The 144,179-nt window shown below is 42.5% G+C and overlaps 2 protein-coding genes across 2 annotated transcripts; both read left to right on the top strand.

The window, feature by feature from the left end:
* The first annotated feature begins 26,423 nt into the window (after positions 1-26,423).
* LOC124555581 lies at positions 26,424-119,121 on the top strand. The gene is made up of 3 exons (XM_047129545.1): positions 26,424-26,573; positions 113,810-113,928; positions 117,634-119,121. Exons 2-3 carry the CDS (start codon positions 113,811-113,813, stop codon positions 118,020-118,022), a joined length of 507 nt encoding a protein of 168 aa, XP_046985501.1. The 5' UTR covers positions 26,424-26,573; position 113,810; the 3' UTR covers positions 118,023-119,121.
* Positions 119,122-139,802: 20,681 nt separating this feature from the next.
* LOC124555685 lies at positions 139,803-141,099 on the top strand (the record flags this gene model as incomplete). The annotated part of the gene is made up of 1 exon (XM_047129687.1): positions 139,803-141,099. A coding segment is annotated over one exon (1,092 nt), but the record flags the coding sequence as incomplete, so codon positions are not given.
* Positions 141,100-144,179: the final 3,080 nt, after the last annotated feature.

The raw sequence follows: 144,179 nt of genomic DNA on the forward strand, positions 1-144,179 counted from the left end.
CCACGCCCGGGTTCCCGGGTTCGATTCCCGGCGGGGTCAGGGATTTTCTCTGCCTCGTGATGGCTGGGTGTTGTGTGCTGTCCTTAGGTTAGTTAGGTTTAAGTAGTTCTAAGTTCTAGGGGACTTATGACCACAGCAGTTGAGTCCCATAGTGCTTAGAGCCATTTGAACCATTTGCCCCTTATACTAAAGAAACATTGTAAATTTAACTAAAACATCCTTTGATTTAAGTAATTGTGTTTATTATATGTTCATATGCGTGTGTAATGCAGATATAATTGCCTCATGAAAGTTGTCAAAGACGGAACCTCCTACGTAAAATTTTAGAATGAGACAATCCTATGGTAAAGAGAGTTTAGCCATATTCTTAGGATTTCGGTTTTCGGCAGCTTTTTACGTAGAAACGCATCGTGTGAAAGAGAGCCAGTGCTTCGCAAGTGAGTTGCAGAAAGAAAAATTGCATTATTCTACTGGGAAAGCTCATAGAATATGAGCGAGTGTTAAAAAGTAAGTACTGAAGAGTCAGTTCCAATAGAAATGTTGCAATTTAAGAATTTTTGGGGAGACATATCCGCTACCACCGTGCTGCAGCAGATAAAAGTTCATCATATAAGAAAATGCGAATTAACGCCATTATTTTTTTTTCAAGGCAGCGGTATAATCACATGTAAGGTGGTCATTTTAGAAATGGCAAACAGAACTGCAATCCATCAAATGGCCCAGTTTACTGGTGCTTGGTTCAAATGACTCTGAGCACTATGGGACTTAACTTCTCAGGTCATCAGTCCCCTAGAACTTAGAACTAATTAAACCTAACTAACCTAAGGATTCGAACCTGCGAAAGTAGCGGTCGCGCGGTTCCAGACTAAAGCGCCTAGAACCGCTCGGCCACACTGGCCTGCTTACTGGTACTTTGAGACGATTTAAGTTATTTGCAAACATTGTTTTTGACATCTGCGAAAATAACCTCACCCTTTCCCCAGTCATTGTTTAGTGACGGCGCTACAATACGTAATATTGGACATGAATCGGAGTGCACACCGATTCATTCAAATAACAACTGTTCAGTAAAATTCAGAATAGTGAGAGAAATATTGAAACAAACTCATTATTAAATTAATCGTAACACACAAAAACCGGAATAGTGAGTCATTTCATTTGATAGCAGACGATACGATTTGTTTGCAAATATCTACAGATTTAACACACTTACCCATAAGAATGAATTCTGTTGTCATTTTAATGGCATTTACAGCGCAGCAATCGAGTTTTAAATTCGTTAAGTCAGATTATTCAGTCTTCAAGAGATGTGATTTGAAATTCACTTTATGTGGTATTTTTCAAATAGTCGTAAAATACATATCTCCTGAATGAGCAAAATTTAATTCTGTCATTCATTACTCATAATTATTAGTTATGATGTAAAATGCGTAAATAAATCTTTATTTATATGAAAACCATACTTGTAAGGTAAATGTTGTGTTGAGTAGTATAATTTACAGTAATTATTTATTTCAGTATCAACAACAGATTAGGTCAATCAGTATGTAGTCTGACAATAATAATGGGCAGCTGCTCGATTGTCTCCTGACTTCGCAGTAGAGGAACCACATAAACACCGGGGATTTGTCGACGCTTGTAATATCAGTCTCTAAAAGACACTAGTTTCCCAAGTAAATCAGGAAAAATGAGGGAAATAATTGATAAAATTTTCAAACTTTGGAAAAACACTTATAGGGAATGTAGTAGTAAGAAACATAAACGTTACCTTCCTTAGTGGGTGAACATCCCACAACCGTTAATTCATTTCTTTTATCCTTTTTCAATTTGTACGAGAAATGGCTGTTTTCGAAGACATCCATTATGACAAAAAACATTTATAGTGAAATTTTGCTCAAAGAAAGTCGTACGAATGCTTTAATCAACATTATCAGTTTCCGAGACATTCTATGTGGAAGATGAAAAATCCATTAGTCTATGAGTTTTACATTATCTTCAACTTCGATTTTAATTCAGTTGAATCTTTCTTCTGTTCCTCCACAAATATTTGCCTTTTTTACATACAGAAACATATATGCAGCACATAAACGTTTCTTCCAAAATCTGAAGGTAAAAAAAACACACAGACAAGTGCAAGTACGGTTCCTGCTCTGACGGTTCCATACGAACTCAATTATGTATATGGATAATAACAGTGTGTGACTCAGTAGCCTGGTGCAAGTCTTTCTACTGAATGCTGTGAGTTAGCGAGCATTGCGCCCTCGTTTAAATATATGGCTGAAAGAGTCAGCCTATAGGAATTGTGAAACGAACCCTGTCGTCCAGGATCGCGTGCCACAAAGGGCGCAGCTTTACCACGAGCTGGGGAAACTCACAGAGTCTATTGTCTATTGATGCCTGAATGCTGTAGTGTACGAGTGAGACAGACGAACACCTACGTCACAGGGAAACTCAGTAGAAGCCGTCTGCGGCCAAGGAGACTTAGCAGTGTTAAATACGGCTGGCCTAAGAACAGCGATAAAGGAAAACATTTATGAAAACTATTTAAATGTGTAGTAATGCAGACAATCAAGCCACAGTAATTTTAATGTGCCATCCTCCATAAATTTTCATGGTGATCCCAACAAAACTTGAAGAATGATCATATGTATAATAGTTCAGGATTTACCGTCGAAGTGAAATTAACAAGTTTTGTAACAAAAACTTGAATCCTAAAATCTGAACGCTTTTGTCGATCTTAACGATCGACATTTCATATAGAAGAGCATCATTAAAATGACAAATGTTGTACATATCAACCCTGTAACTTTATTGGTTTAGAAGGTATCGTAAATTTAAAAAATCACTATTTACAGTGAAGCATCAGATCATCATTTCCTCCACACAAAACACATTGAACGATGACAGCATGACACGATATTGAATCATTAGGTAATAGAATATTTGTTGTAAAGTTTAGTGCATAATAATTACTTTTGTTCTTTATTTATTTCCCAGAAAGTACATTGGTGCAAGGCTACTGGCCGTGACATTCAAATCTAAGAAGTAAATTGTATTGGTTTTATGTAAAAGAATTTAACGTTTATTATGTAATGGATATTGTTGTTACTTTATTTACAATGTGAAAGTGATGAAACTTTGATTATTTAAATATGTTAAAATGTAAAATAAAGTAGGATAAGCTGTATCCAATCAGATGGACGGCTTCAGGAAAGGGAACTGCCCTACTCAGTTGAGCGAGGACATTCGCGGCCGGCCGCGGTGGCTGAGCGTTCTAGGCGCTTCAGTCCGGAACCATGCGGCTGCTACGGTCGCAGGTTCGAATCCTTCCTCGGGCATGGATGTGTGTCATGTCTTTAGGTTAGTTAGGTTTAAGTAGTTCTAGGTCTAGGGGACTGATGGTCTCAGATATTAAGTCCCATAGTGCTTAGAGCCATTTGAACCTTTTGAGGATATTCGGCGCGCGGGAAACGCGGCCGGCAGCGAGCAGAGGGCCAGTGCGGGTGGAGACGCGAAGGCGGACAGTTCGGCTGGAGACACCAACGGGTACAGTTCGGATTGAGACGCGAAAGCGGACAGTCGATTTTTAGGTAGCTAGAAAGTGAAACGACTTGGAAAATTTCGCGTTGTGTAGTATCGCGGGACTTAGTCTCTGAGCATGAGCAGCCGAGCCCCTGGTGTGAACTCTAACTTCTTGCGTAGTCAAGGAGGTGGAGTATTGAACTTGTGCTTCGCGATTAGATTGTGAATGATCGAATTGTATCAAATGGATATGCGCTCGAGTGTAATAGTAACTTTTGCTATTAGTCTGCTTTCTAAATAAACATTATTCTAACCAAATCGCAACTGTGTGGTCTACATCATTTATGGGTCGTTAATTTAGTTCCCGATATTATTATTACTCTTACTATGTGTTACATTAACTTAATATTTCGCAAGCTTGCCATCAGCCAGACAATTTACCAAATGAGTAGGAGTAGGAGTAGGAGTAGGCAAAATGCAACAGGGAATAACAATATTAATGTGCTAATAGTAAACTGCAGTAGCGTCTATAGGAAGGTCCCAGAACTGCTCTCATTAATAAACGGTCACAATGCCCACATAGTACTAGGGACAGAAAGTTGGCTGAAACCAGACGTAAACAGTAATGAAATTCTAAACTCAGATTGGAATGTATACCGCAGAGACAGGCTGGACAGTGAAGGGGGAGGCGTGTTTACAGTGATAAGAAGTGCAATAGTATCGAAGGAAATTGACGGAGATCCGAAATGTGAAATAATTTGGGTGAAGTTCACGGTTAAAGCAGGTTCAGACATGGTAATTGAATGTCTCTATAGGCCCCCTGGCTCAGCAGCTGTTGTGGCTGAGCACCTGAAGGATAATTTGGAAAATATTTCGAGTAGATTTCCCCACCATGTTATAGTTCTGGGTGGAGATTTTAATTTGCCGGATAGAGACTGGGAGAATCAAACGTTGATAACGGGTGGCAGGGACAAAGAATCCAGTGAAATTTTTTTAAGTGCTTTATCTGAAAACTACCTTGAGCAGTTAAACAGAGAACCGACTCGTGGCGATAACATATTAGACCTTCTGGTAACAAATAGACCCCAACTATTTGAAACAGTTAACGCAGAACAGGGAATCAGGGATCATAAAGCCGTTACTGCATCCATGATTTCAGCCGTAAATAGAAATATTGAAAAAGGAAGGAAGATTTTTCTGTTTAGCAAAAGTGACAAAAAGCAGATTTCAGGGTACCTGACGGCTCAACGCAAAAGTTTTGGTTTAAGTACAGATAGCGTTGAGGATCAGTGGACAACGTTCAAAACCATCGTACAATATGCGTTAGATGAGTATGTGCCAAGCAAGATCGCAAGAGATGGAAAATAGCCACCGTGGAACAACAACCGAGTTAGAAAACTGCTGCGGAAGCAAAGGGAACTTCACAGCAAACATAAACATAGCCAACGCCTTGCAGACAAACAAAAATTACGCGAAACGAAATGTTATGTGAGGAGGGCCATGCGAGAGGCGTTCAATGAATTCGAAAATAAAGTTCTATGTACTGACTTGGCAGAAAATCCTAAGAAATTTTGGTCTTATGTCAAAGCGGTAGGTGGATCAAAACAAAATGTCCAGACACTCTGTGACCAAAATGGTACTGAAACAGAGGATGGCAGACTAAAGGCCGAAATACTAAATGTGTTTTTCCAAAGCTGTTTCACAGAGGAACACTGCACTGTAGTTCCTTCTCTAGATTGTCGTACAGATGACAAAATGGTAGATATCGAAATAGACGACAAAGGGATAGAGAAACAATTAAAATCGCTCAAAAGAGGAAAGGCCGCTGGACCTGATGGGATACCAGTTCGATTTTACACAGAGTACGCGAAGGAACTTGCTCCCCTTCTCGCAGCGGTGTACCGTAGGCCTCTAGAAGAGCGTAGCGTTCCAAAGGATTGGAATAGGGCACAGGTCATCCCCGTTTTCAAGAAGGGACGTCGAGCAGATGTGCAGAACTATAGACTTACATCTCTAACGTCGATCAGTTGTAGAATTTTGGAACACGTATTATGTTCGAGTATAATGACTTTTCTGGAAACTAGAAATATACTCTGTAGGAATTAGCATGGGTTTCGAAAAAGACGATCGTGTGAAACCCAACTCGCGCTATTCGTCCACGAGACTCAGAGGGCCATAGACACGGGTCCCCAGGTAGATGCCGTGTTTCTTGACTTCCGCAAGGCGTTCGATACAGTTCCCCACAGTCGTTTAATGAACAAAGTAAGAGCATATGGACTATCAAACCAATTGTGTGATTGGATGGAAGCGTTCCTAGATAACAGAACGCAGTATGTCAATCTCAATGGAGAGAAGTCTTCCGAAGTAAGAGTGATTTCAGGTGTGCCGCAGGGGAGTGTCGTAGGACCGTTGCTATTCACAATATACATAAATGCCTTGTGGATGACATTGGAAGTTCACTGAGGCTTTTTGCGGACGATGCTGTGGTATATCGAGAGGTTGTAACAATGGAAAATTGTACTGAAATGCAGGAGGATCTGCAGCGAATTGACGCATGGCGCAGGGAATGGCAATTGAATCTCAATGTAGACAAGTGTAATGTGCTGCGAATACATAGAAAGAAAGATCCCGTATCATTTAGCTGCAATATAGCAGGTCAGCAACTGGAAGCAGTTAATTCCATAAATTATCTGGGAGTACGCATTAGGAGTTATTTAAAATGGAATGGTCATACAAAGTCGATCGTTGGTAAAGCAGATGCCAGACTGAGATTCATTGGAAGAATCCTAAGGAAATGCAATCCGAAAACAAAGGAAGTAGGTTACAGTACGCTTGTTCGCCCACTGCTTGAGTACAGCTCAGCAGTGTGGGATCTGTACCAGATAGGGTTGATAGAAGAGATAGAGAAGATCCAACGGAGAGCACCGCGCTTCGTTACAGGATCATTTAGTAATCGTGAAAGCGTTACGGAGATGATAGATAAACTCCAGTGGAAGACTCTGCAGGAGAGACGCTCAGTAGCTCGGTACGGGCCTTTGTTGAAGTTTCGAGAACATACCTTCACCGAGGAGTCAAGCAGTATATTGCTCCCTCCTACATATATCTCGCGAAGAGACCATGAGGATAAAATCAGAGAGATTAGAGCCCACACAGAGGCATACCGACAATCCTTTTTCCACGAACAATACGAGACTGGAATAGAAGGGAGAACCGATATAGGTACTCAATGTACCCTCCGCCACACACCGTCAGGTGGCTTGCGGAGTATGGACGTAGATGTAGATGGATCACAAGTGTCTAATTTAGAGCGTGTAATGCGGCAAGTGCGGTTCACCCTCGAGAGGAGTTTGAACCAACACATTTCGACGAAGAGGAACCGCATGTGAGCCCTAACATCTTGGCGGTGTTAGCTCGCAATGCCACTTCTGCGACAAGCGTGCCCCTAACATACCCCAGTTCCAGCCGGTGAAAGGAGACCTACAGTTTAATGTGGCAGTTTCTGGCAACTCCGTACGTCGTTGAGAGGTGAAAGCTAGTTTAAAACAAAGACTGAAAAGTCCGTAGACGGCTAAAATTCAATCTTGGAACCCCTCTGTTTCCAAGCATGTGCTTTACAGCTAGATCATCACGCCCAATATTGTCGCAGAAAAAGGCTGAGCAGTACAGTCACTGTGGTGTAGACTGTTGCATTGAGAGTCGTGAATTCAAAACTCACCTGAACTGTAAAATTTTAACTTCTATAACCGGTTCGATTACATTCTAGAAGTATCCACAAATGTCAAGAATCATTGTACTGAAATGTTCTGTAACTGTATACATACCGTATGTGTTCTGGCCGGAGGCAGCTCGCGCCGCGCTCTTGTATGTGCAAGTGTTGAATAAACCTTCATTAAGTGAAGTTAGTGTTCGTCATTCATCTAATTACACCTTCCTCTACGTGACATTGTTCTGGTGGAGAAACTGGGTATTGGAACTTGTGGTAGCGCACATTATCGACGACACAGTGGCTCCCACCAGGCCACGACAGAGTCGCCGTTTACGTGCTGAGAAACCCGAGTTCGAGCCATATTCAACAAATTTCAATCTATCGGAGACAAAAAAAGAAGAGGACGTTACGATGACAGGAACTGTGTGCCACAACATGAGACATCCTTCCGGGTTCTCTGGTGACGGTGGCCAAGATACAAACAAGTGGCTGAAGGTATATGAGCGTATAGCCAAATTTAACAAATGGGATGACATTGTGTGTTTGGCTATCGTATTTTTCTACTTGGAGGTCACTGCCAAACAATGGTATGAGAATAACGAGGAGACGTTCACAAGCTGGAAAGTATTCCAGGCGGAACTGCGCAAGTATTTCGGCGACACACAACGACAGAAGTGCAAGACTGAAGGTAAATTAAAATTCAGGGCACAGCGCCCAGGAGAAACGACAGTATCCTACATTCAGGACATCTTGGAGCTGTGTAAAATAGTGAATCCTAGAATGAAGGAGGAAGATAAGGGTGCACTTCTCACGAAGGGTGTAGCTGAGGACATGTACCGAGCCCTACTCCTGAAGGAGGTTTCGACAGCAGACGACTTCATAAAATGGTGAAGTCACGTTCCTACAATGCCGCATGAGGAACCTGTTTGGGCTGCAAGGATTACTGACGTCTGGAGGATCCAGGATAACCATCCAGTATGTTTCCACTGCGGATGACCCGGACATGTGGTGCGCTATCGTCGAGAAAGGCGGCGGATATTTGATGACGCCAGCGCCTGAAGACATCAGACCGGTCTTAGTCGAAACCAATTCCGGGACGACGAAGATGAACAAGAAGATGTGGGTACAGGACGACGTAGGTCACCATCGCCGCAAGCTGGCCGCTCGAGAGGACACTCCCCAATACGCCGATGAAGGTCTCCATCGCCGTTAGGAAACTCCAGCCGGTCACCCAGCCGCCGCAACCTGGAAAACTAAAGGATGCGACCTTCCTTGGAGATGAGGCCTCCGAAGAGGAAAATCCTCCGCCGTCGATCACTAAAACAATGATAGGAAACCACGTCGATATCCTCATGGATGGCCGACCAGCCTACGCTCTTGTGGATTCTGGAGCATCATATTCAGTCATTTCGGAGAAGTACCGTCGCCAGTTGCAGAAAACCGTATTCTTCGACAGCAAAACATCTCTGCTGAAGGTGGCTACTGGGAAATATGTAAAACCTACAGGAAGATGTGTCATTCATGTGGGTATAAGTGGCCATACCCAGACCTTAGAATTCAATGTCTTACAAGAGTGTAATCATTACGTCATTCTCGGATGGGACTTTTTGAAAGCTTCTCAGGCAATTATAGATTGTGGTCGCTCGAAGATTATGCTAGACGAGATGAGATACTGTGGAAAGGAAGATGCGCATCCGAGTGAGTGAAGACTATGTGTGCTGGATTAAGTGATCATTCCTGCAGTCAGCTCTAGAAAGGTAACTGTTATGTGTCATGTCATACATCAACCCATGGATCTTGTAGTGGAATGTAAGAGAAGCGTACCATTGAAGAGTAACTTGGTCATCCCAGCCTCTGTCGCCTCGTTTAAGAACGGATTCGGTAAATTGTGGATAGTTAACTGCCGGCGAGAACCGCAGATCCTTCCAAGACGCATGTGCATAGCAAACGCTGAGCCGTTAATTGTCGAACAGCTGAGTGTCATAGAAACCTCTCATGCCGAGTCTGTGGGCGAAATTGGCGCTAACACTACGAGACAAGATCTTCTACCTCGACTATCACCATATCTCACTAAGGTTCAAATGGCTCTGAGCACTATGGGACTTAACATCTGTGGTCATCATTCCCCTAGAACTTAGAACTACTTAAACCTAACTAACCTAAGGACATCACACACATCCATGCCCGAGGCAGGATTCGAACCTGCGACCGTAGCGGTCACGCGGTTCCAGACTGAAGCGCCTAAACCGCACGGCCACACCGGCCGGCATCTCACTAAGGAACAACAGAAGAAGCTACTTGCCATTCTTCAAGATGGTTCAAATGGCTCTGAGTACTATGGGACTTAACATCTCAGGTCGTCACTCCCCTAGAACTTAGAACTACTTAAACCTAACTAACCTAAGGACATCACACACATCCATGCCCGAGGCAGGATTCGAACCTGCGACCGTAGCGGTCGCCCGGTTCCAGACTGAAGCGCTTAGAACCGCTCGGCCACACTGGTCGGCATTCTTCAAGAGTTCTCTGAATCCTTCAATCCGCAGGTGAAGATCAAATTAGACAAATCTGCGGTGAAGCACCGGATTAGCACTGGAGACCATCAACCAGTAAGCCAGTGTGCATACCGTGTGTCAGCAACGGAACGTCGAATAATTTGCGAGGAGTTAGAGAAAATGATGAAGAATGACATCATTCAGCCTTCGCAGAGCACATGATCGTCACCAGTGGTTCTCGACAGGAAGAAGGATGGCAGTTGTTAAAAGGCAATGCTAAATTTATCTGGGGTGGTGTTCAACAAGATTCTTTCGATGTGCTGCCAAAAGCTCTGACGACTGACCCTGTACTTAGTCTAAATGACGAGAGAGCACCTACAGAACTACACACAGATGCCAGTGGGTATGGGATCGGTGATTCTCTGGTGTAAATTTCGGATGGAAAAGAGGTTATGGCCTATGCTTCTAGGACACTTACAATTACTCAACTACAGAAAGAGAATGTCTTGCTGTGATCTGGGCCATGTGCAAATTTCGACAGTATCTCTATGGAAGGCTAGTCACAGTTGTTACAGACCATCATTCACTTTGTTGGTTGACAGGTCTTAAGGATCCAACAGGACGACTCGCCAGGTGGGCACTACATCTTCAAGAGTATGACATTTCTATGGTGTACAAAGTGGAAGAAACCACCAAAATGCCGACTGTCTCTCAAGAAACCCTGTGCAAGGCCATCAAGACTTTGATGAAGATAGTGACTGTCTCTCTGCACTCTAGGATCTCTCTCCTGAGCAGAAGAAGGACGCCAAGATATCTCAAATTATGCTTGCCTTAAGTCGGTCAGAGGGTGTGGAAGGACAATTTGAGGTAGTTAATGGATTACTTTGCAAGAAAAACTTTGATCCGTTTTGAAAGAGGTGGCTACCAGTGATTCCTAAACACATGCGCTTAGATGTTCTACAGAAATTCCATGACGCACCTGAAGCCGGACATTTAGGATTTATTAAGACATACGATAGGGTCCGCAAGAGACTTTTCTGGCAAGGTTTATGTAGGAGTGTCTCAGAAACCATCTGTCCGACTCATACCAATTCCACGAGCTGAAACGCCTTTCCAGCGTGTTGGGATTGATCTCCTCAGACGATTTTCAACGCCTGCTAGTGGCAGTAAATGGATTATTGTCTGCACTGATTATCTGACACTCTATACCATTACAAAAGCCGTGAAAACAGCCAAAGCATCCGAGGTAGCCAAATTCATCGTGGAATACATTTTATTAAAAAACTTTTCCCCAAGCTCATTAATTACGGTCGAGGGAAAGTTTTTCAGTCGAATCTTGTGACAGTGATAAACTGTCGGTGCAGCATTACTCATCACATGGCGACTGCCTACCATCCGCAAACTAACAGGCTTACTGAACGTCTTAGCCGGCCAGTGTGGCCCTGCGGTTAAAGGCGCTTCAGTCTGGAACCGCGTGACCGCTACGGTCGCAGGTTCGAATCCTGCCTCGGGCATGGATGTGTGTGATGTCCTTAGGTTAGTTAGGTTTAAGTAGTTCTAAGTTCTAGGGGACTGATGACCACAGTAGTTAAGTCCCATAGTGCTCAGAGCCATTTTTTTGAACGTCTTAATAAGACTTTGGCCGACATGCTATCAGTGTTCGTCAATGTTGAGCAGAGCAACTGGGATGAGGTGCTACCTTTCGTGACGTTTGCCTACAACACCGCCAAACAAGACACCACAGGATTTACGCCATTTTTCCATGTGCATGGGTGTGAGGCGACTACGAGGATGGACACTGTATTTCCGTTGCATCCTGATGGCGTGGACGACGACTACATCGGCCAGGTGTTAACCAGAGCTGAGGAATCTCGGCAGTTAGCTCGACTCCGCACGCTGCAGGCTTAAGAAAACGATCGCCGAAGTTATGACGCGAGCCACCGCCCTGTTGTCTACCAGCCTGGTGACCACGTCTGTGTCTTCACTCCTGTTCGGATGGTTGGTCTCTCTGAGAAACTCCTCAGGCGCTACTTTGGACCTTATAAGGTTGTAAAACAGTTGTCTGATGTTACTTACGAAGTTGAAGATTTCGACCCCGACACAAGACGACGAAAGAGATACGGTCCACGTCCTTCGAATGAAGCCCTATAAGGATCCTGCAACGCAGAGTGTATTCGAAGCTCCAGCGGCAGGCAACAAGCGGAAAGGTGACGAAGAGTGTAGCGGCAAAGGAAGTTCTAAGAAGATCACCGCTAGGGCGAACATCAGTCATCGGGAGTCGGAGTATGCAGGACCGATGACTCATTCCCGGACCAGGAGGTCGTATCACCGAGACGCTGTTCCCTGAAGGAGGGGGCAATGTCGCAGAACAAGCTAAGTAGCCCAATCACCACGGTGTAGTAGTTATGATACTAGACTGTTGCATGGAGGGTTGTGAGTTCAAAATTCACTTGAACTGTAAAGTTTTAATTTCTATATTCGGTTCGAGTACATTCTAGACGTATCCACAAATGTCAAGTATCATTGTACTGGAATGTTCTGTAACATGAGTTCTGGCTGGAGGCAGTTCACTCCGCGCTCTTGTATGTGCAAGTGCTTAATAAACCTTCGTTATGTGAAGTTAGTGTTCGTCATTCATCTAATTACACCTTCTTCTACGTGACAATGTGTATATACGTAGTTCATCTATAGGTTCTGAGGAGTGAATTTGCGACTATCACAATATGTGGCATATCTGACCACATCTTTTGATTGCATTGACTTACAAGCTTAAATTTATCTCACCGCCAACGACCGTAGACCCTAGTATGTGACAGCAGTTTCAGGTCGATACCTCTACCCATTCCTGAAAAGAAAAAAAAGGGATTTTAAACGGTCTGACAGACAGACAGAGAGACGAACAGCAAAGTGATCCTACGGCGTTTCGTTATTGCCTATTTAGGTACGGAACCTTGAAAATGGGTGTACTTAAAAATATAAATGCTTTTACTAAAATGTTTTTAGAGGTATCACGACCCTTATGACACCCCCACCCCAAACTAACCCATTCCCAGCCTTGGATCCGCGTCTGCCTACTCAGTAGGTGAGGAAATTTCACGTTCTCGGGTTGGCGATGGATATACGTAAAAATTTAAACCCTTTTACTAAAATGTTATTTGAGGGATCATGAACCTCATGACATCCGCCCCCAACCCTCTGTCCTTCCTTGGATCTGCGTCTACCCATCCGGAAGGTCAACCAAATTTCACGTTCTCGGTTGGCAAATGGCACTCGGTCTGTTTTCCAGTGTTTAATGCTGCAATGGGAGTATTAACAAATGCCTAAAGCAGTGATCGGCAGAATTGGAAACTTCAAATAATCGAGACTGTTGTTTCAGAAAGCGAAAGGAATCGAATGTACGTGCGAGATCCGAAAAGTTTTCACGATTACAAGATGATGAGTGGCTGATGTGTATTGTGGACAATGTATACACTTACATGGTAAATGATACTTCTTACACTAGGAACAGATATAGTTTTACAAACATTATTATCCTGAGTAAATCCCTTGCGAAGTATGTAATAACCATAATCTGACGATTTTTGAGAAATATTCCATGAAATTTTGCAAATAATTCCCATAGGTAATTTACCGTTATTTATCCTGAAAATCTAAAGTTCGTGAGAACCTTCCGGAATTTGTGCAGAAATACGGTATTGTAAGATCTAGGTACAATATTTTGCTGCAGGAATATTTACTTAAAGAAATAAAGGCCCTTACATGCTTGTTTCTACCACAAAACAAATGCATAGCGATAATGACGTCAAATAACAGCTGTCCACTTCAGCTGTAGTCTTTGTCAGTCTAAGAGGTGAATTTATTATTTTTTAGCTAGGAGTGGTTGCATGCATATTGGGCTTCATAATTCGAACATTCTTTCTTTAACATCCAGTATTAGCTATTGTTTTATTAGAACCGGTGCACAAGTACCGCCGATCACCGCGATTCCGAACCGATGTACCCATAGAGACCACAGTGGGTAGCGAGAAACGAGTCTTTCCGCGTGTTAGTAACAAAGGCAGCTTGGAACGTCCAAGACAACATTGCTGACGCTCTCTTCCGAATGACTTAAGAGTTGCATTAACATTTGAATCGACTACCTTCCCTGTGCTACTGGAACAGCAGTGCCGGCGAAGTGCTGGTCTGCACATCAAAGAAATCCGAGTGACCGGGGAACGTTGGTCGTCAAGTGACGAAGATTTACACTGAATACGAAATCTCGCCCTGTTACCAAGGAGCGCAGGGGAAGAGATGCACAAAAAACTGTTAATCACACAAAAATAGAAGATATCAGAAGCAGATTCTTTCACAACCTCCTGTGCAATCTCCACGGCGTAGGCAGTATGCACTTACGGACAGGGGCGCCACTGAGTGACTGCCTCGAATTTTGGATACAAAAACTGTTCAAAAATGTGTGTGAAATCTTATGGGTTCTAACTGCTAAGGTCATCAGTCCCTGAGCTTACACACTACTTAACTTAAATTATCCTAAGGACAAACACACACACCCATGCCTGAGGGAGGACTCGAATCTCCGCCGGGACCAGCCGCAGGGTCCATGACTGCAGTGCCGGCCGCGGTGGCCGTGCGGTTCTGGCGCTGCAGTCCGGAACCGCGAGGCTGCTACGGTCGCAGGTTCGAATCCTGCCTCGGGCATGGGTGTGTGTGATGTCCTTAGGTTAGTTAGGTTTAAGTAGTTCTAAGTTCTAGGGGACTTATGACCTAAGATGTTGAGTCCCATAGTGCTCAGAGCCATTTGAACCATTTGAACCATGACTGCAGCGCCTCAGACCGCTCTGCTAATCCCGCGCGGCCAAAAACTGTTCTCAAATATCCAGTAATGGTCAGTTAATCACAGTAGGGATAAAAAGTTCTGTGATTATAGATTATAATGGAAGTAGCAATAATAACCATAGAGGTGAACGAATTAATGTCGTGTTACTAGTGCCTCCCGTCCGGTAAACCGTTCGCCGGGTGCAAGTTTTTCAATTTGACGTCACTTCGGCGACTTGCGCGTCGATGGGGATGAAATGATGATGATTATGACAACACAACACCCAGTCCCTGAGCGAAGAAAATCTCCGACTCAGCCGAGAATCGAACCCGGGCCCTTAGGATTGACATTTTATCGCGCTGACCAATTTTTTTTTTTTTTCGTTGTTGATCGTTGAGTTTGGTTGTTGCGGACGTCACTTAACATCCGTTCAAGCTCGTTGTTGATCCTTTCACTCAGTTTTTTTTATTACAGAGGCCAACCAGCTCTCTGACCGAACACGCTGAGCTACCGTGCCGGCACACTCAACTACCGGGGGCGGACACGATAGAGGTAGACACTTGTAAATACCAGGCTGTGCTGGAAAGTTAATCCCAGAATTTTAAATGCAAAAATTCTTAGAACTTTTTCAAGTAAAATAAACTTTTTTAACATTCTAAATTTTTATTCTTCATGTCTAAATATTTATTTCTCAACAGAGTCACCCTGGCGACGAACACGTTTCTCCCAGCAAGACACCGTCACTGTAGTATGTTTGACTTTGTTGATAGAGACACAACCTCATCTCTGACTGGACGGCTTCGTCGAAGTTAAGTCCACGAAGGTGTTCTTTAAGTTTTCGAAGCAGATTAAAATCGGATGGGACCAGATCTAGACTGTATGTAGGATGATCGATAATAGTGAACCCAAGGTGTTGGACTGTTGCAGATATCGCAGCGTTCGTGTGTGATCTGGCATTGTCATGCTGAATCAGAGGGTACTCCATGTGTGGACGAACTCTTCCAATTCAAAAATTGATTACAATATCTTTTTTCTCACACCCTAACATAGTTACGTTACACACCGCCATGTTACACGCTAGAACGCGGAGTCCTGTAACTGAAGACGGCTGCAGATATGTAGAAATGAACAATGAAGATGTACAGTGTTAAGAACGTTTGTTTTATTTGAGAAGTTTAAGAGTTTTCGCATACAAAATTCTGAGGCATTACTTTTCAGCACGCCCTTGTAGCACAATTCATGCCAATTTGACGTTATTGCCTCCGTGGTGACACAATTTTTGATTGCTAGTATTGCATTAACAACGGTGATGGTGTTCTTAACAGCAGTAGTAATAGTAATTTTTGATCTATTTGTTAATGTTTTGCTTCTATTTACACTAACGTAAAAGTAGAAATAGATATTTAGTGAGGAAATATGCGTACTGCAGAGCACTGTGTAAAAAAAAAAAAAATAGAATAAAATAAAATAAAAAATAAAAATAAAAAAAAGGTTGTTATCTTGAACAAATAAATAAATCGACGTGAAAGTTGTACCTTTTCATAGCAAACAGAGCTTAGAAAGAGATGTTCCGTTCACCGTACGTAAAACGATGAAATGCAACCTTATGTGTGTCTTTGTCGCTGTGCCAGCGTAAACCGCAGTAAAAATCGTTTGCACACTGCAAACAAAAGTGCATATAACATGTCAACGTCAAAAATTCATATCTGTGTAACTTGTGTCCATTACCATCACGTTCACAAGTAACCTTTATTAGATACACCATTAGATGACGCTTCCTCTACACTTATGTATGAACATGTCTTAAAGATAAGATACGTGATTACAGTTTTTCTCTGTGACGGAGGTAGCTGGAAAATGCCCAAGGGGGCGCAATTAGCTAATAGTTAAAACGCATGGTGCAAAGTGTTTATTTCAAAAATAAGGACAGCCTGTGCAGGACAATGACTTTCTTCAAGAAATCTGCAGAACTGTCGACCCATATGTAGAAAATACTATTTAAAAAAAGCGTATCTTATATACCACGCCGCTGTCTGTGGCATTGACGTTCTTGACGCTGCCTTGAAAAACAATACATAATCGTCTGCTATGTGTTAGCGGGTGAACTTACCACTTTTTACAACACATGACCACTTGTCGAGAATTTACCATTAACCGTTGCAGGAAGTTGTATACATGCGTTTAATGGACGGAGCATTGGGATGAAGTGCCCACAAAGCCTAACGAATGTGCAGAGCAAATTTCGCAACGGTAGTAACACTGACTGAAAGAAATTTATCGCTGTAGATACAAAATAGTTAGGCACTACGCCGTTCAAGCTACAGAGAGCTGGCCAAGGCTCTTGACAACGGCTTGTTCCCACAATACAATTTGAGAAGTAAGAAGAGTCATCAAGAAGCATTCATCAAGTTGCCTGCTAAATGTTAATTTCGAAGTGTACTGTGTGTAGATACGGATAAAGCAGAAGTTCGCCCCTATCGTAAAATATATTCCACGGAAGGGGACCAAAGGATTTTGAGTTCAGTTCTGTCTATGAATTAAACAACGCAGATATACAGTGTCCAACTTTCTTCTGTTTTTATTGTTTACAGACGAGGCCGCTTACAACGTGATGGTGTTTCCTACTGCCGCAATCCACAACTGTTTTCCTTGTATGTCAGCAACATTTTGTCGCTTATGTCCAACTGCAAATATCATTTCTATGCCGACGACCTCCAGCTAAGTGCCAGACGTGAAGATGTAAATACTGCGATCGTTTACATGAATGATGAGCTTTCTTCAGTGGTAACATGGGCGAAAAAAACTGAGACTTAGACTAAATGCAAAAAAGCCACAAGTAAACTTAGCATACCAACAGAAATTAATAAGTCCAGAATTCCGCGAACGGTTGCCTTGACAGCATTCCAAGTACCATATCAGAAAACAGCGAAGAATTTGGGTGTAACTTTGGATTAGCATCTCAAGTGGACGAGAATAACGTTGTAATGTTCTGGAAGCACTAGTACTAATGGAACTCCACTACTATGATTAATATCAACAAGGTAAGAGTTGTGAAAACACAAGATTCTTAGAACTACCCATGAACGCTTGCGTGCGTTACAACTGCAACACCCGTAGATGTGACCATACAAGCGCTTCACACGCCCGGTTAGAGTGGTTGCGGCCAGACAAATTGCGTGACTGTCGCACGCTATTTCTGCTTCACAGGATCTCAGTTGGAAATCACCCCATTACCTCTCTTCGGAGATTAACCGCCTAGCATGCCATCATAATCGAGACACAAACTCCCATTCATCTAGTATCCTAGCTGTGCAGACTCACAAAACAAACACATCAACTAATTCCTCCGCTGTTGCCTCTGGAACAAGCTGACCTTCACTCTCCGCAAAACTCAATGTCCTGCTGCTTTGAAGAAGTAGTTGAAGCACTTCCTTCTGTCACCCTCATGACATTTTTCCTCAAAAATTAACGTACAAGGCCTACCTTCCCTCTGTCAAACAGCAAAATCAGTTTCTCCTATCTTATCCCCCTTATGCTCCGTTCTCTTTTTCTTCCTGTATGAGTCACGTTATCTTCTTTTCTGCTACATTCTTTGACTGTGTGCTATCACGTTCCTGTTTCCGTCCCTCCACCACCCCTTTCTCTTATGTCCATTGTTGCTAGTACTCATAAACAAAAACCCACCTTACCGTAATTTCAAACTATTGCTATATTTCTAATGTACGAATTTAAACTGTGTGCGGGCGAGCGTGTGTGTGTGTGTGTGTGTGTGTGTGTGTGTGTGTGTGTGTGTGTGTGTGTGTTTGTGTTTGTCTTTGTGTTTGTGTTTGTGTGTGTGTGTGTCTGTGAGTGAGTGTTTGTGTCTTTTTTTATCTGCAACACTGTACTTTTTAATTTCTAAATGTCGTCTAGCATCCTTACACTGACGCAAGAATAATCGCAGCACTAAGAAGTAGTTGTGCGACATAAACAAAAGCTTGTAGGCGTGTTTCTACATCTGAAAGATGATCTCCGTTCAAATTTCGCGTCAGTCGTATGAGACTGGCGCTAGTAGCGCCACAATAAGGATGCAAATCAGGTTTGCTTCGAATACACACTGTAGCGGTCACGAACGATAGTTACCTTTGAGACTGGACATGGAGGCCTGATGTTAGTCAAGAACGCCTTTAGGATACTTGAGGGTATTTCTATTCTGTAGTTCCAACTACAAAAATGCGTGATTTTTTTAACCAAAATTCGATCTTACAACGTCTCTTTTCCAAAGCATGAAATTTTCACTCAGCAGCTGAGTGTGCGTTGATTTTAATCTGTCAGGAAGTTTTAAGTTCTCCAATACAAATCATTCACATAATGTAACATGACGGAACGCTCGACCTAAATTTAAATACTTTTAGTGACTGTGTAATCAACTGGTGAACTAATCTCCTTACGACGCAATGACTGAACTTAAGAGCGTTAGTCAAGAGTGATTAATTCCATGTGTGGGATTCTTTGGTTAGCAAGAGTGAAATCAAATTTACAGTCCAAGTCAAAATCAATAACGCTGTAGTCATACAGTCGCCCTCTAGCTTTATTCAACCATGTTGACATTAAATATAGTTCCCACCAGTATATAGTACCACTATTTTGAATAATAAGTATGCATGCACCAAGAAATGCAATTACGCGCTCAACCCATTCAGCGTGAGTAATGCTGTAAACAAACCAGCACTGAACACATGTACACCAGCTGTCAGATTTGAGGGCAAGGCTTGCTACGGTTCTGGACCAGTCAGAACAAAATAAAATTGTGGTATTCGCGGGCATCCCGTATAATGGCGGCATGCAAATCTGTCCACAATGTAAAATATTTATTACGCAAGGAATTAGAATCTGTGGAATGGGTAATACATTGAATGAATAGGAAAATATATAAGCACTATTTCACAAATTAACAGAGAAATTGTAGGCAGTGACGTAGAGCAAATACGACATTTATATGTTCGTACTGTTGCGGAAATTTGTGATAGTACTGTCGGTCTAAGGCAATATTACTAGTGGAACAACATTTTATTTTAAAGACAAAATCTAACTTTCGCAACTGGGACACTGATCCTACTTACCAGTCTGTTTCAAAGTTATCGGCTATGGCTCCACGTCAATTCGTTACAAGATTCCGAGATAGTGTGGTGACGATTCTTCATTGAAAATAATGTCTCCAAACCTGCTATGTATCCGTCACGACTTCTGTGCTTTCAAAACTGTCGTGGGGAGCTTGATGTCGTGGGACTGCAGCTACAAATGGCTCAAATGGCTCAAATAAGCTCACCGCGCTCATGAACCTGGAATGTTTCAGGGCCGGTATCATGAATATACCGCATTTTATTTGCTCTTGTATAGCCTCTGACCACTAAGCCGAGAGTAATGCCCGCCTGAATTCTCTCACTGACGCACAACGCCGCCCTATCGTTTTCATTCACGACACGGGCTCTCCCACCAAGAATCCGCACATGAATTCGATCTTATGCGTGCTAGGCCACTTCGGAAGGAGTGCAAATTCGAATTGCTCCGTCCATGCAGCGGGGTGAATTCCCCCACCCGAATCACGCAACACGCCAGATTTTCTCAAAAATAGAAAACGTTTTAAATCAAACTCTTTAGTTTCCTTCCGTGGGGAGCGCTCGTGGGAGTATCTTCTCCGCCCCCACTTGCTCTCGGTAATGTCGTCATCACTGTGATCCCATTCATTTTCGTGGCCAGAATCTCTTTCTTCACTTGCGTCCCTGCGTCCCTTATTTTTCGCCACTTCGTCTCGGCCACTTCTTTCATGAGCTTCGAGACAAGCCACGCGTTCACTGAGTTCACGCTGTATTCCCATGTACCTCCTACCGTTTCGGCAACGTCTTTGCCGGATTTTCAACCCAGACTACTCTTCTTCTGGAGCGCATATCTCAGACGGCAACTTGTTGTCGCAGCTGCCCGTAGCTGAACTGTTGGTTATCACGTCCGCTACCCTCATTAGTTCATTTCCCAATTTCTGTGTTTCGGCTGCAATTTGCTGCTTGTTAGAGGCGAGCTCTTGTTCGAGAGTCCATATAGCGGCACTGTTGTTGTCCACCTGCCCCTTAATGGCCTCCAGACGCCGCTCAACCGCTACCTGGACGTTGGACAATAGTTCAGCCCGTTCCCGCGGAGACCGCTTCCAAAACCTGGAATCTCTCTTCCATTGTCCTCTCCTGATCCTCAACTGTTCTGCTCAGCCGCAGCTGTTTGTTTCCCACCTCACCGAGCCGCTGCTTCACCACACCTAGCGCCTTACTTATTTCATAGGTTATCTCCTCCCGTATGGCCACTTGGAGATTCTCAAATTTTTCTTCCATTCTGTTTCAAAGGTTACGATGTGCCCCATCTAACTACTCATCGAAACGGTTATTTGTTGTATATTTTACTCCCTTCATTTCAGCTAACATGCTTCGTAAGAACTAGCGCATGTTCGCCTCCTCATTGTGGAGGAAAGAAATTTATTGCAGTACATCATTAAAAGATGGGATCGGTTGACAGGGCACATCCTGAGGCATCAAGGAATGTCGGTTTGGTAATGGAGGGAAATGTGGGTGGTAAAATTTGTACAAGGAGACCAAGGCTTAATTATGGTACACAGGTTCAAATGGATGTATGTTACGGTAGTAATGGAGAGGTGAAGAGGCTTGCAAAGCATAGATTGGCGTGGTGAGCTGCATCAGACAAGTGCTCAGATTCAAGATCAGACCACAACAACTTATATAAAACTTCAACTGAATATTTTTCTTTTCAGGATGGTTCAAATGGCTCTGAGCACTATGGGACTTAACTTCTAAGGTCATCAGTCCCCTAGATCTTAGAACTACTTAAACCTAACGAACCTAAGGACATCACACACATCCATGCCCGGGGCAGAATTCGAACCTGCGACTGTAGCGGTCACGCAGTTCCAGACTGTAGCGCCTAGAACCGCTCGGCCACTCCGGCCGGCTCTTTTCAGCACTTCAGTGCCAGTATTTATAATTGACGCAGGAGTTATTAAAGCTCGAGAAATGTCAGCTGTAAATCTGTCATATTTCTAATCGGCCGCGAGTCTTAATAGGATGATTATTAGTTTTCTCCTTCAGACAATTAGTTGGCTCTGAGCACTATGGGACTTAACAGCTATGGTCATCAGTCCGACAATTAGTTATCGGCATTTTCTTTCGTGCAGCATCTCTGTATAAGTAAAAATCAGGATGATGAAATCAGCGCTAATTTATTAGTGTTATATATGTCCCCACATTACAAAACTTATCTTAACTTCTACCTATTGCTTGAATGACTGAATCAGTTCAAAAAATTCTACACAAATATTTCGTGAGGGAGCTAAAGTTAAGCGCATTCCTTTAACAACTGCATTACACGAATATTACGGCAGTACATGGCTCTCGCAAATTATATCGCACAAAAGGAGTTACTGTTAAACAGAACACTCTCAGTTTGGAAAAAGGAAGAAGTGTTTAATAAATAAATAAGTCGTATCTATTCTGGAAACTGGACACTTCTACTCCAGTTAAAATACAATTTTATGATTCGTGCGGAAACTGCGATCAGTCAGTGGACAACGTCTCTAATTTTTTTTATTTATCTGTTAGTTATCTTCGGAGCTATCTCAAGTTATCATTAAATGGTGATCACTTTTAGGGACCTCATATTTTGTGCTGTGTGCAGCTAGTCTCTCTGACTGTGGCGCTGATGAAAATATTTGGATTTACGTAGCTTCTGCCACATCACTATCGTAAATAAATAAATATCAATTCGATATAACTTCGTTGACTGTGAATGCTTTGGCATCATCTGTGTTAGGTACAGATGTACAGGATGGTTATAATTAAACATTTACTACTTGTTTCACCGTAGATGGAAAACTTAACCGTATAGGTACCCAACTTCCTAGGTATGATGTTCAGACTATGCACTGCAGGATATGTATTGTTAGTAGTTTTAGTATCATGACTTCCGTTAGGTGACAGTACTGATACGGTGAAGTAGGGTTGAAACACAAGCTTCAGTACGCATTACAGTTGCGTTCAGTCAACATGGGTCTGGACAAGGTAAGCCGGACTTTAGTCGTAAAGCTGTTTCATCAAAACAATGGAAATATTTCTGCTGCTCTTCGCTAGTGTAAACGCATTAAAGAGATACGGAAAGATCCTCTTGTCGCAGCAGGGTTGAAGAACATGATCAGAAGTTTGATTTAACTGGAAATTTTGGAATTGCTCCTGGGAGAGTCCGACGGTCTGTTGCACCACAAATGGTTGAAGAGATTACTGTTCACTTGGCTGTGAATACTGGGCGCAATGTGCGATCTTCAAGCAGTACACGAGCTGTGTCACGGCAGAGATAGGCAACATCCCACCTGAGATGCTTCGGGCAGCAGTAGAGCAACTTATAGTGCAATTCAAGGCAATCGTGGAAGCACATGGTCATCACATTGAGCGACGGATGTAACCTGGAAAGTAAACATGATATTCGGTTAACATCTGTTACAGCCTCATGTGGAAAACATCTGTTACTGCCTCATGTGGAAATTAAAACGTGTATCTTTCAATGGTTTATTCGTTATTTCTCTTCCACGTGTCCTTTCGAATGTTTCCACAAAGTCTCATTGCCTTGAGATTACTCGTTTTTCATGGAGGCCCTCTGAAGTAGCGAAAGTTTAATTATAACTACCCTCTGTTATCTCTACCTGTTACTGATATACGAAAATTTATGCCGTACCGGAACTCGAACTCGGATTTACCGCTTATAGGGAAAGGTCGCCTTAACCACTACGGCTATTCTTTAGCACTTAACGCCTGCAGAATTAATCTGTTTTCCCACACTAATGGGAACGACATTGTCAAGAATGGAGACCCTTTATGCTGTTGTCTCGTGCCCGCCTCGCTATGTGATATTTGCTTGCATTTCTGGATGAACAGATGTCAATGACTATTGATAGCCGTCCGAAATTAATCATAATTTTTTGCATTAACAGATATTTAAGGAGTACAGCATAAAAACAAAGAAAATTATAAATGAACACATTACAAAGAGCACAATAGAAAAGGATTTCAGTCAATCACAACAGAGTAGATATCTACTGCAGATGGTAGTCCATCGTTGCCTTCTAACGGTGTCGGCTCCACTTCTTCAAGAATTGTTAATACTCGATCCTTCCATCATGTCCTTAAACGTTCCCTTAGGCGTTTTCTAGCACGTTGAGGAGGAGGACTCAGTATGGGAGGGATCTACCAGCTCGAAGGATTCGCCAAACCACTGTAGCCTCTTATACCCCAATACTCGTCCAATGTGTGGCTTTCCTTACCGCCGGTACAGATCATCTTCCCATTACCTTCCATGGTACTGTAGATGGGTTCCTAGATCTTTCGAAGTATCATTCTCTCGAAGACGCAGATTGCTTCTCCAGCTGTTGCTAATATCGCCCAGGTTTCAAAACCACGTGAAAGTACTGGCCGTACTAGTGCCACGTGCAGCGGGATCTTACTCTTCTGCGGTATCAGTCGTGACTTGCATAAATTGTTCAAACTAAAGAACATGCTATTAGCGTTTATTATTCGTTGATGCACTTCTTTCGTCACTTCGCTTTTATTGATCTGTATGGAACCCAGGTATCTGAATTCTTGAACTCGTTCAGAGCTATGCCCGTCAACAACAATAGAAGGAAGGAGAGCCTGACGGCGTGATATAACGAGATATTTGATTTTTTCATCATTCACTACCAGTCCAATTTACTTCGCATTGTGGAGGGATCGGGAAGTATCATGGATCTCGATTCCACGCAATCTTGTTCTCACTGGTGCGAAAATGCAGAGTAAAGCTGCCGGCATCAAGTAATAAATGTTGGGGACTGTGGTACAAGGATCTAGACAGTGTGACTTATGGAAGTTTGGGACGGCCCGAGAAGTGTACACTAATAGCCAATGTTGTTAAGGCGACCGCTCGCGATAAATGGAAAATTCAAGTTCGAGTCCCGGTCCAATGCCACTAACGGGTAATATATCTGCACCTGACACAGCTGATGTCAAGATATTCGCAAACGCGAAGAAACAAACACAGCCAAAACAAGACCTGGCAGACCTCATGTCCTCCATGTACACTCTGCGTCTCCCTCCCTCCCTCTCACTCTTTCTCTTTCTGTCGTGTGGCGACTCGCCGCCGGGAGCAAGTCTTTTTAGTTCATACCATTTAGGCGACTTGCACGCCTTTGATTATGAAGTAATGATGAGGACAACTCAACACCCAGTCCCCGAAAACTCGTCGACCGGGACGGGACTGAGAAGCGGGTCCCCTCGGTTGGCATCCAGCCATGCCGACCCCGCAGCTACCGAGGCGGACGCCACCTCATGTACTGAAATCACAGGGACTGGAGCATTGTGGAAGGTGGTTTCGAAAAATCGCACGAAATTAGCAGAAGGGATCATTCGCGAGTTCCAAAGTGCGACCAGCAATCGAACTAGCACAGTTACGGTGCGTAGGGAGCTAAAGGGAATGGCGTACAATGGTCGAGCAGCTACTCATAAGCAGCCACTTTTCTGTAGTCGGTGCTAAGCGACGCTCGAGAGGTTGTAAAGAGCAATGCCACTGGTCGATGGATGACTAGAAACGAGTGATAAATCACGCTGTACCCTGTGGCAACTTTGGCGGATGTCTGGAGAATGTTCCCTGGCAACATGCGCAGTGCCAACAGAGGAGTTTGTGTTACAGTATGAGACTGCGTTTCGTGGTTTAGGATGTGGTTCCCTTATTTCGCTTAAGAAAACGCTAAATTCAGAAAGACATGAACGCATTTTACTCGATGGTCTGGTTCAAATGCCTCTGAGCACTATGGGACTTAACCTCTGAGGTCATCAGTCCCCTAGAGCTTAGAACTACTTAAATCTAACTAACCTAAGGACATCACACACATCCATGCCCGAGGCAGGATTCGAACCTGCGACCGTAGCGCTTGCGCGGTTCCAGACTGTAGCGCCTAGAACCGCTCGGCAACCCCGGCCGGCACTCGATGGCCTACTGCGTACTGTAGAGAAATAAAACTTCCTGGCAGATTAAAACTGTGTGCCGGGCCGAGAATCGAACTCGGGACCTTTGCCTTTCGCGGGCAAGTGCTCTACCAAATGAGCTACCCAAGAACGACTTACGACCCGTCCTCACAGCTTTACTTCTGCCAGAAGTTTCATATCAGCGCACACTCCGCTGCAGAGTGAAAATCTCATTCTGTAGAGAAATAGTTCGCAGACGATGAACGTTTGTATCACCATGACAATGCAGCCTCTCAAAGCAGCATCTGTGAGGCAATAGTGTGTAGACCATAACATACCTGAATGTACTAGGCCATCTTAGTCCCGACCTGAGCCCTATGGAACGCCTTTGGCACGAGTTAGAACGTCGACTTCGCTCCAGAGCCCATCTTACATCATCACTACGTTCTTTGGTTTCGGCACTTGAGGGAGAACGGGCTGCAGTTACTCAATCGACAATCAGACACCTCACTGAAAATGTCCCCATTAGAGTCGAACACGCCTTAAAGGCGAAGCGTAGATCCACTCCACAGTAATTTGCTCTAATGGGTATCGGAATACTTCTGATCAGATTATGTATAACGTAATGGATACAGACAAGCAGCAAATGTACCCAGAACCGTTTCTCGTGAAATCTGGAAAATGTTTTGTTATTTAACACGAAGCTAATTTGAGTGCCCCCCTCCCTCCAAAGCTCAGAACCTGAGCACACCCTTGAAAGAGAGGCGAAACTGATGTATCTGGCTGCAGCGGCAAGTGCTTCAGCCGGCAGGTCGGCGGCGCAGGGGAAGCACGTGCGTGGCGGCAACCGGCTGACCACGTGACACGGCTGCTGTGTTAAGGGGCGGTGGGGCTGCGCACGCCGCAGTGCTAAGACCGCCGCGCCGGGCACACAGTGCTCTGTTCTGCCCTGCCTCATGGCCCTGCGCCTGCAACAGCGCTGCTCGCCGCATCTGTTTCCATAGTTTCTTCAGGTACGTGCTTCCCGTTAGTGTCTTCAGTTACCAGACTGCTGAAGTTTGTGTATCGGAGCAAGCGTGTCGCTGCCCAAGCTCTGAAACAGCTGCAAGTCACGCAACCGAGCGATGTTTACGGGATAGGCGACGCACAAGTCGGCGTGCCCCGTGCGTGTTCTTGCAACATCGCCACCGGCAATGGCTCCGGTATAAAAGCTACAGATAAACGTCGTCTGTCGTCGCTAGATTTTATGTCAAACATTCGAATTACATCCTGTTGATAGTACAGTTAGCATTGTACGAAACGTGGTGGAAAGAGGCAAATTTGAAGATTTTAATGTTTGCTTCGTGACTTGCTTCGCACAGTTATTTTGACGGTGTAGTCGATTGCGATGTTAATATTATATGGCGCTAAAATGTTTTTGCAACCACTTCTTAGAAATGCTGAATAAACAAATTATCAGTCGCATTATCAACAAGCAAGCGTCGTGGCCAGTTTGCGAATATCCATTATTTTTTCGGTCTTGCAATTTCTTATCCATAAGTGTTTAGTCATACCGTAGTCCGTAACAGCATATTGCCAATATTTAATACAATGTGACTGAAACATGATGGTAGTCGTGCCGCCGGTAAAAATTAATAAAAATAGATTGTTAAACAGAAGCATCGACACAGTTCACCTAATCAGCAATTATTTTTAAAACTGGCTGTTATAACGTCAGGAGAGACCACAGAAATCAGGATTGTTATTACTTCACATGCGTCGGAATCGCTGTCAATTGGAAACTGACAATAGGGTGCGATTTCTTTTGTTTAAAAGCGGTAAGATATTCGGTTCTGTTTCAGTGGAAGAAGAATCACTGTCAGCGAGGAGGGTTGCATCCTCTCCAACAAGGCTCAAATTTGCCTGCTGCCGTAATGGTGCCGAGTAATGTCTTATGCGCTGCTAACACTGACTTATTGTTTAAATTGTTAGCTTGAAGTACATAGCTGTTGCCAGTAAACTGTTAAACTGTTGTTCGTACTGAAATTTAGAGCAGCATGGCTAACTGATACGGTGCGACTCGCAACGCTCGAAATAGTTTCTGTATATCAATCCCACCGTATCATAATTTTATTCTGAGAGATTGAACTCCACATAATCCAAAATACTGGAAAAAATTTATTTTAGTAATTTTTATGAACCGTTCTTGATGGCTACAGAAACACCGATACCAATACGCTACGATGGTTCTGTTCCCGTGTCACGTAGTATGTGTTGGCAAGGAATTCATTCAGATCGCTCGACAAACTTCAATGAATAGGAAAAGAAAAGGTGATATAAAACTGTATTTAACAATATAATCAATTTATTCTGATTGTTATAAACAGGTCTTCGTTGTTAACTGTTCCATGTTCCTAGCGTAGTCGGAAAGCTAACAATTAGTGGACGTCGCAAATTAAATGAGCCGGTACAGAACGTTGCGCGAGCAATGTCGTATCTTTGTTCAGTTATTTAATATGTCCACGAACATGATCTGCCTTAATCTTGTGCCGAAACATCTCGTATATTTTGTGTCGTGTAGAACAACAAACAAGTTGTCGAAAGCTCTTACTGACAGCGCTCAAGGCACTACTCATGACTGGGGTTGCCAGATCAAGTTGACAGAATTACCGAACATTGCCTGGCGAAAGGATTTACCGAGCTTAGGGTGAGCACAATAACACAATTAATAAACATTAAAAGTTATATTTATTATTGGTAGCTATAGATTTCAACAAATTTTTGTTGCCTTTAATGTTTTGTAAGAGCCGCTACATGTTGTAAACTTAAAATTACAGCGAACAAATCATTCTGCGTTTACCATTTAGATACTCAGTATATTTCGAGCGCCAGACCATAAATGATACATTTGACATTCTTTCCACGTAGGTGCTTCTGCATGAAACCGCCAGTATCGTTTGATAATTTTTTTGTATGTTACGCATGTATGTTGATTTTGCAAATCAATAAATAGAGAAATAAATGGAATTCGTAGAATACTGAACCACTCATACTTCACTACCGAACACGGGACTGAAATACCAATCAATTTGGTAAAAAAACCGAACACCTGGCAACCCAACTCACAACCCATCCTCAGTTTTAACTGAAAATACTGGAACATTAAAGTAACTAACCTAAGAGAAAAACAAGATTACTGCACTATCCCATGTCATGAATTCGGTGAGAATCATGCAAATACTCTATATCATAATCAAAACGGTATGAAATCTGAGTTCCAATGATACGAGATAATGTTATGGAACGGTCCTGATTAAGAACAAAAAGTGAAATATTTAGTTTCAGAGAAAAGTGTTCAACAAAAAAGTTAACTTGCTCTTTTATAAAGAGGAACTTGAACACTTCTATCTGAAAACAACCTGCGGAAATGGTTCTGAATACGACAAATACTTATCAGTCTATTTCTGAAGTAGGAGCTGCATTGGGCTTCTGAGGGAAAGCATTACATATTTGATCAGTAAGTCCGAAACCTGGGAGGAATAGACTGGCAGACAAATGTAAATCTCTGACATGTCAACACTGTCACACGAAACAGCAAACACTGTCGTCATTAGTCATTGTGCAACTTCCTCTGAGATCCTCTAAGTTATCTTTCGTGCTGGAAAATACTGGCTGTTCCGAATAATGCTCAGAGGATGATGTGAGAAAATCTTAAGCTAATAGGAATATTACTTTGCTTGCAGAAACTAACGCTGAAGTACGAATTGAAAGTTCCGCGGATGTCAGTAGTACTCCTAACAATACTGCAATACTGTGAGCTTCGAATGGCAGTCAAAATTCTGGTTTGTCATCATGTTGGGTGAAATGTGTGTTAATTATCCTGCCGAAATAATTGACTTTGTAGAAGAAGTAATAAATTAAATAGTTCTTTTAAAAGAATGTGCCTAACACTTCAAGAACTTAGTTGTCATGGGTGCTGTCTTTTTTTTCCCCTACTAATATTCTAAATGTAGAATGTAGCACTGTGTCAATTCACTCGATACAATGATTTTACGAAACAATCCGATCAGTTTCCGCATTTGTTTTCAGATCTCTGCACTAATTTGCCTGTGCTGACACGAGAGCAAGAAACCGTAGCGAGTTTAAAGCAGCGTTTTAATGTATCACGATAGCGAGAAAAATGTCCTATCTCGTAACGACGATACGCTTTCTTTGTGTTTAGCACCTCATTAGAAACAGAGCACATACTAGCGTAGACTGTGTGAGGCATACGTAGGGGATTATCCATACAATTTGTACGAATTTGTTAGAAACCATCGCAGCATAGTGTAAGAAAGCTACACAAACCACCAAAGTAAGGTTCTTCTTATTCTTCTCGATAAGTTACCGGGTTATCATCTAATGTTCTCAGTGTCTTCCATAAATACGTAACAGCATAAATCGTTGCCACTTGATGGAGCATTCGACCAGAAAAAGAGCTCTTTAACCCATATTACAATCCATTGAATTAAAACCTTACGCGTAAGCGAATGCTTAACATTTTACCGACACACGCGGGTCTGTATCTCATTCATTTTTTAGAACGTGCGAGAAATTACTTCAGGTATATAACGATTCGTCATACAGCAATCACTACCTCGTAAATTGACGCTGTTGTAGTTCAAATGAGAGATGCTCCTTCGGTTATACGTCTGCAGATACAGACTCAAGTAGTTTATAAACTTCAAGTAAGCGGATGCAAAAGTTTTGCGACCATGTAAAATATGTTGAAAGGGAGAAAGGGTTCTGAAAGTAGCTTTGTGTAGAATAAAGTAAAGAGGAATAAAGAACGTAATTATTTTCAAATGACACCATGTAACAAGCGGACAAGGTTGTCATCTGTGATACTGCGCGGGTCGCAAGGATTGCGTCGAAAGCCAGACAAGGTCGTGGCTTCCCCGTGTACAGGATACTGTTAGTATCTAGAGATCGTGTGTTCGACTCTCATCTTGGGAGTAGATCTTCGTATTTCGAATGCGCCGTTTTAGCACATTTTTTCGCAAAAAGCGAGTAAGCATGTGTGTCCATTTGCCAAAAAGAGAAAACAAGATAAATGCATTGAAACAAGAACATGTAACGTTAATGCATAAAACTGATAAGTGACTGTATGTCAGTTCTCAGATAACATTCTAAAAATGAAAAATAGCTTCACGCACTACATCTTATCCGTTCGCAAGATACGTTCTAGCGAAGAAAATTACTTCCATTAGCTACCATTGGATTGATTTCTTAGCAGGATGGTAGAATTCTGACTTAATTTGCTAATTTGGAATTTTAATGTTAAATTGAACCCGAATTATCTTAACACAAATGTGTCGTGTTACCAAGAGAAAACTTATTTATATAATTTTATTTAAAAAAAATCAGCCCGGAACTTGTATTCATTGTAGCGAGTGGTTTCAGCTGAATTAGATCACTTAAGGTCCAAAATGATGGCTTCTGATGATAACCCATTTCGGCTGAACAGGTCACAACAATATAAGTGTGTGTTCTGGACTTCAGTTTATACATAAACTCGAAGAATATTCGTTATTACACACGAGGTCAGCAAGGGGGCGCAACGCTCACGATGAATCCGTCCGCAGATTTTGTCTCCAGTGGCAGAGGAATTGACAGTGGCACTGAACATCTTGCATTTCACCCACATTAAGGATCAGGGACGTAAATCACAATGGCACTCATCCGGCTTTAACTCACATATTCGGAAATAAGACGAATTTCACCATTGGCTCATCATGACATCCTCTGATGGATAACAATACCTTTCCTAGAATTTTTCTCGAATTAGTCTTGAGCTGAATGCATTCACGTTGCTCTTCAGTGTTCTGTCACCTGTCCATCACCCATTACGCGGTCTTGATCTTTCTCTATCGATATGCAGCAGAGAACTTCCTTGGTCCATCTGCAGTCGATAAGTTTGCGAATAAATGCTTTTCACATTCACAATCCATGTCTCACTGTAGCAAGTGAAAATTGGTAATGCACACTCATTGTAAACTTTCTAATTCAAACACATCGGAACCTTCATTTTGAAAACTCATTTTAGTTCACCAAAATAACTCTAGGCCATGATTACTCTGTTTATTTTTTCTGCCCATCTAATCGTCCATAACATACTAAATAAAACAACTTGAGGAAATTTCATTAATTCCAGTCACTGATCGCAGTGTCGTCAGACTATAGATTTCGCTCCATAATTACCACCTTCAGACGAAAAATATTACTTCTAAAAGCATTGCAGAGTACCGCTTAGTTGGTTTATCTCCCTCCCTCCTTGAATCTCGAAAGTCCTTGTGTTGGGTCATGAAGCTGTGGAGAACTTAAACACGTTCTCTGGCCTGTCCCTGCTGACTTGCAGACCAAACAACCAAGAATTTACGCCTGAAGTACTGCTTGAAATCTCCTTGGCACTCCAATACGTATGTGAAGTTGTCATATCACTTGTATCACGTCAGCAGTGAAAATGTAGCATGTATAGGGACTTTACAGCTATACGAACCAACAAGACAATAACTTTACATATGCGAAAGGAGATAACCGCTAACTAAGCATTACCCGGGAATGCATTTACAAACATTTTTTTTTGTCTGAATATGGTGATATGAATCGAAACAGTCTAACGGCACTTTGTGGTCATTGACTATAATGTAAAAAAAATGATAAACGTCCTGGATAACTGTATTCGTTCGCGACAATGTTGCACCTTGTAACGACTTACCACATGTCTGTGAGACTTCATTGTCGATCTGCGCAGTTTTCATTGTGTTGACTATATATAATGTTAATACACTACGGCGCCCTTACAGTACAGAAGTACGTCGATGATGTTCTACGCCCCGTTTTGTTGGTCTTCATGGCAAGCCATCCTGGGCTTACATTTCCGCAAGATAATGCCCGTCCGCACACGGCGGGAGTTTCTACCACCTGTATCCGTGCTTGCCAAACGCTGCCTTGGCCAACAAGGTCGCTGGATCTCTTCCCAACAGAAAACGTTTGGAGCATTATGGGCAGGACTCTCCAACCAGCTCGGTTTTTGACGATCTTACCCGCGTGTTAGACTTTGGCACGACATCCCTCAGGATGGCACCTAACAACTCCGTCAGTGAATGCCAAGCCGAAAAACCGCTTGCAGGAGGGCCAGAAGTGGATCAATTTGTGAAACTGTTTCTCTTGAATAAATCATCCAATTTTTCTGAAATTGTAATCATTTGTTTGAATATGTACATCGCATCTATAGATTTCTGTCCTATTATGGTAATTTCTTCGTGGTGCGTCTTCTTTCTTAACTTTGAGTGTACGTTGTAAGGCCTACTTGGAAACTTCATCCGTTGAGTTGTTTCAGTCGCTGATCATCTGGTGGAGCTATAAATGGCACAAAAGCGCTAGTCCTTTGCAAAGCAATGACGAAACTGACAGTTTTCGTAATCGTAAACTGATATTATGGCTGAAAAAATGCATTTTTTATCGAAAGTAGTAGTTAACGTGTCCGCAGTGTGTCCCGTACTTGCAGGAAAAGGCTATAATAATTGAGAGAAATATTGCAAGGTACTAAAATAATATAGCGAAGAACGAGGATGCTAGTATGAATTGAATGTCGACAGAAAGTATCTACAGAAATACGAACAATGTAATGACCTCGAGCAGAAAACTTCAGTGAATATTTCTCAGAGAATAATGGAATTAATTTGAGGAGACTTACGCTGTACGAGTAACTTCCGAGCGCAAATTATGGTGCAGGCAACGAGTAGAATCAAACCTACCTACCTACATACATACTTACTCACACTGTACTGTTCTACACAGGTACGGGTACTGGCAGTTTTTCTTGACCATACGGTCGAATGTCGGCGTGATTCCCGTCTTCACCTCAGAAAATCAACACTTAAATGTTTAAATATAGATTTTACACCTTCAGGTAACTGACATACGTGACGTTATTCGTGAATAGTAGAGAAATTTTAGTTGTCGACCATGCTACAATGGGATAACGCCTTGGAGAAGGAAGCGGCAGGGGCACGAGTGGCTCCATCTGGTATCACGCTCCCAAAGTGAATAAGAGGATGGCGAAAACGGCTAAAGTAGTAAAACAAAATCAACCAGCTTCCGAAGTTCGGTAAAATTACGGTTATTTGCAACAGAGAAATGAGTGTTTCTTACACCTCTAAGTAGACTGAGATAAGTAAGACGTAAACAAATAAGACGGATAATCTAATTTGTCGTCGTCTCGTCTTGTTCGTCGTCTTCATTCTGAAGACGAGTTTGATGCAGCTCTCCAAGCTACTCCATCCTGTACATTTCTCTTCATAGCCGAATATTACTGCAACCTACATCAATTGGAACATGTTCATTGTATTCGTCTCTTGAGCTACCTCTACAATTTTATCTTTCCCCTCCCCCCCATTTCCCTCCAATACTAAATGTGTAATCTTTTGATGTCTCAGAATGTGTCCTATTCACCTATCCTTTCTTACAGTCAATTTGTGCCGCAAATTTTTTTCCCTCCTATTCGGTACCCCATCATTAGTTCGGAGATCTATCCATTTAATTTTCAGCATTCTTCTGTAGCATCGAATTTCAAAGCCGTCTATTTTCTTATCGTCTCAACTGCTTACCGACCACCTTTCACTACCGTATAAGGGTATACTACATACACTTTTAGAAAAGACATCGTAACACTTATTTCTCGTTTTTAGAAAGCCATCTTTTGTCATTGTCAGTCTACATTTTATATTCTCTCAACTTCGGCGTCATTAGTTATTCACTGCTCGAATAGCAAAACTTGCATGCTTGCCCTAGTGTCTCATTTCCTAATCTAATTCTCTCAGCATCGTCTGATTTAATTCTGCTACATTCTATTAACCTTGTTTTGCTTTAGTTAATGTTCGTGTGACAGCCTCCTTTCAAGACACTGTCCATTCCGCTCCAGCTGTTCCTCAGTCCTTTGCTGCCCCTGGCAGAATTACAATGTCATGGACAAACATCAAAGTTCTTATTTATTCTCCCTGAACTTTAATTCGTTCTCCAAATTTTCCTTTGGTTTCCTTTACTGCTTGCTCAATGTACCAATTTAATAAAATTGGGGATAGGCTGCAAACGTGGCTCACTCCCTTCTCATGTCCTCCGTCTCTTTTAACTGTCGTCTGCTTTGTGTGAAAGTTATAAACAGCCTTCTAGTCCCTGTATTTTACCACTGCTACTTCTAGAATTTCAAAGACAGTGTTCCAGTCAACATTGTCAAAAGGTTTCTCTACAAATGATATATATCTATCTCTGTCTTTCCTCAAACAGTCTTCTAGGAGAAGTCGTAGGGCCAAAATTGCCTTGCGTGTTCCTACATTTCTCCGAACCGAAACTAATTTTCCGGAGGTCGGTTTCTACCAGTTTTCCATTCTTCTGTAAGTAACTCGTGCCAGTATTTTACGATTCACAGTTGGATAATCGTCACACCCCTCAGTAACTCCTCTAGAATTGGAATTGCTACATTCTTCTTAAAATCTGAGGGTATTTCCCCGGTCTCCTAAATCTAGCACACCAGGTGGAAAAGTTTTGTTATGGCTAGCTCTTTGAAGTATAAGAATAGTTGTGAGAGTATGTGGTCTACACCTGGAGCTTTGTTTCGGCTTTTGTCTTCCAGTGCTGTCAAAGTTTTCTCGCAGTATCATATCTCCCACATCATATGCATCTACTTCCCTTACCGTAACATTGCCTTCATGTTCAATTTTCTTGTATAACTCCAGTAGATATTCCTTCCACCTTTCCTGTCTGGATTCTAAATATTCATGCAACTGCTCCTCTTGCCTCCAAAGACCACCTTAATTTCCTTATTGATGGTATCGACATTTTCCCCTAGTTATACATGGATCTATTTTGTCCTGTAGCAATTTTGCACTTACTGTCTCTCATGTTTTAGAGTTCTCTATTCCCTTTCTCCTGCTTCACTTGCTGCGTTTTTTATAATTTCTCCTTTCGTCAGTTAAATTCAATATCAGAGTTTTTCAAGGATTTATACTAGCCTTGTCTTTTTTTTAGCTATTTTATCACCTGCTGTCCTCCTTACTTAATCTCTGAAAGCTACCCATTCTTCTTGTACTGTATTCCTTTCCTACGGTTGTCAATCGTTACTAAATGTTTCCTTAGAGACCCTCAGAAACCTCTGGTTTCTTCAATGTATCCAAAGCCTTTCGCCTTAACTACGTACCTTCTTCTTTGTTTCTTCAATTTTAATCTACAGTTCATAAATCTACCAATAAAGTGTGGTAGTCCACATCTGCTGCTGAAAATTCCTTACACTTTAAAATCTGGTTCTGAACTCTATCTTACCTTTATGTTATCAGTCTGAAACCTTCCAGTGTCTCCATGTGTTTTCCACGTATACAACATCTTAGCAATGTTTAAATTCTGCTCTGATCAAAATTCTACCAGTCTGTTTCGCTTTTCATTCCTGTCCCCAGGTCCATATTTTCCTACTATTTTTTACTTCTCGTCCTTTTCATACTATAGAATTCCAGTCCCTCATCACAATTAAATTTCCTTCTCCTTTATCATTTCGTAAAATTATCAATACTGACAAATGTCCTATTCAGGTATCGGTCGAAGGTGACTGAGTTTGAAAGTGTCGGTAATGATCAGTCTGCCTCGTAATGGTTCGCAATCATCAGTTAAAAAAAACCTACCCAAAAGAAGTATCCTTCTTGCAGCATGTTTTAACAACACTGCATTAACTAGCCCACTTAATCTTCACTTTGGCTTTAGTTCTGCGATTTCAGCTATACAGGCTCGACTTGAGGCCTACTTCAGAGTTCCTCTACCAGGTTTCGGAGATGAAATAGAAGGGAGATTAAAACACTGAAGTTATGAACTGGGACATGAGACGTTTCTGGACAGCTCAAGTTTTAGGAGAGTTCCTCGCCAGAAACAAGATTCTCGGCTGGTGTCCCATTTCTATCTTATGTTGTACCCTGTGTATTTTTTACTTGGCTTTTCATCCTCGCCTGTCCTCTTCGTTAGTTGCTGTCTCAGAATTTAAGACAATAAAGCAGAAAGGAGCAATTATAATTTCTTTGTTCTTTATTAATAAATAATTTTTCATCAAAAAGGTTTGTGTTGTACTAGGATTGATCTAAATATTTGTAGAGATGATAATACTCATTCCTGCGAATTTTTTGCCACAAGTCATATAATAGGAAACTATGTTAACCATCCATGTACTCTAAGCCACTGGAGTCAAATAGCTAACTTCTTGTCGAAGATAATACTTTCTCTGTTCCTAGAAGGCCATGCGCTGGAATGTTCGCCACAGTATGTTTTCTATATTGGTGCTATCGCGAAGCGAGTTACGGGCGCGCTAGAACAAGTGTAGCAAACAGCAGACGTATAAGTTAGTTGCGAGAGCAGGATTACGCGAGGCCGTGAATATTATCGTCTCGCTTGGTGTATCAGTGTCAGCGTGTCGCAACTCTACGCAGTTATCGGGGTGAAAGTCAAATGAAGATCATCACGGACTTTTTATATCCATTCATATCAATAGCTTTTTATATCCTCGGAGACTCGCTTCTGTAACTATGTACAGCGTAAGAGTATGTATTAGAAACGTGAAATTGACGGATATAAAAAAGACAGTTGCAATAATATACTGGAAGAACCATGTCTTGTGTAGAATCTTTCAACTGATAGTCCGAACACCGGGATTGTCCCTTTCAAAGGCTGCAGTCATTTTCTCCCCCCATTCTTATCCAGTCCGTGATTACTGATACTGAGTAATGACCTAAATGTCGACGACATGTAAAATTCTAAACTTAAGTCCTACGTAGTCATCTCCAAAATTAAGGTCTCCGGGAAGTTCTCGCATAATTAAAACAGACTGTTTGGTTTTTACCTTTCTAGCGACGACATCAGACAGACAAAATGCAAGTTTGTGTCGCAGAGGAGTGTGGGAATGAAATCGGCCGTGTCCTATTCAAACGAGCCACCCAGCTATTCGGCTTACGTGAACAAGAGGGGATCACGGAAAACCTAAATCTAGATGATCTGACTACGATTTTAACCGCCTTCCTTCTGAACAAGAGTCATGACTTAATCACTGCACTACATCTCTCGATGTATTATTAGTATCCGTGCTAAGGGCAGTCAAAATACGTCAAAGTAACGTATCATACGGTAACATGGAAAACTTCAGTTTATAATAAAACCGTATCCGAAATTTGACACCGTTGTACTATTAAATACCTTGAGTGTCATCACGAGTGGAAAAAAAGTTAGCGAAATAATTATTGTCGCCTGCGCCCAATGGAAACAGAATTAACTGTTTATGCTGAGGGGTATTTTAAACTTTGTCCTGCAGAAATAGAATCTCATGGAAAGTTAACACAGATAGCCATAACATATAAGGCTCGATCTGATATTTCTGAGTTACTGTCTGATCAAATATATCTGGACACCTATTAGTGGTCATTAATATAGAGGTGTATCCACACTTCACCTTCATGACAGCACTTTTTTAAGTATCTGAGTGTATGTGAAGGAACTGCAGCCCATTGGTCATCAAAATCCGAAACCACAGAACTTAGTGATGTTTCACACTGGGGTCTGGAACGAAGTTCACGTTCTCACTCATACCAAAGGTGTTCCGTTGGGTTCGGGTCGCGACTCGTTACCTCACAGATTTACGACAGCGTGCAGTGTCGTGCTATACAGTCATCTTCTCCGAACTGTTCCTCTACTCTACGCAGTACGCAAGTCTGTAAAATGTGTTCATATCCTTCCGTATATAGCATTTTCTTAAGCGCAATAAGAGGCGCACACCCTGCCCATGAGAAACGCTACCATACCGTAACATTACCTCTTCCTTGCTTCACTGTGGGGACTACACGTTCTGGCAGGAAACGTTCTTCAGGTATTCACCAACCCCCAAATAGTTCCACTGGATTGCCGCAGGATACAGCATACTTCACCACTCCACTGGACAGTGGCGTCGCTCTTTACACCACATCAGGCGCCGCTTAGCATTGAGTGTACAGCAAAATATGTTATACAAAGAGCTGCTCAACCACTGCACACCAGTCTTTTCTAGATCCCTAGATTCCTTCCGCTGATTTCATTAGATTTTTTACAACCACCCTCCAAAATTTTAGGCGCTTCAGTCCGGAACCGCGTTGCTGCTACGGTCGCAGATTAGAATCCTGCCTCTGGCATGGATGTGTGTGATGTCCTTAGGTTAGTTAGGTTTAAGTAGTTGTAAGTCTAGGGGACTGATGACCTCAGATGTTAAGTCCCATAGTGCTCAGAGCCATTTGAACCAAAATTTTAGACGGTCCCTGTCCATCAGTACTGGTACATGGGTCTGCCTTGTCTTTGTTTAGCTGTGGTTGCTTCTTCGCGTTTCTAATTCACAATCCCATTACCAGCAGTCGTGATAAGCAGCTGTAAAAGGTTGGTAATGTCACTAATGGATTTGTCACTCAGGTGACATCCAATAAGTGATACACGTTCGAAGTCACTGAGCTCTCGTGACCGACCCATTCTGCTGTTACTGAGAGTCTACTGATAACATAATATATCCCGCCTCATTTTATGCTGTCGGATCGGCCTCTCGTGACATCTAGTGGCCAATTAAGAGTTACATACGGGTCCTGGATACTTTCGATCAGATGGTGTTTGCGAAAAACGTGATGCTTTATTAAACTTCTTAATCTGTATTAAAAATAAGGAGCCAGTATTTAATTTTGATTTTCCAGGTCGTATGTATTCTCGAGCTATGTTTGAGTTCCTTGTCACTTCACATAACTCCCGTCGACTCTTTGCAACAAGAGTTCCTGGAACTAGCAGCACTGCTATCTATATGAATAAAAATGTAAATTTTCGCTTGTTCAGAATCCTAAATTTCTGAAAGGTCTTCACTGATTGCTTCGAAATTTTGACAACGTTGCTTTCGTATATTATGAGGATAAAGTGCACTCTGTAAATGATGATTAATTATTAAAATGCGTTACAGAAATGAATGATAAGCTATACAACTAACTATTAGCCTATTACCGCAAGTTGTTATGACCAAGTGAATACAGAAATAGCGCGCTTTTCTCGTTACAGTGATAAAACAGTGACGTTTCTCTGTATCCAGTTTTCGTTTGACGCAGCTCGTGTGTTTTCTCATTGTGGAGTAGGAGTGAACAAGAATAAAACCATTTTGTTTACATTGGACGAAATTTGTATGTTTTTCGTCTGAAGCATGAACTGCAGCGTGAAATTTGTTACAAATATCGCATCTCCTATAATAGAACATACATGCAATTGTGTACTTCGCATCAATTAATTTTAGTCTTACACCTTCCCAGTCTTACAAAACACAGCTTCGTTAAAGGTAACCTGATCTCTAAAATCTGTCATTTCGCCTTGTCAGTGCTTCATTACAGCAGCAGGACAGAATGGAGTCAAATAAATGGGTAACATGTTTTCAACAACCTACCAGAACATATTAAATATATTGTGGGTAATATGGCAGAGTTTAAGTGAATTAAGAAACTTTGTGTTGGGTATCTAATTCTAATCCTTTGAACAGTATTTTTACAGAAACTTGTAAAATTGCCTTGGGTATTTTATAATTGCCAATAGTACTGTAGTACAATAATCTTTGGTAATGTTCTTTCGTTGCATTTCACTTAAATAAAATGCAAATCTTTGACTTCCACATCTAAAAAACCCCTCAGAACTGGACGTATTTGGTGTGACTAATGTAAAGTGAAAATGTAATGTACTGATGAACGTACGAAAAAGAGGAACTTACTAAGGACCCTCGTGCTGAATCTAAATTATTCGAAGTCAGTTAGGATACTGTTTTATTTATTCTGTAAAGTGAACACAACCTGCAGAGGAACTTATCAGCCTAACGTTAGTTTTAGGTTAAATAGTTACTCGACTTGTCAGCATTACCCTGAACTGACTGACCTAAACAAGCACTTAAACATAAAGACGCACCTACAGTACCCACTCAACAAGCCAGGAAACGTCAGAACTCCATCGGCAGATACAGGGACGATTATGCGGCTACTTTGACAGAACGTCAATACGTAACTTCATAAGACTGATTTATGAATACGTTGCTGCCCTCTGGAAAGTACGACTAAACCAGTGGCAACCAACCACCTCTAACGCCAAGAAAAGATGTGACTTACATGACATCAGAACAGTGTCCCCTCCGTACAGACTTAGAAAACTAATAGCAAGATACGAAAATCACATCATCCTCAATAGACCAGTCATTGACACACTTGCCACGATCTTAGATTAACTACACGACTGAATTATAAATACATCTACAAGGCGCGTGCAGTAGCACAAAATCTTACCAAAGAATGTCCTGCACTCGCATTGACCATGACAAATAATGCAAAACGAGACAACTCTGTCACGCTTATATAAGTGTGTGACAGCCAACACTACGACATTGGCCTCCCAGCGACAAGAATAAGCAGTTAGGATTAATTAAATTTAAATAATATTAAAAACAAGAAACTTTTATAGTCTTTGAATTAACGGATTTCCTAGTACTGCGCTGGAGGAAGCGAGTAGCGTGTAAAAGTAACATTAGATTTATTAACACTATTTGTCCGTATATATCTAAAACACCCACGACTGAAAAGCAAATTTCACACATCAGGTCTTTGTTGTTATTATTATTATTATTATTATTATTATTATTATTATTATTATTATTATTATTTCTTTCTTTTCTCAGACGTTATGTCTGGTCAAAAATGGAAAGTGACGCGGACCTTGATCAAGCGTGACTTCCTTCTAACTATACGGTATATGTTATATTGCATTTAGGAACTTTCGGGTAATTGAACATGTATCAATAATTACGGATTTATGTAGTTGTATATATACGTTTGGATGTAGCTGTATTGCGTTGATGTACTGGTGGATATTGTGTGGTATGACTCCTGTAGTTGATAGTATAATCGGTATAATGTCAACTTTATCCTGATGCCACATGCCCTTGACTTCCTCAGCCAGTTGGATGTATTTTTCAATTTTTTTCTCCTGTTTTCTTTTGTATATTTGTTGTATTGGGTATGGATATTTCGATTAGTTGTGTTAATTTATTCTTTTTATTGGTTAGTATGATGTCAGGTTTGTTATGTGGTGTTGTTTTACCTGTTATAATGGTTCTGTTCCAGTATAATTTGTATTCATCATTCTCCAGTACATTTTGTGGTGCATACTTGTATGTGGGAACGTGTTGTTTTATTATTTTATGTTTTATGGCGAGTTGTTGATGTATTATTTTTGCTACATCGTCATGTCTTCTGGGGTATTCTGTATTTGCTAGTATTGTACATCCGCTTGTGATGTGATCTACTGTTTCTATTTGTTGTTTGCAAAGTCTGCATTTATCTGTTGTGGTTTTGGGATCTTTAATAATATGCTTGTTGTAATATCTGGTGTTTGTTTGATCCTGTATTGCAATCATGAATCCTTCCGTCTCACTGTATATATTGCCTTTTCTTAGCCATGTGTTGGATGCGTCCTGATAGATGTGTGGCTGTGTTAGATGATACAGGTGCTTGCCATGTAGTGTTTTCTTTTTCCAATTTACTTTCTTCGTATCTGTTGATGTTATGTGATCTAAAGGGTTGTAGAAGTGGTTATGAAATTGCAGTGGTGTAGCCGATGTATTTATATGAGTGATTGCTTTTTGTATTTTGTTAGTTTCTGCTCGTTCTAGAAAGAATTTCCGTAAATTGTCTACCTGTCCATAATGTAGGTTTTTTTATATCGATAAATCCCCTTCCTCCTTCCTTTCTGCTTAATTTGAATCTTTCTGTTGCTGAATGTATGTGATGTATTCTATATTTGTGGCATTGTGATCGTGTAAGTGTATTGAGTGCTTCTAGGTCTGTGTTACTCCATTTCACTACCCCAAATGAGTGGGTCAATATTGGTATAGCATAAGTATTTATAGCTTTTGTCTTGTTTCTTGCTGTCAATTCTGTTTTCAGTATTTTTGTTAGTCTTTGTCTATATTTTTCTTTTAGTTCTTCTTTAATATTTGTATTATCTATTCCTATTTTTGTCTGTATCCTAGATATTTATAGACATCTGTTTTTTCCATCGCTTCTATGCAGTCGCTGTGGTTATCCAATATGTAATCTTCTTGTTTAGTGTGTTTTCACTTGACAATGCTATTTTTCTTACATTTGTCTGTTCCAAAAGCCATATTTATATCATTGCTGAATACTTCTGTTATCTTTAGTAATTGGTTGAGTTGTTAATTTGTTGCTGCTAGTAGTTTTAGATCATTCATGTATAGCAAATGTGTGATTTTGTGTGGGTATGTTCCAGTAATATTGTATCCATAATTTGTATTATTTAGCATGTTGGATAGTGGGTTCAGAGCAAGGCAGAACGAGAAAGGACTTAATGAGTCTCCTTGGTATATTCCACGCTTAATCTGTATTTGGCTGTGATGTGATATTATTTGAATTTGTTTGAATATTAAGTGTGGTTTTCCAATTTTTCATTACTATGTTTAGGAACTGTATCAATTTAGGATCTATTTTGTATATTTCCAATATTTGTAGTAACTATGAGTGGGATACACTATCAAAAGCTTCCTTCTTATAGACAGACCACTTTTCTTCCAGTGTCAACGTACATCTGATTCATTGCTGTCACTAATGATCTTGCTGTCGATGGGAGGTTAAACGCTGACCTTTTTCTCCGATCCGTAACGACCCCTTTACATTTATGTGAATGAAACACTAGGACATTAGAAGCAAAGTTCATGCAGATTTAGCCACATTAATGTCACAACTTACTTTGTCACGTGTAGACCACAGTAAGAACAATTTCAATACGTTTTTGTCTTAAGTGCCGTGTGCAGTGCCCACCGACATAAGCATTCGCACCCAGAACGAACCTCAGTTCCGCCCAGTGCTGTATCCCCCTCGTGGTTTGAAGATAGAGTTCGGAAAAACCGACCGGTTAAAACCGATGCCGGTATTTTAGATCTAAATAAACGGTATTTTTCGATATTTGTTTGGTCACTGTTATAACTGGTGTTCATATTTTTTATTAGTAATAGGGTAAAAAGTCAAAATACTGGTTAGCCGTAGCAGCAGTGCTAAAATTTTTCGTTTTTAAATAAACATTTTTAAAGAACGAGTAAGTTTTATTCGTAACGTTTCAATTTCTTTAAAATATTGCGTTATTATAGAGAGTGGGAAAACCTATCAGTGCTACTTAAATAACAATTCCGACCGAAAGGAGCAACAAACACATGTCTGGGACAATAATGTACCTGTTACGATGTGGCGTGGCGTGTTAGATGGCACGCGTGTACATGCTATGTGCAAGACTTGCTCCTTCCGGGTTATATGGTCGATTGTCACTGTTGGTGTCAAACATCAGCTGTATTATAGAACGGCACCATCCCTAGTCTGGAAGCACACTAGTGTCTAGAATTAAAGTGACAAGCGGAAATATTGCAAGATTGCGTGTATTTTGCCACAAAACAGTATAAACAGGTGACAATAAGGTAAACACAATGTAAAGAATACAGAACTTAAACAACTGCAAAACGCATAATAGTAGACAAAAAGGTTCTTCGTTTGTCCCAACTTACAGATTTACACACACATTCAAACAACTGGTTAATGTGCTCAGTATGGGGTGTGACCACATCTGGCAGCGATACAGACCTTTCAACGACGGGGCATGCTGTGAATGATGTCATCAATCTCATATTGAGGCAATAATGCCCATTCTTCCCGCAGAGCTGCTCACTAGTCCTAGAGAGTGGTTGGTGGACGCTAACGTGATGCAACCAGTCTCCTTAGTGCATCCCAGGCATACTGTGTGCGATTCCAATTGCGAGACGAAGCAGGCAGCGCCATGTGTACGTTATCTTCAGTTTCCCACGAAACGTCAACCACCCGTGCTCTATGAGGTCAAACATTGTCTATCGTTACGAATTCTGGGCCAACAGTAACCGCTCATGAGGGCTAAAGATCTCTTCACGATACCTGACACCAGTTAAACCCTGCCGATTCACCCGTAAGGTTTCCTGAAGAAATGTTTGAATGGTCAACGCAATCCTTGCCCACACCATTAGGGGTCCTCCTCGATCTCGGTCTCTTTCCACAATGTCTGGGTCCCCAAATCTTGTTCTGCGTTCCCTCCAGATGCGAATCCGTCGAGAATGACTCTCCAGATCAAATTGGGACTCATCTGCGAAAAGCAGATTGGCGCCCTGCTAGACCGCCCAGGTGGCATGTTGAAGACTTCAATCTAGACGTTCCCTTCTGTGAAGACGCGTCAGAGGTACACATACAGCAGCAGGTCTTAGACAGTAAAGGCCACTCTGCCGAAGCCTTCTGCACACAGTTTGCCTCGCTGTAACACATCCATTGGATGCTGCTAGGTGATACGCCAGCTGCCATGCAGTACTAAGGCGGTACCGTCGTGCCCTTACAGCCAAAAGACGGTTCACTCTTCTGATGTCAGACGTGGTCGGCCCTACCCTGGTGTTCAGGATACAGTTTCGGTCTCTATATATATATCGTCACCACATTCGACAAACAGAACGATTCACATTAAGCCATCAGGCCACATAAGTTTGCGACTGTTCTGCTTCCATTCTTCTGATGGCACTCCATATTCTCTGTGCCATATTGCAGCATTTGTGAATGTGCATACAGCGATCGTGGATGTGGGACTATCGGGCAAACATTATCCAATTTTATAGGTGTCATGGCATCATCTTCGGCGTGGTTTTCGCTTGACAGGAATACCGTCTTCCGTGCAGAACACGACCGTACAGTTTGTATGATTATATCATGACTTATACACAGGAGAGCCAAATAGCTGTTTGTTGCTTTAACTTTGGACAAGTGTATTTTACATAGTGTATCAATTAAGTACAATTCTCCATTTGCTTCACAAGGTTAAAAACTGGAGAAACCAAAATAAACTTGTGACATAATATAGGGAGAAAACGTAAGAGTTCATTATAGTTACAATAAAAATAGAAAGTAGCTAGTCTGTTGCATGTGTCTACATAACGTGCCTTTTTGCTTGTAGCCCATGAAAAACGGACAACACGGAAAATAGTTCAACCTCAGCTTTCACGCTTTAGCACTCACTACCTGTAATGTCCAAATAGTGGTATGATCCCCAATTAAAACAAGATTTTTGCGCAGAGTTTCAAAAAATTAGTATCAGTAGGAGAATTCCGGTGGATTATTATTATTATTATTATTATTATTATTATTATATATTTTTTTTTTTTGTCAACCACTTACCACTTTTCAAGAAGAGCAGCGAACGGTGGACGGATCAAGTTTTCTACTATTTGCATGTTTAATTTTTTGATCCTATTTATCTCGAAACTGAAAGAGTCAAAATTTCTCAATCTTTTTGATTTCTAAATCTTTTACAGGAAATAATAGGAATAAACCGAAAATAGGCTATTTCAGAAACCGTTATTTTACGCAGCTTTAAGTCTGGTTAAACTGGCGTTGAAAAAAAATACCGAAAACTGGTTGTTTCAGCAATAACCTCTTTCCGTCTCTGAAGGTATAGACCGGTGTCAGCTAAAGGCAAAGATCTTGATTTAGTTCCCAGTCCAGCTCATTGTACACATAATCTCCCTAAATTTCCATCGAGCGATGCAGCGCAGTGGTTAACATTCTGAACTCGCTTTGGGATAGACAACGGTTCAGATCCCCCAGCTGGTCTTCTTGATTGAGGTTTTCCGGCGGTTTTCTTAAATGAAGGCGAATGCTGTGATGGTAACTTAGGCAAGGACATGAGCTATTTCCTTCCCCACCTTTGTCCGATCCTAGCTTGTGGTCGGTTTCTGATACCGTCACGATCGGTGGAGGTTAAACTAATATTCTGTCCTAGCAAACCTTATTGCAAGGGGACTCATCTGTCGTGACGGATACGACGATGAAAGACATGGTAGAGTAATCCATTTCCGTCTTCTCAACTCTGTGAGTCGGCGCAGTGGTAAGCCACTGGACTCCCTTCTGGGCGAACGGCGCTTCAAATTACCGCTCGGCCATCCGGATTTAGGTTTTTCGTATTTTTACTAAATAGCTCACGGAAAGAATCCAGGATGGTTCACCGAGCGAGGTGGCGCAGTGGTTAGCACGCTGGACTCTCATTCGGGAGGAAGACGGTTCAAACCCGCCTCCGCCCATAATGATCTATGTTTTCCGTGATTTCCCTAAATCACATCTGGCAAAGTGCACGGCACACTTCCTTTCCCATCCTTCCCTAATCCGATCGGACTGATGACCACGCTGTTTGGTCCCCTCTCCCGAATCAACCAACCAGGATGGTTTCTTCGGATAGGATATGACCGAGTTCCTTAACCATCTTCTCGAATTGGTGAGCTTGCGCTCCGCCTCTGATTAGTACGTCGTCTACGGTACGTCATATTCTAATCTCCCTTTCTTATACCGTCGATATTTCGCACGGAATGACTTCATCTTGTCTCCAGACTCCAAGTAACACCAGGATGTGAAGACTAAGGCAGTAACATAATAAACGCTGAATGATCTTGACTCCCAGATAACCTTAGATACGTCTTGAAATGACAGTTTTAATTTATATGTTTCTCAAACTTCAGAAAAAATACTTGGCGACGAACTTGATCGTTCGCGATTTTAAAAAAAGTGAGTGGTTTTATGTGGCATGAAGTAAATTGAACCACGTGTTTCGGTAGTTCACTACCGCCTTCAAGAAGTTTGTGAACATAAGAGTCATTTGGTATGCGAAAAATTAAGCTCCAGACGGAAAGTCATAAGACCGACAAATTACATTTTAATTGCCTTGTGATGTTACTTCTACACTCCCTTCAAAGTTTTTGACGTCTAAACGACACCAGATAGACAATGATCTGATCTGAAGCCAATGTTCAGAGACGAACCATTTCCATCTTCCAGGACCAAACATGTAAAACATGTTCTCTACTATCCCGAGACTGCTGGACGATAGCAATTTACTGAGAGTCTAGGAACTGCTAAATTTGTTCCTTACCTACAGTAATTGGGTACATACAAAACGTGCAATCTTCACTGGCGCGTTACAAATTCGATGTCTTTTTCTTTAACCGATTGTCCCAATCTCAGCATCTTGTTACACTACTAAAATAGCCACATCATTGGTCATTTTTATATCGAATTAGTTGATTACAAATGTAATAAATACCAGTAGATTATTATTGCCTTCATACAAAACACACAGAAAAGTTGAACGCGTTGCTTTATTTCTGCCTGAGGCTGGAAAACTGAACGTGTCGGTTTCCTATTCGACCTGTTATCCACCAAGCGCCCTCTATTTCCTAAATATTTATAAGAAGCTAGTGAATCCAACATGGATAAAGTAGCATTTATAAGATGATTTTAGAAACACCCTGTATTTGTTATAGATATGTGGCACATACATAGAGAAAGTTACCGCACTAGTTAGCACATTGTACTCATTAAAGAGGGTCTAAAATCCACGGGTGACCATTTAGATTTGTCGTTTCTCTTTCAAAAAGAAAAGGCTAATTCCCTTTCCCAATCAGAGCTTATGCTATCCCTAATGTCCTCGTTACTGATGAGTCATTAAACTCCAGTCTTACTTTGCCCATTGTAGGACCTGCAGCGTAATATAGATAGAAGTACAACATTCTAATGAATAGTTATTTCCTGTTATCAGCTTAAATTTTATTATTTTTTCGTACCTAAGCTTATGGGAAATATATACTCACTCATGATCTGACAGCGAGAAAATAGCAACCGGACACAGATGGAGTGTGTACATACGTTATGAACAGCTTAACTTACTAGAAAACAGCAACGACGCTGAAATAAGCTTATAGTAGGGAAAAATGATAGTTTTAGCAGGTAACAGGAAATAACTCTTCATTTAAATGTCGTACTTTAGTTTGCTCTTGTCTTGGAATCCAACGAATATAATTTCACAACAGAAACCAAAAAAGATGCTCCTGCAAAATTTGTTTTTGAGGCTGACATAATAATCGCGATTACACAAATGAAGATAACCGTGGGCGGCCGGATGATTTCTGAATTTGTGTGAATCTGATTGTCACGATATAATGGTTATTATTTGTTACTTTCGTCCTAGTGGAACGCGGAAGGGCATCTTTAAAGTCATTTGATTATTGTAATGGCTTCAACGAGGCAAGACCCCCATCTTCGGCCGACTGAGTCGTTAAGACTGGTCCTGACAGATAAGCGAAAGAGAGTCGTGGGGATTTTCAGATGACTTAAGTACACACACTTCCCGTTACGGCGACCACACAATCGTTCAATAATAGCGACGCTCGGGTCTGCGGGAGGGGATGGAAGCCGCACAAGGCAGGTAAATTCGTTAGCGACAGTGGCTCAGTGAGTGCATGGCAGCTGGGTGGACAGCAGCACGGGGACCACACGCTAGCCATGTCGCAAGCGCCGTTGCTCATCAGGTACCGTACCGGCGTTCCAGCTCCCTGACGAATGCACGCCACAAGCTCGACAGTTGGGCATAGGCCATTCATATTGTTTTGCCGCGGCTTTACGATACTTCGCATTTCGAGCACGCACTGTTGTTCGGAACGTTTTTTGGGAACAGTGAGAAGATACTGGTCGGGTAACAGTTTTATACGGGTAACAAATAATTTATTTTAGTACATTACAGAAAGAGAACAGCATAGAAACATACCAAACTCGAAGTATATGTAATAATCATCTTAGTTAATTTTTAGTGTTGGGTCTTCTCATTTATCATCAGACGAGTTAGGTTTTGTTGCACCAAAGCATCATCGGATATGTAGATAGTTTAAGATATGCATTATATTGTCGCGGTGTTATTATTATTATTATTATTATTATTATTATTATTTTCGATTTTTCCCTATTGAGAGAGCGATTGAACTTGAGTAGTCATGATTTCTTCTTCTTCTTCTGCTTCTTCTTCTTTCTTCGTTCTTCCCAAATTCTCTTCATACGTTCACTGTTCTCTCTTGCGTTCTTCCGACCATCGTTTTCCCGTTCTGTTCTCCGTATGTTATTGTTTAAGTGTGTGTTTCTGTATTATGTTTCTAAACTGTTCTCTATTGTTTGTTGTCTTGTGTGATTAATGTCCTCTTCTGCTTCAGTGAACCACTTTTCCTTGTTTTTGGTCTTTTTTACTGTCTCAAAGATTTGTCTTGTGAGCCTGCTTTAATTCATCCTCCTGATAGGTCCATAAAATTTCACCCTTCTCTTTCTAATGGTGTCTGTTACTGTTTCAATGTCTTTGATGAGGAGGCAACTAGAGAGATTTACAAAATTCCTTCAAGAAACCCTGGTCCATATACTTTCCTCAGAATTTTTCTTTCCTCCTTTTCAATCTCTGATCTTCGTATGACCATGAATCAGTGTAGTTTCTGTAGCATTAAGTGCTTCTGGTAGGACTACTGTGTTGTAATGCCTCAGTTTCACATTTACAGAAATAGATTTCTTATTATAGTGATTCCAAGTGAGCTTATATGCTTTTTGTAATCTGGAGATTCTATCTTTATTGGCTATTGAGTTCAGGCCTGATTGTTGGATTATCTCTTCCAGATATCTTAAGTAGGCAACTTGTGCCACTTCCCCATATTGAGTAGTAATTGGGAACTTATCTACAGGTTTGTTTTCCATATACTGTGTTTTCTCGTAGGAGATTTGTAGCCCAGTTTTGAGAGATTCCGTGTAGTTTTTCCCATGCAAGTTTGGCTTCCTCTCTTGTTCGTTAGAATAGCAAGATCGTCCGTGAAAGCCAGACACTTCACCCTAATTCTCTGCTCTTTTTTTAATCTCAAGTTGAATTCCTTTTATTTCCTTTTCCCATGTCCTCACAATTTTTTCCAGAACCATGTTAAACCGAAGGGGGCACATTCCATCTCCTTGGCGAACACCAGTATGGATATGAAACGCTTCTGATCTTTCTCCCATGAATTTAACTTTGGAGGTTGTATCTGTTAATTCCTGTTGAATAATTCACCTTGTTTTCCTGTCAATCCTGAACTCGCGGTGGTATATTATTGACTATTCCCGGCTGGGTCGGAGATTTTCTCCGCTCAGGGACTGGGTGTTGTGTTGTCTTAATCATCATCATTTCATCCCCATCGACGCGCAAGTCGCCGAAGTGGCGTCAAATCGAAAGACTTGCACCAGGCGAACGGTCTACCCGGCGGGAGGCCCTCGTCACACGACATTTCATTTCAGCAGTTCGTGGGCTCACATACCTATTCTGAAAGTTAATGGAGGCTATTCGCGTTGTGTTGGTATATGTGATCACTGACCGTTTCAGGTCCAATAGCACAGAATCACGAAATAATACGATCCACGATAGGACGAAACAGCAAAGCGAAACGCGCGTGATAAGTTACCTGAAAACGAATTTGTTAAATCATTGCAGACGGAAGCGTCATACACACAGTTCCAACCTTCCGTAGTTTGATTAATATATTGTTTTACTGCACGTACAACTTAGAATTTCTCATATCCACAGCCGGAAATTATACAGAGTCCAGGCGTGGTTTGAGTATTTCGCTTTCGTAGTATCAAACAAAGCCTCATAAGAACATTTCAGTAGTAGACAGAATTCTTACATTTTCAGGTCCCATTTTTATGCATTTCTGACAGCTTATATGCCTATCCCCGAACCTTTAACATTGTTTAGTCTATACGTTATAATAATTGCTCATAACACCTTTCTACCGTGAAAGGCAGACAGTTTGGCATGTCTTCACATTACCTTACATCAGTTAAGACATGTTCGCTCTCCATATTTAAGCAAGAAATTGTAACTGTATTTCTCGCTCTTCCGTACAGGTTTTTTTCCACGAGTCCCGCGGGTTCGCTATCCATTCACTAATGCTGAGTACGAGAAATATTGAACGTTTTTAACTCGTTCCCATATTTATTTTATTGTGAAAACTCATTGGTGACTGGTATTCAGATTATAAAACTAAGATATTTTTATTCGTCCCCAATATATGCTGTTATTCCGAGATAAGCGTTGAGAATTTCGCATGCGTCTAAACCAATTCTCTAAGATACAACTCTTCCTCCTAATCTGCCGTCTTTTATAAAAGTCATAATAACAACGCTGACTAGTCGGTAAATGGTTTCACTAGCATCCTATGTGCAAGACTGTAACTCCATTCCGGCACGACTCAGTATGTGACATAGCTCTGAACTCGTAACTAGCGTATACAAGTTTCTTAGCTCCTGCAGTCCTTAATTTGGAAACTTTAGCTGTGCTCAGTCGGTGTAATTCGATTTACGTTATGAGAAATGTTTGGTCACGAGTGTGATACCATGTCCCCAGGAAAATTGACCAATACATCAAGGGGGCGCAAGAGTCAAGTTGTGAAAAAGCGTTCCTTCAATGCTGTATTAATACTGGTAACAGTAAGCTGTTTAAGATACTGTGAGCAGGATCCGAACGCAAGTTAGTTTCGTGGTGCATAACTACTCCGAGCACACTTGCTGCTCCCCCCTGTGAGTCCGGGAATTAGAATAGGCCCAAGGTATTCCTGCCTGTCGTAAGAGGCGACTAAAAGGAGTCCCTCCCCCTCAAGGGGGTAGTTAGCACCTGTGTCCGGAGACGGACGGTTCCACGACCTATATTTGCGGTCATTTTGGTTTTTCACTTCTTCTCGTTTCTTCCTTCCTTTGGTTGGTTCCTTTCTTTGTTCTTCTCCATCTCACTGTCTTCCTTACCCTTTCCCTTGCCTTCTTTCCCTTGCCTTCTTTCCCTTGCCTTCTTTCCCTTGCCTTCTTTCCCTTGCCTTCTTTCCCTTGCCTTCTTTCCCTTCCTCCCTGTGCGCGCCTGAAGGCCGACCCACGCGTTCGCACGCGTAGCCGGTGAGGGGGTAACGCGTAATTCCCCGCCCTGGGTAGACAAGTAAGGCACGCACGTACCCCCTGGTAAAGGCCAGGCCCAGGGAGGGATGATTGCCTGAGCTGATGCCTTCTGACCATGCCGATTGGTCCCTCCATCTGTTTCTCGGGGGGTGTGACCTCAGGTGTAAACATTCACCTTAGGCGGAAGTGCCCTCTGAGAGGGTCGCCACAAGGAAGGAGCGCGCCACCGGAGACGCTGGCAATCATGGGGGATTCCTCCGCAATGGATTTCTCTTCTTCTCTCTCGACTTCTGCCCATAAACGGAAACTTGACCAGTCACCAGTGACAAAAGTACTACCGCCTGCCCCACAGTTCCTCGTAGTTTCTCGATCTGAGGACGGCAAGGATTTTTCCTCTGTCAACTCTTTTGTTATCCAGAAGGGCGTAGATGCCATAGCCGTATCTGTCAAGTCGTGTACCAGGTTGCGTAATGGTACCTTGTTACTAGAAAATGAGAGCGCCTTTCAGGCACAAAACCTGCTTAGGGCCACACTCCTGTACACGTTCCCTGTCCGGGTGGAGGCTCACCGCACTGATGCTGAATTTGTACATCTATCTGACGGGCGGAGTAGGATGCGAGTTAGCTTGGGGCGCGCGCGCGCGCGCGGGTGTGTGTGTGGGGGGGGGGGGGGGGGGGGCGGCGGGGGGAGAGCAGGGACCGTGTTAGTTCCTCTCCTCTGTCCATCTTGAGTACGCCCGCCTTTGCCAGCTACTTCTGTTCAGCTGAAAAATACTCACATCAAAAAAAGTTCTGCATCACCTCAGTTCCGAGAGTTGCGGAACCTGTACAGAAAATTCGAGTTGAGATCAAGATAAACATCATTTCCACCCTTTTTATTGCTCATGAAAACCACACATTGCATGTTGTTCCACCATACAGTGAGACCTTCAGAGGTCGTGGTCCAGATTTCTGTACACACCGATACCTCAAATACGCAGTAGCACGCCCTCTTACAGCGCTGATGCATGCTTGTAATCGTCGTGGCATTCTATCCACAAATTCATCAAGGAACTGTTGGTCCAGATTGTCGCACTCCTCAAGGGCGATTCGGCGTTGACCCCCCATAGTGGTTGGTGGGTCAACGTCGTCCATAAACAGACCTTTTCAATTTATCCCAGACGTGTTCGAAAGGGTTCGTGTCTGGACAACATGCTGGCCACTCTAGCCGAGCCATGTCGTTATCCTGAAGGAAGTCATTCACAAGATGTGCACAGTGGGGGGTGCGAATTGTCGTCCATGACGAATGCCTCGCCAATATGCTGCCGATATGGTTGCACTATCTGTCAGGATGGCATTCACGTATTGCACAGCCGTTAAGCCACCTTCCATGACCACCAGCGGCGTACTTCGGCCTCACATAATACCACCCCAAAACAGCAGGGAACCTCCACCTTGCTGCACTCGCTGGACAATGTGACTAAGGCGTTCAGCCTGACCTGGTTGGCTCCTAACCCGTCTCCAACGATTGTCTGGTTGAAGGCATATGCGATGCGACACTCATCGTTGAAGAGAACGTGATGCCAATCCTGAGCGGTCAATTCGGAATGTTATTGGGCCCATCTGTACCGAGCTGCATGGTGTCAAAGATGAACCTCGCTATGGACGTCGGGAATGAAGTTGCGCATCATGCAGCCCACTGCGCACAGTTTGAGTCGTAACTCGACATCATGCACGAAAAGTATTATTCGACATGGTGGCGTTGCTGTCAGCTTTCCTCTGAGCCATAATCCGTAGTAGCGGTCAGCCACTGCAGTAGTAGCCCTTGGGCGTCCGGAGCGAGGTATGTCATCGACAGTTCCTGTCTCTTTGTATCTCCTCCATGCCAGAACAACGTCGTTTTGGTTCACTCCGAGACGCCTGGACACTTTCCTTCTTGAGAGCCCTTCCTGGCACAAGGTAACAATGTGGACGCGATCGAACCGCAGTGTTGACCGTCAAGGCATGGTTCAACTACAGACAACACGAGCCGTGTGCCTCCTTCCTGGTGGAATGACTGGAACTGATCGGCTGTCAGACCCCCTCCGTCTAATAGTCGCTGCTCACGCATGGTTGTTTACATCTTTGGACGGGTTTAGTGACATCTCTGAACAGTCAAAGGGACTATGTTTGTGATAAAATATCCACAATCAACGTCTATCTTCCAGAGTTTGGGGGAACTGGGGCGATGCAACAATTCATGTGAGTAATTTTGTGTTGGACTCCTACTAGGTAAACAGCATTCATTTGTACTCATATAGGTGCTTAATGGAGCTGAAAATAAACTGTAGGTTTACAATGAATACTGTCGAAGTGGATCCGCCTCATAGATATACTAATAACTCAGCAAGCACCTGGCGTCTCAGACAAGTTAAAGTACGTAAAAAACATGCGACAGACCATCTAAGGGGTGTAAACATGTTTCCAGTAATACCTGTTGTTTAAAAAAGGTTTTTACGTATATTGAAGTCTAGTACCATTTTTCTCGTAAAAAAGAGCGTGTTGAGGCTGACAAAACAATCTCCAGGCAGAGAAAAAAGTACATAAGGCATCAGTTGCCACTACGGGGCTAAATTTTCGTCTATTGAAAGGAGGGACTCTAGATGTTCACTGAAACTGTTGAAAAACTTCTCAGGATAAATCAAGGCAGTGATTTTGATCATACGACTAATGCATAGAGTTGAAAACGATGGTTCGGACTTCAAAACTGTATTGAGATGTCCTGACTTCTGTCCTGTCGATATTGTAGTAAGTATGTAATGCAGAAATTTTCATCACATCCTGATACTGTTTTAACGAATAATAATGGCTATATACCAGAAAATATTCCAGCACTCGATACCAGTTTCCTTTGTGCTTTCACGAACCTGCATATGAAATGGACGTCAAATTCCTCTACCAAACTATGAACATTCACCTGATATGTCTACCAGGAGTAATTATTCTGTTATTACATGGAATGTTTCTAACCGAATAACCGGAAAGTAATTTGTGTGCATCAGTAATTTGGTTCGCTACACGAGCCCCATGAGCTTTAAACTTAAACTAAAGCATGCTGAATCAAATCTGGTGTATCTCGAGAGGCGCACATCAAATGTATTTCATACTAGTGCGAAGTAAGATAACAGACCTGCCAACTGCAACACCAAAACTGTTGTTAGTAAGAGCAAATTGTAAAGCTAAAACAGTTGGTGTAAAATTTCTATCTAACTATAGTTTACGGTAATGAAAACTCGACGTGAACATTCCACACCTATGAAATGAGTTCCCAGTTTTCCGCCTATAGCTGTTACGGCGACCACATTCTGTACTAAAGAAGTAATATTCACATTTAATATAGATATCGCTTGAAAAAAATGCCATAGTGAAATTATATGACCAATACATTTCTTCCTTCTTCACAATCACTCAAGAAGGAACCAAGCGAGATATCTTAGTGGTATACAGCTCACCCGCATTTAGAAACAGCTGAAGTCGAGGACCCGGTCTTCCATATTTAGATTCATACGCTGCTTCACTAGATCGTTTCAGTGACGTTTGAGATGGTTCCTTCAGTAAGTGACAGACATTGCACTGCATCTTTGTCTAGCTGCGCTGAGGCCTCAGCTCTAGTGACGCAAACTTCCCTTAACTTAGTGCGGTGTCTTTACCCAGTCATACGACGTCATTAAAACGCAGCGATTCTGTTTTTCATTATTTGTAGCGAAAAACAGATTTTATCAACGTGAATTAAACTGTTTATAAAAACAATCGAAGTTAGATTATATGGAGAAGGGACAAAGTTGCTTACACTTGTTAAACAATTTTTCCATCACTCGTTCAGCGTGGATTGTATACAGTCATCTTTAAATCTATTAAAAGCTGTTAGATTGTGCAGATTAGATTTTTTTATCAAAAAATCTACACCGTTACACTGCTGTTACCTCTTTGCACCTTTGTACAAACCATATCTCCCAAACGGAATAATGGCACTGAAATGTCGATGTCCTGAAAGCAGAGTTCTGTGAGAGCCGAATTTTATTCTATAGAGAATTAGTATTCTCGGTACAGAAAAAACAGCTCTCACATAGCACCTTTATACAGATCCACAATAAAAATTTGAAGCTCCTCATAAATCCGTTGTTCTTTTGATAATCAGTGAACATGAACAATAGACATCGCGCACATACGGGAAAATATATCAATACGCTGAAGTATAGTAGCCAGCGAGGCTGTTCCTCGTCCAATGACCTAACTAGGTTCTTCGAACTGCAGGGAGATCACTTACAAGGGGACCACATGGCAACCTTTTTTTGTGTTTTTCTTATATTTATTGTAGGTGAAGTTCAGAACTCAATCATAAATCAGCAAAAGCAGTTAGATACAATTCTCAAAATTTCTCGAGACAATCGGCTTTGAAGTTTTCCGACAGTCTTAAATATGCTAAAGTATGGTTAACGTTTCTCGACCGGCCGTGTGGCTATTCGGTATGTTCGCCGACCACGTGTGTGGCACAGGCTCGATTCCCAGCCCTGGCTATAATTTTAAACAAAGGTGCATGTTCCACGAACATTCCCATGAAGCATAATGTTTTTTTTCATTTAAGAATCTTTTTTATAAAAGATCAATAATTAAGAATGTATATCAGCAATAAACACTGGATTTTTGTGTGAGATACGTAACTAGAACATGAAGACCAGCAGTTTTTGATCAAATTACTGTTAGATAAGTTACGTAGCATATATTTGATGAATTTCACATTCAAGGTAGGTATTCGAACTGAACGAAAAAAAATGTAATGACCGAAAGGACTCTAGAACCATCGATTACCAGTCTCGAGCGCAACTGATTTTTTCAATATTTAGGCATTTGAAACTTCACGAAATTGCTATGCACCTCTGTTTAAAAAGTAGCATCAGCCGGTAATCTAACATGAAACCACTACGTTGCAGACGAGCATTCTACCACACAGCCTGTCTAGAAAAACCGACGTTGCTTTAGCATATTGAAGATTGCCGGAAAACTTTAAAAAGTCTGTTTTCGTGAGAATTTTTTGAGAGCTATATCGGACTATTTCAGGTAAATAATATTATAGTTCTGAACTTCACGTACTATAAATATAAGAAATTACAAAAATTCGATTGCCGTGTGGTCCCCTTCTTAGATTTGTCGAGTGGTACTCAAATACAAGTCAGAATTAAAACAGACGTAATGATAGAACGATGTAGCGCAGTGGTGAAACACTGTACTCGTATTAGACAGACAGCCGTTCATATCCCCATCCGGCATAAAGACTAAAGTTTTTTGTGATTTCTCGAAGCAAATTGCGGCGAATGCCAGAATGGTTCCTGCAAAAAGAACACGGCCGAATTCCCTACACATCTTACCCTATTTGGACGTTGTGCTCAGTCACTTAAGACTTCGTCATCGGCGGCACGTTAAACCCTTATCTTCCTTCCTGATAAATGGCTTTTTCAGATTTTCGCAGGGTTTGGGAGACCTTGGCTCATACCGTGTGTGCCAAATGGCGCTTGCACAGGTCGGGACGTACGCATTCAGCTGGGTCGCGCTCCAGAGGAGTCTGGCCCTAAACACGGGTGCTGCGGAAGCCGCAACTAAAGGCCAATTACAGCTGACGGGTAGGTTGCACACAACTCGAGGGGAGACTGGGTGGGTGCGTAATTGAGTAATGGTAGCTAAAGTGCCCTCTCGCTAGGGACACAGGAAAAGCTGTTTGTGTCTCTAGACTCCAGCTACGTGCTGAGAGTTGGCTACACAAAGCTGGATGCTGTCGACATGCTGTTCTCGTGCTATTGCTTCCAGGTAGCTGCGAAATACGAGCGCGAATTAGATCGATATTTTTGTGGAGAGAGGTCCATTTATATAACAATGACACGGATTTCAGGGAAGCATTGACACAAACACTTCTTGGTGTAAATGCTAAAAGCGACCTGAAAGTCATTGTTTTATTCCCACTGTCAATATGCCATTAAGCAATTTTAAAATTGTTTATCAACACTCTTTGATTACGTAACCAGCTTCGGAATTCCCTACGCACTATTTTATGTTACATGTTAATGTAAAGCTTCTATCAACGTGAAGTATTGGTTGGACACAGCAGGGCTTCAGTAGACATGACCCCACTGGAGATGGTATGCGTTTGCCTTCCTCATATCTTTGGACTGACTTAACCAGCCAGTTAAAAAGCGTATGAAATCTTATGGGACTTAACTGCTAAAGTCATCAGTCCCTAAGCTTACACACCACTTAACCTAAATTACCCTAAGGACAAACACACACAACCATGCCCAAGGGAGGATTCGAACCCCCGCCGGGAACAGCCGCACAGTCCATGACTGCAGCGCCTTAGACCAGCCTCCACCAGCTTGCACAATGCCTTGTTGACAACTTGGGTCCATGACTTCGTGGGGCTGCGCCACACTCGAACCCTACCTTCAGGCCTTGCCAACTGAAATCGGAAGTCATCCGACCAGGTCACGGTTTTCCAATCCTCTAGAGTCCAACAGATATTTTGACGAACCCAGAACAGGCGCTGCAGGTGATGTCGTGCTGTTAGCAAAGGTACGCACTCGCATCGGTCGTCTGCTGCCATAGCCCATTAACACTAAATTTCGCCGCACTGTCCTAACAGATACGATCGTCGTACGTCCGACATGGATTTCTAAGGTTATTTCTCGCAATGTTGCTCATCTGTTAGCATTGCATATCTCCATGTGATGAAGCTTCTTAGTGTGTGAGAGGTGCTTTACATTATGTGTATACATATACATAAAATAAAAAAAGCATAATACAGTTTTGGCTGGTGCAAGATCATAAGCAGTCTGCACTGGAACATAATAGCGCGGATTTTTCATCGGTACCACCAACCCAAGGCAGTTACAGTAGTTGGGAAAACAAAAGGCGAAAGCTAATGCAAAATGTGAATGAGCCGTCTGAAGATGAACCTGTCAGTTCGAAACCGGCAAGCGCGATATTTAAACAAATAAATAGCATTGTAAAAAGTGGCTGGTTGCTATTATCTTCTGTATGAGAGTCAACCTATATTGGAATATTGAATTCCCTAATGCTTTCCGAAATGGAATGTCCCATGCGTCTAGCTCCAGCTACCATTGCGCGTTTATAGTCTGTTAATTCATCTCTTGCGGCCATAATGAGGTCGGAAACCTTTTGACATGAATCACCTGATTACAAATGATAGCTCCACCAATACACTACCTTCTGTACGCCATACTATTACTGCCATCTATATAAATGCATATCGCTGTCCCATGACTTTCGTCACCTCAGTGTAATGACAGATACGTACAATACTGGTAAAGAAATGTGTTCATAATTTTTGTCGAAATGAACACTGAACAGTTGTATCATAAAGCCACAAATTAACAAAATAAACTAATAGCACATTTCTCATTCGGACGTGCAAGGAAGGGTGTGTTGGCGCACTGTTTGAGACATACATCCGCTCAAGTGTAATGTCTTTCTAATACGTTTACCCTTGTAGAATCCAAAATGACTTCAAGCTCTGTGCGCTTGCAACCCGTCGCTGGTAAGCCGTTGCCGATTTTTGGTCAACATATAAACTTAACTTACGTCTACAGTCCTTTAGAACTAAGGAATCTTCATTTTTATGCTGTTAATTACAGCTTGACACCACAGCCTTTAGGTGAGTTACAAAAATGGTTCAAATGGCTCTGAGCACTATGGGACTCAACTGCTGTGGTCGTAAGTCCCCTAGAACTTAGAACTACTTAAACCTAACTAACCTAAGGACATCACTCACATCCATGCCCGAGGCAGGATTCGAACCTGCGACCGTAGCGGTCACGCGGTTCCAGACTGTAGCGCCTAGAACCGCACGACCACTCCGGCCGGCAGGTGAGTTACAGGAAGATTTTAGAAAGGCACGCTACAAGATCTATACCAAAGAAACTGGTACACCTACCTAACATCGTGTAGGGCCCCCGCGAGCACGCAGAAGAGCTACAACACGACGTGGCATGGGCTCGACTAATGGCTGAATTAACACCAGGAATCCTGCTGGGATGTCCATAAATCCGTAAGAGTACGAGGGGGTGGAGATCTCTTCTGAACAGCACGGTGCAAGGCATCCCAGATGTGCTCAGTGATGTTGATGTCTGAGGAGTTTGGTGGCCAGCGGAAGTGTTTAAACTCAGAAGAGTTTTCCTGGAGCCGTTCAGTAGTAATTTTGGACGTGTGGGGTGTCGCATTGTCCTGCTGGAATTGCCCAAGTCAGTCGGAGTACACAATGGACTTGAATACATGCAGGTGGTCAGACAGGATGCTTATGTACGTGTCACCTGTCAGAGTCGTATCTAGAGGCATCAGGGGTCGCATATCACTCAAAGTGCACGCGCCCCACACCATTACGGAGCCTGTCCCCTGTTGACATGCGGGGTCCATAGATTCATGAGGTTGTCTCCATACCCGTACACGTCCATCCGCTCGATACAATTTGAAACGAGACTCCTCCGACCAGGCAACATGTTTCCAGTCATTAACAGTCCAATGTCTTTGACGGGCCCAGGCGAGGCGTAAAGATTCGTGTGGTGCAGTCAACGGTACGAGAGTGGGCCTTTTGTTCCGAAAGCCCTTATCGATGTTGTTTCGTTGAATGGGTCGCACGCTGACACTTTTTGATGGCCCAGCATTATCTGCGCAAGAATTGCATTTGTCATGTTGAACGATTCTCTTCAGTCGTCATTGGTCCCGTTCTTGCAGGATCTCTTTCCGGCCGCAGCGATGTCGGAGATTTGATGTTTCGGCGGACTCCTGATACTCACGGGGCACTCGTGGAATGGTTTTACGGGAAAATCCCCACTTCATCGCTATCTCGAAAATGCTGTAAACCACCGCTCGTGCGCCGACTATAACACCGCTTTCAAACTCACTTAAATCTTGATAACCGGCGATTGTAGGAACAGTAACCGATCTAACTCTGCCAGACACCTGTCTTATGTAGGTGTTGCCGACCACAGCGCCATATTCTACCTGTTTACATATCTCTGTATTTGAATACGCATGACTATATCAGTTTCTTTGGCGCTTCAGTGTATGTGCGGCAGATTTCGTGACTAGCGGTTTGCCCTCTGTAAGATGAAGGGCCAAAAGTCCACCTCTTCCGTATAGTAAGGAAGCACAGCAAGCAGTAACATCTTATAGCTAAGAGGTCTGTCAGCAATGTCAACGTTAACTTAAATTTTAACACTGTCCATTATTTATTTTTCATTTATTTCCTCATTACTTTTATTAGATATTTCCTTAACGTAGTCAGATGTGCTGGTCTTTTATATAAAACAGTTTTGCTTTACGATAACCTGTAATAATACCATGTTATGCAGTCTAATCGCGCAGTTTCTCCTTATAATGTACTAATAAAACTCTTGACGCTCAAAAATAAATGTTCTGAATCTATCAAAAACAGACGAGCACCCTTAAGCTCCTGAATGTATCAGACTGTTACTCAACAAGTGAGGGTCGCTGCAGCCTCTCTCTAGTGACACAATGTTGGTGGATACAGGCATTTGGAAAGAAACATTTGCAAAATACCCCGTACACAGTGAATGTTCTCGTGTTATGGGTGCCTAACAGTTTACGGTTTATAAAATGTAGATAAATGTCCCGGACAAAGGCCGCCGCAACCGGATGTTGCCGCAAGAACTTTGAACGTGAACAACACATGGACTTACGACATCGTGTTTTCAGTTAAATAATAGTGTCATAACTCTCTGTTCGTAAGATCTAGAACTTACTCACAGTAGAAAAATGGTCCAGTTACACGTTCACAAACTAAGATCTACGACCAAATAAGAGGTGTTAACATGGAAACCAGATTAGAGGCAAGGCGACATATTTTCTAAGCTATACTGTCACGATCTAACTTTTTACCAACAGTAGTGATATATTTACTAATAGTTTCTGTAATTCAGTATTCATGCACGTAAAAGGAATAGCTGTGAAAATAATGTTTAACGTAATTCAGAATTATTTTTCAGCGGCTGGGACAAGGGGAGTTTAAAACCTTAGACGAAAAGTGCCATTAAATATTGGAAACATACCACACAATAAATGTACTTTCACTCTCCTTCAAAGTAATCCCCCATAGGCTAGTAACACAACTGACAGCGCTTTGTTTTGTCAGAAATTCTTGCTCGTGTGGTTTCACGCCGCGTAGTTACACTAGAGGCAATGTCTCTCACAGAGACAAGGGTCGATTTGTATAATTTGACTAAAAACGGACTTCAGTTGTGTTAACATTCCTGCGACATCTTCTCCTATTTGACACAAAGGGGAGTCTTTATCTCCCCCTCCCTCTCCCCCCCCCCCCTCCGCCTTTCTTTAATTCATTACAATTCTTCTCAGGAGACGAACGTACAGTATGGTAAATTGTATAACTGAAAAATTCTTCAAATGCACGCAACTTGATACAGAGCGTACCATGCCTGTTAGCGTTTTGTCAGCCATTCCATTTGGAACAGAGATTGTTCTTTGTTCTTCACCTGACCGTAACGAATGGCAAACAGCAGCAGTCACAGGTAAAAGAGGACAGTCTGGGTACTGATAAATGGATGATAACAGTAAAGTTAAACATTTACAATTCGTAGCCTTATCTAAAGGAACATCATGACAATTACTTAAAGTGATTCAGAAAAATCGGAGAAGTCCCTGGTCGGAATGAGCGGATGGAGACGTAAAACAATAATTCTCTCAGTAAGACTACAGCACCTAAACAAAATAAGTCATCACACTCGGCCGGGCGTCGTCGCTGCCCTCACGTAACACCTGCCCAGAGTAGCTGTGATTCAGCTAATTGTCCGCCGCACAGATGGTCGGCTCGTTCTCCACCCAGCGTCTATCTGGTTGTATCCGGCTAGCGAGAGGACGCCTGCTGATAAGCTGAGTCAATAGTTGCGCTCTGGCTGTCAACTTCAAGGCGAGTGCTTACGCTCTTCCCGCGGGGTCTTAGCAGGCGACACGCTGGTGCAATGCCCCCTTTTTCGGCTATTGCGCTCTTCCCATCTTCCCATCTCCCCTCCCCACCCCACCACACGCATCTCATCCCTTCATGTGAAAACAGATAACAGCTTCGTGTTACGTGGCCTCACTATTCGATACTCTCGGAGACAGCAAAATATGTTCCTACTTTCCACATAAATACCGTCAAATCATTTTCGAAAGAAACAAGACATGGCGTCGCATTCCCTTCCGTATGATTATTGCGTCTGCCGTATCCAAACATTGCTTCCGCCCGTCTTAAAAGTTATTGTGGCCTGACGCGAAGTCACACTCACCGTCACGGCCAGATGCCAGTGTCCTCTTAGCGATATGCGGCACGCGAAACCAGTGGACGCGACATACCACTCGGCGGATTTGGTCGGAAACATTTTTGGATTGACTGTCCGCTGTGTCACACCATCCAGTCAGCTTAAATAAGGGTTGCCAGCGTCTCTTTGACCCGCGATATAGGATTACAGTTTTCTCAGCTCCATAGGCAAAAGCCCCGACTACTTTCAGGCAAGATCCTTAGATCCTACTACTGGAAAGTTTCAAAGCTAATAGTTTAACAAATCACCTTCAGTTGACAATTATCAACTACTTTTGGTAATTACCCAAACAAGCAGACGGGAACACTGTCAAATGTCTACAGGGAAAAGGGCACTGAAAACCTTTTCTCATATTTGCACAGAAAACAGTGACATTCATTGACTAGAATTAGCCCCAGCCAAGTTCGTCTAGTTCACTAAACCGTACCACCCAGCTAACTGCTAGCTCCATGCTTCCTCTGAGCTCTTAACTCACCGAAAAAGTCCACACTCATTTCTCCGTAGCACTCACAGAGAACAGAAAAATGCCTGAGCGGTAATTGGCGCCCGCGCACAGGAACACACTTTCAAATAACCTGTCGGCTTTCCGTACTGAGAACGTAACTCAGTTGATCGCGAAAGATCCTTCATTCCAGAACTCCTAAATGACAACTACGTTAAAACAGAAGCTACGTCCCAGAGAGCCCATGACTTGCCACCTCACCCTCTACAAGGGCTGGCGGCCAACTTCTAGATTTCTTGAGCTCCCCACTGCTCCACAAAGTTGTTCAAAATATAGGCCGTTCACCTTATCACAAAACAGGAAAAAAACGTAGGCATTGTCACTGGCCATTTACCTGCTTTTTACAGCACACGTGAAGTGTGCTGACAACTGACACGACTTACAGAACCATTTCTGCAACAGCCTTCATGGGGAAATTTCTGTCTATGTATGTAACCAGCCGTGTAGAAGAATCAGGGAAAATACAGCCCATCCTCTCCAGGCCGAATTCCCCCCCCCCCCCCTTTTTTCCCTGGCCAACGGAAACTCACTGAGGCGACTACCATACAGAAACTGGGCTACAAAACCTGGGCGCCTTGCAAAAATATTGCAGATCAACACTCCATATATGTTTATGGAACGTAATACATCGTTACAGTATGATTGTGGACTGAATATCAATTCAGTTTTGTCGCCACTGTTAACACTTACGCTCCGGCAAAATCAACTGGTAATTATGATTGAATGTTAAATGAGTAGCAAATTTCAGTTTACAGTAACTACGGACATTTGTTTAAGAGAAAGTAGTAGCAAAGGATGAAATAAGTTTTACAAACAACGATCGCGCCAAGTCGTGTTACCTGTGTACCCATGCGCCATCAACCAAGGATACGCGCTTGACGAGTTACGCATGTACAGAACGCTACAGATCCGGTAGGTGTGTGTGTGTGTTACAGAAATACTTGCAGCGTGTCTTAGCAGCTAAAATTTTCTTTTCGGTGTATTCGTCCTGTATAAAAATCTCCACGGCATACTTCGTCGTGACAGATTGGACCATTCCCTTATTGGAAAGTGTTGTGGAGACAAGAGTTCCCAAAATGTTAATATTGTGGAGTATCCCATTGAAGTGCACTGTACAGGCATGTAACACCGTTACCAACCAAGTATATTCACCAGAAACTCGTTGCTATTATTGAACTTAAATCTCTTAAATATGATATGGGTCACATGTGAATGAAAAGTATCTTAGGGTGACGTGAACGTTTTTTGAAGAAACTTCCTTTCAAAAATAGCTCCGAGCTAGGTGGTACAGTGGTTAGCATACTGGATTCGCTTTCGATCAGAGCGATGCTCATATCCCTGTCAAACCACCCTGATGAAAATTCCTTGGTTCCCCTGAATCGCATTACGCAAATGCTCTTGAAAAGGACACGGCACCAGAGTTAGTGCTCCGTCTATAACAATTTAATTTTCCTTCCTTCAAAAATGGTGATGTCTCTTCTTGTACCCTCCCACTAGTCGCCGTCTGGTGTTTGCTCCCTTCTGCTGTAAATTTCACATTTCAGTGTCTCTTTATTTATGCCTGAACTGCGCCGTAAACTTATTCAGACGACGACAGTGGCCAATCATCTGCCACAGACACTACGTTTCAATTGTTGTAGAGACTTCAATTTCTTCATGTGCATCATTATAAATTTGCTACCATAGCGACACCAAATGCTGATCTTTGAAGACTGTAAATGAATTTCCTGTAAATAAAGGAACTGTTCGTACCTAGGTTAGTGAAGCCTGTCAGCGAAAGAATTCGTTTATACTATCATGTATCAAAGAGCTACACTTAAAAACAAAACAAAATAAAATAAAAAGTGGACTGTACTCCATATTTTGCCAGAGCTGGTATGTGAAATACGGGTAATAAGTCTAGCCTCGGCAGCCAGAGACGTGTGTGTGTGTGTGTGTGTGTATTTTTGGGGGGGGGGGGGGGGGGGTGGGGGTGTTCATTTCAGACGGAGGCCTCCTCGCCGAAAACTGAAGTGTTTAGTAGTCATTTTTGTTATGCCAGTCTGAGACTCAACATCTCCGCTATATAGAGAGTAGAAATCCATCCTTTTCATAACATTGTCATTATTCCATAATGGAATTTTCTTAGGTTATTTTAACGTGCAGTGGAATCAAACACCACTGCACTGGTTATCGTTACCGACCTCTTACAGCTGCTACATAGAAGCATCAACCGCGACTGAGGCGTATTATCTGTTCAGTTGTAGCATACAATCGGTGACCGACGGAAGTTCTGACGAGGGGAGCGGGGAGCGGAAACAAGCGCAGAGGAAGAGCATTGGCCGATGCGCCACCGTAGGCTTGTCGGTATGGGTGGCGCGTTCTGCATCGTCACGTGAATTCCAATGTCAGGGCGGACACCGCAGGCCGCTGCTGCTCCGGCGGGCTCCCCCAGCTATGCTTCACGCACGCGCGAGTAAGAAGAATGTTCTTAATTACCTTGGAAATACGACGTAGCTGTGTTAGCAAACATTACGACAGCTGAGATAACTGTACTTTCCCACAACGAGCTAAGTGACGCAGTCGTTCAGATAATTTATGTTCGGCAGGAACTAGAATGAAATCTGTCAGTCTACCTTAATTTACGTTTTTCTTAGATCACCTGCGACTGTTGAGTTCGTTGTTTCCCAATTCTTGCGCATGAGAGATTACTATCTCTAGCGCAGCCTGGACATCGAAGTGATCGAATTCAGACGTCTTTCTATGACGGTCAAAAAATAATATACAGTACATTGTAGGTTTATAATTGCAAGCGTTAATGAAATGAGACGCCGTAGGCAAAAGCTTTGGTCCTGTTGGAAGTCAGTAAACGTTTGATAGTTGACTCATTATATAGTAGGCTCCGTTATTTACCATCACGAATGCACGTTCACGAACACATGATGTTGATCGTTACACCACTTTTTGGAAATGGCGTACGTTCTAAAATGTTTTGCACGAAGATGTGCCTTGGTTGGCTCAGAAACATAAAAATGAAATGGGGCTGCATCGTAACTGTATGGAGGTTGTAGCACTACAGACCCCCTCAGTTGTTGACAAATGGTTCTCGCATTATCTTCGTGCCACACGATGCCCGTGGGTGCAATTATGACTTTATTGTTTATAAGGTATCATGTATTGTTAATCAGCAATGATACGTCTATGCCCGAGGAAGCCTACGAATCTACCAACGATGTGAAAAGAATGTCGCAATCAAATTTGTTACGTGACCTGGAAATTCGTGCGTTTTTTCGACTCTGAGGTCCTGAATGTCTCGATTCAATTAACTACATCCTCATAGAAAAATTAGGATTGGAATCGATCAGGCTTTATCATACGCAATCACTCAATGAAAACACTGTGAACAATCCCCACGAAATTCACACATGAAAATCTCCCTTGTGTTAGCCAAGAAGCCCAGGAGAGATCTAATTATTCCGGGCTCCTCTCGTCCAATTAGCGTTGCACGTCTTACCCGAGACCGGTCACACGATGACGCATCTATCATTTTTGAGGAGTATATTGATGACAGACAAGTTTTCGTCAGTCGCATCGAAATCTCTTAAACCAAATAAAATTGCAGTATTTCGCCTCTCTGTGGAATTCCCACCGACTGGCAACAGATGATCGATTTGATACGAGCGTGTGGGCGTAATAGCCGCGCCGTTAGAGGCGCCATGTCACTGATTGTGCAGCCCCTCCCATCGGAGGTTAGAGTCCTCCCTCGGGCATGGGCGTGTGTATTGTTCTTAGCATAAGTTAGTTTAAGTAGTGTGTAAGTCTAGGGAACGATGACCTCAGCAGCTTGGTCCCTTAGGAATTCACACACCTTTGAACCTTTGTTGGCGTAATAGCGTGCTACGTTAATCATGAACAGCAGCGTGCCTGAAAATACGAGAAATAAAAATTAGTTACAAGCTCCGTGGGGAAGTACCACTGCTTTTGACTAAAAGATTTACATTTCCTTAATGCTTAACATTATCTAGGCAAGTGTGGTTGTATTTTACTTCCAGTCGAACTGCTTCGTTACTTGCGTGCAAAAAAAGTAAAGCAACAGAAGTGAAAAAAAATGTAGATGTGAGTTGCCTAAATCGTCACAATGTAGGTATTTCTGCAGGTACTGGCAATGTTTCTAGTGCATTGATCCCCAACTATTTCGTTGGAGAAGGTCGTGGATCACCAGCCACAAGGAATTAATTTCAGAGGAGATAAGCAAGGGCCGAATTAGTGGTAAATTGTTAAGGAGTACCTTAGACATGCGTAAATGATACAAAGAAAAAAAGAAAGGCCCTCTCAAGACCAAGCCACAGCAGTCATTAGTTCGTCTCTCCAACGATGGTGAGCACAGCATTTAAGTTGTAGATTCACAGCAACGATAACAAATTGTACTTTTTTCTGTTGTTTAGTAGCTACTTTCCACAAACAGAACTGGATATTATGAAATAGGTTTGTTCACTGAAGAGCCAAAGAAACTGGTACACCTGCCTAATATCGTGTAGGGTGCGAGCACGCAAAAGTGCCGTAGCACGACGTGGCATGGATTCGACCAGTGGCTGAAGCAGTGCTGGAGGGCATTGACACCATGAATCCTGCACGGATGTCCATAAATCCGGAAGGGTACGAGAGGGTGTAGTTCTGTCCTGAACAGCACGTTGCAATTGCACCTCAGATATGCTTAGTAATGTTTATGTCCGGGGAGTTTGGTGGCCAGCGGAAGTGTTTAAACTCAGAAGAGTGTTTCTGGAGCTGCTCTGCAAAAATTTTGGACGTGTGTGGTATCGCATTGTCCTGCTGGAATTGCATAAGTCAGTCTGAATGCGCACTGGACATGAATGGATGCAAGTGATCAGACAAGATGCTTACGAACGTCTCACCTGTCAGTCATATCTAGATACATCAGGGGTCCCCATTCACACCAACTGCACACGCGCCACACCTGTACAGAGCCTCCACCAGCTTGAACAGTCCCCTGCTGACACGGAGGGTCCACACATTCATGAGATTGTCGCAATACCCGTACACGTCCATCCGCTCGATACAATTTGAAACGAGGCTCGTCCGACCAGGCAACAAGTTTCCAGTCCTCAACAGTCCAATGTCGCGTGGCGTAAAGTTTTGAGCTTTACAGTCATCAAGGGTGGACGAGTGGGCCTTGGCTCCGAAAGACCATATCGACGATGTGTCGTTGAATGGTTCGCACGCTGATCCTTGTTGATAGCCCAGCATTGAAATCTGCATCAATTTGCGGAAGAGTTGCACTTCTGTCACGCTGAACGATTCTCTTCAGTCGTCGTTGGTCCCGTTCTTGCAGGATATTTTTCCGGCAGCAGTGATGTTGGAGATTTTATGTTTTACCGGATTCCTCATATTCACGAAACACCCCTGAAATGGTCGTACGGGAAAATCTTCACTTCATCGCTACCTCGGAGATGCTGTGTCCCACCACTCGTGCGCCGACTGTAACACCACGCTCACTCACTTAAATCGTGATAACCTGCTATTGTGGCAGCACTAGCCGATCTAACTAAACACTATGCACTTGTCTTACATAGGCGTTGCCGACAGCAGCACCATATTCTGCCTGTATACATACCTCTGTATTTGAATGCGCGTGCCTATACCAGTTTCTTTGGCGCTTCGGTGTAAATGGACGACGTATGTTTCTATTAAACCAATTCTTTTGGCTGTAGGAATTTAGACACATGGCGTCCGGCATTAGTCATATATCATTTCACATATGAAATACGATCATTTTTACTAACAAAGTTTTAATCGTTCACTGAAGCATGAAATGGCACATAGCATGGAAGGGGCTCATTCGTTGGCAGTCGGCAGACATTATATTCTACCTTTACTGTACCTGTCAAGACATCGCCCTTTTTTTTCCCCCTGCGGGTCCGGGGTAAGAATAGGCCCGAGGTATTCCTGCCTGTCGTAAGAGGCGACTACAAGGAGTTTCAACCGTTTCGGCCTTTCATGTGATGGTCCCCCTTGGGGTTTGACCTCCATTTTTCAAAATTTTACAGAAGTACGAGCCTTTTGGGGAAGGACGCCTTACGTGGTGTACCACTGGTCCTCAGTGCACTAAGTCCTTGGCACTCAGCATTTTACCGGCGTTGTAACCATACCCACTATTCCTCAAATTGGGCCTAAACGCCTGATGGGTTGTACAAGTTACGCCCATAGTGCGTCCCCATCTGCACCTACGATCATGATGGACTTTCCATGACATCAGAAATCCAGCACAGTAGCCAGCCCGTTGTGGTGGGGTCGTCATGTACCCTCTAGGTTGTAGCCCCCTGACAACACAGGGATCGTACTGCCGATACCTGAGCTGCACCCTCCCCACGTCGGCCAAGGAGTAGATGCCCATCTCCTTGGGGCATCAGGACTCCCGGCAATGGTCATCCCGTCAGGTGGCCCTTGCTGCGGCTGGGTGGCGCCTGTGGGGAGAGCCCCTGGTCGGAGTGGGTGGTATCGGGGCGGACGTTTCGCAGATGAAACGTCAACACGTATCAGGTCGCTCTGCGGCCGAGTCTTTCAAAAGAAAAGGTACCGTTTCTAGTCCTGATTCTCCTGCCCTTTCCCCCTTGGCCACTCCATGGGAGGAGGGACAGGCCCGCCAGCTTGGGGCGAAGTACTTCCCCCGCTATTTGGTCTGTTCTCGAACCAATGGGGGACATTCGCCACCTCCAAGCCCATGTTCTTTGCTCAGCACATTGAGGACATCTTCGGGGAAATCGAGGCTCTCAGCAAGATGCGTTCAGGGTCCGTACTTATCAAGACCACCTCCGCCACACAGTCGGCGGTGCTCCAGGCATGCGACCACCTAGGGGACATCCCAGTGTCCATTGTCCCGCATCTGGAACTGAATAGGACGCAGGGGGTTATTTTTCATCGGGACCTCCTGCTGCGATCTGATGAGGAGCTCAGGGCCAACCTGGAGCGCCGAGGCGTGCATTTCGTCCGGCGAGTCCAGCGCGGCCCCAAAGACCGTCGCATCGACACCGGGGCCTTCATCCTCGCCTTCGAGGGGGACGTTCTCCCGGAGAAGGTTAAGGTGATGTGCTTCCGGTGTGACGTGCGACCCTCCGTCCCCCCTCCTATGCGCTGTTTTAGGTGTTTGCGCTCTGGGCACATGTCGTCACGGTGTGAGGCTGAGCCCCTTTGTGGCGATTGTGGACGTCCTCTTCGTGAGGAACATACATGCACCCCACCACCTCGGTGCATTAATTGTCCTGGCATCCACTCGCCTAGATCCTTAGACTGCCCCGCCTATCAGAAGGAGAAGAAGATACAAGAAATCAAAACTTTGGATCGGCTCTCTTATTCTGAGGCCAGGAAGTAGTATGACCGCCTTCATCCCGTGCCATTGACCACTTCGTTTGCCTCAGTTGTGTCCACTCCTTCCGCGGTATCCTCACCCCTATCCTGTCCCCCCTCCGCCTCCTCCGCCCATGCCTCCCAAATCCCTCCCTTCCAAATCCTCCTCCCCCGTGGCCCCCACCCCCTCTGCCCCAGGGGCCACCCTTCCTCCTCCTCCTCCTCCTCCCCCCCTCACGCCACCTGAGAAGCGATCCTCTTCTCAGGCGTCCATCGGGGAAACTTTCCGGACCCCAGCTTCCGAGGTCCGGCGTTCCAAAACGGACCCCGCGCGTGAGGACCTTCTTCGGGTCCAGCCCACCATCCCTGTGCCTCCTCGGCCTTCCAAGAAGGCCTCCAAGAAGAAGTCTCTATCCCCCTCTTCACCCCGGCGCATTTCGTCTGACGCTTCATCGGTGAGTCGCTGCTCCCGGCCGTCCTCAGTTTCACCGGGACGCTCTGCTGCCAGGCGTTCCGCCGGCCTTTCGTTGGCAAATGATGCGGCCCCTTCTACACAACCAGGGACAGCGGCCGCAGCTGGCGACGAGTCGATGGAACCGGATCCGCCTCCCGTCGGTTGTAGCGTTGTTCCCTCGCAACCTGGCCCTCAGCGGCCGTCGAGGTGACCAGCTCTTCCCCTGTCTCGTTCCCCCTCTTTTTTGACTAGTGATGGCCTTGTTACATTGGAACATAATAGGTATTTGATCTAATCGGGAGGAATTACAACTGCTCCTCCGCCTGCACTGTCCGCTCGTCCTTGGTCTCCAGGAAACCAAGTTGCGCCCGACTGACCGTATTGCCTTTACCCACTATACCTCGGACCGGTATGACCTCACCACTGTGGATGGTATCCCATCTCATGGTGGGGTCATGTTGCTTGTTCGGGATGATTTCTATTACCATTCCATCCCATTGACCACCCCACTCCAAGCAATAGCTGTCCGTATTACTCTTTCTGCTTTTAGTTTTTCAGTTTGTACCATCTACACTCCATCGTCATCCGCTGTTAGTCGGGCTGACATGATGCACCTGATTGTTCAGCATCCCCCGCCGTTTTTATTGTGTGGCGACTTCAATGCCCATCATCCTCTATGGGGCTCTCCTGCATCCTGTCAAAGAGGCTCACTCTTGGCGGATGTCTTCAACCATCTCAATCTTGTCTGCCTCAATACTGGCGCCCCGACTTTCCTCTCAGACTCTACTCATACCTAATCCCACTTGGACCTCTCGCTCTGTTCTACCACTCTTGCCCGTCGGTTCGAGTGGTATGTCCTTTCTGACACCTATTCGAGCGACCACTTCCCCTGTGTCATTTGTCTCCTGCACCACACCCCATCCCCACGTCCTTCAAGCTGGAACATACCGAAAGCTGACTGGGGACTTTACTCCTCACTGGCGACCTTTCCGGACCACGATTTTCTCAGTTGTGACAGTCAGGTCGAATACCTCACGGCTGTTATCATCAATGCTGCCGAACGTTCCATTCCTTGTACTACCTCTTCTTCACGTCGCGTTTCCTTCCCCTGGTGGAATGAGGCTTGTAGAGACACTATCCGTGCTCGACGACGTGCTTTACGCACCTTTCGCCGCCATCCTACGTTGGCGAATTGTATTGGATACAAACTACTCAGAGCGCATTGCCGTAGAGTCATCAAAAACAGCAAAAAAGCTTGTTGGGCCTCTTCACCAGCTCCTTTAACAGTTTTACTCCCTCTTCTGTAGTATGGGGTGGCCTGCGCCGGCTGTCGGGCATTAAGGCCCACTCCTCGGTACCTGGCCTGACCTCAGGTAATGAGGTCCTCGTTGATCCTGTGGCTGTCTCCAACGCCTTCGGCCGGTTTTTCGCGGAGGTTTCAAGCTCCGCCCATTACCACCCTGCCTTCCTTCCCAGGAAAGAGGCAGAAGAGACTCGGCGACCTTCCTTCCACTCGCTGAATCTGGAAACTCATAATGCCCCCTTTACTAGGCGGGAACTCGAACGTGCGCTTGCACTGTCCCAGTCCTCTGCTCCGGGGCCAGATGCCATTCACGTTCAGATGCTGGCACACCTTTCTCCGGCGGGCAAAAAGCTTCCTTCTTCGTACCTACAATCGCGTCTGGACCGAAGGTCAGGTCCCCATGCGTTGGCGTGACGCCGTCGTTGTTCCTATACCCAAACTCGGGAAGGATAGACACCTTCCTTCTAGTTACCACCCTATTTCTCTTACAAGCTGTGTCTGTAAGGTGATAGAGCGCATGGTTCATGCTCAGTTAGTTTGGATTCTTGAATCTCGACGGCTACTTACCAATGTCCAATGCGGCTTTCGTCGCCGCCGCTCCGCTGTTGACCACCTTGTGACCTTGTCGACATTCATCATGAACAACTTTTTGCGAAGGCGCCAAACGGTAGCCGTGTTCTTCGATTTGGAGAAGGCTTATGATACCTGTTGGAGAGGAGGTATCGTCCGCACTATGCACAGGTGGGGCCTACGCGGTCGCCTGCCCCTTTTTATTGATTCCTTTTTAACGGATCGAAAGTTTAGGGTACGTGTGGGTTCCGTATTGTCCGACGTCTTCCTCCAGGAGAACGGAGTGCCTCAGGGCTCCATCTTGAGCGTAGCCCTTTTTGCCGTCGCGATCGATCCAATTATGGATAGCATTCCATCTAATGTCTCAGGCTCTCTCTTTGTCGATGACTTCGTGATCTACTGCAGTGCCCAGAGAACATGCCTCCTGGAGCACTGCCTTCAGCGTTGTCTAGACAGCCTATACTCGTGGAGCGTCGCAAATGGCTTCCAGTTCTCTGAAGAGAAGACTGCTTGTATCAACTTTTGGCGATATAGAGCGTTCCTTCCGCTATCCTTACATCTCGGTCCCGTTGTTCTCCCATTCGTGGAAACAACTAAGTTTCTAGGGCTCACGTTGGACAGGAAACTGTTTTGGTCTCCGCATGTCTCTTATTTGGCGGCCCGTTGTACACGTTCCCTTAATGTCCTCAGAGTTCTTAGTGGTTCATCTTGGGGAGGGGATCGCACTGTCCTGCTTCGCATGTATCGAAGCTGAATTATGGGAGCTTCGTCTACTAGTCTGCTCGGCCATCCCTCTTACGCCATCTCAACTCCATCCACCATCGGGGGTTACGTCTTGTGGCCGGAGCCTTCTACAATAGTCCCGTCGCGAGTCTTCATGCTGAAGCAGTCGAATTACCATTGACCTACCTGTGCGACGTACTGCTGTGTCGGTATGCCTGCCGGCTGTTGTCTATGCCCGACCACCCCTCTTATCAGTCCTTCTTCGCCGATTCTCTTGACCGTCAGTACGGGTTGTATGTGTCTGCCCTGCTGCCCCCTGGAGTCCGCTTCCGTCGCCTGCTTCGACAATTGGATTTTGCCCTCCCTACCACCTTCAGAGAGGGTGAGAGCCCGACACCACCTTGGCTCCAGGCTCCGGTTCATATTTATCTCGACCTCAGCTCACTCCCGAAGGAGGGTACTCCGGCTGCAGTGTATTGCTCACGGTTTGTCGAACTTCGTGCTCGCCTTGCCGGTCACACCTTTATTTACACCGATGGCTCCAAAACTGACGATGGTGTCGGCTGTTCCTTTGTCGTCGGGGCCGCCACCTTTAAATACCGTCTCCTCGACCAATGTTCCAGCTTTACGGCCGAGCTTTTTGCTCTCCATCAGGCCGTTCAGTATGCCCGCCGCCACCGCCATTCATCGTATGTACTCTGCTCTGATTCACTCAGTGCTGTTCAGAGTCTTGGAGCTCCCTATCTGGTCCATCCATTGGTACAACGGATCCAGCAGTCCCTCCATTCTTTCGCAGACATGTAGGAGTGCCTGGGAATGAGGCTGCTGATGCTGCAGCCAAGGCTGCAGTCCTCCTGCCTCGGCCAGCCTCCCATTGTGTCCCGTCATCTGACGTTCGTGGGGATGTTTGTAAGAGGCTTGTGTCGTTGTGGTGGGATGCTTGGTCATCCCTCCAAGGAAACAAGCTCCGGGCAGTAAAACCGCTCCCAACTGCTTGGACAACCTCCTCCCGACCATCTCGGCGAGAGGAGGTCCTTCTGACCAGGTTGCGGATTGGGCATTGCCGATTTAGCCACCGCTACCTGCTCTCCGGTGACCCAGCCCCGCAGTGCCCTTGTGGTCAGGCATTAACAGTGCCCCAAGTTTTATTGTCGTGTCCCCGCTTTAGTCAATCTCGTGTTGTCCTGTCCCTGCCATCTACTTTACCGGATATTTTAGCTGATGACGCTCGAGCAGCTGCTCGTGTTCTGTGTTTTATAACTATGACTGGCTTGTCCAAAGACATCTAACCTTTTTACTTATTTTATCTACATCTTTGTTAGGTCTTTCTGGTGTCCCCCCCTCCCCTTGAGTTTTACTAGATTCCATTTGCTCTAACAGTGACTGGGCGCTAATGACCTCAGTAGTTGAGCGCCCTTAAACCCCACAAAAAAAAAATCGCCCTTTTTCCACAATAGTTCAAAATGGCTGAGCACTATGGGACTTAACATTTATGGTCATCAGTCCCCTATAACTTAGAACTACTTAAACCTAACTAACCTAAGGACAGCACACAACACCCAGTCATCACGAGGTAGAGAAAATCTCTGACCCCGCCGGGAATCGAACCAGGGAACCCGGGCGCGGGAATCCACTGTAGTAAATCGGTCGCCTACGGCATTACGCGAGTTTCCATTTCAAACTTCATCTGTGGGTCGTGGAGAAACCAGGTTTGGTTTGCCCCTCACCATGTTTCTGAGATTAACCATTCTGGAACGAGTTTCGCACAGCCTCTAGAAACCAGATATAGAGTTGAATATGGAAGCAACGATATTTGTTCACAAGACTATTAAGTGTCAAGTCGCTTGGTTCGCGTTGGATTACGCCATAAAATAGTTCGTCCCATTTGCATGAGTACACTCCTCAAGATACTGTTAAACCAGCTCCGTTTTCAAAAATACTGACAACCTTTAGCCGATACCTGTTAATAATCTTTTCTAGCGGATGGGATATTTTACTTTTTCATGACGAAGATGATCCAGTGTGTTTGCTGTAGGTCTTTCCCACACCTTAATGCGGATATCGTACTTTCCATGCACAGTGGTCTACATGGTCGATTGAATAAGGAAACGAACACGAATCACAACACGCTAAGAGGTAGTGAAGATTTTCATCTCGCACGTAAGGCGCATGATTCATCCTTTCACAGATCCGCTCCATGAGTACTAATAACTTTAAAGGATTATTATTAAGGATATATTTACTGCTGTATTCCTCTTCGTTAGGTATAAATACATTGAAAGGCTCGTACACATTACCAGTATTTTTTGTGTTTTCGGTTATGATATAATTTTCGTACTGTCAAAGTACTTAAGCTAATCATTAATCAGCGATCAACGGCGATAAATAATAATTTAATCCTCCAGCCGTCGCCTAGGACAATTTTGCGAAACAATAGTACGTAAGTTGATCTGAGGCTGTCAGTTCCTGACTTTGATATAGAATCCTTAACATATTTCCAGTGTAATTATCTAAATGTAGCTACTTGTTCATCCACGGAGTATCAGTTAGCATGCAAAATCTATGGGACTGCTTGCGAAATTACGTCAAACGTCACGAACGTTATCATGGAATGTGGTGAACATTTATAGGTTGTCGAACGGGAACATTGTCACCTGTATCATGAACCCAAGCCGCCCAATACACTGCAAATACAAAGTACTATCGAAGATCATCTACATGCATACTTTGCAAATCACACTTAAGTGCTTAACAGGGGTCATCGGACCACCCTCACAATAATTCTCTCTTATTCCAATCTCGAACAACGCGTGGAAAAAAGAACGCCTATATCTTTTCGTGCGGGCTCTGATTTCCCTTAGTTTATGATGATGATCGTTTCTCCTTATGTAGATCAGCACCAACAAAATATTTTCACATTCGGAGGGGAAGTTTGTGACTGACGTTTCGTGAGAAGATTCCACTGCAACGAAAAACGCCTTTGTTTTAATGAGATCCACCCCAAATCCTTTATCATGTCAGTGACACACACTTCCCCTCTTCCTCGATAGTATAAAACGTGCTGCTCTTCCTCGATGTACTCCGTTAGACCTACCTGGTAAGGATCTCTCACCGCGCAGCAGTACTCCAAAAAGAGGACGGACATCCTTAGTGTAGGCAGTCTCTTTAGTAGATCTGTTAAATCTTCTAAGCGTTCTGCCAATAAAACAGTCTTTAGTTCGCCTTCCCCGCAACATTTTCTGTGTGTTCTTCCAAATTTCAGTTGTTCGTAATTGTAATTCCTAAGTATTTAGATAAATTTACGGCATTTAGATTTGATTGAGATCACACACCGTTGGGTGGCTTGCGGAGTATAAATGTAGATGTAGATTTATCGTGTAACAGAAGTTTAACGGAATTCGTTAAGCACTCGTCTGGATGACCTCTCACTTTCCATTATTTATGGTCAATTGTCAATTTTCGCACCATACAGATAGCTTTTCTAAATCGTTTTGCATTTTGTTTCGATCTTCTGATGACTTTACTAGACGAGAAACGACAGTATCATCTGCAAAACAACCGAAGACGGCCGCTCAGGTTGACTCCTAAATCATTCATATAGCTAAAGAACAGCAGAGGGCCAATAATACTACCTTGGTAACGCTAGAAATAATATTTGTTTTACTCGATGTCTTTCCATCTCTCACTACGAACTGTGACCATTGACAGGAAAGCACGAATCCAGTCGCACAATTGAGACGATATTCTGCAAGCAAGAAATCTGATTACACGCCGCTTTTGAGGCACAGTCTCAAAAGACTTCTGGAAATCTAAAAATACGGAATAAATTCGAAATCCCTTGTCAATAACAATCAACACTTCATGTGAGAAAAGACAGTTGTTTTTCACAAGAATGATGATTTTTAAATCCATGTTGGCTGTGTATCAATTGACTGTTCTCTTAGAGGCAGATCATAATGTTCGATCACAATGTATGGTCCAAAATCCTGCTGTATATCGACGTTAATGATATGGGCCTTTAATTTAGTGAATTACTCTTACTGTCTTTCTTGAATACTGGTGTGACCTGTGCAACTTCCCAATCTTTGAGTACAGACCTTTGATCGAGCCAGCAGTTGCATATGATTGTGAAGTACAGAGCTATTGCATCAGCATACTTTGAAAGGAACCTGGTACACAGTCTGGACAGGAACACTCGTCTTCTTTAAGTGATTTACGTTGATTCACTACTCCGTGGATACCTACTTCCAAGTTTCTCATGTTGGCAGCTGATCTTGATTCGACTTCTGGAATATTTAATTCATCATCTTTGGTGAAGGAATTTCGGAAGGCTGTGTTTAGTAACTCTGTTCTAGCAGCACTGTAATCGATAGTATTTCCATTGCTATCGCGCAGAGAAGACACTGATTGTGTCTTGCCGCTAGCACGCTTTAAATACGATTTTCTGACAGGTTTCGAGACAAAGTTTCGTTGTGGAAGCTATCATAACCATCTCGCATTGAAGCCCACTCTAAATTTCGAGCTTCTGGAAAAGAGTGCAAAGTTCTGGGATTTCGCATTCGTTTAAATTTGGCATAATTTTGTTCGTAGGTCTTGCAATCGTGTTTCAACCTGTTTTGTGTACCAAGGGGGATCAGCTCAATCGTTTGTTAATTTATTTTGTATAAATCTCTCAGCTGCTGACGATGCTGTTTCTTTGCATTCAGGCCACATCTGGTCTACACTTGCATTGTTAATTTGGAAGGAGTGGAGATTGCCTCTCAGGAACTCGTCAAGAGAATTTTAACTACTCTCTTGAGTAGGTCTATTTTCCGTTTATTTTTGGAGGATTTGAGAGTTACGGTATTTAGTCTCACTACCACAGCACTGTGTGCACTAATCCGTGTATCCGTTTTGATGCTCGTTATTAGCTAAGGATTGTTTGTTGCCAAGAAGTCAAGTGTGTTTTCAAAACCGTTTACTATTGGAGTGGGTTCATGAACTAATTGCTTGAAATTATTTTCAGAGAATGCGTTTAGCACAGTTTCGGATCATGTTTAATCAGTGGCGGATGCAGAAAAACCTCAAGGGGGGGGGGGGGGGGCGCTAAAGATACCTTGCGCTTCCTTTACTTTTACCGTAATAAAAAATGTCACGTGCAAAGTTTAAGAATTTTATTTAAACTGATTAAACACATATACTAGACTATCCCATCTTGTTGTTGTTGTTGTTGTTGTTGTGGTCTTCAGTCCTGAGACTGGTTTGATGCAGCTCTCCATGCTACTCTATCCTGTGCAAGCTTTTTCATCTCCCAGTACCTACTGCAACCTACATCCTTCTGAATCTGCTTAGTGTATTCATCTCTTGGTCTCCCTCTACGATTTTTACCCTCCACGCTGCCCTCCAATACAAAATTGGTGATCCCTTGATGCCTCAGAACATGTCCTACCAACCGATCCCTTCTTCTGGTCAAGTTGCGCCACAAACTTCTCTTCTCCCCAATTCTATTCAATACTTCCTCATTAGTTATGTGATCTACCCATCTAATCTTCAGCATTCTTCTGTAGCACCACATTTCGAAAGCTTCTATTCTCTTCTTGTCCAAACTATTTATTGTCCATGTTTCACTTCCATACATGGCTACACTCCATACGAATACTTTCAGAAATGACTTCCTGACACTTATATCAATACTGGATGTTAACAAATTTCTCTTCTTCAGAAACGCTTTCCTTGCCATTGCCAGCCTACATTTTATATCCTCTCTACTTCGACCATCATCAGTTATTTTGCTCCCCAAATAGCAAAACTCCTTTACTACTTTAAGTGTCTCATTTCCTAATCTAATTCCCTCAGCATCACCCGACTTAATTAGACTACATTCCATTATCCTTGTTTTGCTTTTGTTGATGTTCATCTTATATCCTCCTTTCAAGACACTGTCCTTTCCATTCAACTGCTCTTCCAAGTCCTTTGCTGTCTCTGACAGAATTACAATGTCATCGGCGAACCTCAAAGTTTTTATTTCTTCTCCATGAATTTTAATGCCTACTCCGAATTTTTCTTTTGTTTCCTTTACTGCTTGCTCAATATACAGATTGAACAACATCGGGGAGAGGCTACAACCCTGTCTTACTCCCTTCCCAACCACTGCTTCCCTTTCATGTCCCTCGACTCTTATAACTGCCATCTGGTTTCTGTACAAATTGTAAATAGCCTTTCGCTCCCTGTATTTTACCCCTGCCACCTTTAGAATTTGAAAGAGAGTATTCCAGTCAACATTGTCAAAAGCTTTCTCTAAGTCTACAAATGCTAGAAACGTAGGTTTGCCTTTCCTCAATCTTTCTTCTAAGATAAGTCGTAAGGTCAGTATTGCCTCACGTGTTCCAGTGTGTGTACGGAATCCAAACTGATCTTCCCCGAGGTTGGCTTCTACTAGTTTTTCCATTCGTCTGTAAAGAATTCGTGTTAGTATTTTGCAGCTGTGACTTATTAAGCTGATAGTTCGGTAATTTTCACATCTGTCAACACCTGCTTTCTTTAGGATTGGAATTATTATATTCTTCTTGAAGTCTGTGGGTATTTCGCCTGTTTCATACATCTTGCTCACCAGATGGTAGAGTTTTGTCAGGACTGGCTCTCCCACGGCCGTCAGTAGTTCCAATGGAATATTGTCTACTCCGGGGGCCTTGTTTCGACTCAGGTCTTTCAGTGCTCTGTCAAACTCTTCACGCAGTATCATATCTCCCATTTCATCTTCATCTACATCCTCTTCCATTTCCATAATATTGTCCTCAAGTACATCGCCCTTGTATAGACCCTCTATATACTCCTTCCACCTTTCTGCTTTCCCTTCTTTGCTTAGAACTGGGTTTCCATCTGAGCTCTTGATATTCATACAAGTGGTTCTCTTCTCTCCAAAGGTCTCTTTAATTTTCCTGTAGGCAGTATCTATCTTACCCCTGGTGAGATAGGCCTCTACATCCTTACGTTTGTCCTCTAGCCATCCCTGCTTAGCCATTTTGCACTTCCTGTCGATCTCATTTTTGAGACGTTTGTATTCCTTTTTGCCTGTTTCACTTACTGCATTTTTATATTTTCTCCTTTCATCAATTAAATTCAATATTTCTTCTGTTACCCAAGGATTTCTACTAGCCCTCGTCTTTTTACCTACTTGATCCACCGCTGCCTTCACTACTTCATCCCTCAAAGCTACCCATTCATCTTCTACTGTATTTATTTCCCCCATTCCTGTCAATTGCTCCCTTATGCTCTCCCTGAATCTCTGTACAACCTCTGGTTCTTTTAGTTTATCCAGGTGTATCCCATCTTATGATATGAAAAAGTTAAAATTGTGGTTTTCTGCCTTAAATGATGAATTATATGCGCGTATTCTTCCTGGCTATTTGGTTAATTACATCGTCAGTAGGACGATCAATGTCAGGCGTCAGGAGGAGTGTTCAACAGAGGTAAGCCATTAAATCGAACCTCCTCCATTGTAGACCTCAGCAATGTCTTTGTACGCTGCAATGTTGAAAAACTTCCTTCTACTGTAGCAAAAGATGCAGGTAGACAAGCAAATATTTTGTACAGCGTGTGCAAAGTGTTCAGTGAATAGTCCATATTTATAACGCTACTAATCGAAGGCTTCCTGTACAAGAAAACAGTAGAATAATCATAACTTTTTTCGAACAAATGCCAGACAGAATAACTAATTGAGATCACTAGAGTGGCTGCAACTTTTCTCGTAGGTATGTGTTTAGATATCTATGTGCCAGACAGAAACGTATAAAATACGATGACGCGAACGCGCGTGCTGTAAGGGAAAGTACAACTACTCGATAACTCAATTCAGTCGAGTCGACTGAATAAAGAAACGAACGAATGAATAGCGTGCGGTCTGACTGGCGGGGGGAGGCGCGGGTGGCAATGCGGTCTGCCCTGTAAGGGAAGACGGGGCGGCGCCCCCCCCCCCCCCCCCCCTTGCATCAGCCACTATGTTTAATGCGTATTTCCCAATTCAGACATGTATTTTCGCCAACATACCGAGCGTAAATTGAAGTCGCCACCAACTGTAATTGTATGAGTCCGGTATTTGATGAAATTAAAGTTTTCTTCGAACCTTTCATCGATTGTACCATCTGAGCTGAGAGGTCGGTAAAAGGATCCAATTATTAATTTATTCCGGTTGCCAAGTATGATATCTACCCACAGTAACTCATAGGGACTATCTGCTTCAATTTCACTGAAATATAAACTACTGCTAACAACAGCTGGTCGCTGTGGCCGAGCGGTTCTAGGCGCTTCAGTCCGGAACCGCGCTGCTGCTACGGTCGCAGGTTCGAATCCTGCCTCGGGCAAGGTTGTGTGTGATTTCCTTAGGTTAGTTAGTTCTAAGTCTAGGGGATTGATGACCTCAGATGTCAAGTCCCAAAATGCTTAGAGCCATTTTTTGAACAACAACAACAACAAGCGCACCACCGCCAACTGTATTTGGGCTATCCTTTCTGAATATCGTTGGATCCTTCGCAAAAATTTCGACTGTACTTATCTGCGGCTTTGGCCAGCTTTCAATATCTAAAACTATTTGAGCGTCAGTGTTTTCTATTAGCGTTTGGAGCTCTGGTACTTTCCCAACACAGCTAAGGCAATTTACAACTGATTCCTAGATCTACGTTCTTCCTGTGTTCGACCTGTATCCTTTGAGACTTTCCCGAGACCGCCTAACCTATTTCGTGTATGGTGTGCATATATTGCATCACGAAAAGTCCCCTCCAGAATCAACTCTGAGTCGTGGAACATATGCAGAAATAGATATACAAGTGTATTTCAAAAAGAAAATTACCCATGTCGCCCCCCACGCTAAGACCGTAGTGCAACAAGAGTGGCCCATTGTCAGAGGAAGTAAATGTTCTGGGTGTCACGCACACACGGATAACAAGTGCATCAGTGTGGACGTGGAAAGGCATGGCAACTGGAAAGGTACAAAGTTGAAGCACGTGTGACAGTACAGTTTTTGTGGGCAAAATGTCTAAATTTGCACACAGATTCGCCTTGAAATTCTGGCTGTGTACGAACCAAATGCTGTCGCTTCCAGGCGTAATGGAATGGTGCCAACAATTTTACCCAGACAGACGCGGGTTTTTCCGATCGGGAAAGGAGGTCATCGACATCGACCACAAGCGACAGCGTCCAGACAATGTAGGAACTGATTGGCAGCGATAGATTTTCCTATGATGAGGACTTTCACACAGTGGTTATCGAATGAATCCATCCTAAGGAGCGAATTTCTATTGTCGAGGAATTGAACGATTGTAGAACGTTCCAACCGTGTTTATTGATACTTGGTGACTGTTGGTAACAAGTGCCATGTATCTGTATCACTTTGTAGGTCAGCGCAGCGTTCAATAAGTTGCTTGGCTTCACATTGCAGTATGTAACTTGGTTTTTGATGTCATCTCGTATAGAATTTAAATTACTTTTATACAAGTGTTAAATTATAATAGCACTGCAGGTAATAAGTTTGGGTTAATTCCCGTGTTCATGTAAATGTTAAGTTTTTAAATAGCACTTCTCAAGTCATCACGTCTCGTGTACGGAAAGTTGAGGGATACCGGTAGGACACTGTGACTCAGAATGGTTTTTCACAACTCTCTTACTTCCTGTAACGGTAGTCAGGCTTTGCTTATTTTTACACCTCATAGGTAGGTTTCTTTCGTTCCGCTCATAGATAGAGCACTGAAGTAAACAATCACTTGCCCGAGAGAATGTGCATGATCTCTAGGGGCTTTATACGTAGGCGGATGAATTCATTTAGTTCCTGCCCTGAAAGACAGTTTTGTAAGCAGTTTCTCGCGGGATGCGTGGCGTCTTTCTTAAAGTGTGTGTCAGTTAGGATTTATCAACACAACTCGCCAGCGAAGAAGCCTGTGATCATTTGCACTCTGCTCCTTGATATACGCTCGATGTTTCATGTTAGTCTGACCAGCAACTTGAGCAGGAGTAAAGTATGGGTCTGTAACGATCCTCTGGTATTTTCTTCGCAGCTAGTTTCCTATACGAAGCTGCTAAAAATTTTGTGGACTAGTTTGCGTTACACCGAACGTCTTAACGTCCTATCGGGAGATCTTGTGTTAACAGTTGCTTTTGGCTGTTGGTAGTATCTCGTCGATAAGAGGCTTACTGTTTATGAATGGCGTATAATCAGTTCATTTATGGAACTGCGTCAATGTTTAGCAAGCTGTTTTTGCGAGCATGCTCTTGGTAATATCTCTCTCTCTCTCTCTCTCTCTCTCTCTCTCTCTCTCTCTCTCTCTCCCCTCTCCCTCTCTTTTGTGTGTGTGTGTGTGTGTGTGTGTGTGTGTGTGTGTGTGTGTGTGTGTTTCGAGTGGCGTGGAAACGAGGACGCAGAGGTCTGAAAGCGGCAGGGGGCGTCTGTGATCCATCGCGGACAAAGGTCGCGCGGCACGCCGGGGACAGGCGGCTCCGGCGTGATTTGGATGGAGCCTGGCAGGCTCCACGCCGCTGGCCGCACATCCGTTGCGAGGCAGGAGAATGCCTTCTGAATAATCTTCCGTAAACCCCGTCCCACACCCACTTACCACGTTTCTGACGAAGTAGACTACAGGCTTCCAGTTACCCGACAATGTGACAAATGAAAATGACTACATTCTTCCTTCATTAAAAGTTTTATCTTGTGCAAGTATAAGTCCGCCCTCATAACAGAGTTGTCGGCTTGCCTGACTACCAAGTGGAAGTCTCCGGTTTTATTCTCGACGCTGCCAAAGATTTTCTCTTGCTGGGAGGACTAGAACATGGTGCACTAAGTTTGGTTTAATAACCATGACAGATACATATAGCAGAAATTTTAGTTATCAGTAACATTCTCTTCCCCTATTTACAGACTGAGGCGCCATGTCCCGGACCGCGCGGCCTCTCCCGCCGGAGGTTCGAGTCATCCCTCGGTCGTGTGTGTGTGTGTGTGTGTGTGTGTGTGTGTGTGTGTGTGTTCTTAGCATAAGTTAGTGTAAGTAGTGTGTAAGTCTAGGGACCGATGACCTCAGCAGTTTGGTCCCTCACACACACATTTACAATAGTCTGTCATGTCCAGGGTAACTCTCCGTTTCCGTGAGTGTAGAAATGACTCGGTTTTGAGACGAAGAGCTCGACGAGCCACGTTCGGAGTACGTTTTCGTCCCGAAAGGATGTTCCGTGAAGATTTTTAGGTAGAGAGAGGAAAGGCGAAAAGCTGAGGGTGCAAGACCAAGTGAATAAGGTGGGTGCGTAATGACTTCCCAACGCATCTCCTGTATAGTGTCTATTTGTCAGTCTTGCTGAAAGCGGGCGGGTGATCGTAGAGTAGCATCACGACACGCAGTCTCTCTGGTCATTGTTCCTGGACTGCATCTGCAGAACGTCTCAGTTGTTGACAAATGTCAGCAGTGATGGTTACACCTCGGGGAAGCAATTCGTAGTACACCACACAGTCGCTGTTCCACCAATGCACATTATTATCTTTTGTGTTTGCGCAGAGGTCTTTGTACGGAGAGTTACTGCTTCGTTTCGGCTCAACCATTCCTTTCTTTTGCTTGTGTTAGGATAAAGACACCATTTCTCGTCGCCAGTAACTACACAGGACAGGAATGGTTGGTGTTCTTCACTAGCCAGTTGACAACGAGCAACCAGAGATGCACATATGGCCACCCGCTGATTTTTGTGATTTTTTTTTTTTTTTTTTTTTTTGTGATTTTCGTTTAGAGCAAGCGGTACCCATACACATTTTTTTTTAAAAAAAAAGTTCAGATGTGTGTGAAATCTTATGGGACTTAACTGCTAAGGTCATCAGTCCCTAAGCTTGCACACTACATCTACATTTATACTCTGCAAGCCACCCAACGGTGTGTGGCGGAGGACACTTTACGTGCCACTGTCATTACCTCCCTTTCCTGTTCCAGTCGCGTATGGTTCGCGGGAAGAACGACCGTCGGAAAGCCTCCGTGCGCGCTCTAATCCCTCTAATTTTACATTCGTGATCTCCACGGGAGGTATAAGTAGGGGGAAGCAATATATTCGATACCTCATCCAGAAACGCACCCTCTCGAAACCTGGCGAGCAAGCTACACCGCGATGCAGAGCGCCTCTCTTGCAGAGTCTGCCACTTGAGTTTGCTAAACATCTCCGTAACGCTATCACGGTTACCAAATAACCCTGTGACGAAACGCGCCGCTCTTCTTTGGATCTTCTCTATCTCTTCCGTCAACCCGATCTGGTACGGATCCCACACTGATGAGCAATACTCAAGTATAGGTCGAACGAGTGTTTTGTAAGCCACCTCCTTTGTTGATGGACTACATTTTCTAAGGACTCTCCCAATGAATCTCAACCTGGTACCCGCCTTACCAACAATTAATTTTATATGATCGTTCCACTTCAAATCGTTCCGCACGCATACTCCCAGTTATTTTACAGAAGTAACTGCTACCAGTGTTTGTTCCGCTATCATATAATCATACAATAAAGGATCCTTCTTTCTATGTATTCGCAATACATTACATTTGTCTCTGTTAAGGGTCAGTTGCCACTCCCTGCACCAAGTGCCTATCCGCTGCAGATCTTCCTGCATTTCGCTACAATTTTCTAATGCTGCAACTTCTCTGTATACTACAGCATCATCCGCGAAAAGCCGCATGGGACTTCCGACACTATCTACTAGGTCATTTACATATATTGTGAAAAGCAATGGTCCCATAACACTCCCCTGTGGCACGCCAGAGGTTACTTTAACGTCTGTAGACGTCTCTCTATTGATAACAACATGCTGTGTTCTGTTTGCTAAAAACTCTTCAATCCTGCCACAAAGCTGGTCTGATATTCCGTAGGCTCTTACTTTATCAGGCGACAGTGCGGAACTGTATCGAACGCCTTCCGGAGGTCAAGAAAAATAGCATCTACCTGGGAGCCTGTATCTAATATTTTCTGGGTCTCATGAACAAATAAAGCGAATTGGGTGTCACACGATCGCTGTTTCCGGGATCCATGTTGATTCCTACATAGTAGATTCTGGGTTTCCAAAAACGACGTGATACTCGAGCAAAAAACATGTTCTAAAATTCTACAACAGATCGACGTCAGAGATATAGGTCTATAGTTTTGCGCATCTGCTCGACGACCGTTCTTGAAGACTGGGACTACCTGTGCTCTTTTCCAATCATTTGGAACCTTCCGTTCCTCTAGAGACTTGCGGTACACGGCTGTTAGAAGGGGGGCAAGTTCTTTCGCGTACTCTGTGTAGAATCGAATTGGTATCCCGTCAGGACCAGTGGACTTTCCTCTGTTGAGTGATTCCAGTTGCTTTTCTATTCCTTGGACACTTATTTCGATGTCAGCCATTTTTTCGTTTGTGCGAGGATTTAGAGAAGGAACTGCAGTGTGGTCTTCCTCTGTGAAACAGCTTTGGAAAAAGGTGTTTAGTATTTCAGCTTTATGTGTGTCATCCTCTGTTTCAATGCCATCATCATCCCGGAGTGTCTGGATATGCTGTTTCGAGCCACTTACTGATTTAACGTAAGACCAGAACTTCCGAGGATTTTCTGTCAAGTCGGTACATAGAATTTTACTTTCGAATTCACTGAACGCTTCACGCATAGCCCTCCTTACGCTAACTTTGACATCGTTTAGCTTCTGTTTGTCTGAGAGGTTTTGGCTGCGTTTAAACTTGGAGTGAAGCTCTCTTTGTTTTCGCAGTAGTTTCCTAACTTTGTTGTTGTACCACGGTGGGTTTTTCCCGTCCCTCACGGTTTTACTCGGCACGTACCTGTCTAAAACGCATTTTACGATTGCCTTGAACTTTTTCCATAAACACTCGACATTGTCAGTGTCGGAACAGAAATTTTCGTTTTGATCTGTTACGTAGTCTGAAATCTGCCTTCTATTACTCTTGCTAAACAGATAAACCTTCCTCCCTTTTTTTATATTCCTACTAACTTCGATATTCAGGGATGCTGCAACGGCCTTATGATCACTGATTCCCTGTTCTGTACATAGAGTCGAAAAGTTCGGGTCTTTTTGTTATCAGTAGGTCCAAGATGTTACCTCCACGAGTCGGTTCTCTGTTTAATTGCTCGAGGTAATTTTCGGATAGTGCACTCAGTATAATGTCACTCGATGCTCTGTCCCTACCACCCTTCCTAAACATCTGAGTGTCCCAGTCTATATCTGGTAAATTGAAATCTCCACCTAAGACTATAACATGTTGAGAAAATTTATGTGAAATGTATTCCAAATTTTCTCTCAGTTGTTCTGCCACTAATGCTGCTGAGTCTGGAGGTCGGTAAAAGGAGCCAATTATTACCCTAGCTCGGTTGTTGAGTGTAACCTCCACCCATAATAATTCACAGGAACTATCCACTTCTATTTCACTACAGGATAAACTACTACTAACAGCGACGAACACTCCACCACCGGTTGCATGCAATCTATCCTTTCTAAACACCGTCTGTACCTTTGTAAAAATTTCGGCAGAATTTCTCTCTAGCTTCAACCAGTTTTCTGTACCTATAAGGATTTCGGCTTCGGTGATTTCTATCAGCGCTTGAAGTTCCGGTACTTTACCAACGCAGCTTCGACAGTTTACAATTACAATACCGATTGCTGCTTGGTCCCCGCATGTCCTGACTTTGCCCTGCACCCGTTGAGGCTGTTGCCCTTTCTGTACTTGCCCAAGGCCATCTAACCTAAAAAACCGCCCAGCCCACGCCAAACAACCCCTGCTATCCGTGTAGCCGCTTGTTGCGTGTAGTGGACTCCTGACCTATCCAGCGGAACCCGAAACCCCACCACCCTATGGCGCAAGTCGAGGAATCTGCAGCCCACACGGTCGCAGAACCGTCTCAGCCTCTGATTCAGACCCTCCACTCGGCTCTGTACCAAAGGTCCGCAGTCAGTCCTGCCGACGATGCTGCAGATGGCGAGCTCTGCTTTCATCCCGCTAGCGAGACTGGCAGTCTTCACCAAATCAGATAGCCGCCGGAAGCCAGAGAGAATTTCCTCGGATCCATAGCGACACACATCATTGGTGCCGACATGAGCGACCACCTGCAGATGGGTGCACCCTGTACCCTTCATGGCATCTGGAAGGGCCCTTTCCACATCTGGAATGACACCCCCCGGTATGCACATGGAGTGCACATTGGTTTTCTTCCCCTCTCTTGCTGCCATATCCCTAAGGGGCCCCATTATGCGCCTGACGTTGGAGCTCCCAACTACCAGTAAGCCCACCCTCTGCGACCGCCCGTATCTTGCAGACTGAGGGGCAACCTCTGGAACAGGACAAGCAGCCATGTCAGGCCGAAGATCAGTATCAGCCTGAGACAGAGCCTGAAACCGGTTCGTCAGACAAACCGGAGAGGCCTTCCGTTCAGCCCTCCGGAATGTCTTTCGCCCCCTGCCACACCTTCAGACGACCTCCCACTCTACCACAGGTGAGGGATCAGCCTCAATGCGGGCAGTATCCTGGGCAACCACAGTCGTAGTCCGATCGGGGGATGCGTGGGACGAGCTGGCCGTCCCCGACAAACCCCCATCCGGAACCCCACAGTGATGCCCATTGGCAACAGCCTCAAGCTGTGTGACCGAAGCCAACACTGCCTGAAGCTGGGAGCGAAGGGATGCCAACTCAGCCTGCATCCAAACACAGCAGTTGCAGTCCCTATCCATGCTAAAAACTGTTGTGCAAAGAACGTCTGAACTAATCTACAGAGAGCGCAAACAAATCGACACAAAATTTAAACGGTTATTAAAATACAAGATTGCCTAGTAAATGCAGTAATGCTGCTACTTGCGCACTGCTGACACACTGCTGACACACTGCTCGGCGGCGGAAGGAGACTACGCGATTTTACACTATTCAGGTACTAAAACGCGATGCTACAACTCTCAAATACTATAATACGACCGAAATTTATGAATTAAACAATGCGAGTACCAAAAACACGCAAAGAAATTAAGAATTAAATTATGTAACAAATGAGTGAGCTAGGAGTATACGACTTGCTGCTGCAGCTGCTTATCCAACGACGGCAGGGAGCACTACTTAACCTAAATTATCCTAAGGACAAACACACACACACACACACACACACACACACACACACACACACACATGCTCGAGGGAGGACTCGAACCTCCGCCGGGACCAGCCGCACAGTCCACGACTGCAGCGCCTTCGACCGCTCGCCCGATTTTTTTTATCCTTCCCCGTTGCGCGCAAATGTCTTACGAAGTTGAAATGATCACAGTTAATCACAGCTGCCAGTACCAGAGTACAATGACGTGAACCATTGTGGAGTAATGCGTTTAAATGATCTATATGAAACCCCGAAGGTCTTCAACTTCGAGAGACTAACGTCAAAACGGCCCTCCTTAAAACAAGAAAACCATTTTTTGCTGTGCTCTGCCCATGCACGGCGCAAATGTTTCTAGCTGCCTCCGCTGCTGTGCCCATCTGTTGAACACAAGAAGATAAACGCATGCTTAAAAGGATAGTCTTGAAATACACTGCTCAACCGAAACATTATGACCACTGCCCACCGCGACGTTGGATGTCGCCTGGTGGCGTTGTAGGCACGTAACGCGGTAACAAAAGTAGCCTATGTAAGCCGAGCAGACACGGACGGGGGATCACCCTAGAGAAGATATGGGCTCCAAATTCGGAAATCCATTGGAAAAAAGCGACTTTGACAGAAGGCAGATTATTACTATGCAGAGACTGTGATCGAGTATCTCTAAACCGGCGAAGCTTGTTGAATGGTCACGCACTACTGTCTTGAGTATCTGCGAAAAGAGGCAGCACAGTGAAACTGTCCCTAGGTACTTAGTAGTTGGACGTCCACGAATCGGCACAGAACGTGGGATTCGGAGGCTTGTCTGCTCTGTAAAGTGCAATAGATTGTGTTCTGTGGCATCTCTGCCGAAAGAACACAATGATGGTGTGCACCCAAGTGTTCCGGAGCACACCGTTCATTGTACATTGTTGAGCATGGAGCTCCGCAGCAGAACACCGCTGTGTTCACGTGTTGACCGATCAACATCATAATAAATTACGATTTCATTGGGCACGGGACCATCGGGATTCGACCATCGATCAGTGGAAATGTGCCGGCTCTTCGGGTGAGTCACATTTTTGCTAAACTAGGTACATGATCTTCCCACAAACGCAGTCATCAAGGGGGACAGCGGCTCTAAACGTACAGCGCGTCACGGACGCAGGCTAATAGGTGCAGTACTATGCTGTGGGATACATTCTCCTACTTAGCCTGCCTGCGTGGGACCTGCGGAAGCAATCGAAGACACCCTGACAACTGCGAACCACATGGGTCCCTCCATGTTCGAAATGTTCATGAATATATATATATATATGGGGGGAAGGGGCCGGGGGGGGGGGGATTCGAACCTCCGACGGGAGAGGTCACGCAATCCGTGAAACGGTGCCTCAAACCGTTCGGCCACCTTCATGCTCTGTCTTCACCGACGGCAGTGTCATCTTTCAGCAGTATAACTGTCCGTGTCTCGGAGCCAGATCCGTGCTACAGTGGTTTGTGTAGCATTACAATAAACTCACGTTGCTGTCTTGGCAACCGAATTAGATGGAATCAATCTGAATCGCTACCGGGCGCCACATCTCGTACTCTCAATCAGTGGCCCGTTATTTACGCAAAATAATGAGCTATACATAGATACCTATTGCCACGTACCTCCACAAACCCACCAACAAACTGTCGCGTCCCTGATACGCAGAATCAGTTATGTATTTGGTCCCGAAGACTGACAAATAAGCTATTAAGCAGGTGGGCATAATGTTTTGGCTCATCAGATCAGTCTACATAAAGACGTAACGAACTTTATTACTGACGGACGTGGTGCAGTGGTAAAGATGCTGCACTCACCTTAAAGAGAAGCGGAATTGAAATCCGCCTCCAGCCCATCTGTCCTCCTGTCCTGTCCTGTCCCTCCCTTATATCATTCAGTTTCGGCATGGTTCCTTTGGAAAACACCGCGTGGTTCATGGGCGTCAACCACGAAACTCAAACCTCGTTTACTGAACTTTCTTCATTTCATTTGCAGACTTATCCCAGGCAGCAAAAATATGTTCCCCAAAGAATCATTATAGGATTCCTCGCGTTCGCTCGTCAGTGGTGTGTGTGTGTGTGTGTGTGTGTGTGTGTGTGTGTGTGTGTGTGTGTGTGTGTGTGTGTAGATGCACCTGTCTTCAAACAAGAATAAAAAAAACTACAGTACAGTGTCCCCTATTACGAAACACACAGTAGGTGGATATCTTCTTCTCTCTTCCTCCATATTATAGCAAAGTGGACATGACGTGGGACCTTCATTAGATGCTGCTTTGATTTGCCGAACTTGCTGGGCGTAGCATTTTCTAGCAATCCAACTCGCAGTGGATTCAGTAAGACGAGATGAAACGCGGTTTTATAAATATGGTTCCTAACTGATTCCGGCATTTGCATCTCTGGTAACTTTGCAGAGTATCAAAAACATACAAAATCACACTTCTGCTAAAGAAATGTAGTGCCGAAGACATAGAAATAAACGACAGACATAGTGCTTACAAAATGAGTACGTCATGAACCACAGAATGATGATTACTAAACTTCTTACATCCAAGACCTTCGACGTTGTTCACGATCTAAAAAGATCTAATCATTTGGAAAAAGACGAATAGCAAATGAGTCTTACCGTATCTGGAAAGCATGGTATAGAGGTGAGTGAGTTTGCACCTCACAAAAGCGAAACTTTTAATAAAATATACACCTTATCCAAAATAAAGGGATTGAACAAAAATGTGGAAAGACACTGAGAAATGCATGCTTGAACAAAAGGTAGGTGCTGGCCAAGTTTGCAGGTTGCGCTGCTGTGTTTGACCACGAAAGGCGCCTCTGCAATGTCTTCAACACGTTGCAAGTGTCAGTGGTGGTCAGAACAGTGTTCTGTATGGTTGTGTGAGTGCATTATGTGGGAGCTAAGTGAATCTGAACGTGGGAAAATTTTGTGCTCGTATGGTTAGTGCTTCCGTAACCGAGGGAGCCGAAGTTTGTTGTTTCAACACGAACCGTATCGAAGATTTATACCGCACGTAAGCAAAGCGGAAAAAACATCATCCTCTTAGTAACAACGCAGACGAAAATGTTTTAAATGATTGTGACGGAGCGTCACTGAAGAGGATTGTGACGAAGAAAATAGGACGACAGCTGCAGATGTCACTGCAGAACAGGATGTCGCCGGCCTTTGTGGCCGTGCGGTTCTAGACGCATCAGTCTGGAACCGCGTGACCGCTACGGTCGCAAGTTCGAATCCCGCCTCGGGCATGGATGTTTGTGATGTCCTTAGGTTAGTTAGGTTTAAGTAGTTCTAAGTTCTAGGGGACTGATGACCACAGATGTTAAGTCCCATAGTGCTCAGAGCCATTTGAACCATGTTGAACAGTATGTCGCTCTCGCGAACTCTCAACAAAACAACACTAATGGAACTCCATAAGAAAGGAATTACGGGGCAGGCTGGAATTCCAAAACCACACATCATAACAGGAAAACGTGGTGGTCAACCCCTTTCTTTAGTGGATTTTTAAGCCTTCCTTCTGCTTTTAGTTTCTCCAATTTTTTGAGTTTCGTTCCCATTGCTGCTGGTTTCCATTTTCGGTTTTTTACTGTTTCCTAAGTCACAGACCGGGCGCTAATGACCATAGCAGTTTTGCGCCCTAAAACCAAAACAAAAAAAAAGGAAAACGTGGTGCAGTATTCATAAAACCTGCACTATTTAGCTATGAAAGAAAGTCGTTAGATCGGATCAGTCTTGTTTCACACTGTTTCCGATTTCTGACAGTGTTTATGTCCCAAGACTGGAACATGGCTGGGGTTCGGGGCGATGTGGGCAGCCATATCGTGGTATTCCTTGGGCCCTCTCTGCAAGGTCGCTTTACTGCCTAGGATTATGTGACTAGTTTGGCTGATAATATCCGTCCAATGGTAAAATGTTTGCTCCCCCAATGGTGATGTGAAGTTGCAAGGCGACAGGGTCCCTGTTCACACAGTCCGTATCGTGTAAGATTGGTTTCGCGAACGCGAGGATTAAGTCTCGCATCGCCAATGGCCACGAGCCACCAGGTTTCGATATTATTGAGCCTTTGTGATTTTCTTTGGAGAGAAAAGTGCGTGATAGCTTCCCACCTCCATCATTATTACCTGAACTTGCCACTATTTTGCAGGCAAGGTGGTACAAGATTCCCTTGAAAACCATACAGAACCTGTGTACTTGTCCGTTCCGAGACGACTAGAAGCTGTTTTGAACGACAGCTGGTTTCTTTTACCGTTTTAGGCACGGTAATTGTTTTTTTTTGTGTTTACATGTTTTTGTCCACCCATTATAAATTTATGAAACAGTTAAAGTAATATCTTAGAATTAATATTGTCCTTGATATACACAAATGACTTCAGAGACAATGTTAGTCAGGAGAAGAAACCCTTCTTCTGAATCATAGCAACATTGCAATTACAGATAAAACACCAAACACGCCAGGTAAATAAAGCACATGAAACACTTAGGAATGATTACAATTAGACAATAAACAAACGCTGAAAATAAAGGAAGCAACTGGCATGAATTCTAGTGTGAAGGGAGTGAAAATAATTCAGATTAAATGTAGATGCTAATTCTGTAATTGTTTTAACAACACTTAATTTTTGGAAATGAATATAGACTGTCAGTCAAATTGAAATGAGCACCCAAAGCTGTTACTGAAGACAATGTCATGTCATGTCACAGTCAGGCCTGTCATCAGCATATAATAGAAAATGCCTTTAAGTTACATGATATTTGTATATACATTCAGTTCTTACCTATGGTATCACTTTTTGTAAATCAAGAACATAAAATATGGTCACAATATTTAAGTTGCAGTGAAAGTCCATACGAATACCAACTAAAACCAGTAAGTGGGCTAATAGCAAAAAAAAAGGTTAAAATGGCTCTGAGCACTATGGGACTTAACATCTATGGTCATCAGTCCCCTAGAACTTAGAACTACTTAAACCTAACAAACCTAAGGACAACACACAACACCCAGCCATCACGAGGCAGGGAAAATCCCTGACCCCGCCGGGAATCGAACCCGGGCGCGGGACGCGAGAACGCTACCGCACGACCACGAGATGCGGGCGCTAATAGTAAAAATCAGAATATTTGGAGGAGTGTGACTACAGTATCTGAGTATAGCTACCAATCCATTAAATACATTAAGAAAACTATAAGCGGTTATTACACTGATAACTTTATTGATCATGAAGCAAGAGCAAGATCTAACTTACATGTACAGAAAAAAAGTTAAACAAAAACTCAAAACAGTACTTTCTACTAGAGAATCAAACTTAATAACAAATAGCCTCAGGAAATGGAACAGGTAACAAAATATGTTCAAAACGGCAGAGGCTACATCTTAAGTAATACTTCATTGTGTAAGCTGTATGCTTTAACACAAAACTGGAATTGGATAAAATCATTCAGTTCGATAAAAACTGAACATGTCATTCTCTAAATTGTTTAGAGTATAAGGCATGTAATTGTAAAATAGTAATTCCAAGATAGGTGATGGAAAAATCTTCACACCTTTTATCTGTCTGAGCTAAACATTTTCATTATGGGAAGATATAGGCTCAGTTTCTCAAACAGACGAATGGGGACGCGTGAGATTTAAAGAGCAGGCAGGGGTATCGCCATAATCCGTGATCCCGATCTCTCTCTAGAGAGAGGAGAGAGGAGAGAGGAGAGAGAGAGAGAGAGAGAGAGAGAGAGAGAGAGAGAGAGAGAGAGAGAGAGAGAGAGAGAGAGAGAGAGAGAGAGGGGGAGGGGGAGGGGGAGGGGGAGGGGGAGGGGTGTGTGCGCGAGTGATGTTAAATGTTCTGTGGGTCAATTAACAAACAAAGAGCGGTTCTTTCTTTCTTTTTTTACACAGTCTACAACATTACAGCAGGTAAAACTTGTGCACTCTGGTAAAGATGCAGTTGAATGAATTTGTTAAAAAATGACTGAGACCCTAGTTAAAAAATGGTTCAAATGGCTCTGAGCACTATGGGACTTAACATCTATGGTCATCAGTGCCCTAAAACTACTTAAACCTAACTAACCTAAGGACATCACACAACACCCAACCATCACGAGGCAGAGAAAATCCCTGACCCCGCCGAGACCCTAGTTATTTTTGTTTTTCTTTATGAACTTCTATACCTTGTTTTCTGAGCAATTGTTTACTGTTATGTACATGATCATTTGTGATTTCCTATATCACGTGATAAATTGAGAACAAGTTTAGTTCGACAATAAATGTCAATTATTTAATGAAGCCCCGTAAACATCTATCCATTACAATTTATATTCGCCTACATATTGAAGGACCTTGAGAAAGTGGCTGAACGGTGGAGTGGGACACAAGATTTTGTTGTTATGGGAACGGGTGTTTTTACGATGTTATTCAGATTAGAGCGTTAAGGTCGAGGAGAGATACGAGGGATAGTGTACGTTGATATCAGAATACATACGGCAGAGGGCATAGAAATCCTTTCTGTTCTGTCTGCAGGCTGCCAGGCTAGCTGTACATTTAGTGATGAAATATGATCGAAGATTCCAGCTTCTGAGATATAACGAAACTGCCATTCTTAACCAATTCCAGGCGCCGTGTGTTTTCTTGAGAAAGGCCTTGCAGGATAGCATAGCTGTAATCAATTATTGGAAGTACGTGTTTTTACAAGTTTCTCGAGTCAAGAGGGAAGAGCTCCTTACATTTTTGTATGGCATTGAGAAATACTGATGCCTTCTTGCACATTGCAGGTACGTGCTCAATACGATTTAGATTTTCATCTATTACTTCTAGACTCATTGCTGAATGGGAGATGTTGATATTTGTCCCATTTAGGGTTACAGGTGGTTGGGTTTCCCGATATTTCGGGCTAACAAGCCTAGAACGACCAATCAACACCGCTTCAGCTTTAAATCTATATCCTGAGCCCATTTTGATAGTGCACACGGGTCAGTATTGAGATTCTCAATAGCTGTTTCAGGTTTATTGGTGTTACACTTAGATACAACTGGAGGTCGTCAGCGTACATGTGATACCTACAGTAGGACAAAACTGATGACACATGTGATACACACTGAGAAGAATATAGGAGCTTACACCGAACCCTGGGGGACACCTGATACTACCTGCCTCCACTGTAACTTATGGTTCCGCACATGAAGCGTTGCTGGTGAAACGTTAGGTATGAGCGTAAACATCGCACTGCACTTGGCGGAAAATTTAGGCTGCGAAGTTTGGCAAGCAAAAGGTCGAAGTCGACAGTGTCAAAGACTTCGCTGAAGTGAAAGAAACGCATGATAGTCGAATTTTGCGCATTCACGGCAAGTTTCGTATCATCTGTTGCCTTTAACGGAAACCTGATTGGTATTCGTTATTAGGCTGTTCATAGTTAGGTAATTAGTTAGCTAGTCGTGGACTGTATATTCTAAGGTCTCGGATAGTGTAGGAAGAATGCAAATAGGTCGGTAATCTGAGGGTGCTGTGGCAAACTCCTTTTTAAGTAGTGGCTTAACTAGTCCCTTTTCTCAGGTATCACGGAAAACACTTGTGGTTAAGGTGTGGTTGAAGACATATTACAGTGGGTGCTGGTGCGTCAATAATAAGCTTCATCATTTGAACTGTGATGCCATCGAGCGCAGTAGATGGTGATCTGATAAGCATGATGGCTTTTTTGACGATATTGAAAGTAACGTGCTTCAGATACAGTTTTTCATCACTACTGTGGGTTGATTTTTTTTATGTTAGATATTTTAACAATGCACACACGGAGAAATAATTAAAATGTTTACGGGTTTCTCGGGCGTCTACATAAAACTCAGTAGCTAGTATTGCCATCTTAAACAACATAAATTGGTTCATTCGTTAACACGAGCCTACTTTTTATCGCAAGAGAAAATTTTAACAAAGAAATCAGCTTCTTCCATTTAGTGAAATCAACACATGCCTCAGTGACGATGTACTACATGTCACGATGGTAAGATTTCGAGCTGCCATAATTAGGCAAATACATGGAGCAGTGTTTACTCGATGGTTAACGTAATAAGGGTGGAATAGTTGCAGGAGACACAGTGTGTAACCATCACATTACATCACATCACACCACACAACAAGATACGGGCTAAAAGGCAGCATTGGAAGTGATCGTGCCGTAATGAGAGTGGAGCCGTATAAACTTAACGGTGGTGCGTCTCTTGTTCCCCAGACTTACCAGAAACTGTCGACGAGACTGGATTCAGGGAAGTAGTTTGCTGGCAGTTTGTTTTGTGGTTGGACGTCACGAAGAGGTGGAGATATATCAGGGATGGACGTAGAAACCCACCAAAATCTCCCTTCTGACGCAAAAGCGTAAACGAACGGGCGTTAGACCTTGTCCCCGGAAAGCCTGACGTCCGAGTGGCGCAGACTGTGTGCGAGCGTGTGTGTGTCTGTCTACGCGGCGACGTACCCATCTGTACTGACGCCAGTAGCTTCGCAGGCGGCGTCCGAGCGCCTGTAGGTATCGTTCGTTCTTTTCGCGTCCGTTGCGACTGCATGTAAGTAGTGTTATTTCTTCATGTTGCAGAATGGTTCATAACTTTCGAGATTATTGCCCGTGTTCTGATGATCGCCTTTACAATCGTGCGAAATCATCAGCTATGTGATTAGCTTAAGAAAACAATATATGGGGTAATATTTAATTTTAGTTGTATTACTACCAGAATCATTTTGTTACTTCATACCTCCACATCTTCAGTTGAGTCAGCTCCGCTGGTGTCCCCCATACTGGCAGCGACAGATATGTGGTCAGTAATTTTAGACTATTTCCTTTCCTGTGGAATTTTCTATTTGTGTACTCAGCAAATATTACGAAGGACATCGGGTTGTCGAAGAACTTAGTTAAATTTTCTGCAGGTGTAGGCTTTCCACAGTCCAGTTTGGAATAACGCCGGCTTTCGGTATTACCACAGGAACGATGTGTGTGGATTTTTGTTTCCGCATTGCTTTTATCTCAACTTCCAGATCCTTGCAGTTAGGTGCCTTTTCATACAGTTGGTTTGCAAATTATGAGTATTAGGTACAGAAATGTCTGAGGAAGACGAGTCTGTTTCATTGATCACTGTTACGTCAGGTTTGTTTGCATTTGGTAGTTTACCAGTTATTAAGTTGTTACGTTGCAGCGACAATACTCTTTCTTATAGAGTGAAGTATGGAGGGAATTTCAGTTTACATCTTCACACACTGTACATACTCCGCAAGCCACCATATATTGCACTGCACCTGGCGTTATTCAAACAGCTGTCCGCGTTTCTGGCGAATCGTTTTACTTTCACCTATGGTTGAGATATGGTCTCCTAATCCCCATACTTTCTGCACCTGTTATCTATTTCTTGCTCTTTCAATAAATACAACTAGTATTTTCTCATAACAATGATCTGACTTGATTGTATCCTTCAGTTTCTGCGTGCAAATCTGCGAGTATCAACCACACGTTCGATGCTTGCGTATCGACATGATCCTGTCTGAAGTCAATCACGTGTTTCATGTGCAATTCACTTCGAATCCAACCTGTGGTCTTTCTTTAAATCATTTCTGCCTTAGACTTTAAAACTTTATCTTTGCAACAACAGGTAGTTATAGACTGCACCCGAAATCCTAACAAATCTTCCAGATTTTTTGGTGTGTAATTAATATCTGCAGCTGGAGTGATGTTGCTCTTCCGAAAATACGGCTTCAGATTAAAAAATTGCTTTTCGTGCTCCTCAGTGAGTTTGTTCAGTGACCCCTTCTTCACGTCAGTCTTTCAACCGTTCGGTAAGGTTGGTTGATACCTTATTTCGTAAAAATTCTACGTGCTTGCATCCGCATTTCTTTTGTGCCTGTCTTTGCACAGTTAATGAAGCAAAAAGAGTAATTTAGCATTGGAATTATGATTTTTTTTTTCCTTCATTTAGTTTGTAGTGAGAAAATTATGGGGGTACGATATACGTACTCGTTCCATAATGTTTCTTAAATAGCCATGGTGTAGTTGCTCAGTTTCCGGCGAATTTTGACAATATCGGTAAGGGCAACACATTTTCGGTCTGTTTCAGATATTTGGGGAAGTCGGAGATGCAAAATTTAGCGTGGCTATGTAGAGATTTCGACCCTGAGCTTTTCGAACAAATCCTGTATTCCACAATTCGTATCGTCCCTCAGAGTGTTCTTTTTATTTTATTCACATTTGCAGGATTTTGGTAATATTCCGCAAAAGCCACGCAGATATCTTTCAAAATTTGAAGCTTCTTGTCATCATTTCATCAAGCAGAACTTAACAAGACTATCGACAAACCCTGCCGAACCTGTTGGCACATAATGAAAATCTGCAAGGTATTTTCAATGCTCGGATAGTCACATTGATTTCATTCCTCGTTGCTACTACACGTTACTGTACATCTGATTTGCTACCAAGACAATTCCTGTTCTTCATTTTCCTCCTCGCTTTACTCTTGACGCGCGGAAAATTAATTGTGCAGTGTCATTTCTCCTCCCGTTTACGTTTAGTGATGTGAAGCTTCTCTCTGTGTTAGAAGGGACACAATCTGCGTGATGTAGTAGCCTGATGGACATTGTGTTTCAAAACTCGACAAGCTTAAATGTCATTGTCGAGCTGATTAACACACTATAGGTTGCTACTTTGCATCATTCTTCTACCTATAGTGTTCTGTTTGGATGCAGTTCTGATCTCGTGTCTGGGAGCATGCAGGTTCTGTTGCCGAAGGAGGCCATCCTGGCTCGCATTTTCCGCGCTTTGCTCGAATCATCCTTATCAGCTGTGTGCTCCTCTATCTCTGTAAAAACAGGTAGCTAACGTTTGCACATAAAACCCTGGCAGCAAGATGTTCCAAATAAAGTACATTTATCTTCTCATTCATATATTGCTCAAAAGATTATAGTCTTCAAAGAAATCTTTAGAAGAATCGAATGTTGTATATGTTCTGTTCTTGATCGTGGAAGTGTGTAACATAGTCTAATACTTACTTCAGGGAAGTCTTCGTCACATTTCTTTCTTAAAGGTGATGAGCGTCATCAGTAAGACTGCAACACGTACTATTCTTCAACGTTTTCAGAGGCTTATTCTCATTTCATTAAACCAAAACAGTCTCATCAACCAGCGAAACGTGCGTTATCTAGTGTGTGTTTACTGTCTAACTCTTCATGCTCGTAAACGAAGTACTTCCCAAAGGAAAGATCAACCCGAAAAGTCGTTATAATGCATATGCATTCTTTCAGGTCTAGACGATTAACAAAGTTATCTATGTTTGCAAGCAAAGAGAGCTTGGATTTCAAATAAAGAGGTTTCTTCTACTTGGCAGACGTGTTTTCTTCGTTTGGACCGCGATGGCTCTGCGTGCAAGGGCGAGAGCTAACACCGACCATCTGGCCCATTCTTTTTGTTCCCTAATTGAGGCTCTGGATCCACTACCTGCCTTGTTCGGTGCACAGCATTCAGCGCCTGGAAAGTCGTCAAATGCTCTTCAGTAACATGAAGATGGCAGCTGCTGCAAAAGTTTCATGTGCTGTTGCTTCAAAAAAGCCTTACAGCTCCCTCTGCGAATGAAACGCATCATTTGCAACTGGACTGAAGCCCTTCGCATTGACGACGACGACGACACGTACCTTCACGCAAGCGAAAGTTTCAAAGCTGGGTTGCAAAAAGGAAATATGCGAGGTATTCCATCTGCACAATTTCACATTATTTGGACTCCCATCACTGTGGAAGTAGCTATTTTAGTTCGGTCTTTCGCCTTGATAAACAAATAAGGAAGTCCTACAGCCTAATCGTGTTCTATGGGGTGAAAGAGGTTGATTACATGCCCCGTAAACATCCTCTTTGTCAGTGACTTGTTAAAGGACTGAATCAGTGTGGTACTGGCACATTTAAGAGAAAGTTGCAGCTATTAAACAACCGCAGCTCCAAATAAAATATTTAACTGCACTATGGAACCTTCCTTCATATTGTATCCTGGTTGACTACCTGATAAAGAACCTTTTGCTGGCATCAACAATCCAGATACTTTAATTTGTTGATTATATTCGATATTCTGAACATGGCTGCACTATAGCAATGGTTAGACAGCAGGAAAAAAGGACGGCCAACCAGTTGCAAAAAATGGTGGTTTTCAAGTCACCTTAACCACGATTTCGACGGATCTAAACCCATCTTCTTCAGAAGGACAGACGGGCGTCGCGTGTCCATCGAACCAGAGATTCAGCAAATTTCTTTTCCCCACAAGTTCCCTTTCTGAAGTCTTCTTCCTTCCAAATCCAAATATACCGTAGCTGGTCTTTAGATAGCTCTACATTCACCTCTATTTCGTTAAGTCGTCTACGCATTCCGCCAAAGAAATCTCTAGAGACTTAAAGATTTTTCTTAGGATTTGAAATATTTGTCGTCCTTTCCTCATTCATCCATGCCTTCTTTCTCATCCACTACAAACACCTAATTTCACTGCTGATTATATTCTGTTATATTTTTTGCATCACTATGCATCCTGCTGGCTATAAATTCAACTGCTTCACGAGTCCCGCAGTACTATCTTGGAAGAACATGAGGATAACTCCTTTACTGTCCTTGTCCCACTGTTAACCTCTTGGTGGGAGTGCTCTCCCCACCCCACCCCTAAAAAAGTGCTGATATTATGGGAAAAACATTACTTTGACAGTGTCAGTAGCTAAGATGTGGCTTACATACTGTTGGATCTCATTCATTACTACATCTGCCCCAGTATGTTTGGGTTACGATACTGAAAATTGTTGATTAAAACGTCGTTTGGCGTACACGTAAAGACATCAGTGTGCAATAATATACTTTCGTTAAGTGTCCGGGCGGGATGGCGCAGTGGTAAGACGCTGGACTTGCATTCTAAAGGATAACGCTTCGAATGCCCCCGATTTAAGTTCTCCGTGATTTCCATAAATCTCTTGAGGCAAATGTCAGGACGGTTCTTTCGACAAAAACAAGGCCGATTTCCTTCCTCTTTCTCCCCTATTCAGTGCTTGTGCCATGTCTCAAATGACCTCGACGTTGACGTAACGTTAAACTTTAAATCTGGAGGATATTTGAATTTCTAAATATATATTATTTAGGTGCCCCAACTGTTCGTACAGTTTGGCACAAGTCAGGTTAAGGGCTGATTTTGCCCTTAGCCAATTCTTTACTTTCTGAAATCGACTTCTCACATGTTCGTACTCACTGTTTCAGCACTTGTCATGTAATGACGAAGAAACGGAAGAGGTGTGAACTTCCTTTGTAGTCTCGTTTCTGCTGGAAAATTTCTTAATGTCACGGCTGAGCGATAATGTTCTTCCAGCGTATGGAGGAAGACAGTCATCCTTTGTCAATTTACGCACAGCCATCACGTTGGACGAACGGCCATATCTGCTTCGAAACAAAACATTTTAGACAGTCTCCAGGAAGAGAGATTTTTTCCAAAAATGCGTTTTCGGCCGCCATTTACACATATGTAGTTCAGGCATTCTTTTGCTAAGTACATGCAGGTGTAAGCGGTCAAAAATCTCAAACTACTCTGGCATAGGTGCAATGTGTGCGCAATGGTGAGCTCAAGTTTTCATTTGTGTGTACAGAGGAACCGGGTAACAGTTTTAGGCTTCCTTAGGCATCCACTCACCCAAGTGTACAGAAAAAATGCATACCTCGGTGCGATGAAAGTTCTTAGCCAGTGCAACAAATGAATCACATTCACAAGCCTATCAAAATAAAAATTGTATTTAAATTTACTGAAATCTCATTGCTATCTATGTAATATTTCAGCCAGCCATTGCTGGAGAGCAGTAAGAGGCTGGTTGGTTTATAGATAAATTGTGGGAATCTTTCGATGTTTCTGCTGTCGGTCAGTAACCTCAAAAGGTTCTTCTTTTTTGAGAGTATTTCTCGTATTCATATCAGAGTACTTTTCGTGTCTATAAAACATTTATCCTGACTTGAGTCGCCGGCCGAAGTGGCCGTGCAGTTAAAGGCGCTGCAGTCTGGAACCGCAAGACCGCTACGGTCGCAGGTTCGAATCCTGCCTCGGGCATGGATGTTTGTGATGTCTTTAGGTTAGTTAGGTTTAACTAGTTCTAAGTTCTAGGGGACTAATGACCTCAGCAGTTGAGTCCCATAGTGCTCAGAGCCATTTGAACCATTTGAACCTGACTTGAGTCACTTTGTGTGCAGTCAACACATACAGCGGCACGTATGCTAATCACGGATATAATCAACATTGTGTGTCCACGGATGTTGTGGCCCGGTCCAGTGTTTGGTGGCACGTGAACCCAGGCGACAACCTGCAGTATAAAAGCGGTTACCATAGGCCACAACGTATGGGCAGCCCCCAACGACTGCAGATTGCCGGTGTTGCACAGTTATGTTTTCACATATTACGCACTGTCTTCAGGGGATCGGTAACGTATCTACATCTACATTTATACTCCGCAAGTCACTCAATGGTGTGTGGCGGAGGGCACTTTACGTGCCACTGTCATTACCTCCCTTTCCTGTTCCAGTCGCATATGGTTCGCGGGAAGAACGACTGCCGGAAAGCCTCCGTGCTCTCTCTAATTTTACATTCGTGATGATCTCGGGAGGTATAAGTAGGGGAAGCAATATATTCGATACCTCGTCTAGAAACGCACCCTCTCGAAACCTGGACAGCAAGCTACACCGCGATGCAGAGCCTCTCTTGCAGAGTCTGCCCCTTGAGTTTGTTAAACATCTCTGTAACGCTATCACGGTTACCAAATAACCCTGTGACGAAACGCGCCGCTCTTCTTTGGATCTTCTCTATCTCCTCCGTCAACCCGATCTGGTACGGATCCCACACTGATGAGCAATACTCAAGTATAGGTCAAACGAGTGTTTTCTAAGCCACCTCCTTTGTTGATGGACTACATTTTCTAAGGACTCTCCCAATGAATCTCAACCTGGTACCCGCCTTACCAACAATTAATTTTATATGATCATTCCACTTCAAATCGTTCCGCACGCATACTCCCAGTTATTTTACAGAAGTAACTGCTACCAGTGTTTGTTCCGCTATCATATAATCATACAATAAAGGATCCTTCTTTCTATGTATTCCCAATACATTACATTTGTCTATGTTAAGGGTCAGTTGCCACTTCCTGCACTAAGTGCCTATCCGCTGCAGATCTTCCTGCATTTCGCTGCAATTTTCTAATGCTGCAACTTCTCGGTATACTACGTATTATATGGCCCATAAGTTTTTCGAAGTAGAATGTCTATTTGAATTGCTCACATAGTTAGCTTTAATTCTTCAAAGCAAGGATAATATTTTTAGCTTACATACAAACGTAAGAGCTTAAGCCTGGGGTAATACATTTCGTAGTAACATGAAATCCTTTTCTAAATTTTGTTACAAAAAATAAGATCTAAAACATCATTATTTGAAATTAAGTAATAAAACATTTAATATTTTGATTGCATTGGTGTCCACAGCCAAAACAGTTTCTTTGAGCAACATTAATTGGCCACACTGGCCGCCGTTAATGAAATCTAAATACGGAATCTTTTTAATTTGTATTCTCTCCTGTTCAGTTTAGGGCTTTTAACCATTGTCGAATGAATGTATGGTAGGTATAACCCATTAAAGGAACGTACTTGGATTACAGTTAATTAGTCACTTCATTAGAGTTTAGAGGGTTGGCTGGACTTCAAAAATATGACGTAAGACAGATTGTTTGAACATCTGTGACATAGCACACCAGTTACAGCCTACGCAATATGCATAACATCTGTCCCTGTACTCGAAAACGGCTATGTGCAGTAATGGAGAGTCCAAAATAAAATGATAGTTCAATCCATCTAATGATAGCTAGTACGGCGAAACTTGCCATTCATTATCGATAAACATTCAAAGCTGCCTTAAACGAAATAAATTTCCCTTTATTTCATTTGTCCATAAATCACTCATTTAAGAATACTTTTGTCGTGAATTTGGGTTAACCCAAATATGTTTTCCTACTTGCATCCCAGAATATACATAGCACAAAACACCAAAACGCACTTCAATGAACATTACATGATACACAGAGCAACACTTTCTGCTCTAATAATGGCTTGCTACTGCGTCACATGTCAAGCTATAGACATTTCAGGCAAGGCACCAGTGTGAACTGATGCATGTACTGAAGTTGCATGTCTACATACAGAAAGTATAATGAATTGGATAAATCACTTAGGTGCCGATTTAGTCCCAAGTAACAGAACCGACGCTTGGGAGCCATAACTGTAAAATTTCCATACGGGACATATCATAATGTAGGGTTTGCTTGAGCCGCCATGACTGCAAGTTTTGTATACAGTACGTAGGCCAATCACAGTAGCGAAAACTGACACAGATGTAAACTGTACGAGGGGCAACGCTAGAAAAGCGGCGCCCAAATGACAAGTCGCTTGCGTACAGAAATGTTTTCGGACTGGTCCTGCTACCATCATGGGTCTCAACAAAGCATAATGGCAAAGTGGAAGCATCGCATTGCTTTTGTGCCAACGCAGACTTTATTGAAAAGTGTGCCATTGAATTCCTATTATATCCACTGTTTCTCAGATTAGGGACTGTAATATATGCTTGTTGCATATAGAGCTGTAATATGTTATTTGTGAAAGCAAAACCTGAAAAAAACAAGTATTTAAATTGAAATCTGCCCTTCAGAATTATTCCTTTCACGTGGTTTTGTGCAGTTCAGTGTTGAGGATTTCCTTCCAGCGTAAAATGTTGGTAGCATTGAGAAACAGTGTGGTTGGAATAACTCGCAGGTCACACCCATCTAAAAGAAGAGTATCAAAAGTGGTAGGCAAAATCAAATTTCCAGCATAATGATGTCCATATGTTAGAATGTATTCTAAGCTCAAACATAATGAGGTATCTCACTCAGAATGATTTCCTCCATGCCAACCAGCATGTGTTACATAAATGTCGTGTGAAATGTTACACCTGACACACACTTTCTCATTTCACATACCGTAACTTGGGGTGAATTGGTACAGAAAATGAAATTTTTACTGAAAATTAATATCAAAATATTGTACTATAATTTTGAAATTTTAAATATAACATCTCTAGTCCTTCCTACAGCAATGTGTTACATGAATGAAAATCTGTACCACAACCCTGCTTCAAATTTTGATCTGAATTGTGTTCCAAATCACCCCAAGACTTGGGATGATTTGGAACACTGCATATTTTGAACTGTAGTTGCATTTGAAACATGTGGGGAGGTGGATTGGAACATGTGAAACACAACAAGCATTTTACCAAGAAAAATGCATTTATTCTACCTCAACTTTGTATTAATTATTGCCAATTAATATTTTTTATATTTGCGACCAGCTTTATTAACTATTAAATCTCTGAGCTTACAAATGCGTATCTAAGACAATTATTTTACAAAAAACAAACCCTATCATTCATTACTTAATACAACACTTTACATTACATGATGTCAAGGCCTTCAAGAGTTTTAAATATCATTCTACCTCGTCGAAAATCAGTTCCTCGCACCTTCATCACAAATTGTGCTTTTGACACCACACACATGTCTGAAACATCAGGGAAGAAAAAGTATTCTTGCTTCTCACTAATTTTTTTCCTCATGAAATTAACTTGAATGTCGTCATGTCTCAATCCTTCCTACATATAATTTTGAATGGTTAGTCTCTGTAACAGGAAACTTAACCAAGACAAAATCGTTTTTGGCCAGAGTCATTGGAGGTGCCTCAAAAGGTCCAGGTCCATATTCCTCTTCAGTCGTTGCCTCAGAAATTATAGTTTCCTGCTCCAAAACTTTGGGATCATCAGCTTCCTTCTCCTTGCAGTCCTCTCCAATGTTGTCTGAAATTTCTGTCTGTGACATGACACTTTTCCCAGGGAGAACTTCCAGTTTTCTACCACGAGCTTTTTTGGGTTGGGAATTAACAGATCCATAACGAACATCTTTCAAGTGTTCCACAAAGGCTTCAGACCATACTTGCATTGGGTCACCTGTTTCATTTTCCAAACTACTAACAGGTAAGAGAGAGAGAACTTTTCCTGGATTGAAAGGTATGATACCAGAAGCACGAAATCCTGCAGTAACATTGTCTCGAATTTTCTCACCCATGTAGTGAAATGTCGCCTTCAATGTCTTAGGGAAGTCGCTTTTTGGAAGCACACCCCTATTGCCTTTCTTCCAATCAGTCAAAGCTTTTCGCCAAGCTATCTTCATTGGGCGAAAGAATGCCACGTCTAGAGGCTGGCAGATGTGTGTTGTATTTGGCGGGAGCAACACAAACTTAATATTATACTTCTCACATTGGGAGACTACAAACAAGGAAATGTGGCTTGAGAGATTGTCTCCTATCAGAACTTTGACCCCCTCAAGCCTTCTAAGATACGGCAAAGCTATTGTCTGAAACCAATCTTCAAATATACTGAGGTCAAACCATCCACTTTGGTTTCTGTTGTAGGCTGTACCATTCACTCCACCTTCTGTCCAGGTTGGATACAGATGAGTGGCCTTGTAAACTGCATAAGGTGGCAAAAGATGTCCATCTCCTGTAGCAGCTATCATTACAGAGGTGCTTGTTTTGGATGAGTCTATGATTCTATGAGGATGTTTACATCCCCTCTTGACCAACACTCTGATAGCACCAGGATCATCAGAGAAGTTAGACTCATCGTAGTTGACTATGCGGCTAGGTGGAACACCTCTCACAGTCTCCTCCAAATTTTCGAAATAGCTTGCTATGACTTCTCTGTTCACTTGAGCTCTAGCTCTCTTTACATTTTCACTCAAACGGACAGTAAGATTGTGGTGACGTGAAAGCAGATTTTTCACCCACTCATATCCAGGCCTGTTGTCTTCAAACCTCTTTTCCACTCTTCCCCTTCAGTCCAAGTAGCTCTTTACAATATCCCTTATCTCACTTGTTGTTAATGGCTGACCCCATTCTGCACATTTAAGTAATCCACTGACTAATGTCTTCTCTTCTTCTAAGCTCAAAACAGTTTGTCCACCTATTTTCAAAGGATTTTTGTTATTTAATTTCCTTGAAAGTGTACTAGGTAGTATACCATATTTTTTGGATGCATTCCTGAGTGATAATTTACATGCCTTGACATCACAGACAGGTTTCTGCAGGCTTGTCTCGCTGTATTTTTGATAGCCAGCTGGCCCAATCTTCTTTTTGTATACCCGTGGCATGTTCCAATTCACCCTGAAAAAATATGCTTTTCTACATTTATGCCTGCAGCTAATGAATAACATAACCAAACCTAACCTAACTTTTCAAACATCATCATTGATAGTTGTCCTCCACATTCCAATCTCAGAGAACTGTATTATTATTACCAGAGTAGCTGTGCAACAGTTTGTTTACAGAATTTTAGAAAAAGGCAAAGTTTACACTTAAATACATTTTTTTTTTAAAAAATCACATACCTCTTTGACACATACAATTTTTATATCACTGGAACAACTAATATCTGTGGTAACTCTAGAGGGTGGTTTCCATTAGTTACACCAAAGTATCACTCCACAGCAAAGATGATTTGTTGAAATGGATGCCGTGTTCCATTTCACCCCAGTAGTTCCAAATCACCCCAAGTGACAGTACCCATAATCAAAGATCAACATAACAGAGTGGGTACAGCTCTTGTTGACTTACGAAAACTTTTTAATACTCTACCATACCAATATTCTTATTAAAAACACGATCATGTTGGGCATCAAACAAAATTTGGGACTGAATTGAAGATTTCTGAGTAGGGGAGGGGGGGGGGGGGCTGCAGTATGCTGTAATTAACATCTGTAGATTTAACTTAAGGTGTGCCCTCATGGAGGTAAGTTTAGATCTTTAAAATCCATGTTGTACATTAATGACATAGCAGCCACTGTTAATAGGAAACTCAGATTTTTTTACAGATAATTCTGTTACCTATAATGAAATACTTTTTGAAAAAATGCACAAATATTCAGTCAAATCTTCATAAAATTTCAAAAGTGGTTCAAAGAAAGGCAACTTGCTTTATGTGTATATAAAATGCAAAACTGCTCCTTACATGAAATTCAAAAACACAGTACTCTGGCTATGATAGGAAGTTATGGTAGGAATCTTTCAATTCACAGAAATATCGGGGTGTAGAAATTTGTGCAGATATGACGACGTGGTTTCAGCTGTAGTTACAGCAGGTGACAGTTCCATAGGTAGGATAATGGCAAAATGCAGTCAGTCTACAAAGGAGATTCCTTAAAAACACTCCTGTCCCTTGCTAAAATACTTCTGAAGTGTGTGGGTCCCATATCTAACAAGGGAGTTAACAAAGAAGGCAAGCTCAAATGGGCACAGATTTGTTTCACCCGCAGCAGAGTATCATAGAAAACCTGAATTGGCAGATACTTAAAGATAGATGTCAACAACCCCCACAAAAATTCTAATTTAGAAGTTAAAAGAACCAGTATTAAGGAGGAATCTAAGAATGAAACATAGCTTGGTATGTGCTTCTAGGACCACAAAGACATGACAAATACAGCAGGCATGGAGTCACTGAAGCATTCATTTATCCCACACTCAGTATTCAAATGCTTGTTGATATTCTTGCAGTTCTTGTTCGTAATTTCTAGTGTGAACAATTTTGGGTAAAATGACGTATGATGTCAAGTAGTCAGCCATGTTCTCCATAATAGTTCCGATATGACTTAGCAGCCATTTGGTGAAGTGGGTGGATTATCACTATTCCACTCTTTGCTCACTTTTATTTTATCATCATCTTTCTTTAATAAACCAGATGTCAAAAATGGGTTTATGTAGGTTTTGAACATTGGCATGCTTCCATACTTGTACTGCTACTTTGTACTCATAGTTTTTCGGTTACCTAATTGCATGGTAAATTTATTGTAGCTTTGTGGTGTAATCTTTTCTAGTAGTTTTTAGGTTTTTAGACTAGGATCAAACTTACATGTTCTGTTGGGTCTTCAGTTGAATAATTTGAAGAAGTCTGACACAATTTTAGCATTGTCTTGATCGTTATGTGCTATCATCACTGTTTCATTTTTCGTCATAAGTGTAAGTGAAATACAGTTATGCTGATTGTATTTAAACATTCTAAAATAGTTTGCTTTACGCTGATTTAATGTATTTATTCTGCAATACAGAAAGTGCTAACATTTACTGGGTACTTAATTACTGGAATTTAATTGAAATTGATGTCAGCATGAAGAAACAGCAAATGAAAGTGTTAGCTTAGCAACAGCCCAGAGTGCATGTAAATTCACCCCTTCCATGCACCACCTTTACCAAATGAAGGTTCTTTCCACTAATAATTGTGTTCACTGTCCAGAATAACATCAATATAGTTTGCCTAGCTTCAGTTAATTTAGCACATTCCAGTATCAAAAGCATAATTCTGCATTTCACTGTTTACGCCTTTGAATGGATATTGGGTGACTGTTCACCTGCACTGCTTTAAGTTGATAAAATTTGCAAACACTTTTGAGGTGGTTGTCATAAGTTTTTCCAGTATAGTATCATACTATATTGTAAGCAAACCATTGTTTTGGCTGTGGTTATATTAGCCTCCTTCTGCGTCTACTGGTGTGTTTTAGCTGTGCAGAGTCACTTACATTTTGTTATTACTGCTCAGTGTACATGACATTATTTGTACATCACAATTTTAAAATATTGTTGTTACAATTGATCTACTAAGGTAGGAGTGGGAACTTCATTGTAATAAGTTACTATGGTGAAGGAAGTGGGGAACTGCTGTTACTTATTTCTTCTTAGATTGTCTGCCATGATTGGTGATGTGGACTCCTGTTTTCCTCCTCCAGGCCACAGGCAGTGAGGTGGCAGTTACTTGGTGGTAGTGCTGCCATCTCATGTTGCTGGTGTGGCCTGATGGATTCTGAGGGCTGGCAGCGAAACTAGTGCAACCCTGAGTCCATTCTCTATTCGTGTTAGGGTGTTTCAGTATTTAGATGGCTTCCCTCATCTTGCATTTTACCAAAACTGTTTGCTTGACAAGTACACTGGCTTTGTTAAATTGTATTTCCTTGCCACGGTTTTGTTGGTAGTTAGTGAGTGCAGATTTGCAGTGTTGCCCATGATGAATGTAGCACTCATGTTCCCATATGTGCATTACTATTGGCCTGCGAATTTCACCAATGTATACTTCTTCTCACTGGCATTCTAACTTTTACACACCTACAGTTTAAAGAGTCTACATTGTCTTGGTGGAGCCTAGCACTTTCTGGATCTTGTGGCTGTTGCAGAAGACAGGCTGAACCCAGCAAAGGTGTTTACCAATCCAGTCAGAGACAAGCTTCACACTGGGTAACGTGCTTCCGTCTATAGTTTGTCAATTTCTTATCTATCGTGCTGTTGTTTGTTCCTTGCATGGCTATGTGGATCAGTTTATGGTTGTAACCATTGGCGAAGAATGTTGTACACAGCCTTTTGAGCTCATGAGCATCACTTCGGCACTGTGTGTGGATAGCCAAAGTTTGGAGAAATGAGTTGTTCCGCTCTGTGGTGGTTGGATTTTGCATGCGGATACCTGTCTATGTGTAGACTTCTGATCTACTCTGTGTCATAATGTGTGCTCCATTATTCTATATACTTAAATTTCTAAGAAAGGCATCGTGCCATTCCTTTGAGGTGACTTCTTGATTCCTTGCGCATGCAGTTTCCTCTTTGCCTTACAAACTAACAAATCCTCTTTCTTATGACATCTGACTGAATGGATTAAGTACAACAAATCGAAATATGTAAATAATGTTCTGCATTTATTATATGTACTCTGTAACTTAGTTCTTCATGCAGGGACTGTTGGGAGAAAAAGTAAGGGTTCCTCTATTCCTTCATTCCCAGCATGTCCTGTGTGAACTCTCAAGTTACAGTTCATGTATTAAAAAAATGTATAACTCCTATATTAAAAGCATTTTCTTCACTTTCAGGATGGTGGGATCATTTTCTATTCAGCAAGTGCTGGTAGACCAGGTGCAGGTGCTAAGCAAGCAGTCAGATCAATTGCTGAAGACAATGGCAACTTCATCACCACCTTCTAAACGACCTGGTAAAAAATGAAGACCAGTTGTTAATTTAAAATTGTGAAATTCCAAAAATTTCTAAGTTAAAGTGCAGAAATTATATTTTAGAAGACAAAAACACTGCATTTCCATACAGATTTAACAGTTGAGTAATTTATTGGTAACAACAGTTAAAGTCCCATACCTACCACTTCTTTTCCTAAAATGTACTGAACAATCCTCTGTTAAAGTGTCACGTATGCAGAATAAAGGAATACTTGATCCAGTAGACAATAGGTAGTGTGGCAGCATGTTACCATCCACAAAAAAACATTCTGGTAGAAACTAGGTAGGCTTGAAGTGTGACACAAGTGAAATGTAACATCCCTTCTTTGGTTTTTTGGCAACACCTGTTGATGTAATGGCACTTGAATATTCCATAAAAATGGTGTTTCCACTACTCTCTGCCTAGTAAAAGATGAAGCAACTATTTTATTTGAATTGGAATATATAACCATTTTCTTTAGGAACATTGCAGAGTAATTTCCTCACCATTCTCTTAGCTTGACAGCTGGGTGTCCAAGCAACACACCTACTACGCAACAATGTTTTTGATAGAAATCAAAGTAAATCACATCCTTTAGTAACTATGTTAACTCATCCCCACTTAGTAACTCATTACTAGCAGCTTCATTGGTAAGCCCACCCAAGTGGAATGGCTATAAAGTGATGAAGCTTCTGAATTTCTTCAAGAGATTAGAAGACAAGTTATTCAGAATTTCAGAACTCGCTCAACTCACTCTTTTAGTTTGTATGCCAGTTTTTATTATTGATGTAGAAATAAATACCACGGAATGGCATTGCTGTTCTAATAAGATTGAGAAAGTTCAAAGAAGGGTAGCTCATTTTGCATTACCGTGAAATAGGGGAGAGTGTGCCACTGACATAATACATGAATTGGGATGGCAATAATTAAAACAAAGGCATTTTTCATTGCAGAATGATCTCGTGAAATTTCAGTCACAAACTTTCTCCTCTAATTCAGAGAATATTTTTTTGGCACACACCTACATGGGGAGAAATGATCATCATAATAAACTGAGAGATATCAGAGGTGGCACAGAAAGATGTAAGTGCTTGTTTTTCCCATGTGCTGTATGAGAGTGGCACACATTTAATTGTGAATTACAGAGTAATCATGTAGCTGCAGATTCATAATGCTCATAAATTTTGTTCCTATCACTATTAAAGACCCTGTATTGCAGTCAAATCAGTTGCATGATATAGGGGTTAGGCAAAATTGTGGAAACACCAACAGAAATGCATGCTTGAACACAAATGCAGATGCCAGTGAAGCCTGCAGGTTTCTCTGTTGTATTAGACTAAGAACAGCAACTATGCAATGTCCTCAGGACGTCAAAGGAGATCACAGCTGCAAAATGGCTGCAAAATCAAATTCCACCCTCCAAAACCCTCAGACTACCAAAACAGCATAAAGTGAACTCCATAATCAGGGAAATGTGGAAGTTCAAAACCACTTACAAATGATGCAAAAGCTTGTAACAGGAAAAAGTGGTGACAGACACATAAAACTTGGACTATGGAGTTATGAAGGAAAGTCATTTGGCCAGATGAGTCTTGTTTCATACAATTTCTAGCTTCTGGCAGAGGCTATGTCCCAAGACTCAAACATGGAGAGTGTTTGGCTATGATTTTGGCACCCATATCATTGTATTCCAAGGTTCTAATTGTTATTTTGCAAGCTTTATCTGACAATTTTGGCTGGTCAGGTCCATCCCATGGTACAATGTTTGGTCCTCAATGGTGAAGCTGTGTTCCAAGGTGACTGAGCACCTATCACACAGCAGACTAGTTTTGTGAGTGTGAAGATGGATACACATCTCCTTTGCACCCCCAGTCCCTAAGATTTCAATACTGTTGAACCTTTGTGGTCTGCTTTGGAGGGAAGGCCACATGATAGCTATCCATCGATCATAGTTGTGTGAACATGCCACTATTTTTGCAGGAAGATGATGACCCTGACAACCATACTGGACCTCTGTTTATCCACTCTGAGATGGCTGGAAACTGTTTTGAATGGAAACAGTTTTTGTACATTGTATTAGGCATGGTAATGTGTTATACAAAATTATTGTGGCTTTGGAGGCCACTTGTTGACTTACTGCCTGTTGGCTTCTGTCTCCGGTTCTTTGGCCAATTTTTGTGTGACAATTTCCCTGATGTTTCCCTAGCACAAGTTGGTGTCATTGTCAGAACTGCTGCACAAGAATCTGTGTACCGTTATTGTTACTGTGTGTTATAATGAGAGAGAGGTGTTTGTTGTCACTTTTTTTAAATTAACCCCTGCTCCGAGTTCTCTAATTTTTGTAGTAGCATTAAAAAGGTGTGCTTTGACTGCCTTTTTTAAGTCCTAAGAGGTGGTAGATATTGTGTGTTAAGATTGTACAATAATGTCTGTAGGTAATTCTTGTGATCTATGGATATTAATTCAACTGAGGAAATGATGTATAGTGAAGTCAAGTTAATCAAATCGGTCTTTTAGCCCTAGGAAATTAACTGATAGGGACAACCACTCTGTAAAGTATACTGTTCAAATCAGTTGTCATACACACTTTTCATTGCTTTGAAAGTGCAGTCGTTAGTGGCAGAATGGTCATGACTGTTCGTAGAGCATTATAATGCCACCAAAAAGCTATTGAAAGCAAGAATAAATACAATGTCACTTAGTGATACAAAGAACAGCAGCATTGGTTTGTGGTGCAGTGGAATAAAGTATATTTATAAACAAATCACAGGATAAGGTTTGGTGTTATGGTATGGTGCTCATTTCTTGTGGAGGGTTGGGCCATTACGTTTAACCTATGGCAGAATGAATAGAAATGATGCAAAAACACATTTGACAGCAGCACACTTCTTGCGAAGGGGCAACAGCTTGAAGAAAAGGTTTCCTTGTATCAGCAAATCAATGCTGCTGTCCACAAAATATGTCCCACTGCACCATGAAATTTCTAGACTGACCTCATTGATGCCTTGATTACAGCTGTCAGGCATCTCTTACATCAAATAGAGCAACTGTTGTGTTTCGATACATTTTCCCAAATTCCACATCCTTTGTGTCAAACTTAAAAGGGAAATTCTTCCTTGAAGATGAAATACTGTAATAGTAGCAAGAGGAGATAAACATTGTTAGTTTTGTGGCTGGAGTCCCTGATACCAACAGGAGGTGGTGCCTGGAAGCTTTATTGGTGATTCTGTATACACCTTCTAAAATTTCAAAATTTTTATATCCCATCATCTTATGAAAATATAGTTACAGGATTCTGAAAACTCGTACTTGAAAAAACCTCAGTACGTATCATTGTGTTGCCTGAAATTTTTCATTACTTACATTCTTTATGTATGTATGTATATTTAATATATTTATTAATAGGTTTGTTCATAAATAACTCACCTGCTACCAGTCAAGATTTTCTTTATTTTATTTTTCGTACGACATGTTTCAGGAAATGATTCCCATTTTCATGTGCATCGTGCAAAAAATAAAATAAAGAAAATCGTGACTGGTAGCAGATCAATTATTTATAAACAAACATATTGATTTCAGTGTTGCAGGCTTTCAGAACCATTTATAATGGATCAAATCAGTGTATATTTATTACTTTTATCTGATAGAGATTTGGTTACCCCATATTTACCATTTGACTGATGGACTTCTAATTTTTTTTCTCCAGGACTTCAGAGTGGAAAACGAGATACTTTCACCCGCAGTAGTTCTTTCGTCCGTCTGAAGCAGTTTCCTGCATACTTGTGCACAAGAAGCTGTGATGCTTTCCCCAATGTGCTTTTGTTCCTTAGCACTGCACTTACATTTATTCAGGGCTATACACAACAGCTTTCCGTGCTTTACAAGAAGTATGGAATTTCAGTATCATTATGTGGTGCCCTGATTGTCTTACTGGGTCAAGTTATTGGGTGTTGTATGGGTCTTGTTCTGGGCAACAAGCCACCTGGCTTAATTTTCTTACTGTGTTGCATTATTTTCATAGCTGTAATAGGTTACCAGATCTGTTTGCAGACAAAAGTTGTGAGAATAAGGCACAGGAAATTGAAAACACATTGATGTGCAAATAAATGCTTCAATTCTGTATGAATTCTCATGTGTATAGAACAAATAAATACATCATAAATTACGTATCAGTGAGAGTAATTAGTGAAAAAATGTATAGCTGTTCGTATATTGAGTGTATTCTGATTCTAGAAATGAGTAATACGTAAATCATAATGTTTTGAATATATTTGACTGTGTTGACGTGATAGCTCCAGGAATTTCCCTGAAGAAACTAGACTGTTGCAAAAATGGTGACTTCATAATTTTAAATACTGGCACTTAAAAAGTGATTAGGTTAGAATACCACAAATGAGGTGCCCAAAGTGCCTTAATATAAAATAAGTGTTGCTGTGCATATATAAATGTGTGTGTGTGTGTGTGTCCTTTTTTTTCATAAAATATGCTGGTTTGTGTGTAGCAGGTTTGTTTGTTGTTTATTGTGGATTGTGAAGCAAATGATGATGCACTTGGTATGAGTGCCGAAATTCCCCTATTAAGACTGAATTATCATAGTTGCTATTTTCTCATACCTCTGCAATAGTACTTAACCATCTGACATGTACAGAATATTATCTATGTATCCAGCATTACTGGTAAAATATTTCAAAATCTTGCCATTAAAATATCATTTGTATATTGATCACTGTCAGTACTTGTCTCGCATTCTACTAAATTCTACTGTAGATGATACAACAAACTCTGTACTTGGTAATTGGTCTGAGAAATTTATTTACTGTATGCAGTGAAAAAACTGTTAAATATAGATTACAAATAAAAGTATTTCAGAGGTGAAAAAAGGTTTGTAAACTTTTTCATTTGAAAGTGTCAAATAACATGTGCAATACAGGCTATTGTTGAGGAATTATGATGTCAGCAATATAATTTAGTTACCACTGTGATTTATTAAATATTTTATTTGACGACCTGTATAACTGTGCCAAAGTGAAGTCTGAAGAAATTACTAAATTATGTAGCACTTTACTGCATGGTAAATGCCTTCACTTATTTAATTTCCTGAGAACTTTTACTTTGTACTTGCATGGAAAATTTGTACATAAAATTTTATGTGATGGTTTTTCATTAAATGACGAAATTGTTGGAACACTTGGAATAGTGTCAAATAAGTTTAATGAGTAGCATTCCCTTCTTCCTACTCTCTCTGTTTCCACACAATCCGTTTCCATGATAACTTTTAGTGTATCAGTCCACCTGTCTGGTGTGTACTCCTCCATAGTACGTGTTCTATAGATAAAATTCTTAAATTATTCTTCTGATTATCTGTCAGTACAGATATCTCACTATCCAGTCCTTATTCTTCAACTATTACCGTATTAGCCTTTAGCAATATAAAAGAACCAAATACATATGTGTTTTGCAAAAAATCTTCAACAGCTGTAATTATTTTATTCTCTATCAGTTTTTGTACTGGCTACCATCTTGGCAGGAGACGATAATGTACATCAATTAGTCAAAAATAAGTCTTTGCCAAATATGGCAACGTCAGGTATAACATGTGATGAATTAGTAAAACTGTTCCATTAAGTGTGTGGGGTGGTTATTTGATGCTGAGATAATGTGTGATCATGTTGTCACATTTAGTTTGTGTAATTCAACTAAAACTGAAATTCAATTAAACAGTTACCATTTACTGGCTGTAGATAATGAGTTGAAGAAAGCCTAGCAAATATACACAGCAGTACTTCCATTTTGCACATAAGAACACAAGCTATTTCCTTATTTCTCTGAGTCTGTGGCTGTCAATGAAAAACAGTATTATAATAAAGTGGGACACTTTGTCAGATTTGACAAGGATTGTCTTAAGCTGATGTACATGATTGCATTCTTGTGGTGTGCGGAATATATATTCCTTAGGTTACCTCTTCATCAAAGAAACACCACAGCTTGACAGCTTGCAAAAGCTAGATCACAGATATCACTGTTTTTACTCCTCTTCACATTGACTCTGTAGCAATATACAAGTTATGTTAATGTTCATTAATTATGAAGAAAATTGTTTTCTTTCCAAAATATCTGAGCCACTTTTGAATATCTCCGGTATGTCTTCACATAGTAAAGTACAGTGTGTTAACGACTCCTTCACCAGTGTGTGTGGTACCCACTAATAAAATTCATACGTACTTTATATCATTCTATCCAACCATAGTGAATTGCAAATGGAGAAAGGTAAAGGGCTGCTCCCTCTCCCTGTATCTGATGGCATGACACACTGTTCTCCCTTCATTAAACTCCACACCGCGGCAGTATTCTCTCCAGTGCATGTGTGGGTGTTGAGTCCAAGTCAAGAAGCAGTGCATCATTGAGACTAAAGTTAGTACCAGAAATACTTTGAATCATATCACCATTTTGGAATAATATGGACAATTAGCTCCAAAGTGCTACTGGTACTTAAACTATTGTCATTCTGCCATTGAGATAAAATGTAATGGGGAATTTCTAGCCCCTCTTTTATTGAGGAGTCAGCTGATACTAATAATTTAGTGGCTAAGGGAGAAATGATATGATTGACTGGAGTACCAGCTTACAGAGCCTGTATAGAGAAGTGCAACTGTACATGAGTTGGTACAAACGTTGTCACCTTGAGCCTTGCAAGCAAATATTTTTCCTGAGCCTATTACAGAGTGCTTCAATATAACCGCACCTTTTGGTTCTCGAAAGTGGTGACATGGTCTTGGTAGCATCAGGGAAACATCACATTCACGCTATACTTCATGTTACATACTAACGTCATGTAAGATATTGGCAGAAGCCTCAGAATTTCATGCATGATGTGATTACATAATGTTTCCCTTAAAAGATGGTACTAATTCACACACAGATATTAACAGTATTTGAAACATGGGAAGAGAATTGGCGTGCATGCCCACATACGGCAAAATTTTTTGGTGTGTGTGTGTGTGTGTGTGTGTGTGTGTGTGTGTGTGTGTGTGTCTATATATATATATATATATATATATATATATATATATATATATATATATATATATATAAAAGTAGTTTGAGTAATACTGTTGATGTGATATGTTGGAGGTAAAATATGGGTATATTTGGTTTATGTGATTTTCCGAACACTCATACGTGGCGAAAAGTCTTTCAAACCCAACAACTGTCTTCTGTATTAGAAACAGGAAGTTATTACTAAAATTTGTTCTACAGGAGGTCTGTCAATGTTGACTGACACAGAAGCTTTGTCAAGTGGCTTGTTTTAAATTAAACAAAATTATATTTTCATTTATTTAAAATTTAAAAAATTACAAAGTTTATTAATTATGCAAAACATATTAAAAAAACTCAATATATAAACTCCATTTGCAGACTGTGGGCCTCATCAGTATTGACCAACCGCCACGCCATTCTCCAAATGGTGTCACTGGATATGGTATGGAGGGGCATAAGTTCAGCACACCACTCTTGTGGGGCTGTTGTCAGTTTTTGTGACGTCGAGCCGCTGGTCCTCATTTGCTATCAGGACGCTGAGTGCACCCTGTCACAGTCCTCCCACCAAGGGAAAATCCTTGGCAGTACTAGGAATGGAACTTGGATTCCCTGAATGGCAGTCAGCTGTGCTGGCCACTCACCTGTGGAGGCAGATGGAGTTTGTTTGTATACAAACAAACAAAATATAAATTCATGTGGAAATTCCCTCCCCCCCCTAATGCTGAAGATGTGCTAAAGGCTGTGTAACATTTGCTTACAAAGCTGAAGTCTGCAAACCCTTGACAGAAGGTGAATTTTCATAAAAATGAGGGCTATCTAATTCTTATACATATGTAGTGGTTTATACTAAAATTGAAACAACATTAATTTCAATGTTTGTGTGGCAGCCCATTTTGTAGAACCTTTCTATAAAGTACAAACGATCCTGTCGCCAGCCTTTGAAAATGCCATCTCAGCTGTGATGAAAGTCTGTGTGTCAGTAATGTTATCTTGTCAAAGCATACTGCCATATGCATATGCTTGAGATTTTCTGACATCAGTGAAAGATGTTTGGTAATTGATGGCTGCAGGTATTGACACACAGACAGAATATTTCTGCTCAATCAAAATTTTCAGCACAGAACAAATGCACTTCAATTTGCTTGGCACCATGAGAGCATTATGATGTATCCATTTTGTTTGATGAATCTGTTGTGTTAATTTCAGTCTCTGACTCTGATGATGATACCTTTTCTGACTGCACTGCAGTGAGATTTTTAAATTTAGGCAAGAGCTTTTGCAAATTTGAATCCAAATGTTTGGGTTGTTTAACCTTTGGTCCAAGGACTCGGAGCAAGTCAGCGTTGCTGTTTGTCTTAAAATCTTACTTCAGAATGGTTAAAAGGTATAGCTTTCAAGCTGATGGTGAAGTTCAATTTTGAAAAGTATGCATTTGACAGGAGGAAACAATTTCGCACACCATCCTGCTATGTAAACTTTTGCAAAGGCTTTGCCTGACATTTCTCTTTTCAAACCCTATGAATATTGCCAAAAAATGCTTCACTTTTGTAGAATTTTCTGCTTTCACAACATTCAGTGTGGCTTGTGATCCAGAGAGTGGATTTCTGATACAACCACAGACAGGTCCAGAACAAATTTGAAGGTTTCTCCGTGTAGAATTCCTCTCACGTTCTGCTCATCTCAAATGACAGGTGGCATTTACTGACTTTAATGAATCATCTTTAATTTTCTCTTTGTGTCATCTTGTCCTGTATTTTGGATGGCAGCTTCTACCAGTAAACTTCCTGTATGAGCCGTATAAAAAAAATATTTAATTTTGCTAATGCATTGTGCACATTTTTTGGAATATTTCATTGGTTCTACACTGACAGAACATGGTAGTTCAGATAATGTGTAGCAAGTGAATCAACTCAAATACACCAAGTGATACCAAATTGATAGTCCACCAATGAAATTATCAGTTGCATCCAAAATGCTTGGTGTGGTAATCAAATTTGAAGAAGAATCTGGAGGAATTCAGAAGTGTTTCTCATTTTTCAATAGCTGTTTAAGTTCATGCTTAATAATTCAGACTTCTGGACCATCAGACTGTTTACCAAAATTCTTATTAGTAATTTGTTGAGTAATACAGCCTTTTTCCTGAGATAGCTAGAAGCAGCTATACTGACAGTTGACAAAGGCATGCCATCCTTGCAAGTGGAAGAAAAACACCCCTTATGTGAAGCTGCAACTCCACACAGTGATGCTGAAGAAGCGGGCAGATAAGTATAGTGCAGTCATCTTCTAAGTATTCTGCCGATAAAATGGCCTTTGGTTCAGCTTCTCAACAATGTTTTCTATGTGATTATTTCAATTTAAGTTGTTTGTCACTGTAATCTCTAGGTATCTAGTTGAATGTAAAAACCTTTAAATTCATATTATATATATTGTAATCAAAATTTAATTGAATTTTTTATTAATCATGTTGTGGACTCTCACACTTTTTATTGTTTGGGATCAGTTGCACCTTTCGCATCATGCAGATACTTCGTCAATCATTTTCAATACTATGATGACTTTACTGGGCAGTAAATGGCAATATCTGCAAACAGTCTTAAGAGGGCTACTCAGATTGTCTCCTAAAATGTTTATAGAGATTAAGAACAACAAAAGGCCTATAACACTTCATTGAGGAACACATGATATATCTTCCATTTTACTAGACAACTCTGTCATTTATTACAAACTGTGACGTTTCTGACAGGAAATCATAAATTCAGTTTTACTGAGACAATGCTCAACAGGCACACAATTTTATTAGAATCCTCCTGTGAGGAAGGAGAAAGATGGAAATATTGAATCAACTTGAGATCCCTTGTCAAGAGCACTTTTTGTGAATAAAGAGCCAGTTGAATTTCACAAGAATATTTTCTGAATCTGTTCTGGTTGTGTGTCAATAGATTGTTTTCTTCAAGGTATTCAATAATGTTGGAAGACAGTACGCGTTCCAAAATCTGATTAGAAACTGACATCAGTCATGGGTCTATAATTCGTCAGATTACTTTCGTTTACTTTTATATATTGGTGTTACCTGTGCATTTTTGCAGTTTGTAGATAGGGGAGTTGTTGTACATGATTATTGAAAAAAATGGAGCTATTTCACTAGCATATTCCAATGGGAACCCAGATAGTATACGCTCTGGACAGGAATACTTGCTTTATTGATTGATTTGAGTTGCTTCATTAAATGAGGCTATCAACTTTGGAATTGTTGCTGCTGGCAGCTGTTCTCAATTTGAATTCTTGCATATTTACTGCATCATCTTTGATGGTATTTTAGAAAACAATGATTAGTTTTTTTTTTAATAGTGCTGTCATTTGAAACATTGCCATTGCTATCTCTCAGTGTACCAGAATATGACCAGAATCTCTTCGTAATGTTTTCCAGGCTCTGAGACAGAATTTTGTTGTGAGAACTATTAAAAGTATCTAGCACTGAAGTTCACACTTTGAGAAGTTTTGAGAAACTGAAATGGAGACTGCATTTTAATAAGGAATCATGCACATTTTTGTTGGCTTTTTTAATTAAACAGATGTTTCTTGCAATGAATTTTGGTGAATTGAAGGTCCCGTCCTGTTGCTGAACCTTGCCAAAGCATGGTTCCTCTTCCTCCCCAGTCATCTCGCTACAAAAATCTTGTAGCGACTAATTTCTACATCCATGATTTGCTCAGGATTGTTTGTCACTAACAGGTTTAGTATGTTACCCAAACATTTACACTTTGTACATGCTCCTGTAATAATTACTCAAAATAATCATCAGAGGAAGTACTCAATACAGTTTTGGACAATAGTGTATGCTCACCATAATGTTTAAATACATGTTTCTGCCAGCATATGAAGAAGGGCCAATTGAGGACAGCACCAACTGCAAACCCCCCCCCAGTGGGCTCGCCACTCTTTGGCAGGTACGTGCTTGGCTACCACGGGGCCCCAGCCTTTGCAGCACTTTTACCCTTCCATGCTGTAGGTCTGTCTTCTTCCTGTTCTTTTTCCCTTCCCTTGGGGAACATGTCTGGGGTATTATTGGGAATGTTCTCCATTCTGTCACCGACCTGCGAACAGTCTCAACTTTCTTTTTGGCTCCCTTTTCCCTTTCTTTGTTTCCCTTCTCCTCTCGTTCCTCTACTTCGGTGTTTGAGGGTCTTCTTTTTTCTTCTTCCTCCCTGTGCACTCCTGAAGGCCAGCCCACATGTCTGACACATAAAAAGTGACTGGGTAAAATATAATTCCCAGCCCCGGATCGACAGGCAGTCCACACGTACCCCCTGGTATGGGCCAGGCCCAGCGAGGGGTGATTGCCTGTTCTGTAACCTTCCCAAATTGCGAATTGGTCCCTCCGTTGGGTGTTCGGGAGGTGTGACCTGAGGTGTGAACAATTGCCTAAGGTGGGTGCACCCCCTTGTGAAGGGGGTCCGCAGTTGGAAGGAGCGCGCCATCAGAGATGCTGGCAATCGTGGGGGATTTCCTTGCGATGAGTCAATCATTCTCTCCATTGACATCAATGAAACCTAAATGTAATGAGGCTACTGATTCAAAGACCCTTCCCGCTGCACCGAGGTTCCTTATGGTATCGCGTACTGAAGACGTTCAGTCCTTCACCACAGTCAGTCAGTTTATTACTCAGAAGGGTGTTGATGCCATTGCTGGCCCTGTGATATCCTGCTCTCATTTATGGAATGGCACTTTGGTTTTGGAGACCACTTCTGATTCTCAAGCACAACTGTTTGCTGCCTTGCTTATCCACGGTTACCCTGTTCGTGTCGAGGCCCATAGATCATTGAATTCTTCGCGTGGTGTAATTTACACCAGACTGTTCAACGGTCTTTCTCACCTTTGATAGAGTGATGCTTCTCTTCAAGATCAAAGCAGGCTATAAAATCACCACAGTCTGGCCATACATTCCAAACCCGATGCACTGCTACCAGTGTAATCATTTCAACCACACTTGAACATCTTGTCGACATCCAGCCAAATGTGTAACCTGTGGCAGGGATGCACACGAAGGCGAATATCCGTCTCCTTCTCCCCATTGTATAAACTGCAATGGCGACCATGCTACCTCCTCCCATGATTGTTCCACGTATCTAGATGAGTAGGCTGTTCAATAGATTTGGGTAAAGGAAAAATTTCCTAACCCAATAGCTCACAAGTTACTGGCTAGTTGCAAACCATGTGTTCTCCCGGCTGGTACCTACAGTTCTGTTCTTGTTATCCCTCACTCCATGAAGGACATGGCCACGCAAACATGCGACCTCAAATTTGGCTCTGAGGTTGTGAAGTCACCCAGTGTCAAGGTAGCATCACTGTCCCCCCCCATCCTGCTGTGCAACAATCCGTCAAACTCTCGCCTAAAGGGGCGAAACAACCCACTACACAACTGGCAGGCAGGAAAGGACAGAAGGAGTACTCCCGAGAAGACTTCCTCCATCCCTCCAGCCAAACAACACCCAAGTCTTCCTCTAACCAGAAGGGCTCGAAGAAGTCCGCTAAAGACAAATGGTCTTCTCCTTCACCAACTCGAAGATCTAGCTGGACGGTGTCTCCACGTGGTTACTTAGCCCAGCCGGCGTCTATCTCACCGGTGTGTACTACCAACCATTTTTCAGCAGGCTGACCACACAAGCACGCCAATGCTTCTGTGGTCCCCATGGAACAGGATCCTCCCACTTCTGTGCCCTGTAGTAGCGACGCTACACCGTATGTCCCTCAGCAGCCTCCAAGTTGACACCCCTACATCTCTTCCTCCTCATGACTGTCCTCCAATGGAATGTTCGCAGTCTTTGGGTCCACAAAGAGGATTTATGGTTTCTTCTAGCATCGCAGCATCTCCTTGTACTCTGCCTTCAGGAAACAAAATTGTGCCCTCAAGACCGCTTTGAGCTTTCATGTTACTTACCGATTCGTTTTCACCTTCACCCCTTATGTCGGCATTCCATCTCATGGGGTTGTCATGCTGCTCATACAGGATGACCTTCATAGTCAACCCATCTCCCTAACTACCCATCTTCAAGCTGTTGCCATTCACCTTTTCCTTCCCCACCTGACTTTCTCCCTCTGTACCATTTATGTACCTCCGTCCTTTGGTGTCACCAGGGCAGACTTCCTTCAGCTTATTGGGAAGCCACCTCTCCCATTTTCGCTACTCTGTGACTTTAATGCACATCATTCCCTTTGGGATTCTCCCAGGACCTGCCAGAGAGGTGCCCTCTTGGATGACCTCCTTAATCAACTCAACCTCTTCTGCCTTAACACTGGAGCACCCACTTTCCTTTCTGACTCCTCACACACCTGTTCCCATTTGGACCTATCTTTCTGCATCGCCCAGCTTGCCCATCATCTTGAGTGATCTGTTCTTTCCGACACCTACTCGAGCGACCATTTCCTGTGTGCTCTCCATCTGCTGATTCCTACCCCATCCACATACACGGCCAAATGGCAGCTTACTAAGGCTGACGGGCAGCTTTACTCCTCCCTGGCAACCTTTGCAGAACAAGATTTCCCCAGTTGCGATGGCCAGGTGGACTATCTCACTGACGTTATCATTACTGCTGCAGAATGTTCCATTCCTCGCACTTCCTCTTTACCACGTTGTGTCCCAGTCCCTTGGTTGACTGAGGCATACCACGGCACAATTCGCACATGGAGATGTGCTCCCCATGTTTTTAACCACCACTCTACGCTAGAAAACTGCATTCATTATAAACAGATGCGTGAAAAGTGTCATCTAGTTCCTCAGGATAGCAAAAGAGCTAGTCGGATTTCATTCACTAGTTCTTTTAACAGTTCTTTACCTTCCTCTGTCATGTGGGCCAACCTCTGATGGCTCTCTGAAACCAAGACATTCCCCCATTTCCAGTCTGACAGTAGGTACTGAAGTCACTGTAGATCCTATTGCTATCTCCACCACCTTTGGCCGCCATTTGGAGGAAGTTTCAAGCTCTTCCCACTATCACCCTGCCTTCATCCATCGGAAATGAGTGGAGGAGGCTCAGGCAATACCCTTCTCTTCTCTGAATCGTGAGTGCTACAGTGCCACCTTCACTATGAGGGAGCTAGATCATGCTCTCAGTTCATCCCAGTCCTCCGCCCCAGGGTCAGATGCTATCCGCATTCAGATGTTGCAGCACCTCTCTCTTGCGAGCCTGCACTTTCTGCTTAACACATACAACCGCATCTGGGCTGAGGGCTCATTTCCTGGACATTGGCGTGAAGCCACCGTCATACCCATACTCAAGCCCGGTAAGGACAAAAGCCTTCCTTCTAGCTACCGGTCCATCTGTTACCAGCTGCATTTGCAAGGTGATGGAATGTATGATTCATGCCCGGCTGGTGTGGTTGCTCGAGTCTTGCAATTTACTCACGAATGCACAGTGTGGATTTAGAGTGTGGCGTTCTGCAGTTGACCATCTCGTTACTTTGTCCACCCATGCCATGAATGGTTTTCAGTGGAAATCCCAGACTGTTGCCATGGTTTTCAATTTGGTGAAGGCTTACGACACCTGCTGGAGAACTGGTAACCTCGGTATTCTTTACATGTGGGGCTTCTGTGGGCGCCTATCCTGTTTTCTTCAGGCATTTTTACAAGACCAAGTTTTCAAGGTGCGTGAAGGTTCTGCCTTGTTGAATACCTTTATTCAGGAAAATGGTGTGCCTCAGGGTTGTGTCCTGAATGTCATCCTCTTTGCTATCGCCATTAACTCTACAATGGCCTGTCTCCCGCCAGGTCTCTCCGGCTCCCTTTTTGTCGACGATTTTGCCATCAGCTGCAGTTCTCCAAAGACAATGTCTCACTGAGCAACATCTGCAGCACTGTCTTGATCGTCTTCACTCCTGGAGCATTGCCAATGGCTTTCACTTTTCCACTGACAAAACCGTCTGTATGAATTTCTGGTGGTGCAAATGGTTCCTCCCACCATCTCTACATCTTGCGCCTGTTGCCTTTCCAGTCATTGACACTATGAAATTCCTGTGGCTCATGCTTGATAGTAGGGTCTCTTGGTCCTCCCATGTCTCTTACCTGGCAGCCTGCTGTATACAGTCCTTCAATCTCCTACGTGTCCTCTATGGTACTTCTTGGGGTGCCGATTGAACCATCTTCCTCCATTTGTGCTGGTCCCTTGTCCATTCAAAACTCGACTATGGGTGCTTTGTTTATGCATCTGCACACCCATACCTTTTACACTGTCTCAACACTATCCATAATCATGGCATCCATTTGGCCACGAGCACCTTTCACACCAGCCCAGTTGAGAGTCTGTATGCCGAAGCTGCTGAATTATCACTGTCCTGCTGCCGTGACTTTCTCCTCAGCAAGTATGGATGCCATTTGTCTGCCATGCATGGCCACCCCTCCTATGCCTCCTTCTTTGATTGTCAGTATGGGGCTTGCCCCTCTTCTCTGTTACCTCCTGGAGTTCACTTTTGCCACTTGCTACAGCGTCTTAACTTCACGCTACCTGCAACTTTCCCAGTGGTTGTGAACCCTTTACCACCTTGGCTTTGTGAAGTGGCCTATGTTAACCTTGGCCTTCATTCGCTTCCTAAGGACACTACTCTGGCCTCAGTCTAACACCTTCAGTTTCACGACCTTCGCATGGAACTTAGTGATGCTACCTTTGTATACACCGATGGCTCTTGGACTGACCATGGGGTCGGGTGTGCCTTCGTCATTGGCAGCTGTGTCTCTCGATATCAGCTTCTGGCACACTGCTCAGTATTTACAGCTGAGCTCTTCACCCTGTATTAGGCCACGGAATACATCCGGCGACACAGTCTTTTCAATTGTGTTCTCTGCTCAGACTCAATCAGTGCCCTTGAAAGTCTATGTGCGCTGTACACTACCCATCCCTTAGTGCAGCAGGTCCAAGAAAACTGTCACTTGCTCACTCTTGGTGGAGCCAGTGTCATGTTTCTGTGGGTTCCTGGTCATGTCGGTCTGCCAGGAAACGAGGCTGCTGACGCTGCTGTCGTACCTCAGCCTGTGAGTACCTATATTCCCTCTGATGATCTTTGCATTGCCGTCTGTCAGGAGGTGATGTCCCTTTGGCATCGCCAATGGTCCTCCCTTCACAGTAATAAGCTTCAGCTTATTAAGCCTGTCCCAGTGCCTTGGATGACCTCCTCTCGGCCCTCCCACCAGGAGGAGATTATTTTAACTTGGCTGCATATTGGGCACTGTCTTTTCAGCCATTGTTATTTGCTCAGTGGCGCTGCCCCATCACCTTGTATGCATTGCGCCCAAATTTCAACTGTGCGCCACTTCCTGCTGGAATCCCCTTTTTTTACCAATTTACATTCCAGTTTGGGTTTGCCATCTATTTTATCAGCCATTTGAGCAAATGACGTGTGGGCTGTTGACCATGTTTTATGTTTTATCCGCTAAAGCAATATGATGAAGGCCATTTAATCTTTAATTTTGGACCTCCGCTTTTGTATGGCATTTTTTAGCCCTTTTTTCACATGCCTTTTTTAGCTGTCTCCTATTCTGCCCATTGGGATTGTGTTCTATAGTTTTGACTTGGGTGCATATGACCCCAGTTGTTTTTTGCACCCTAAATCAAATCAAACAAAAAAACCAACCAACCATCTACAAATGTATTAGTTGCATACCTGTTCAAAATGAGATGTAAATTTCCATACACTTTTAAGAATCTGCAAGCTGTCAGTGTGGGGGATGGTAAAAGGAACCAATAATTTATTTAATTCAGGCTATTGAGTGTAACATGTATGCCTACTAACTCGTAGCAGCTACCTACATCAGTCTCACCACAAGATCAACTACTTTTAACTGCAACAAAAATACCACTACCAATTGAATTTAGTCTGTCTCTCTTAGACCATTGGCAGTGGTGGTTCATCCCCATCAAAATATTCGCGTCTGAGAGAACGTTACAGTGCATGAAGCTTTTAAATTTAAAATCTCCCATTTGCCTGCCTATCTGGAGGATAATTATTGCTTCCCATCTACATCTACAGTCATGTCAGAAACTGGCAGTCAGCTTCATGAGCTCAGATCAACACATGTGCAAAATCCTGTGTGAATTGACATAGTGAGCCAGGAAGTAACTCGTATTTCCAACACAACATGGAATTTTAAACCCAGAACTGTGCAAGTTATGCATGAAAAGTCAGTCACTTGTAGAATTCCTGGAGAAAACTGAGCATACATCTTGACAAACCACTAGAATTACTCAAGCTGCAGGGCACTGTATGACATTAAGGCACCCAGAATTTCAGTTTTGCTTGTCTGTATTTAATCATAATGTGGCACACATTGCTATATTTTACAGTCGATTATGAAAAATGAGTAGTTGACCCATTGACTGTACAACAAGGGGTCAAACATTTCGAAACTGATTCCAAGGTAGCATCATTGACAGGATTTCCACATCCAGAAAGCTGCTGCATCCTCCGAAGTGACTGAGAAATGAATTCCAAAAATTGTTGTTGCAAAAAAAGTGAGAGAGAAAATTATCACTCAGGTTGATGAACACTTTCACTTTACAGGGTATCTTGTTGCTGCAAATTTATTTAATTCTGAAAAGTTTGTCTTGTATTCAAGTCAATTTCCACAAACGTTGCTGCAGAGGTCTTGCAAAACATATTACTTCCTTGACTGCAATAAGCTGAGAACAGAATTTCAGATACTATACATGAGGAATGAGTTTGGAACTCTCACAGGTGCTGTTCCACTTCTTGTTCGAAAATAATTGGCAGAGGCCTTTCAGTGAAATGATCAAACTCCCCCAAGTGATAGTTACCATGTTGGTGACATCATCTGAGGCACAGTGATCTTTGAGAAAAAAAGCTGTTCTGCAACAGCACCATAGACTTTAATGAATGCTTCAGTAACAGAGTCTCTGCTCTTAATCAGTGGAGAATTGAATTTTTCATACAAACATTCATCATACATTAAGCGTATTTTTATATATTATTAGCCTTTTATGTTAGTTATTAGGAACTTTGTAGACCATCTTTCAGTGAACACCCTTGGAAAAACTGCACGAACTGCCACTGGTCCTTGGTAAAAACTTCAGCAGAATTTATCTACAACTTTAGTCAGCTTTCAGTACCTATAAGGAGTATTTGTTTCAGTGCTTTGTACAAGCACCTGGATCTCTGGTTCTTTTCTAAGAAAGCTATGATAATTTGCAATGAGGGGTAGTATCATGTAGACAAGGCATTAAAGAGCTGTCACTTGTGCTCAGGTGGTTCATGCAAAATGGTTGGCGACATGATTATGGCTGCATGACAGGAATTACCAGACTTTGAATATGGAATGGTAAATTTAGCTAGACATATGAGACATTCCATTTTACAGATTGTTAGGGAATTCAGTATTCTGAGATCCACAGTGTCAAGAGTGTGCCAAATATACCAAATTTTAGGCATTACCCTCTCACCAAGGACAAGGCAATGGCCGACAACCTTCCTTAACGACCGAGAACAACGGTGTTTGGTCGAGTTGTCAGTGCTGACATACAAGCAACTCTGGGTGAAATAACCTCAGAAATCAATGTGGCATGTACAACAAACATATCCGTCAGGACAGTGCGGTAAAATCTGGCATTAATAGGCTATAGCAGCAGATGGCCGATGCAAGAGCCTTTTCTAACAGCATGACATTGTCTGCAGTGCCTGTCCTGGGCTCCATAATGTTGGGGCTGTATTCACATGTATCATTGACTGGAAATGGTTATGTTTGGCTACTTAGAGACCACTTGCAGCCATTCATGGACTTCATAGCCCCAAACAATGTTTGAATTTCCAGCAGGCCACTCGGAGGTTTGAAGAACATTCTGGACAATTTGAGCAAATCTATTTGCCACCCAGATCACTCAATATGATTCCCATTGAACATTTATGAGACACATTTGAGGGGTCAGTTTGTGCACCGTATCCTGCACTAGCAACACTTTCATAATTATGGAGACAGCATGGCTCAGTATTTCTGCAGGGGACTTGCAATGATTTGTCAGGTCCACCCAACATTGAGTTGCTGCACTACATTGGGCACAGGAGGTTCAGCACGTTCAGCCCATGACTTTCGTCGCCTCAGCGCATGCTGATTAAAAAGTGCATTTAGTTTTTAGAAACGATGATCATGAAAAGATATTAATGACTGATCATTTTATTACAGTACAGAATGGGGAATTCTGTCTGATACAGTCAGTCATGTTGAATGTATGGATATATTGCACCTGAGATCTATGACTTGAAATTTTAGAGTAACATGTTTTAATTTTCTAAACTAATGAACTTATCGGATAATTATTATTGACATCTGCATCCACCTAAAATTGCTGTTGACTTTTGGATCATTATATCTGTTTAATTCCCAAGTTTAACACTATACTTTTGTTGCCCTAAATTTTCTGGACCATACAACACCCTTCATCAATAAGCTAAACCACTAATTAAGAAAATGCATAATTAATCATAATTTCAAATATGGCAGCTGTACTCATAAACAGATAATTCACAACATAGTAATACAAAGTAGTTCTGTAAACCTTTTTAATTTATTAGGTAACTACCTATCTTGTAAAACAAATTATTGTCTGAACATATAGCTCCTCTACTTAATTAAATTTCAATCAAGTAATTTTGTGGACAAATATATACTTTCCTAAATCCAAAAATATATAAATATCCCCACCAGCCCAAAACTCTTGTCTATGTTCCAAAAGCACACAAGCATCATCTATGTGAAAGTCATGGGAAAGCTTGTACACAATTAATACCTCCATGATATTTTGCTCATCATCATCTTCTTTGTAGTAACTTTTACTACTTGTTATCAAGTTCTTTGAGTCAGTCTGGGAGCAAGTTGCATGCCAGCTGTGTCTCGCTGTTTTTGTATCAACAACATGGACATGTATTTATTTCTATAAGTGATCAGAAAGTTTATCATTTTCAATGACTGTGTAATTGAAAGGCAACTCTGATAGTCAACTGTGGGACTTCATACATGAAAGTGTATTGTAGATAATCTGCAGCTGTCACACTGATTAACATGATGCTGAAAGTATCTGCCTGTGAAAAACATTTAATGTGAGAGCTAAAACTGGCCATCATATTGCTAATAGTGACAATAAATGTGGAACAAGTCACATTAATTAAAAACTGTGTGGTATACCTTATTAGAATATTTCCCATAAAGCCAGTTCTATGACAATCCAATAAATTTTCTCTAATGAGGCACAAGACTAGTTTACGCAGGTAGGTAATCTTTCATAGTGCCAATATACAGGGTGGTCCATTGATTGCGAAATAAGCACCAAACGAAAAAACTACAAAGAACGAGACTTGTCTAGCTTGAAGGGGGAAACCAGATGGTGCTATGGTTGGCCCACTAGATGGCACTGCCATAGGTCAAATGGATATCAACTGCATTTTTAAAAACAGGAACCCCCATTTTTTATTACATATATGTGTAGTATGTAAAGAAATATGAATGTTTTGGTTGGACCACTTTTTCACTTTGCGATAGATGGCACTGTATTAGTCACAAACATATGGCTCACAATTCTAGATGAACAGTTGGTAACAGGTAGGTTTTTAAAATTAAATGCAGAACATTGGACGTTTGAACATTTTATTTCGGTTGTTCCAATGTGATACATGTACCTCTGTGAACTTGTCATTTCTGAGAACGCATGCTGTTACAGCGTGATTACCTGTGAATACCGCATTAATGCAATAAATGCTCAAAATGATGTCCATCAACCTCAATGCATTTGGCAATATGTGTAATGACATTCCTCTCAACAGCAAGTAGTTCGCCTTCTGTAATGTTCGCACATGCATTGACAATGTGCTGACGAATGTTGTCAGGCATCATGATAGCAAATATCCTTCAACTTTCCCCACAGAAAGAAATCCAGGGACATCAAATCCGGTGAACGTGCAGATCACGGTATGGTGCTTCAACAACCAATCCACCTGTCATGAAATATGCTATTCAATACCACTTCAACTGCATGCGAGCTATGTGCCGGACATCCATCATGTTGGAAGTACATCGCCATTCTGTCATGCAGTGAAACATCTTGTAGTAACATCAGTAGAAAATTATGTAGGAAATCAGCATACATTGCCCCATTTAGATTGCCATCGATAAAATTGGGGTCAATTATCCTTCCTCCCATAATGTCGCACCATACATTAACCTGCCAAGGTCACTGATGTTCCACTTGTCACAGCCATTGTGGATTTTCCGTTGCCCAATAGTGCATATTATGCCAGTTTACGTTACTGCTGTTGGTGAATGACGCTTCATCGCTAAATAGAACGTATGCAAAAAATCTGTCATCGTCCTGTAATTTCTCTCGTGCCCAGTGGCAGAACTGTACACAACGTTCAAAGTCATTGCCACGAAATTCCTGGTGCATAGAAATATGGTACGGGTGCAATCGATGTTGGTGTAGCATTCTCAATGCCAACGTTTTTGAGATTTCCGATTCTCGCGCAATTTGTCTACTACTGATGTGTGGATTAGCCACGACAGCAGCTAAAACACCTACTTGGGCATCATCATTTGTTGCAGGTCATGGTTGACATTTCATATGTGGCTGAACACTTCCTGTATCCTTAAATAACGTAACTATCCGACAAACGGCCCGGACACTTGGATGATGTCATCCAGGATACCGAGCAGCATACATAGCACACACCCGTTGGGCATTTTGATCACAATAGCCATACATCAACACAATATCGACCTTTTCTGCAATTGGTAAATGGTCCATTTTAACACGGGTAATGTATCACGAAGCAAATACCATCCGCACTGGTGGAATGTTGTGTGATACCACGTACTTATATGTTTGTGACTATTACAGCGCCATCTATCACAAAGCAAAAAAAGTGGTCCAACTAAAACATTCATATTTCTTTACGTACTACATTAATATGTAATAAAAAATGGGGGTTCCTATTTAAAAAAATGCAGTTGATATCCATTTGACCTATGGCAGCGCCATCTAGCGGGCCAACCATAGTGCCATCTGGTTCCCCCTTCAAACTAGACGAGTTTCGTACTTTGTAGTTTTTTCACTTGATGCTTATTTCGTGAGATATTTGGCCCAGTCACTATCAATGGACAACCCTGTATAATGCTCATGAACTACAAATGAAAGGAACTTTCCAGGCTGAAGTTTTGTATAAGTTTGTAGTGAAATGAATTTCTTTATTGGTTATCAGTTCACCATACGCTGACAATACAGATACTTTCAACCAACTCAGTTTATCAGTTAATGGAATAATTCATGCAGTTTGCATTGAGATTCCATTTAATATGTTGGTAAACTGTATACTAAACTTTCCAATCTCTTTTCTACAGTACTAGCCTATGAAAAGAACATGAAGCATCACATGCACACTGGGAAACCATCATTCCCCATTTTCCCAAGCCTGGCCAATACCTTACTTTTTGTATGATGTGGCCAAGACAGAATTGGACTACCTAAAAGAACTAAATGTCATCACAGCCATTTTTTCCAGGTTCCAAGCATCTCCATTGGCTGTTTTTAGAAAGGCAAATGTCCTAATTAATGTGTATGCGGACTTCAAAGCAGTAAATGCCCAAGTTGTGTGGATACATTTCATATTCCTTGATTAGAAGATGAATGCTTCACTACAACTAATTTGTCTGATGATGATCTGCAACTCACCCTGCAACCAGAGTCCAGACAGCTTCTAGTTTAGAACACACCATTCAGTTTGTACCAATACCTGAGTCTACCTTTTGTAATTTCCAGTGATTTCACTACTTTTAGCTGCGTGGGATTAGCCGAGCGGTCTAAGGTGCTGCTGCAGTCATGGACTGTGCGACTGGTCCTGGTAGAGGTTCAAGTCCTCCCTCGGGCATGGGTGTGTGTGTTTGTCCTTAGGATATTTTGGGTTAAGTAGTGTGTAAGCTTAGGGACTGATGACCTTAGCAGTTAAGTCCCATAAGATTTCACACACATTTGAACAGTTTTGAATTTCACTACTTTTCAATGCTGTTTAGAATAGCTAATGTGCAAAGTTCTGGCTTGTTGCAGTTATCTGGATGACATAATTGTTATGGGAGTGAATACACATGAATGTTTACAGAATCTTCACAAGCAACTTACAGCATTGCAGGAGGGCCCAAAATACAATCTTAATGTTATGTAAATTGAAGGTGGAAGGGAAAGAAAGGAAAGGAAAGGAAAGGAAAGGAAAGGGACTACTGGTGTCATCTGCAATAGAACATTATGTGGAATCAGGGGCAATGAGTGAAAATGTGTGCTGGGCTGAGATTGGAACCTGGGATTCCTGCTTACTAGGCAGTTGTGTTAACCACCACACCATCCAGACACAGTGTTTATCACAATGCGTGGACTATCTTGGCACAACTCTAGGCCAACCCCCATTCCAACGTAGCACCACTCATCCAGTCCCTATCCATGTCCTCCACACTTGCTGCTTTGAGATTCCTGCAGGAGGTCGGATGTAATTTTGCATCCATGCTGAAGGTGGTGGATTTATTGCCGATTGAAACCACTTGCATGAAAAACGGACACCACACATCCATATAATCTTAAGATGGTTAATTCTTTCAACAGTTGGTGGACTATCTTGCTTTTTAGTCAGTAAGAAAGGTATTCCGCCTACTTATCAGCACTTATGAGCCCTTGACAGCATGCCTCCTCTTCACAGTCTCAAAGAACTGCAGTTATTCTTGGGAAAGATCAGTTACTAACTGATCTGTGAAACAAAGGAGATAAATTTATATGGTTTCAGAGTGTGGTAAGGCATTCTGCACCCTTAAATAGGTACTCTAGAGAACACCTTACTTAGTCCCACACTCTTCAGGATTCCAGGAAAACCATTAACTCTAGCTGCAGATGGGTATGATATCAGTACAGTTTTATTGCACTGTGAATGAGATGGGTCTAAATATCTCAGTGCATTTGTGTCAAGTACTCTGAACTCAGCTCAGCAAAACTACAGTCAGACAAAAAAGTAGGCACTGGCTGTATCTATGATGTTTCAAAGTTCCATACAAATGTACATGAGGTAAGTTTTCATTTAGTGACAAACCACAAACCAGTGTTGGTTTTTTTCAGTCACCAAATGTCGCTACAAGATAAAACAGTAAGCATTGGGCCCTCTTCCTTTCAGCTTACAATTATCATACTCTACGCAAACCTACCAGTGATCATGCCAATGCAAATGCATTATATAGGCACCAAGCTGGTTCAGGCTCAGTCTGACAAACAAGAGGTTCGTTTCTTTCAAGATACATGCCACTCCGTGGAAGTTTTCTTGATTACCAATCAGTCATCACAGCAGAACAAAAGGAGGATCCATCCCTTTGGCAGGTTCTAGAGTGGATGAGATTAGACTGGCCTGCATGGGCTACCCCAATATCGGGAACTTCTTTTTCATGAGGCAGTCTGAGATGGCAAGCTACTCCTTGGTATGGCAGATGAATTCCGCTGGATAGTAGTTCCACCTACACTATGTAGCAAAGTGATTTCACTACTTCATGCAGTACACCAGAACATCACCTGAATGGAGATGTCAGCCACTAACAGTGCATAAAGAAATGGAATGCCTTCATACATGCATGTTCAAAACGTGCACCTCACCAGGCTGGTCCTCCTAAGATCCATTCCCTGTAGACCCAATCATCTGATCTTTTGGAAAGTGTAAATGTTAAATTCGCAGGACCTTTTTAGAATCTTATCTAGCTTTTAGTGCTAAACGCTATTTCTAAGTTACCCTGTGTAATGTGAATGTATACAACAAAAGCAGAAACAACAGTCAAGGTATTAACACAAATTTTCACAATTTTAGGGCTTCCTGTGCAATGCTCATGGACATCCAGGTTTATGAATTTTTTAGACCAAAATGGAATTCAACACATCTGTATTGCTCCTTCCCACCCTCAGTCCAATGAAGAGGTTGAGTAAATGGCTCACAATTTGAAAGAAAAACTAGAACTTATGAGACTAAATTTTGCCTGTTGTACACTTACAATGACTGCAATTAGTGTTAAATTGCAAAGTTTGGTTGCAGCAAGAAGTGCCACCATGTCTATCAAATTGCAATGCCAACTTGCACTTTGGCTCTCTATTTGTTGGTAAACTTTGTGGCAACTGTCTTTCAGTTTTTACTGTTGCCAACTCTATTGATTTAACAGTGGTAGCATTGTAGTAGCACAGCAAACTTGTGTTGTGTGTGTCCACTGAAAAACAAACAGTGTAACATGTGTGTCTGAATAAGAACAACTCTACTACATGCTTTCACATAACCTTGTTACTTCCATGTGTAATTAGTACAATAGCTGCTGATTATCGGTGCACATGCATGCCTGAAGTGGAATCACTGTAAGGCAGACAGATAACATTCTGCCACGTATGTCCCTCCCTCAGCCTGGGGAAAAAATCCTTCTTTTCTATAGAGCAGACTATGGCGTCTGAAATCGCTACAACTTGAAAAAAAAATTTTTTTTTGTAGTGATGTAATAACAGTATCTGCATACACATCTGCAAAGGGGAACAATAGGGGGCAGAGGTACAGAATATTTATTCATATAGTAAGTGGATAACTGTTCTAGTCTGTACAGTAAAAATAAGATGGTAGCACGGCTGACAAATGGAGACAGAGGAAGCTGTTCCCTATTTCTGCATGTTCTGAGTTTAGTAGATAACTGACACGTGACACAATATGAGCATGGAGAACCCAGCTACACCGCAGGTGGCAAATGCCTCACTGCAGCGGCGAGCCATGCGCAGTGCCCTGGCAGAAATCCCGGCATGACTTGGGCTGCTGACCGTCGATGAGAACGGCCGCACAGAGGGGGCCACAGCTGCAGCTACTGTGGTCGGTACGTTGACTCCGGCCAGTAGAAGGCCACCGCTTGTCCCAATACCCGATCGTGCCAATCAGCTCACTCCGCGCGATGGAGAAGGGGCTGTGGCAGGCACTCGTGGAACACTGACACCCAACACATGGGCCCTGAACATCAACATGCAGCTGCCATCATCCTACATGAGCCCCGCTCCATCACCAGACGAGCTGGTGATCCAGCAGCGGGGACGGCGCCGGGGTCCCGTCAACTGGAGCCCCGACCTCGATGCGCACAAGCGGGAGGGCATCCCGATGGGTGCGCGCACACCCAGCCCCGTCAAGTCCAACATTGTCCTGCGGTCGACACCCCGCAAGAGACTCATGCTCTCAGACCCGAAGGAGCTTTTCACGACACCTGAAAAGATGCGCAAGCTGTCACCGTCACTGAAGGGGTCACCTGGTGTGAAGAAGGGCCGTGTCGAGAAACCGACTGTGACATACAACGGCCCTATACAGCTGGGGCTGAAAGGACTGTCTCAAGAGCAGCTCATCGGCATGGTACAGTCACTCATCGACAGACACCCAAACCTGGAAGATGAAGTCAGGGATATTATGCCAGGTCCTGATCTGCGACCCCTTGAAGAGCAATTGTCATATTTGAAGAAAAACATATTCAAATCACTGCCGACCTCTCGCCTCACATCAAAGACTGATTCACCTGCTTACAGCAGGGCAGCTGTACATCTTGCTGCCTTCAAGAAATTTGTCTTGGAGCAAGGCCGGCAGCTGGTGGAGAGCTGCCACTGGGAGGCAGTTGTGGACTACGTGTGCCTGGCGTGGGCGTACGTGAGGGCGACGCCACTCTGGGACAACCCGCCGCACAACGCGACGCGCAAGCAGTGCTTCAAATCTCTGGTCGCCCAGTGCATGGCGGCCATCAAGAGGGGACAGTGGATGCCCCAGCAGTGTGACGCAATGGTGAACAGATTATCGGGATTTACTGCTGACAGTGAAGACATGGAAATGTGTATAAAACAGCTGGATGCCATGCACAGGAAATGAAAACACGTATCTTCTTCCTAATGTAAGACTGAGTAAAGTTGAAGTGCAGTAGTTGTATGAACAAAGCTGCGTTTGTCAGACTGTGTACATAGTATGGTCATAATTATTATGACTGACTGCCAAGTTTTGTGGTATTTGTAGCAAGCCCTTGTACAGATATGTTTGTAAAATTGGTGTGTAGTAAATGCTGACTGAATGAACCATAGTACTGGTTTTGTTCTTTTGTGATTAATCTTTTTAGCATATGCAATATGCTTAAGTCTCATTTAATGTCAATAGTAGTTTAGACAGTTTAGTGTTGACCAAGGATAATATTACTCGTGGTTCTTGTATCTGCTTTTATTTGAAACAATGGAAATACTTCCCATTTTGTATCGAAGTTGTTGGTGAAATCGGTTGTAAAAATGTCAAGGTTTAAAACTGCCAGTGACAGTATGTCAGGAATCACAGCACATTAAAGCCACATCAAGAATACAGTTTGCTCTGACCCTTAAATAATATATTTGTCAGTTCTATGTGATGTATGTTTTTGTACCATGTATTGAGTTTAGCCTGTATGCCTTGACTTGCCTCAAAACTGTCCAACTCACTCATATAAAAAAATTCTGAATGTTTGATCCCTTCTCCTCAAAAAAATTCTGGGAACTACCATGAATATGCCTAATACTCTGAAGAGCTGAAGAAATGGACTTGACTATTGTCTGATAAAATGCTGGGGGAGATTGACACCATGAATCCTGCAGGGCTGTCCACAAATCCATAATAGTACAAGGGGTGGAAATCTCTTCTGAACAGCACGTTTCAAGGCATCCAAAATATGCTCAATAATGTTCATGTCTGGAGAATCTGGTGGCCAGTGGAAGTGTTTTAACTCAGAAGAGTGTTCCTGGAGCCACTCTGTAACAATTCTCAAAATGTGGGGTGTCGCATTGTCCTGCTGGGATTGCCCAAGTCTATCAGATTGCACAATGGACATGAAGGGATGCAGGTGGTCAGACAGGATGCTTACGTTCATGTCACCCGTCAGAGTCATATCTAGACATATCAGGGGTCCCATATTACTCCTACTGCACATGACCTACAGCAGGGCTTCCCAACATGTGGTCTGCGGACCCCTTAGGGGTCCGCTGGCTCCTTCTAGGGGGTCCGTGGCAACCCTCCTTCATCAAATGGTGTAAAATAATGAGTAAAATTATTGAATAAAAATGTGAAAATCAAATTCATCACTTTTTTTCCATGTGAAAAACATGTGTACTTTTACCTCAGGTCATATTCCCAAGCAGCCTTTGCAGTTCCTAAGTCAGAACGCACACACAATTTAGTGCCAGAGAACGCGGCTTCTCTGATCGAGTGTTTCGCAACAATATGGGAGTTGTTTGTGCACCGGCTCATGGCGCTAGATGCGCTGAAACCTTTTACGCATGCATGGAGCGAGCTTTGTGGACCAATCACAGTGCTTGCTGGCATGTATGCGGCCCCAGGCATCATTAAATGTTAAACTTGCTTTGTCATTGCACTACCTATTTCATAAGTCGATTTTTGACCAGTTTATTACTTCTAACTCGGATCAGTCACTGAAGTCAGAATCATTGAAGAAGGGTGTAGTTTCTCCATCACCTTCACAACAAGGGAAGTTTCCAATTGAAATGAATGAGGAGGGAGGATGACCAAAGGAAGAACAATCACAAGAAGCTCCACAGCCAGATTTATTATGTGAAAATGCTGCAAGTACTCCATTGGTTGCAATATCCTGTGGAAATGGAATAACCAAGAAGCGTAAGTACAATGAAAGCTATTTGAGTCCTTCCGAACAGTCCAATGGTTCCAGTTAAATTGCATCATCATTTTGAAGGTACTCACCTGGACTTCCAGGCTAAAGACATCGATTTTTTCAAAAGGAAGAGTGCTGAACTAGCTCCTTCTCAGCATTGCATGAAAACTCATGCAAAGACAATTAATGAAAATTCATTAAAAGCTTCTTTCTTGGTTAGTTATTGAGTGACAAAAATAGGCAAAGCTCATACCATTGCAGGAAATCTCATAAAGCCGTGTGATAATGATATTGTTTCTTGCATGCTACACAAAAAGGCAGTAAAGCTTGTATCTTCGGTGCCATTATCAAACAATACTGTCAAGAGGTGCATTGCTGACATGTAAAAAGATGTGAAAGACACTTGTTTCTTGCATCCAACACAGTTCATTTTCTTTGCAGGTAGATGAATCCAGTGATGTTGCAGGATTAGTGATTTTATTGGCTTTTGTCCGTTATGGATATTCTGGATGTTTTGAGGAGGACTTCTTATTGTGCAGACCACTACCTGCCAACACAACAGTTGCTGAAATATTCCATCTATTGGATGATTTTTAAAAGACTAACAAAGTTTCATGGTCTAATTGCATAGATGTGTGCACAGATGGTGCAAAAGCTATGATGGGTCCTACAGTCAGAGCAATAACGAAAATAAAAGAAAACGCCAAGAATTGCAGCAGTAGTCATTGTGCTCTCCACACATACACTTTAGCCACAAAACAAATGCCTCTTTCATTCAAGAAAGTTTTATACGAATCCATTCAAATCATTAACTACATAAAATCAAGGCCGTTGAAGTCAAGACTTTTCACAATATTGTGTGAAGATATGGGAAGCCTTCATCGTTCCCCACTTCTCCACGTAGAAGTGAGGGGGCTCTCGTGTGTGAATGCATTCTTTCAGTTGTACGAATTAAGATTGGAAGTCTTAGCTTTCCTTTTGGAGCATAATACCAAATTAGCAGACCTTATGAATGACAAAAATTGGCAGTGTATACTTGCCTATTTGTCAGATATTTTCTCCAAAATGAATGAAATGAATATTTCACTCCAAGGGCAAAGTGAAACAAAGGTCACTGCTATCGACAAAGTTCAAGCATTCAAGAGGAAAATCAATTTTTGGGCAGAGAGTGTCGAGGAGGGGGAGGTTGAGTGTTTATCTCTTCTCAAGGAGTTTTTGAAAAACAAAACATTGGCGCTTGGGAAGAATTTGTTTCACCAAATCCTGGAACATCTTCGAAGCTTGATGTCATTGTTGGAGCATCATTTCCCTACAGCTGAAGATGAGAAGCTGCAGAAATACAAATGGGTGGTCAACCCATTCACTGTATCCAAAAAGCCGAACATTCTATCATCAAATGAATATGAGTTGTTGATAGAAATTGCCGCAGACCCTACCTCGAAATCAAGTTTTGACATTGACGGCTACTCACACTTTTGGATCTGTTTGGATAACAAGAAATACTACCCCCTTGT

This window comes from Schistocerca americana, chromosome X (assembly GCF_021461395.2).
Source record: "Schistocerca americana isolate TAMUIC-IGC-003095 chromosome X, iqSchAmer2.1, whole genome shotgun sequence".
Classification (NCBI taxonomy): Eukaryota; Metazoa; Arthropoda; class Insecta; order Orthoptera; family Acrididae; genus Schistocerca; species Schistocerca americana.

Bases quoted from the DNA above. Each gene is read 5' to 3' on its own strand.
- LOC124555581 (XM_047129545.1), top strand. From the start codon at position 113,811: ATGGTGGGATCATTTTCTATTCAGCAAGTGCTGGTAGACCAGGTGCAG. The intron at 113,929-117,633 runs GTAAAAAATGAA...TTTTTTCTCCAG, and splicing joins ACCACCTTCTAAACGACCTG to GACTTCAGAGTGGAAAACGA.